Below are 144179 nucleotides of genomic sequence, written 5' to 3' on the forward strand. Positions count from 1 at the left end.
CCAAGCGAAATCGCGGAAACTTGAAAAACACCTAAAAATGTGAATTTTGACCGCGATTTATTTAAAAATTCCTACAGCGATTTTTTCTTGTTTTTTGATTTTGCTCATCTATGAACATTGCTGTTTCAGAATTCACAAAAAACTTCCCCTGTGTAAGCTCTCAAATCTCGATCAAATCCAAAAACCATGCAATTCCAGTTCCCTGTTCATAACCCGTCTTAGATCACACACAGCAACCAGCCGTATCTAATTCCCTGTTCATAGATAACTTACTGTCCATAGTCAGCTCTCACGTATCCGGGTAGCTGCTCGAAGTCAGTAACCAACGGCATACAGTTCCACTCTCGTAGCCAACAAACCAACAAATTCGCGTGTTCAGCTCCCCGTTGGAGTTCTGCTCCAATCAATGCTAGCAACCGGACACATCCAGCTCTAACCATTTATAGTTTTTGGCCGCTCGTAGCATACTTGCCAATCGTAGACAGGTCTCAGCTTATACCAGGTCGTCGACCACATCCAGAGCTCCCCAATCTAGCCATTCTGTTCATAGTCCTAACTATAAGAAACCGTCTCCATCAGCTTAACCAAAAAACATCTCAAAAACAGCCGCAGGGCACGATAGAAGTAACAATTTGATCCCGCAGAAGTCCAACGAGTTAACAGTTAAATTTCCAAACTAAACGTGGAAACGACAGAGCTTATCTCCGCCCTATATAACATCATACCATACATATTTTCCGACAAATATCACTGAAGGGACAAGGGAGACTTCTTTTATATCTATGAGTGTGTCCCGATTCATATTAGCTCAATGATCTGGAATCTAATTTTTACAGTCGAGTCCAAACGGAGTGTCATACGACCACACTTGTAGAGATAAAACGCCTCACCAAAAGCGTCATTAACGTAAGACGGGATCAATTATGTCGTTGATATAATAGATCCCCTCTTGTCTCCTTCATTCCACTGAAAAAAATAATACAGCAGGCAGTATGGCAAACGGTTTAAGCCTATTGGGGACCTTATAAGAAGTATAAAAATTTAGTTTGGAGAAACGTATATCCAACCCTAGTCTGTCATATCTCTATGGGGTCATATCTGCATAGTTTTGTAGAAAAATATCTTTTGAGTCAGGTAGATTTGTATTCAGCAATGCATGAGGCCATTGTGAGCTTAGGGTCTATATTTAAAGACAACAAAACTGTCGGCCATAAAGGCATAATTATAACAAAATAACACTATGCAACACTGAAAATGCAAACAACTTCTAGTATGGATTTTTTGAAAGTACATATTTTGACAACAAAAACCCTAGTAGGGTTTTGTCCTGTCAGATCCAGTTCGGATTTTATGGCCTCATCTAAACCGGGCTATATCTACACTTTTTTGCATTTATCAGGCCTTTATCTTAGAAACGAATAGGAATTTAGCCTTGCTGTCTTTACCAATATTGTAGCCCTAAACTAGTAGAACTTTTCTTTTGAAAAAACTACATAAGAAAAACTCCATCTAAGGCATCAAAATCCATAAAATATAGAACATTTTACATTATTGCTGAAATTCTGGTCAGTATCGGCTAAACTAATGGGAGTTGAACAAAGTAACCTTTTGCAAAAATCTCCCAAACAATGTTCTCAACAATTCTTCAGAACATTCTGAAACTCTAAAATGCTTACTTCATGTTGTTTCAGCGGTATTTTGCATCATATCTTTTACAACACGTATTTCAAACACAGTTCACACCAACAGTTTATTTTCGCATTTCGGATTTCACTACATTATTGACATTTTTATTAAATCGTCGTTGAAAAATGTACTGAAAACAACGTCATAGAGGCATTTTGCAACAATGACATGTTCCGAAGAGTTGTGTATTACATTCCGGGGAATATTTCTCCAAAACCGTTACGGTGCGAAATGTATAAAAATTGTGGAATTTTTGCATATATTTTGAAATTTGAGGCAATAAATGTACTTTTTCGAGTTCATTATTTTTCCAAATATTTTATTTTTGTCCCTATCTACAAATTTGCTTCAGAGGTCAGAAGAAGATTCCCATTGGTTTCGGAGATATAGCCCCGAATTTCTTTAAAAACTCAATATTTAACCATGTTTAGATCCCCATCTAAAATCCGAGCTGGATCTGACATAACAAAACCCAACTAGGGTTTCTTGTCGTTTGGGTCTGTACTTTCAAAAAATCCTCAGTACGAATTGTTTGCACAAGATCACCTTAAAAATGTTGCACAGTGTAAGTAAATGAAATTTGAGTTCCTTTCACAGACACATCAGCTCGAGTGTTTTTACTCCTCAGTTTTTCTTTCCAGTCGTTTTCGTAGATTACCGGCGCATCAATATTTGTGAATTTTTAGACCTGGCAAATCTTTTATACGCCAAATATTTTTTTTTCCTTTATTTATTCCGCATGGGAACATAGGGCTTCTACGAGAGAATTCCATCTTATTCTATCATTACATATATATTTAATATGTTCAAAGTTTATGTTTTGATTTTGTAATTCTTTTAAAACAATTCTTCTCCAGGTATTTTTTGGTCGTCCTGAACGGCGGCTGCCTTGTCGATTCCATTCTAGAGCACTTCTCGCTATGCTGTTTTGAGTCTTTCGCAGTGTATGGCCTATCCATTTCCATTTTCTTCTATTTCTTTGAACATTAATTGGCTCCACATTTGTTATTCTCCAAAGGTCGTCGTTTGTTATTTGGTTTGGCCAGAATATGCGACATTATATTCGAAGACATTTGTTTATGAATGTCTGTAGTCTCTGCATTATACTGGACGTCATTTTCCAGGTTTCGCTACCGTACAGGAGGGTGGATTTAACACATGAGTTGAATATTCTACGCCAAATACGTGAAATATATATAGCCAAATCTTCAATCTACGTCAAACCATAGAAAAGACTCATGCAAAACAGGTACACATATAACTTTTTCGTCGACTGAAAGGGCGCCCCCAACAAACCCAACAAGGTCAAAAGTACTCAAACCTAAGTCTGAGTTTGACATTCCTGCGAAAATAATACTATTTAAATAAACTGAAACTAGATCAACAGTTAAAACAGGAATGAACCTCTCTGGACCTTTAATGCCAAACGAGGTTCCAGGCAATATCGCAGTATATCTATAGGTAATAAAATATGCAAGCGTACACTAAAGAATAATAAATCATATTAGGTTGATCAACGGGAGCAAAGGGTAGAAAATCCAAAAATAGTCTGCCAAAGTGGTTCTGACAGTAAACTCCGACAAGACCAACTCCGATTTGGAGGTAGTTAATGACTAGACAGCGGAATCCTATGCAAATGCATATATGGTTAGGACGGTCGTAGAGAAAATCTGATTAGACAGAAACTCGTTTTATTACAAAATAAAACGAATGAGGCCCAGAAATTTTTGCATATTTTGCATATTCTGCATATCGTGCATATTTTGACATATTTGTATATATCTGTATAAAATGAGCATATGCAAAACCATATGCAAAAATATATTCAAGGATTTGTGGTCTAAATATCCCACTAAAATGGCTGAAATTTGGTATTAAGTCTTCGTTAGGGGTATACAACGTTACAACTGAAATCTGCCCGCATAGGTCCACGTCTTCATATAGCCCCCATAGAACGGTACCTCCCGATATTCGGTATTTTGAAAGTTGTAGCCTCAATATCCCACCAAAATGACTGAAAATTGGTATTTATTCTTCGTTGGGGATATAAAACACTCCACCTGAAATTTGTCGGCATAGGTCCACGTCTTCATATAGCCCCCATAGAATGGGACCTCCCGATTTTCGGTATTTTGAAGATTGTGGCCTCAATATCCCACCGAAATGACTGAAATTTGGTATTTAGTTTTCATTGGGGGTATAAAAACTTTCCACCTGAAATTTCTCGGTATAGGTTCACGTCTTCATATAGCCCCCATAGAACGGTATCTCCGGATTTCTGGTATTTTGAAGGTTGTGGCCTCAATATCCCTTCGAAATGGCTGACATTTGGTGCTAAGTCTTCCTTGGGGGTATACAACTTTTCAACTGAAATTTCTCGATATAGGTCCACGTCTTTATATAGCCCCCATAGAATGGTACCTCCCGATTTTCGGTATTTTGAAGGTTGTGGCCTCAATATCACACCGAAATGACTGAAATTTTGCATTTTGTCTTCGCTGTGGGTACAAAACTTTCCACTGAAATTTGTCGGTATAGGTCCACGTCTTCATATAGCCCCCATAGAACGGTACCTCCGGATTTCTGGCATTTTGAAGGTTGTGCCCTCAATATCCCTCCGAAATGGCTGAAATTGGGTATTAAGTCTTTGTTGGGGGTATAAAACTTTCCACCTGAAATTTATCGGTATAGGTCCACGTCTTCATATAGCCCCCATAGAATGGTACGTCCCGATGTTCGGTATTTTGAAGGTTGTGGCCTCAATATCCCACCGAAATGACTGAAATTTGGCATTTTGTCTTCGATGTGGGTATAAAACTTTCCACCTGAACGTTGTCGGTATAGGTCCACGTCTTCATATAGCCCCCATAGAACGGTACCTCCCGATTTTCGGTATTTTGAAGGTTGTTGCTGTGGTTATACATTTCTCTATTTTATTGGCTTGTCTGAAGAGAATTTGAAACAGAAAAATTGTAGACACAAACATTTTTGTACCTATTATTGAAATATTTGTTGCATAAGAAAATATGTAAAATGCATAAATTTTTGCATATGCAAAATTTATGCATTTTGCATAATTTTGCATATGTCATATGTTTCGATTGCAATGTAATCAGAAGCCAAAAATATACCCAGTCTCAAAATTTGACATGAATCGGACCAAAAATAGGGGTTGCATAAAATTCCGCTGTCTATTAATGACCTCATTTGCTTTGATACTGCCATAAAATTAAAAGAAACAACGTCGGTTTTGAAATAAAGAGAATAATAATATTGACCGCCAGATCCTATCTTGGTAAAACAAATATCGCAATGGGAAGGTTAAAGCTCCGATGGAAAGGCCAGGTTGAAAATTATACGACCAAACATGGCAACCAAAATTTGAAAAGTAAATTAGAAGAGCCGCGCGGCGCTTTCGAAGATCTATTTTTAACTCGGAATTTATGGAACAAAACGTTATGTTGAGAATATGAAGTCATCTAAGTTAGTATGGAACAAATGTTTCGTTTTGATCCGTTCCGTGCCAGCAAAGTATGCAAGTGATTACAACATCTTTTCAAAAGGGAACATGTACTTTAGTCTGATAAAAGATTAATCTGATTTTTCAACATTTTCCATTGTAAAATCCTAAGAATACATTTCTTGTAGTACAAACCACTGTGACACATGCATGCGGTTTTAGTAAAACGGAGAAAAGTCAACAAAACATGATAATCATTGTCACCACAAGGCAATCACGCGGAAATCTGAGGTCAGGCAACAGGCATTAAATGGACAGTAAAAACCGGCAAGTTACAGAGTGGGAAAGGGGGAAATATATTAAATGGTATTAGATTTTTCGAGATATTTATTATTTTCAAATAAACAATTTTCCCTTGAATTGAAGGCATTGGACCCCCGTTCTGCAACGCATCTGAATAATGCATTTTATTAATATTTCATGAATATCGGTTCGTGTTATGGCTGTAAATACATAGGATAATTGAAATTGCCAGATAATAAAAGCTCAAAGGATATCAATTTATTGTAAATATTATCAACACCTACATACACATACATACATATAGTAAATTGAACCATAAATCCACGCACAAACATTGTGGTCATTTAATGGATTTACACAATTTAAACAAATTGTATAAGGGGAAACGAAAAGGTTATTGACCCCATGTTTTGGATTTATTAATAATGAGTACTGGTTGTGTAAAGCATTTATACACTGCAGATGTATAACATCAGTAGTTTGCCACTGATAATTTATTTACACATATAATTGAACTATTAATATTATATAAGTTTTTTTTTTAATATGTCTTTGATGGGAATTTCGTAAATACAATTATAATTACCACCATTTAACATAATCCCAGAAACTGATAAATGCACTTCATCTTATTCAACGTCATGTTCCTTCATTGTAAGCCCTTAACCCTATTCAGTTACAGTTAAACAAATGACCTTGTGTTTCATGAGACATTGAACTAAAAATATTTTCTTGCTGAAAATTGCACAGCAACACCAAAATGAAGTGCAAATTTATGTGTGTCGTGTTGAGACAATGACGACATTCACGTCATTAATAAACAATGTTAATTGGATGCAATAAATGCAAAGGGAAGAGGACGAGGGGCAAAATGCAAATTTTAATGAATGTGGTTCGGAAGTAAGACATACGTGTGCATCTGAAATTAAAATGCGGTTAAGGGAAGAGTTTTAAATTAAAATAGTATGTATATTAACTAAATACTAAAATTAAATTTTATTGAAGCCTAAAAGCTTTACTACCGAAATGATCGAAGTTTCCTCACACATATCTATAAGGGCACTCATATTGGATTTATGAACGTACTGTGCCATAATTCATAAAAATATTAAATTGTAAAGTAAAGGCGAAGACCGAAATTTGTATACCCTCCACCATGAAATTTGAAAAATGTGACTAAAATTTTCAAAACTACGTGCCCCAACGATGCAGACGTTAAGCAAACCTGCAAAATTTCATTTGCAAACTTATATACCCCTAACGAAGACTAAATAACAAATTTCAGCCGTTTCCGTTGGATATTGAGACCAAAATTTTCAATGCACCGAAAATCGGGAGGTATCCTTCTATGGAGGCTATATGAAGATGAGGACCTATGACAGGGAGGTAGTTTTCTATGGGGGCTATATGAAGGCGTGGATCTATACCGACAAGTTTCAGGTGAAAAGTTTTATACCCCCAACAAAAACTAAATATCAAATTTCAGGCATTTAGGTTGGATAATGAACATGTGGACCTATACCGACAAATTTCAGGTGGAAAGTTTTGCATCTCCTGCAAACACTAAATACCCAATTTCAGCGATTTCGGTGATAAGTTGAGTACACAACCTTCAAAATACCAAAAATCGGAAGGTACCGCTTTATTGGGGCTATATGAAGACGTGAACCTATACCAAACAAGTAAAAAATTGTCAGTCGGCTTTGTCGACAAATATATACCCTCAGCCAATGTGAAGCGAAACTTTTACCTCCGGACAGATCGAATGTATTTAAGGTCTCTTCAGAATTTTGTGGCCCTTTTTGGACATTTGAACTTGCCGACAAAAATGTGGATTAGGAATTAACTGCACTAAGTCACAAATGTTGAACTTTTGTAGGGCAGGTACCCTTAGGGAGGACCGATATGGGCCATTTTAGAAGTTAAACTAAATTTTGATAAATATCCAAAGTTTGGACCAAATTGGTTGCCCCATTCAAAAGATATCGTCATAGCATTTTAGCGACATTTTTTAAATATTGGGGAGAAGTGGACCGGTGGACCGGTATTGCCCATGAAACCAAGTTTTGATATAATATGACGAAGACCAGATGTTGGATCAAATCGGTTAAACAATACGAGAGTTATCGTGTTCTCCGACAGCCACACATGGTGACATAGGGGGTTTTTACAACTTTCGGGCTGTTTTCCCAAGAAATATGGACTTGCCCCTGAAAAAACTTTTACCGTAGTAATGGAGGTAGCGAATGCAAATCGCTACAAAAAAAAAAACAAAGTGATTTGAGAGCAGGTCTTAAAGTGAACGTATCCGAAATTTTGTGTGAGAGGTACCAGAAGGAGTAGACACATATAGTCCATATTCGAACCTGATCGGTATCTGGTAGATATATTAGGATGTGTAAGGTATAGATTACATCGGTCACTCCCTTCAAGAGTAATCGCTCGCAAAATTTTTCCGAACATTTTTGAAGTTTTGTGGGGGAGGTGCCTGAAGTAGTGGACCGATATAGCCCATCTTCGACTTTAAACTAAGTTTTGATAAAATATTACGAAGGCCAAATTTTAGACCGAATGGACAGATCTGTTCGAGAGTTATCTTGCGCTCCAACCACTACACAAGGTGTCATAGGGGCTTTTTGCACCTTTCCGGCCATTTTCTCAGGTAGTAGGGACTTGCCCCTGATGAAACTTGTACCGTCGTATGGAGGGAAGTGAATACAAGTTGTTGCTACAAAAATCAAAGTGATTCATGAACAGGTCCGAAACTGAACTTATCCGAAATTTTGTGTGGGAGGTACCCGAAGGAGTGGGCCGATTGAGTCCATATTGGAACCTCATCTAAGTGTGGTAGAAATTTCACGATGTGCAAAAATCGAAGTGATTCATGAACAGGTCCGAAACTGAACTTATCCGAAGGAGTGGACCGATTGAGTCCATACTGGAACCTCATTTATGTCTGGTAGAAGTTTCACGATGTCCAAAGTATAGACCAAATCGGTTACTTCCTTCAAGAGTCATCGTGCACACAAATTTTCCGAACATTTTCGAACTTTTGTGGTTGGTGGTACCGGAAGAAGTGGACCGATATAGCCCATCTTCGAATTTAAACTAAGTTTGGACAAAATATTACGAAAGCCAAATTTTGGATCGAATCGGTTGATCCGTTCGAGAGTTATCGTGCGCTACAGCCAGCCAGCCAGACAGACAGATGGGCGGACATTGCTCAATCGACTCCAAATTGTCTGAAACACATTTCCTCCAAACATACTTGGGATCTAAAACCGTTATTTCGATGAGGCACATTTTGCCCGTATGAAAGTGTATATACCCTTTCTAGCCTAAAGGCTGAGGGTATAATAAATGCAAAAGGAAGAGGACGAGGGGCAAAATGCAAATTTTAATGAATGTGGTTCGGAAGTAAGACATACGTGTGCATCTCAAATTAAAATGCGGTTAAGGGAAGAGTTTAAAATTAAAATAGTATGTATATTAACTAAATACTAAAATTAAATTTTATTGAAGCTAAAAGCTTTACTACCGAAATGATCGAAGTTTCCTCACACATATCTATAAGGGCACTCATATTGGATTTATGAACGTACTGTGCCATAATTCATAAAAATATTAAATTGTAAAGTAAAGGCGAAGACCGAAATGTTTATACCCTCCACCACGAAATTTGAAAAATGTGACTAAAATTTTCAAAACTACGTGCGCCAACGATGCAGACGTTAAGCAAACCTGAAAAAAAATGAAGATGAGAACCTATGACAGGGAGGTAGTTTTCTATGGGGGCTATATGAAGGCGTGGATCTATAACGACAAGTTTCAGCTGAAAAGTTGTATACCCCCAACAAAAACTAAATACCAAATTTTAGGCATTTCGGTTGGATATTGAACATGTGGACCTATACCGACAAATTTCAGGTGGAAAGTTTTGCACCTCCAGCAAACTAACTACCCAATTTCAGCGATTTCGGTGAGAAGTTGAGCACACAACCTTCAAAATACCGACGTGAACCTACACCAAACAAGTAAAAAAGTGTCAGTCGGCTTTGCCGACAGATATATACCCTCAGCCAATGTTAAGCGAAACTTTTACCTCAGGACAGATCGAATGTATTTAAGGTCTCTTCAGAATTTTGTGGCCCTTTTTGGAGATTTGAACTTGCCGGCAAACATGTGGATTAGGAATTAACTGCACTAAGTCACAAACGTTGAACTTATGTAGGGCAGGTACCCTTAGGGAGGACCGATATGGGCCATTTTAGAAGTTAAAACATTTTAGGAGATACAAATTTGGACCAAATTGGATGCCCCATTTAAAAGATATCGTCATAGCATTTTAGCGACATTTTTTAAATATTGGGAAGAAGTGGACCGGTGGACCGGTATTGCCCATGAAAGCAAGTTTTGATATAATATGACGAAGACCAGATGTTGGACCAAATCGGTTGAACAATTCGAGAGTTATCGTGTTCTCCGACCGCCACATATGGTGACATAGGGGGTTTTTACAACTTTCGGGCTGTTTTCCCAAGAAATATGGACTTGCCCCTGAAAAAACTTTTACCGTAGTATGGAGGTAGCGAATGCAAATCGCTTCAACAAAATTCAAAGTGATTCGAGATCAGGTCTTAAAGTGAACTTATCCTAATTTGTGTAAGAGGTACCAGAAGGAGTAGACAAATATAGTCCATATTCGAACCTGATCGGTATCTGGTAGATATATTAGGATGTGCAAAGTATGGATTACATCGGTCACTCCCTTCAAGAGTAATCGCGCGCAAAATTTTTCCGAACATTTTTGAAGTTTTGTGGGGAGGTACCTGAAATAGTGGACCGATATAGCCCATCTTCGAACTTAAACTAAGTTTTGATAAAATATTACGAAGGCCAAATTTTGGACCGAATCGACAGATCCGTTCAAGAGTTATCTTGCGCTCCAACCACTACACAAGGTGTCATAGGAGCTTTTTGCACCTTTCCGGCCATTTTCTCAGGTAGTAGGGACTTGCCCCTGATGAAACTTGTACCGTCGTATTGGGGGAAGTGAATACAAGTTGTTGCAACAAAAATCAAAGTGATTTTAGAACAGGTCCGAAACTGAACTTATCCGAAATTTTGTGTGGGAGGTACCCGAAGGAGTGGGCCGATTGAGTCCATATTGGAACCTCATCTAAGTGTGGTAGAAATTTCACGATGTGCAAAAATCGAAGTGATTCATGAACAGGTCCAAAACTGAACTTATCCGAAATTTTGTGTGGGAGGTACCCGAAGGAGTGGACCGATTGAGTCCATATTGGAACCTCATTTATGTCTGGTAGAAGTTTCACGATGTCCAAAGTATAGACCAAATCGGTTACTTCCTTCAAGAGTCATCGTGCACACAAATTTTCCGAACATTTTCGAACTTTTGTGGTTGGTGGTACCGGAAGAAGTGGACCGATATAGCCCATCTTCGAACTTAAACTAAGTTTGGACAAAATATTACGAAAGCCAAATTTTGGATCGAATCGGTCGACTCCAATTGTCTGAAACACATTTCCTCCAAACATACTTGGGGTCTAAAACCGTTATTTCGATGAGGCACATTTTGCCCGTATGAAAGTGTATATACCCTCGTTAGCATAAATGCTGAGGGTATAAAAAGTATCAGGCGGCCTCGGACCTAAAGAAAAGAAGTAACACAATACTTCTGATGTCTATATAATACGATGTACAAAGTTTGGACCAAATCAGTTTATCCCATAGAGGGTTATCTTAGTTGGTGCTGGCAGGCTTTTTTGGAGCTTTTGGGCCATTATCTCAAAAATTAGGACTTGCCCTTGAAAAAACTTCTACCGTAGTAATGCGGAAAGCGAAAACAAGTTGTTACAACAACAACTAATGGGATTCGAAGGCCAAATTTTGGACCGATCCGGCTGATTCGTTCGAGATTTAACGTGCGCTCCATCCACTATACATAATGACGTATGGGTTTTTACAGCTTTCAGACCATTTTCTCAGGAAGTATGGACGTGCTCCTGAAAAAACGTGTACTGTCGTAATGGGGACAGCGAATAAAAGTTGTTGCAAAAAGAAGCAAAACGATTCGAGAGCAGGGCTCAAACTGCACTATTCTCATATTTTGTGTGGGAGGTACTCGAAGGGGTGATCTATGTCGCGTAGAGATATTACGCTATGGACAGTATGGACCAAATCAGTTACTGCCTTCGAGAGTTATCGTGGGCACCATTTTAGCGAAAAGGTTTGAACTTTTGCGGGTAGGTACCTTAAAGAGTGGACCAATATGGCCAATGTTCAAATTGCAACTAAGTTTGGACAAAATATTATGAACGCCAAAGTTTGGACCGAATCGGCTGCTATGTACGAGCGCTCCAAACACTACACATTGTGCCATAGGGGCTTTTTAAACCTCTTGGGTTAATTTCTCAGGAAGTATGGACTTACCCATGATAAAACTTGTAAAGCCTTAATTGGGACAGCGAATACAAGTTGCTACGAGGGCGGTTCGGAAACTTCTTAGCCTATCAATGAAAGAGAATAGTTAGTTTTTCAAAAATATTTTTATTTTTCCATATAATTATTTAGCCTATTGCTTGGATTCGTATCTTTTAAGTCAGATTACGTTTCATCTTATTTCAATTCATAGTTCCTGAGGCACTAATAGTTCAGTCAAAATAGACGTACCTATAAGGGGGAATTGAAAAAATTTCCACAAAGCTGAATTTTGGTGTAAAGCGAGGGTTTGCCATTTGAAGTAACGCCTTAAAAGTCCCCATCGACACCATGTGTGCAAACGAAGTTATTCAGGGTCAGAGGTCAATTTTTGGAGGCCTTATTCAGTTGTTTTTATTTTTCTGAAAACGTTAAGACCTATCAGAAATCGACAAGAATGATCTTTACGACTTTTCAATAGGAGTCACCATTTTTGAGATATTGTGATATAAGTGCTAAATTACATATTTGAAGAGGTAAGCCGTGTAAGAACATCATGATGCGCATCGGTTAAAATAACAACGCCATGTGTTAGGTATTTCCATAAGCTTTAAAACGATACCTACTTTGCAGTAATCGGTTCAGTAGAACCGAGAAATCTGACTTTTCGGGTCAAATAACCGGCAAAACGGATCTCCCGCCCATGAAAATTTTTCATTTTCGTAATCGGAGCAACAACCTTTTGACAAAATTTAAAAAAATCGGAGAGTTTTCGTTGTGGTCGTTCCCTGGCTTTAGATTACACTAAAATTGACTACTTTTATACCCTCAGCATTTATGCTAACGAGGGTATATACACTTTCATACGGGCAAAATGTGCCTCATCGAAATAATGGTTTTAGACCCCAAGTATGTTTGGACGAAATGTGTTTCAGACAATTTGGAGTCGATTGAGCAATGTCCTTCCGTCTGTCTGGCTGGAGCGCACAATAACTCTCGAACGGATCAACCGATTTGATCCAAAATTTGGCTTTCGTAATATTTTGTCCAAACATAGATTAAGTTCGCAGATGGGCTCCCCCACAAAAGTTCGAAAATGTTCGCAAAATTTGGCCGCTCGATAACTCTTGAAGGAAGTAACCGATTTGATCCATAAATTGCAGATCGTGAAATTTCTACTAGATGAGGTTCCAAAATGGATGAGGAGATTAGGACCTGCTCTCGAATCGCTTTGATCTTTGCTGCAGCAACTTGTAGTCATTGCCCCCCATACGACGGTACAAGTTTTATCAGGAGCAAGTCCATACTTCCTGAGAAAATAGCCTGAAAGATGCAAAAAGCCCCTATAACACCGTGTGTAGTGGATGGAGCGCAAGATAACTCTCGAACGGATCTGCCGATTCGGTGCAAAATTTGGCATTCGGAATATTTTGTCCAATTATAGTTTAAATTCGAAGATAAGCCATATTGGTCCACTCCTTCAGGTACCTCCCCCACAAAAGTTAAAAAATGTTCGGAAAAATTGTGCGCACGATAACTCTAGAAGGGTGTGACCGATGTAATCTATACTTTGCACATGCTAATATATCTACCAGATATAGATCAGGTGCGAATATCGACTATATTTGTATACTCCTTCTCACACACAATTTCGAATAAGTTCACTTTTTAGGAAAACAGCCCGAAAGGTGTAAAAAAATCCCTATGTCACCATATGTGGCGGTCGGAGAGCACGATAACGCTCGAACTGTTCAACCGATTTTGTCCAACATATGGTCTTCGTCATATTATATCCAAACTTAGTTTCATGGGGAAACACCGGTCCACAATTTCCGGTACCTCTCCCCAATATTTAAAAAATGTCACTAAAATGCTAGGACGATATCACTTGAATGGGGCAACCTATTTGGTCTAAACTTTGGATCTCCTAATATTTTGTCAAAATTTAGTTTAACTTCTAAAATCGCCCATATCGGTCTTCCCTAAAGGTACCTCCCCTACAAAGGTTCAACATTTGTGTTTAGTGCAGTTAATTCCTAATCGACATTTTTGTCGGCAATTTCAAATGTCCAAAAAGGGCCACAAAATTGTAAAGAGACCTTAAATACATTCGATCAGTCCGTAGGTGAAAGTTTCACTTCACATTGGCTGAGGGTATTTATCTGTCGGCAAAGCCGACTGACTCTTTTTTACTTGTGGCATTACATTTCTCTAACATAAAATAACTCAACTAAACACGCTCGGATTTTTTTGGAATTTTAAATTTAATGAAATGATAGGTATAATTTCGGTCTTTAACGAAATATATATTTTTGGGAGACAAACCCGGTTACTCAAGTTATTTTAGCCATTTTACCTGAATATGTGCGTTCTTCTTTTATAAGTGTGTATAAATGATGTGTTTTTTAGAACCGCTATATCTTAAGAATGGACACATCTAGGAACAAATTTTAAAGCCCTCACTTGTAGAGAGGGGAGGCAAACCCGGTTACTCAAGTTATTTTAGTCATTTCATCTGAATATGTGCTTTGTTCCCTTATAAGTGTGTATAAATGATGTGTTTTTTAGAACCGCGATATCTCAACAATGGACACATATAGGAACAAATTTTAAAGCCCGCACTGGTAGAGAATTTTTCTGTCTACAATATTTACCTTAGTTACTTTTTGATTAGACACAACGTTTCAAGAAAAATCCGAAAACCTAAAAATCCATAAATTTTGACCTTTTATCCCGAATAACTGTTTTTGCTCCCAGGGGATTGATGGGAACCTTTAGGACATTGCTTTCAGTGACATTCTCTAGCTCTCCACCAAAATTGAACTTTGTGGGAATTTTTGTTATTTCAATGTCTATTTTAACGGGACTATAAGCAGAGATCATACCAGAGAAAAATACACGTTGACCATCAGAGATACCGAGTCTTGTCTAGATTTCGATCACTTTCGGATATTTTTCAATTTCCAGCTCGCAAATAGAGTTGTGAAAAGTAGAAAACTCCTCATAAAAAATAAACAATATTTGTAATAAATATAACTTTCATTTATTTTAACAATCGTTTTAAATATCCTCCAACATAACTTTTGTACTCGAATCCGTGGTCGATTTTAGAAACATTTCTTAATGCCCTATACAGATTTACCATACACCGGTGGCAGTGTATGTCAAAGGAGCTGAAGCAGCATATGTGGAATAGGCGGGAACAGCAGCATAGGTGTGGGTCAAAGGAGCAGCAGCATAGGTTTGGACCAAAGGAGCGGCAGCAGCAGTGTAGCTGTGTACAACTGGAGCAGCAGCGGCATAGGTTTGTACAACAGGTGTAGCCAAAGTCTTAGTGGTGTAGGAAGTTGTCTTAACAGCTGGGCTGTACACATCTTCAACTACCTTGGCTGAACTGTGGACAACACTGTTGCTGTGATGGGACACAGCTGAGGGCACACTCTTTACGACATTGCCAACATGAGCCAAAGATGATTCCTGGACGGTAACAGTGGCAGCTGGAGCGGAGTAATAAAGGGGAGTTTCCAAAAGACCGGGACGAGCAGCAGCTACGGCGAGGAGAGCAGACAATACCACCTAAGGGAGGAAGTAAAAATCTTATATATATAAAAATTGTGTAAAAAATGTATAGTAATTCATAAAATGAGAACGGCTTGGCGGATTTCTGTAAAATTTTTTGTCAGTTATTCGTATTTTCGAGGAGAAGGTCTTTACTGAAGAAAATTTTGGAAAATCTCTCTGGAAAAGTCGGAAAATTGGAAAAATCGAAAATTGAGTTTTTGTATGAAATTTTATTCCTTAATAGCGAGACGAAGTTCGCCGGGTCCGCTAGTTTACTTTAAAATCTTTTTTGGTGAAATATTCTTGCTATAAAACTTACCAACTTGAACATTTTGCAAAGATTTGTGATTTGTTTTCAAATGGTCTGTATTGAATGAAAGAATTTAAGAACTGATACCATTCTTGCAACTGTCTCCCGTTTATATACTAAAAGAACGAAATGTTGCTTACAAGCCACAGAACAGAAAAAAAAAAAAACAAAAACAAAACAAAACCCAAATGAACTATTAAAAGTTCAAAACAAAATGCGTAAACATGGCCTTGTCAAGAGATTAAACATAAACAAACATTGCTGGAATTCTGGCTACAACAAATTCATCGAAACCACACACGTCCGTTGTGTGTGGCGTTTCAACATGCTCGCCAAAGGTAAAAGTAAGTACAAAAACGTAAAGGAGAAAATTAACGAAACAAAAATCAATTATCTCAAAAAATTGTATCATTACCAAAAAACAAGAAACAAAAATCCGTTGTGGAGGAGTTGCTTGTTAATCTCTTTTTGACGTATACGGTGACTTGCGAATGGCGGATATGATGTAATTGCCAAGAAGTAACTACTGGTAACATACATATAATACGGAAAACCAAAAACCGCATAATTCTGAATAATGTGGTTTAGATCCTGTTCCAGTTGAAATTAAGCACTTAGAATTTTGTGACGTAGGTGAAAGAGTATAGGTAAAAGAAGAATGTGGGAACACAACGAATATTTTACTCCCTGTAAACAAAGAAATACTTTTACAGGTTTTCTGTAGGCATAAGATAGGTCACAGGTTCGGAGGTCGACAAATGTAGACATATCGTCGGTGTCATGCTTAAGTGTTACATACGCCATTTTCCCATTTTTGCATTTTAATGTTTTGCATCACAACTGCGTGGAGCTGACTAAAGAAAATATTTATATTTTTGACTTGAAATATTAATAATAGTATATAGAACATATTTGCAAAAATATGGAGGTATATATGTATATTACAATATAAAAGTTATAGAGATTTTTGTTATACCCTCAGCCTTTAGGCTAGAAGGGTATATACGAAAAATGTCTGTCTGTCTGGCTTGTGCGCACGGTAACTCTCGAACAGTTCAACCGCTTCTAATCAAATTTTAGGTATCGTAATATTTTGTCTAAACTTAGTTTAAGTTCGAAGATGGGCTATATCGGTCCACTCCTTCTGGTACCTCCCCCACAAAAGTTCAAAATTTTTCTGTAAAATGGACTGAACGATAAAGCTCGAAAATTTTTTTTAGTAAGTTTTTTTTTGTGGCTCACTTTACGACGGTACAATTTTTTGCCGGAGTAAGTCAATTATTCCTAAAATAATGGCCCAAAAACTTGAGCAAGGTAACTCTAAAACTTTTTCAAAAATTTCTTTCAAACTTAGTCCCAATTTACAGTAGGCGAGTTTACTTGCGGCAATTGTCAGTTTGATGGAGAAAGAGGTGAGGCATATGGTAACCCTTTGCCTCTCAGCCCCCTCTCTCACCTACAAACTGACAATTGCCGCAAGTAAACTCACTAAAGTAAATTGGGACTTATTTTAACATAATTTAATATTTTGAGTCCTTTATGTAGATGCTTGGTTGCCAAACATGTTTGGTATATGTCAATGATTTGGTATGATTTGGAATGATTACGGTACCCACAGATTTTAAAGCAAACTCGTGATATAAAATCAATATATTTTATACTACTAAGAAAAGATCTCCAATTCTCTCTGTTTCGTGCTTCGCTTTTTAGAATACCGCGTCTTGTCATCTCTTCATCCACTTGTTTGCGCCATCTATTCTTTGGCCTGTCAATTCTGCGTGCCCGCCATGTGGCTCGAATTTATACGCCTTTTTAGCGGGTTCATCATCGCTCATTCTTATTATATGGCCTAGCCAGCGCAATTGCTGCATCTCGATACGTTTAACTATATTGATGTCGTTGTATAAGCAGATAGATCTCGTGGTTCATACAACGTCGATATCCACCGTCAACGCATATTGGTCCGTAGATCTTTCTAAGAATTTTTCTCTCAAACATGCCAAGCACTGCCTTATCTGCTTGCGCAAGTACCCAGGCTTCGGAACCATACATCAGCACGGGTAGTATCAGTGTTTTGTAAAGCGTTCATTTTGTTTGACGAGTTGTGGCTTTGTTTTTAAAGTGCTTACTTAAGCCAAAGTAGCATCTGTTGGCCAATACAATTCTTCTTTTTATTTCACAACTGATGTCGTTTGTTGTGTTTACGGCGGTGCCGATGTATACGAAGTCTTTTACTACTTCAAAATTATAGGAACCAACTTCAACAGTTGGTCCGATCTCAATGGACGCCTCGCGCGTCGACACCATCAGCTTGGTCTTACCGCTGTTTACCGCCAGACCCACTTTAGCAAATTTTCCTTCGACCTTCATAAAGGTATCGTTTACTTCTTATACTGATCTTCCCATGATGTCTATATCATCAGCATAAGCAAGTAGCATGTGGCTATTGGTGTAGATTTTGCCACTTCTTTTGACGTTTGCCTCTTGTATAACCTTTTCCAGCAGGATGTTGAAAAGATCTCACGAAAGGTTGTCTCCTTGCCTGAAACCTCTTATGGTATAAAACTCTTCGGAGAGGTTCTTTCCTATTTTAACTGAAGATCTTGTGTCAGTTAGAGTCATGTTACAAAGCCGGATGAACTTTGTGGGAATACCAAATTCAGACATTGCTTGGAATACCTTACGTAGCGGGCTGTCGAAGGCAGCTTTATAATCGACAAAAAGGTGGTAGGTGTCGATCTGCATCTTTTGGGTCTTGCCGCAGGGTAAATATCTGGTCAATGGTGGACTTGCCAGGTCTAAAGCTGCATTGGTATGGCCCAATTATTTCGTTTACCATGGCTTTTTACGCGTTTTTCCTGTCAGATGAAGCTAACTAGCTGATGCATACACTTTATCAGTTTTAAACTGCTCGGCCTCCGGTTTTAAACTGCTCGGCTGTTAGGCCATCGGCTCCTGCTCCCTTATTATTCTTCAGCCGGTTTATTGCTGTCTTTACCTCATCATGGCCGGGTGGTATATGTACATTCAATACCATCTTCTGGGATTGAATCTGTGGTATCTTCCTCGACTTCGATACTATTGGATACCAACAGTTTGGAAAAATGCTCTTTCCATATCCTTAGCACACTATCTGCATCAGTCACCTAATTACCTTGCTGGTCGGTACGGGGGTATGTGCCAGTTCCAAAGCCATCAGTTTGATGTTTCACTCTTTGGTAGAATTTTCGGACTTCATTCTGTCTCCTATACATCTCTATTTGTTCACACTCCCGCTATTCAATCTCCCTCTTTTTCCTGCGGAAAAGACGTTTTTCCTCTCTCCTTTTCTCCCGATACCTCTCTCGTGCGCTACGAGTGGCTACTGATTGTAAAGTAGCCCTATATGCCCAATTTTTCTCTTTTGTAGCAGCACGACACTCCCGGTCATACCATGGATTCCTTGGTGGAGGTCTCTGGTATCCAAGTACTGATTTTGCGGCTGTTTGCATGGAGTGGGCAATGTTTTGCCATTGTTCTTCTATGTTATCGGGCCGAGGAGTGCTTTGATTAAGCAGTTGGGAAAGTTGAGCATGAGCGCAAATAAAGCTGATGTTGAAGAATTTAGCTTTTATTCGAATTGCAGCAAGTCTTTCATTCACTGGGGTGAAGCTGGAGACCAGATGTTTTAACCTCCGACCAACTACAAATTTAGAGGGTTTGTTTTTCTTTTCTTTGGTTTTTTCATAGTAGGCTGTTTTTTCTAGGGGAGGGTTACTAACCCGACGCCCAACCCCCAGTTTTTAACGTTCTTATGGGTGAACGCGCGGCACATGTTAACTGACTACCTTTAACGGGTGTTAAAGGCAGTTCCCCAGGTGACACCACGGGGACGTCAGTGTCCACTTGAGATGAAAGAGGGACCAAGATAAATACTGAGTTTTGCCATGTTAAAGCCGGTCAGGACCGTTCCTTGGTATCCTCCATCCCCTACGTCACCTCTCTTATAGTACCCTATAAGTAGAAGACCTTTTATAGTTCCCTATAAGTAGAATACCTCTTACAGGTCTTCGATAAGTAGAAGAATTCTGGCATGTCTTCTATAGTTAGAAGACCTTTTATAGGTTTTCCATAAGTAGAATACCACTGATAGGTCTTTTACGGATAGAAGACCTCTTACAGGTCTTCCGAAGACGTAAGGTAGACATATTTTATGTCCTCAATAAGTAAGATAACCCAGGCAGGTTTTCTTTAGATTTAACACCTTTTTCTGGTTTTCCATAAGCGGGATACTTCTATAAGTAAAATACCAATGACAGGTCTTCTGTAGATAGAAGACCTCTTATAGGTCTTCCAAAAGTAGAAACCCCAGACAGGTCATCTATGGATAAAACATCATACAGGTCTTCCATAAACGGAATACATCATACGGGTCTTCCATAAATAGAAGACCTCTTGCTGGTAAAAGACCTCTGATAGGTCTTCTATAAAGAGAAAATCTATTAAAGGTCCTGCCTTAGTAGAAGACCTCTAAAAAGTATAGATAGAAGACATATTACAGTTCTTCCATAACTAGAAGATCTCTGAACACCTATTACAGTACTTCCATAAATAGAAGACCTCTGACAGGTCTTCTATGGATAGAAGATATCTACAGGTCTTCAATATGTAGTAGACCACTTTCAGCTCCTCTATAACTAAAAGACCTCAGATAGGTCTTCTTTAGATAGAAAACCTCAGACAGATATTCCATATGTAGAATACCTTTTAAAGGTACTAAAAGAACTCTGACAGGTGTTCTGTAGATAGAAGACCTATTATAGATCTTTCAAAATATAATTCCCCTGACAGGTCCTCTATCGATATAAGACCTCCATCAGGTTGTCAATAAGTGGAAGATCTCTGACAGATCATCGTCTTCTACAAAGAGAAAATCTATTAAAGGTTCTGCCTTTGTAGAAGACCTCTTACAATTCTTCCATAAATAGAAGACCTCTTACAGTACTTCCATAAATGGAAGACCTCTGACAGGTCTTCTGTAAATAGAATACATCTTATAAGTCTTCCATAAGTAGAAAACCTCTGTCAAGTTTTTAATGGATGGAAGACCTCTTAGAGGTCTTCAATACATAGTAAATCTCCCTCAGGCCCTCTCATAATATGTCTTTTTACAGGTCTTCAATAAATATTTAACCTCTTTCAGGTCCTCTATAAGTAAAATACATCAGACAGGTATTTAGATAAAAGACCTCAAAGAGATCTTCCATATGTAGAAAACCGCCTACAGGTCTTCCATAAGTAGAATACTTTTATAAAGGACCTCTATAGACCTCTGACAGGTCTTCTATAGTTAAAAGACCAGATCATCTATAAGTCGAAGATCACCGACAGACCCCTTACAGGTGTTCGGTAGGTAGAAAACCTCCTGAAGGTCTTCCATAAGTAAAAAACCTTTGACAGATCATCGATAGGTAGAAGAGCTTTTACAGGTCTTCGATAGATAGAAGACCTCTTACTGGTATTATATAGGTAGAAGACTTCTTACAGTAGTGGAATTCTCTAACTCATTTTTTGAGTTACCGACAAAAATCGATAGAATTAAAATGCATAATTATGAATGAAAAATTAAAATTAAAGTTGACAACACTCTTGCTATCGGTAGAACTTTACGACTACTAATTATTCGTCGCTAATTTTCCGACAAGCATCGTTATTTACCGAAATTATAAGCATTTTAATTTTACCGACATTTGTCGGTAACTCAAAATATGAGTTAGAGAATACCACTACAGGTCCTTCATAAATAAAATATCTTTGACAGATCTTCTATGGATGGAAGATCTCCTACAGGTGTGCTATAAATAGAAGACTTCTGACACGTCTTCTGTAGGTAGACGACCTTTGAGATGTTTCCTATGTATAGAAGACCTCTGACAGGTCCTCTATATGTTAAAGACCTCTGACAGATATTCCATATGTAGAAGACGTCTCACAGGTCTTTCATAAAAATATGACCTTTGACAGTTCTTCGATAAGTAGCAGATCTCTTACTGGTCAACCATTAGTAGAAAACTTCTTGCAGATCCTCTATAAGTAAAATACCTTTTATATATCTTCCATAATTAGGCGACCACTGACAGGTATTCAGCAATTAGAAGACCTTTTACATGTCTTTAACAAGTAGAAAGCCTTTTTAAGTAAACGGACTCTGACAGGGCTTTTATACGTCGAAGACCTCCTGCAGGTCTACAATAAAAAATGTAATAGGTCTTCTATAAGTAGAAGATAAGCAGAAGACCTCCTGCAGGCTTTCTATGAGTACAACGCCCCTTTACAGGTCTTCTATAAGTGGAAGGCATATTTCAGGTCTTCTATAAATAAAAAAACTTTCACAGGGCTTCTATAAGCAGAAACCTCTTACATATATAAATAGAAGACCTTTTACAGTTCTTTTGCTGGTCTTCTATAGAGAGGAGATATATTATACGAAAAAAAGCTTTTAGAGATATTTTAAATATATATGACCTCTCTCAAGACTTCAATAAGCAGAAGACATATTATAACCCTTCTGTAAGTAGGAGACCACTTTTGCAGGAAGACCTCTTAGAGGTCATCTAAATACATATATCTGTATACATCTTTCACATTTTCTTCTTACCTTTCAGTTCCTTGATTGCCGTTCTAATTATCAACTTCATGAAATCTAAACTGAATATTTCATAGAGTGGCAAACGATATGACAAACATCTTTTACCACTAAATCCCTAAGGCAGGGCATAAAAACTTCACAAAAAAATGTAATCTCATTTCTTGGTTAATGGTAAACAATAAACACACAAACAAACATCGCTGTAAGCCAATGAATGGCAAGGCCGTATACGGCGAGTAAGTAAAACACAACAAAGTTGAATGGCAGTTGACTATTTTGGCACTTCTTACCATGGTTTAAATGGTTTTTAGTATATAAACCGGAGACATTGACAAGAATGGTATCAGTTAATCATATCAAACATTCAATACAGACCATTTGAAAAATAAACTAAAAACAAACGCAAATATGTTCAAGTTGGTAAGTTAAAATTAAAAACATTTCCCATAAAATAGGTAACTAATTTTCAAACTCCTTATTTCCAGGTGGTATTGTCTGTTCTCCTCGCCGTAGCTGCTGCTCGTCCCGGTCATTTGGAAACTTCTCTTTACTATTCTGCTCCATCAGGCACTGTTACTGTCCAGGAATCTTCATTGGCTCATGTTGGTAATATTGTCAAGAGTGTACCCTCAGCCATTTCGCATCACAGCAACAGTGTTGTCCACAGTTCTGCCAAGGTAGTTGAAGATGTGTACAGCCCAGCTGTTAAGACAACTTCCTATACCACTAAGACTTTGACTACACCTGTTGTACAAACCTATGCCGCTGCTGCTCCAGTTGTACACAGCTACACTTCTGCTGCTGCCGCTCCTCTGGTCCAAACCTATGCTGCTGCTCCTTTGACCCACACCTATTCTGCTGTTCCCGCCTATTCCACATATGCTGCTTCAGCTCCTTTGACTTACACCGCCACTGGTGTGTGGTAAATACAAGGGTGGATAAACTTAATAGTAAAAATTAGTAGAAAAGGTTTTCGAAAAATGACTGAGACTATTCATAAGTACTATGTTGGAGGATTCTAGAAATGTTTGTTATAACGAAATAATGTGAATAAAATAAAATGATTTTATAAAAAGAAATATTTTTTGTGAAACTTTGGAGAGAAAGCACCGTTAAATTTTACGTTCTTGGGTAGATGTCGAAATAGGAGAATATGGAATTGAAGTAAAATATCAACATATTTTAATTTATTATCTTATACTCTTTACAAATTATCTATTGTTGAAAGACCTTATAGGTTTTCTATAAATAACATGTGAAAAAGGCGTAAAGTTCAGTTCCAGTTTTATACCCTCCACCATAAATTAGATTTCAACCATTTAGATTGTATTATGTGGTAAAACCCTTAAAAATACCGAAAATCGGGAGGTACGTTCTATGGTGTATCAAAACGTGGAAAAATGTGAAAATTCGGTAGGTTCCGCCCTATGGGGACTATATAGAGTGTGGACCTATACCTGCAGTTCTCTGGTTTATACCCACAACGAATACTAAATGACAAATATAATATCAAAATGTTGAACTGCATAGACAAATTTTTGGAGAAGAGTCTTGTAGCCCAACCGAAGACTAAGTACCAAATTCCAGTCACTTCGATGCGGTAATGAAGCTAACCAATTTAATATATCTTTCTATAGGGGCTATATTAAAACGTCGAACTGCACTGACAAATTTCTGGAGAAAGTTTTTGTAGCCACAAAGAAGATCAAATACCCAATTGCAGTCATATCGGTGGGAAAATGAGGCTAAAATCTTAATAATACAAAAATGGGGAGGTTCCGTTCTATCAAAACGAGAAGCTATATCGACAATTTTTGGTGGAGAAGAATTTAACCACTAAGAATCATACAAGCCAAATTGCAGCCAACTTAGGCAGACAATGTAGAGAAAAACGTGAAAAATGTCTGAAACAATTACTATAGAAACAATTTCTATAGAAACAACCAATTCGGTGGTCAAATGGGACTGATACCTTCAAAATTCCATAAAGTGACGCTTCGCGTTATATAAGTGCTACACCAAAACCTGGTGTTTTGTAGCCTCTGGAAACACAAACTACCCAATTACAAACAAATGTGACTAACAAGTGAGCCAAGGCAATAGTCGGGTCGGGCCGACTATGTGATACCCTACACCACTACCCCTGTGCATAAGCTTTTGACTCGTAAAATTCTAAATATTAAAATTGGGATAGCTTACAGGTCAATATACAGGTCAATTTTGTTGAAACGCGTTTAAGTGCATCGTAAGTACAACTCAAATAATAAATGGAAAAGTGGGATGTAAGCAAACCATCAATGGGCTTCTTTCTCTGTGAGACCCCCATCAACCCCCAAAATTTCGTGAGGATCCGATCGAAATTCCGATTGCACAAAAAATGGAAAAAGGGATGAATTATCGACTATTGTGATATCTCTGTTTTTTGATAACCTATGACAACCTACTTCACATCGTTATAAAGGTGATATGTTCTACTTTTCTTGTCAGGTTTTGCTTTCGATATACCTCTTACAGAAGAGAGATATTCGCTTTGAAATAAAACGTTAGCCTTTTCTCCAAATAAGTTTTTTTCACATTTCCACCTCTGAATAATATCCGACCATAACCAAAATCAGTAGGTTTTTTCCTCTGTGGGACCCCCATTAACACACAAAATTTCGTGACGATCCAAAAAAAAAAAAAAAAAATTGCGACCTGTAGCGTGATTACAAAAAAAAAAAATAAAAAATGGTATGTATTACCCACTATGCGATATCTCCGTTATTTGGCCATTTTCGCCAACCTGCTTTACATCATTGTAAAGATGGGATTTTCTATTTTCATAGTCAGACTTTGCTTTTGGAATGTCCCCAACCAAAGCTGTGATATTCGTCATTTTAAGTAAAATCGCAAAAATGAACAGTTGGGTCCTATTGGCGGCTATTGCGATATTTTTGTTGTTTTACCACCTACGACAACCTACGTTACATCGTTGTAAAGGTGATATTTTTTTCATTAGTTTTGCTTTTCATATACCCCATATAGAAGCGGAGATATTCGCTTTGAAATAAAATGTTGACTTTTTTCCAAATAAGTTTTTGCCCATTCCGACGACTCACCTCGTCGAGACATTCATTTTGGTATATATATGTATGGGTCTACGACCATTATTTCGATGCGTTACAAACTTTTTGGCCAAAACCAACTTAAATTACCCTCCCCACATAGTAGTGTAGGGTATAATTACTAGACAGCGGAATTCTATGCAAATGCATATATGGTTAGAATGGTCGTAGAGAAAATCTGATTAGGCAGAAACTCGGTTTATCACAAAATAAAACGAATAAGGCCCAGCAGTTTTTGCATATTTTGACATATTTGCATAAAATGAGCATATGCAAAACAATATTCAAGAATTTTTGGCCTAAGTGTCCTACCGAAATCGCTGACATTTGGTATTAAGTCTTCGTTGGGGGCACAAAACTTTCCACCTGAAATTTGTCGGTATAGGTCCACGTCTTCATATAGCCCCCATAGTACCTCCCGAGTTTCTATATTTAAAAGTTTATTCCCCAACTATTCCAACGAAATGCCTGAAATTTTGTATTAAGTCTTCGTTGGTGGTATAAAACTTTCCACCGGTCCACGTCTGCATAGAGCCCCCATAGAACGGTACATCCCGATTTCCGGTATTTTGAAGGTTGTGGCCTCAATATACCACTGAAATGGCTGAAGTTCTATATTATGTCTTCGTTGGGGGTATAGAACTTTCCACCTGAAATTTGTCGGTATATGCAGGTCCACGTCCTCATATAGCCCCCATAGGACGGTATATGCCGATTTTCGTTATTTTGAAGGTTGCGGCCTCAATATCCCACCAAAATAACTGAAATTTGGTATTTAATCTTCGATGGGGGTATAAAACTTTCCACCTGAAATTTATCGGTATAGGTACACGTTTTGAAGATTGTGGCCTCATTATCCATTCGAAATGGCTGAAATTTGGTATTAAGTCTTCGTTGGGGGTATAAAACTTTTCACTTAAAATTTGTCGGTCGGAGGCTAGAGTGATTTCCACAGACCGACACGCGGGTAGAGGGACGGACATGGCTATATGGGTGTAGAATTGCACTTTGATCAAGAATATATATTTAAACTTTGTGGTATTTAAACTTATTATTTTGAGGAGTTACAAAGGGAATGACAAGCATAATATACCTCCATTATACGAGGACTGCACGAAAATTTTCTGGCCTAGGCAAAACCGCGTGTAGGCAGGCGCCATTTGACATTTTTTTTTGAAAGTTTGACAGTTTTTTTCTTAAACGTACTCAGGACAGTTTGACATACGTTCTGCTGTTTACAGTGACTTAAAAAATCACTTTGCAAAACTATGGAATTAACTTACGGTCTCCTAAGTGTAGTTTAAACTCTTTTATCATATATTTGGAAAATGAATTGTGTGGTGCCTATCGTGCAGCTTCCATCATTGCTGGCGATTCGAATATTGACCAGTTAATGCCTTCAGATTATTGCGATGTTTTGTCGGTTCTATCAAGTGTGGACTACAAATCGTGACATAAACAAATGTCACGCCCAATTAGCAAAAAAAAAAATCTATTGATCACGTATATAGAAATGTTGCAAATAGGTTGAATGTTGCATCAGTCGAATGCGGTATATCAGATCACAACATTATATGGTGTACAATGAAGAGTGCGAACAAAAATTTAGTAAGCAAAAGATTCGCAAAGCATTATAATTATGCTAATATAGCAACAAATGTTCAAAGTTTCCTGGGAAACTGCACTACTTCTGGAAATCTTTAACTGACCTTGCGAATCTTGCTTTCAATATAAAAGAAATAATTAAAAAGAATACAAGTACTAAAGTAGCTCAAATATCATCAAAATCTTTATTTACGCCTTGGGCAAATGACCAGCTCCTATCACTTATGTCATATAAGGAGAAGTTGTTACGCCGTAGAAGGAAAAATCGTGTATATGGAAAAAAGATGGCAAAGCGACCCATGCTGCAACGTATGTATAAAAATGATGTAAAAACTGGGAATGATAGAGACAATTTATAGCATGGGAGGAAAATGTGACTCTCTACAAAGAACCCATTATATATTAAGCAGTAGCACCGTTATCTAGCAAACACATTATTGCAAATTGCATCAGGGGAAAGGTCATATGCAGGCCGATATATGTCCTCAAAGAATTAAAATATCGCCCAAAAAAAATTTTTATATTTTCATACAAAAGTAATGGTCCATTTCACCCGCTAAATAATATCAGATTATCATTGAAAATTGTAGGCATCTTCTTTGACCTAAACTCTTACCCGGTGAAAATTTTTGTGACTATTGCTACCTCTAACGAGTTCATGAGTACACTATATACGAATAAATGAAAATATTGGGATGTTATCTGATCGTACACACCAACACAACTGGCATCAATTGAAAGGTCAAGCGTTCCATTTCCAAGGGTAGCTTACTTGTCCGGAATGTATCTTCCAGGAATAAAGATATATGTTGTATATTAAACATTTTCATCCTCAAAATATTATCTGATCGCCATCTCAAATTGCAAGCTTCTTCTCTGTCATATACTCATATACTCGCGGACTATTATTGCAACCTACAGTGCCGCTAGAAAATAGAATAAATATTATGTTTTTGGTCCATTTCACCCCCTAAATATTTCTCGATCATCACCAATAAGAATAGGGATCTATTCTGGCCTGAACCCGAACTCCATACAAAATGTCGTGACGATCGGTCCATAATTGCGGCCTGGAGCGTGTTTAAAATTTATAATGGACAGACGGACGGACGGACACACATCTCAAAATCGCTTTATCTCGTCGAGATATGATAATTGGTATACCACATTGGGGGTCTCCGACGAATATTTCGCGGTGTTACATGAATTTTTAACAAAACAAACTTATAATACCCTTTCCACATTGTGGTGTAGGGTATAATGATATGGGTGAGATAACACTGTGCAACAAAATGGAGCTTGAGGTCTGGGGGGTGGAAAATTCCTTTTGGGGGCGAAAGCCCTTGATGAGTATATTTAGAATGCCAAAGGGCAGATCCGCCGCGAGTCGAACTTTTGAGTTATGGCGTGATGAATTTTTCACTGGAGACCCTATTAGCCATCAGAAACTAGCGGTATATCTTTGTTCGCAGTTATTTTAGCTTATCTTTAAGATGACATGTCTTCAGTCAAATCTAATGAGGATTATTTTCGTAGAGCACTTCGACCTTCCAACTCGCTTCCTTCCATGTCCTTTTCGTCCTTTATTTTAAGAGCCGCTATAAAAATACGACAATATGACGTTTTTCAACTTCGAAATGTTCTGCAAAAATGTCGGTCAGAAAATTTTAGGTACGGCTCTCATTGACAACAAATCGATTTGGTCGCGTTTTCGTGGTCGTTTTGTGCATTTACCCTGTTTTTGTTCAGAAGAAGACTATATTTTGTTTTTTGTATATTCGTTGCAGAACATACAAAAACACAAAACACAGTTTTTTTCTGAGCAAAAGACAGTTTTTTTTCTGTAAAAAAGACTATGAAAACGCGACATAATCGATTAGTTGTCAATGAGGATTGAGCACAATAGTTGCTTGGAATATAACCACATACCCAATTATATAAAGAGTCGTACGAATATATCGTCATTTAAACGAATGCTAAAATTATATCGTTCTAACCATATGGAGATGCTTCTGACGTAGTAGGGAAGTGATACTATTTGCAATCACGTCTTTAAGAAAATATTTTAATCAAATAGCCCCAATAAGCCTTCAAGGCGCTGGGGCAACATATTATATTTGTAATTAATATTTTATTGAATAAATTGAATTAACCCAGATATGCCCATTGCTTGATCGTGATCTTTTTAAAAGTATTTTTATATTATTTTAGAAGCAAATGTGAAATAATAACAGTATGTTCATATGTTTTTTAAAATTTTTTTTGAAAAAAGTGGGTTTTGAGGCCCCTTTTGGACACATGGTTTTATCATATAACTGGGAGTTATGGGACACAAAACATTTGACATATAGTGCAAAGACACCTTTTCGGCATCTAGTTAACGTTTTTTCGTAGTAGGCTCCACATCGTGTATGTTTTCGTTATAAAATTACCCAATAATAAATCGGTCATAACGCAAATCATTGTAAAAACTAAGCGATCGGTGGCAACTTCGATGAACTAGACCTCAAAACTCAAAAATAGTAGCTCAAAATAATGGAATCACATAATATCCCAAGAGCTACAGATGTGTACTGAGTATATCACCAAAATAAACGGTACTTTGATAAACATAACATATCAAATTAGCAAGAATTTTGTGTGTCCTATATATAGGACGCTGGGCATATCTGGGTTAAAAAAAAAAACTTGTGAACGTTTTTGTCCGATAATTTATTACAACTTTCGACGTGAATAATCACGGCAAGAGTGCATCGATCAAATAAAATCGGGACCATCCTATGGGACTATGAAAGCTGGTTCAATGAATACAATCGTGGCCGACCCTCGCAAAAGTACGAAGGTCGTGAGGGTGGCTAAAAATCGGCCGTTGTGCCAGAATAAATTAAGCCGCGGGTGAACGGATAATGCAAGATCGCCACGTTATATACCGTGAGATAGAGTTATCTTTGGGCATTTCTTCTACCCACTAAGATTTGATATTGCATGAACACCTGGCCGCAAAAATGGATTTTTCTCGCTAGATGCAGCAAAATTGATCAAAAGCTCAAAAAAGGCTCTTGTGGATTTGTTCAAAGAAATTGTGAACAAAAACAATCGCGGTGCTTCAAACGACATTTATAAGATCGTCACAGATGAAGAATCTTGGATCTATGCTTAGGAGCCCGAAACAACACAGGAATCGATCGTTTGGTTCTTCTAAAGCGAGCCAAATCCAACGAAACCTGTTCATGGATGAAGAACTTCGAAGCAAATGGTGGCCTGTTTCTTCGGCAAAACTGACCGTGTGGCGAATATACGGCTTGAGAAATGTAGGACAGTTAATTCTGATTGTTACACTACAATTTGTTTGCCTGAAGTCTCCTGACAAATTCGAAAAACGAACAAGAGAAGACGAATCGTTCTGCATGATGACAATGCGAGCTCTCACACATCGATTCAAACCAGCGCACACAGGTCCCAACCTACGACAAAAATCGAAATCAGCAAATCTCAGCGACAATTCAGCAAATTGTCTCTAAACATATCATATTGTAATATTCCAGCACTGTTTTTGTAATATATAATGGTATTTAACAAAACAAAACAAAAGAATTGATATTTACGTATGATCTCTTAAAAATTTTTAAAAATCAGTAAGGTTGTGACTTCTTACAAGGCAAATAATTCAAAATTGAAAGGATAAAACTATTTTTTCGAAATGGAAGTTTTAGTACAAGGTTTCCTAATTACTTTTACATAAAAATGTGTACACATTATTCGCATAAAATGTGCTGGAAATCACATTTTTTATAATACTTTTTTGCGGATTTGTTTTCCAAGTTCTAAAAATTGAAGTTGGGTTTTCCTTCGCCACTCTCCAAATTTTTTGAAGAGTGTTCGAAATAGTGTCAAGTTTACAAAAAATTTGGATCCAGCTGCATATATTTGCATTTCCGTGTGTGACATTAAAAATAATGACAATGCCTCTGGTCATTTCAGTGAATATGCCGTATTAATGTGTTCTCAGTTTCTTCTTTGTTTTGTGTTTTAATTGTATGTTTTGGTTTTTTCTTTAAAGATTGAGACATTTCTGTTTTGGGATTTACTTATGAGTGTACTTTTTTACATTTGTATATTTATACCCTACACCACTATGTGGGGAGGGTATTATAAGTTGGTTTTGGCCAAAAAGTTTGTAACGCATCGAAATAATGGTCGTAGACCCATACTTATATATACCAAAATGAATGTCTCGACGAGCTGAGTCGATCTGGCTATGTGTGTCCGTCCGCCAGTCCGTCCCTCCGTTCGTCTGTCCGTCTGTCCATCTAAACCTTGTAATCACGCTACAGGTCGCAATTTTGATCGGATCGTCACGAAATTTCGGATGTTGATGGGGGTCCCGGAGGGGAAGAAGCCTATTGATTTTGGTGATGGTCGGATAATATTTAGGGGTCGGAATGGGCAAAAAACTTATGTGGTTAAAAGACAACGTTTTCTTCCAAAGCGAATATCTCAGCTTCTGTAAGGGGTATACCAAAAGTACAACCTGACAATGAAAATAGAAAATATCACCTTTCTAATGATGTAAAGTAGGTTCTCATAGGTGATCAAACAACGAAGATATGACAATAGTCGCAAATAAAACCCAAATTTTCAGTTTTGCGATTTTAATTATAAAGACGAATATCACAGCTTTGACTAGGGACTTTCCAAAAGCAAAGCCTGCCCATGAAAGTAGAAGATTCCATCTTTACAATGATGCAAACTAGGTCGGCGTATGTGGCCAAATAACGGAGATATCGCAATAGTCGGGAATACATCCCATTTTTCAATTTTATTGGAAATCACGCTACAGGTCGCAATTTTGATCGGATCCTCACGAAATTTTGAGGGCTAATGGGGGTCTCACAGATGAAAAAGCCTATTGATTTTGGTGATGGTCGCATAATATTTAGGGGTCGTAATGGGCAAAAAACTTATTTGGAGAAAAGTCAACATTTCATTTCAAAGCCAATGTCTCTGTTTCTTTAAGAGGTATATCTAAAGCAAAACCTGGCAAGAAAATATCACTATTGCAACGATGTAAAGTAAGTCGTTAAAGATGGTCAAATAGCAGAGATATGGCAATAGTCGATAATGCATCCCATTTTCCAATTTTTTTGTAATCGCGCCACAGGTCGCAATTTTGATCGGATCGTCACGAAATTTTAAGGGTTAATGGGGGTCCCACAGAGCAACAAGCCTACTGATTTTAATGATGTTCGGATAATATTCAGGGGTCGAAATGGGCAAACACTTATTTGGAGAAAAGGTCTACGTTTTATTTCAAACCCAATATCTCTGTTTCTTTAAGAGGTATATCTCTGTTTCTTTAAGAGGTATATATATATTCCTGTCAAGGAAAGTAGAAAATATCACATTTACAACGATGTAAAGTAGGTTGTCGTAGCTGCTCAAACAACAGAGATATCGCAATAGTCGGTAATGCATCCCATTTTCCGTTTTTTTTGTAATAACGCTACAGGTCGCAATTTTGATCGGATCGTCACGAATTTTTTGGGAGTTGATGCGGGAGGAAGAAGCCTATTTAGTTTGGTGATGGTCGGATAATATTCAGGAGTCGGAATAAGCGCAAAGCTTATGTGGAGAAAAGTCAACATTTTTTTTCTTTTGCGAATATCTCCGCTTCTAGGTGGAGTATTCCAGAAGAAATACCCGTCAATGGAAGAAGAAAAGATCTCGATTATATTGATGCAAAGTATGTTGGCGTAAGTGAGCAAACCGAGATATTGCAAAATTCAGTAATATACCCAATTTTTGCATTTTTTGTAATCACGTTACAAGTTAGAATTTTGACCGGATAGTGACGAAAATTTGGGGCCCCACAGAGGAAGAAGCCTATTGATTTAGGTGATAGTCGGATAATATTTAGGGGTTGGAATGGGGAAAAACTCATTTGGAGACAAATTCAAAGTTTTATTCTTTGTGAATATATCGGCTTCTAGTTGGGGTATTCCAACGCCAAAGCCTGTCAATGGAAGAAGAAAATATTACCTTTACATTGGTGTAAATCAGGTTGGCGAATGTGGTCAAACAAGGGAGATACCACAATAGTCGGTAATGCAACCAATTCTTCCATTTTTTGCAATCAAGCTACAGGTCGTAATTTTGATCGGTCACGACATTTTGGTTGCTTATGGGGGTCCCAGAGACAAAGAGGCATATTTTTTTCGGTGGTAGTCGGATTATATTCCCTAAAAGAAATGTTTACCAGTGAAAAGCTTATGCATAGGGGTAGTGGTGTAGGGTATCACATGGTCGCCCCCATCCCAACTATAGCCTTTGCTCAGTTGTTTTGATATATGTATGTTGCTACATAAAATATGAAAAACAAGTAAAAATTTAAAGTTCCGAACTTTTTTATATCCCCTACCATGAAATATTCTGACCTCAAATGGAATAATTTATTTCCTTTCCTGTCCACGATACCAGTCGGAGACGTTTTTGGCCACTAAGAACTCCAAATAGCAAATTACATCCAAGTCGAACCGAAAATGTTAATAAAAAACCTCAGAATAATTGAAATAGGAAGGTACCGTAATATGAGGGCTATACCGAAACCTGGAGCTACGACCACAATTTTTTTGCGCAGAAGGTTTTTGAACATTGAGAACTCCAAGTGGAAAATTACAACCGATTCGGGCCGAAAATGTTGTTAAATTCGTAAAAATACCGGAAATCCGGAGGTATCGTAATATGAGAGCTCTACCGAAACCATTGGAAACCCCAAATACCAAAGTACAGCCAATTAGGGCAGAAAATGTAGATAAAAGCTTCAAAATACCTGAAATCGGGTGGTACCGCTACATGGGGGCTATAGGAAAAAGTGGACCTATATTGATGATTTTTTGGCTAAAGTATTTTTTACTTATTTTTAGCATATACTGAAAAAATCAGATCCGACGATTATAAATATTTTTGTCGCACCTTCCCGTACAAGTGGGACCACTGTGCAGCGCCTGCTTGACCGGACAAAACGTACAGCCTTGAATGGGGATCCAATGACTTCATTCATCAAGAAAAAAGGCGTTAACAAATTTCGTCGTCATTCAAAAATGGACCAAAATGTGTAAAAAACCCCGCTTAGCACCGATTAAAATTACTGATGAGCACGATAAATTACGAAGTGATTAACCGATTTGACCGAAACTTTGCACATTGTAAAATTTCTACCAAATATTCGACAGCTTCCTTAAGGGTCTATATCGGTCAACATCATCGGATAGGAATTTATTCAGAAAGTTCTGAAACCCCTCTAAATACATACTATTTAGGAAAAGGATATTGACTGTTTAGCCTGTAGTCGATCTGATAATAGATTTGATACATCTCCATCACATAGGCTGAGGGTATATACTTGTCGGCAAAATCGAGTGATAATTTTTTATTGGTTACCTCCACTTCAGAATGCAGCTATAAAAACATTCTCGCAGCACATAAATACCAAAAACAAAACTCGTTAGTATTTCCTTTAAAAATATCGAATTTATTTGTAAACATAGCGAATATAAACAAAAATCAAAAAAGTTAATTTATTTAATAATAACAATAGTGAATACTGATGTATATGAATTCGAGTGTTTAAAATTACCAAGACTTAACAACAACTGGAGCAGATTCATATGTGTGCAAGACAGGAGCAGAGTAAGTTTCCACTACAGGTGTGGCCACGGTCTTGGTTGTGTAAGAAGTGGTCTTTACTGCTGGAGCAAAAACATCCTGCACAACATGAGATGAGCCATGGACAACCGAGTGACTTTGATGGGATACTGATGAGGGTACCGATTTTACCAAGTTGCCAGTATGAGCATAACCATGTTCCTTGACTGTTACAGTTGTCAAGGGAGCAGAGTGGACCTCTACAGTTTCATAAAGACCAGGACGAGCCAATGCAATGGCAAATAAAGCAGACAACACCACCTGGAGAAAATTAGTTAGAAAATATTTTAAATTATTTGAGAAAATTTGTTTATTTATTGATAACTTACCAACTTGAACATTTTGATAATTTTTTTTTGTGGGAAGAGGGTATGTTTTGTTTGAAATGGTTGAACAAGAAGTGTTATGATTTCCTCCAAAAGTAAACGACTATATATACTGAATACAATGTTATTGTAGTGAACATTTAGATGTTGTCTTTCTTCTATTCTACTTCAACGTTTATTGCTGCTGTTATTGAAAGTCACATAACAATTTTAAATCATAATAAAAACAATACCATCAAGTGTTGACTGCACAGTGACTAAGTGGAAAATATTAGCATGATGTAGTGGTGTTGTTAAATTATGATATACATACATGCATACGTTTTTATACCCTCCACCATAATATGGATGATGTTTGGTATTGCAAATGGGCTATATCGGTCCACGTTTTGATATACCCCCATAGAATTTCGGTATTTTGAAGGTTTTAGCTTCATTATCACTCCGAAATGGCTGAAATTTCGTACCTAGTCATCCTTGGGGGTTTAAAATCTTCCACCAGAATTTTGTCGGTATAGGTCCACTCCTTCGTTTAGAGTATAAAACTTTCCATATGAAATTTGTCGGTATAGGTCTACCCCTCCATACAGCCCCCATAGAACAATACCTCCCATAGAACAATACCTTTTCGTAATCAAACGAATGCTTTTTAATTTTTTCTAAAAACCAAATTTAAAACGGATTCGTTTGTGTACGAACGATACGTTTGAAAATATTTTTTTTTATAAAAACTGGTTGCTAGTCTTTGTTAGGGGTACAAAAACCGAAAATCAGCCACCTAAATTGCTGAAATTTAGTATTTAGGCTACGTTGGAGGTAGAAATCTTTCCGACTGCAATTCGTCAGTATAGGTCTACGTTTCGATATAGCTCCCATAGAACGGTACCTTCCGATTTTCATAATTCTGAGGGTTGTGACGTCAATATTCCACCGAAATGACTGAAATTTGTTATTTAGTCCTCCATGGGGTTATAAATATTCCAGAAGAGAATTATCAGTATAGGTCCACGTACCTCTTGATTTTCGGTATTTCTTCCTCTGTGAGACCCCAATGAACCTTCAAAATTTCGTGACGATCAGATCAAAATTGCGACCTGTAGCGTGATTTCCAAAAAATGGATAAATGGCATGTATTACCGACTATTGCGATATCTCCGTTATTTGGTTACCTACGCCGACCTAGTTTGCATCATTGTAAAGATGGAATCTTCTACTTTCATGGGAAGGATTTGCTTTTGGAAAGTCCCCAAACAAAGCTGTGATATTTGTCATTATAATTAAAATCGCAAAAATGAAAATTTCGGTTTTATTTGCGACTATTGTGCTATCTTCGTTGTTTGATCACCTACGAGACTCTACTTTACATCATTAGAAAGGTGATATTTTCTACTTTCATTATCCACATATAAGTATGAGTCTAAGACCTTTATTTCGATGCGTTAAAAACTTTTTGGCCAAAACCAACTTATAATACCCTCCCCACATAGTGGTGTTGGGTATAACAAATGGTGAATAGCCTAAATCAATCGATCAAAAACGTTTTTTAATGAAAATTCTCATTTTTAAAAACAAGAATCTGATATATTCAATGAGCACACAAAAATATGAAGATTCATCACCAAATTTGTGTCATATCGTGTGGAAATTCGGGCCATAACCTTCAAAATACCGAAAATGGGGAGATACGGTTCTATGGGGGCTATATGAAAACGAGGACCTCCACCAACATGTTTCAGGAGGAAAGTTATACACCCCAAACGAAGACTAAATATCAATTTTCAGCCAATTCGGTGTGATAATGAGGTTAACACCTTCACAATGCCGAAAATCGGGAAGTACCGTGCTATGGGGGCTATATCAAAACGTGGACCTACATCCAGAATTCTCTGTTTCATACCTCTGGCGAAGACTAAATACCAAATTTCAGTCTTTTCGGTTGGTCATTGTGAGTAAAAATTTCAAAATACCAAAAATCGGGAGGTACGGTTCTATGGGGCTACATCAAAACGTGGACCGACCATCCCAGTTTTTTGTCCTCGAGATTGCAAGTCAATAATAAACACGTGTACCACAGTTGATGCACCTACGATAACTCCTTCTATTTTTGGCCACATTTAATATGAACTCGCCACATAGTGCGCCTACAATGTCTACTACTACTAGATAATAGGTATGTCTGGTTACTTTCACAGCAAGAATTGTCCAGCAAGATCTTTCTCAGAGAGTGAGGAGTTTTTATTTTGCAAGAAAATTGTAAAAATAAACAGACACCTTCCCAGCAAAAACCAGCAAGCAATCAGCTGACTTGCCAAAACAGAACAATTTGTCCGCCAACGAAGGAACCAAAGGAAGCAAAAATGTTCATAGCGATTATGAATCTTCACGTAGGGAGCTACTCACAAGTGAGTTGCAGTTCACTTTCACCTGCTCGAGCTATTACGATTGGGCAGGGAGGAGCACAAAAAGTGAACAAGGGTTGACAAGTCGGAAAATGGAAAATAATGGCGCGACTTGTGAACCCTTGAAATAATAATTTGTGTTACCATACCGTAATTTTTTGCACAAATAACTTTGGGATTATTAAATTCTTATTTTTTGCATAAAAAGTAAATAAATTTTCAAATTAATAAACATTTCTAGCAAGAAAAATGTCGGTTATTAAAAATCCACTGTAAAAGAACATGAATATTGGTAAAAGAAAATACAACATTGAAACAACATGGCAACATCTGTAACAGCTGTTCTTTTGTTTTGACAGATATGTGAAAATTGTTTATTTACACTGAAGAATTCGTGAAATTTATTGGAAAATCGTAAAAAAGTGAACAAATGTCGTTTAAAAACGTCATTAAATGGCTACAATAAGTAAATGTTTAATGTTGCATTTTGGGTGATAACAGAAATGGCAAGTTCTGAGGAATACCAAGGAAATGGAGTGGAAGCTGTACCAGCGATGTTAGGACATCTCAGGAGATCAATGATTGGTTCAAATGAGGTTCAGCATTTAGCCAATTCCAAGAATTGTAAATACAATTCGTGAAACATCCGATATTTTCTCCAGTATAAGAACCAATTCTATGAATGCTAAGTATAATTCCTAATGCTTTCTTCAACACTTAAACCAATTTAATGAATTTTAAATACAATTTCAATAAATTTCAATTGTAATTCCAATTTTTTTTGTTCATGGCATATAACAACCGGTACTTAAAATACTATTCCAGGAAATTGCTTGGTGTAGATACCATTCCACTGGGTTATCGACGATGACGTGATTAAGATCTCAAAATGGTTTGGATCTTTTTGGGGCAACGGTCTGGACTTATATTCCATCAAAATATTTGATTCTATTCAAGCTTGAGGGCAAGTGATTGGACATGTCATCTTTTTAGCACCAGCACCCATTTTTTCCAAGACTGCGACCCCAAAAGTTCCAAATCGTGTACATTACTCTCTCTAGGAACAACAATCGCAGACATGGGTTGCTCCAGATTGGGTCCTTGTATATTTGTGAACCGCTTTATACAGTATGCACCTTTTTGATCTGTCCATACCTGAAAACGGGGAACGCTTTAGTTACAGTACTTGCTTGGGCGTTACCGTGAGAGCCATCCCAATCACCATCTAGTAGGTTGGCCCGACACACTAGGTCCATCAAGAATGATCTTCACTTTCTAGAGAGGAAAGCCCAACGATACAGGAGAGAACCCCTTGCTCAACAAGCATTTCAAGTAGGTTTGTATAGCTTTCACATAGTCGCAGTTTCTAATGTAAACAAATATAGTGTGAATAAAGTCCACCACAAACCAGAGTAGTTTTTGCTCAACTATACTCGGGATATTGCAGTCGTCTAAATTCTTATAGGGCAAATGTTGATAGCACCATGCATAGCACTCTTCGTCTTTTAAAGGTGCGATGCCAAACCTAGTCATTTAACTTCAGTGGATAGTTACATCCCATTCTTGGAACTGAAGTTAGACCCAATTTTGTACCAAATTCTGAAAGAATTCAGAGATTCAGACCGAATTCGTAAAGAACTCTGAAAAAATGTTAGCGGTAAATGTCCTAATATTTGTTTTTGTCGAAAACATATTGCGATTAAAAATATAAAGAAACTCTTATCACAATAAGGTAGAATCTATTCCATTTCCAATATTTCAACCATCTTTGATGGTCATCCTCAGGGATTGGCTTTCAAAAACAAGAACATTTGTTTTATGCAACTATAAACAATATGGTAGAAATTTATAATAACAATGATATTTCTTTCTTTTTATAAGAATAAAAACAAAAAAATTTTAATTCTTAAGTTGACCTCAAGCCAAAATTAAAACCAAAGAAAAAAGCGTCCAAAGGTCAACAATAACCTCAAAACATAAAAAATTTCTAATTATTTTTTGTTGCTTTCAACCTAAAATACAATTAATTATCATTACAGATACAAAATATTCGTATTTTTTAAAATAAATGACCACACTTAAATTTTTTTGTTCAACTCACTTTGATTTCGGTAGTGAGAAATTTCAGCACAAATTTGCCTCTTTTTCTCACTTTTTTTACATTTGTAATAGCTAATTTTTTCACGAACGTGAGTTTTGCTTACCCTCTTGTTGTTTATAATAAGGGAAGAGTGAGAACATAACAGCACTCACGGCGATATGATGTTTATAATAGGGGAGGAGGCGAGAAAGAGAAAACTCACGGTGAGATGCCGTTCATAATTGGGCTGGTTGTATTTTATTAAAAATAAAAATGTCCCTAAACATTATTTTTTCCACTTTGCAACTTTGTTCTCCAAAAAACAACACAATTGGGCTTGCTATTTTCACAATAAAATTGTTTTTAATTTTCACAAACATGAATCAGCGAAAAATTAAAAACAGATGATGGAATGTTTTCAGGTAGAAGAAGAGTTGCTAGTGCTTGCTAGAAGAAATCTGTCAAAATGTCTCTCTCGAATCGCTCTCTTTTGCTGAATTTTGTGTTAAGATTTTCGTTGTTATTCGCGGGAAAATCACTTTTATCCACTTCGCAAGAAACCTTTCGGTCGACATACATAAACAGAATGTAAATCGTCTTTAAATTGTCTGAAATTAATTTCATTTAATCTTACCAATGTGTCTAAAACATTTGTCTGTGAAGGCAGTACACATAATTTTCTTTTGTAATCACTGTTCAGCAATAAGAACTGGTATTGTTGAGACTTCAATTATCAAAACACAGTTCTGATGATTTGTATTTTTGTTGTAAAATTGATTATTTAAGCCCTTCTCTTAGCGCACACACACAAAACCCATTCATTTACATTGGTCTGTCGTTCCTTTATCCCACATTTATTACATAACGCACACACAGAATACCTGAAATTAACAAAACAATTTACAAGTGGCCCTATTTTACATGTAGAAGCTAGAAGCCTAAGGTTAAGGTTACAACATTGTGCCTAATTATCCGTTCTTAATGATTTTTCTCTTCAGTTTTGATAACCAAGTAACTACCATGATCTATCTCAATAACTTGTATTACGTACCATGGACACTTGAGTTTTGCGGCACTAACTTTGTTTAAAACTAGAATATACTATGTATACATTACTTGCAATAAAATGGGTTAGGAGGTTTTTAACGCTCATAATCCCTCATCACAACACCAATGCCAAATAAAACACTCATAACAACTTCAGCAAATTTTGATGGGATTGTTATGATTAAAATTAAATTAAATTCTAAAATTAAATTCTTAAAATTAAATTAAATTCTAAAATAACTGATTCAACTTCAATTACGTATATAAAGTTCATAGGTGTCGAAGGAAATTATCACATTCCATCATCAACTATTCTAAGCAACACAGACCCTCTTCCCAAAAAAAATAACCATACAAAATGTTCAAGTTGGTGAGTATTTCTTATGAGGTAAACAATTAAATTCTGAAAATAATTGTATCTTCTTATCCTAGGTGGTGTTGTCTGCTTTATTTGCCATTGCCTTGGCTCGTCCTGGTCTTTATGAATCTGTTGAGTTGCATTCTGCTCCCTTGGCAACGGTAACGGTTAAGGAACATGGCTATGCTCATACTGGTAACTTGGTGAAATCAGTACCCTCATCAGTATCCCATCAAAGTCACTCGGTTGTCCACGGATCATCTCATGTCGTGCAGGATGTTTTAGCTCCTGCAGTAAAGACCACTACTTACACAACCAAGACCGTGGCTACACCTGTAGTGGAAACATACTCTGCTCCTGTCTTGCACACTTACGAATCAGCTCCTGTTGTTGTTAAATCTTGGTAATCTTAAAAACTCACATTCATATGATCGCAAAGTTTATTGTTGTTAATTTATACGTAGTTTAAAGATTTTATTATTATTTCAAAATAAAATCGATATTTTAAAGAAAATGTAATTTGTTTTTATATAATATGAAAGTTTAATATTTTTAAACATTATAGCCTATTTTTCGGTTAGACGTTGGCTTTAAATCAGAGACGCATACAAATTGATGCAAAGGTGCATTAAAGTGACACACTATACATTAAACAATAAATGTTCCGAATGTCGGTGTAATGAACTAAAAGGAGTTTAATTAAGTTAGACAGTAAATGACCATAATGTCATGGTTATTGTAAAAACGCTAGGGTCGTCAGTAAATTCGGGAATTTGTAAAACCAAAGTGTCATCAGTTATTAAATTTTATTAATGTCTATGATAAGGTAGAACTTATTATGTTTGAGATGAAAATATTAATATTACATAATATACCCGAAGGAGTGGACAAATATAGTCAATATTCGAACCTGACCTATATCTGGTAGATATATTAGGATGTGTGAAGTATGGACCAAATCGGTCACACCCATCAAGAGTTATCGTGCGCACAATTTTTCTAAACATTTTTGAAGTTTTGTGTGGGAGGTACCAGAAGGAGTGCACCGATGTGGCTTATCTTCGAACTTAAACTAAGTTTGTACAAAACATTACGAACACCACATTTTGGACCGAATCGGCAGATGCGTTCGAGAGTTATCTTGCGCTCCAACCACTACAGAGGGTGTTATAGGGGTTTTTTGTATCTTTCAGACTATTTTCTCAGGAAGTATGGACTTGCCCCTGATGAAACTTATACCGGGACGGTGAATACAAGTTGCTACTGCAAAAATCAAAGCGTTTCGGGAGCAGGTCCTAAACTGAACTTTTCCGAAATTTTGTGTGGGAGGTACCCGAAGGAGTGGACCAATTGAGTCCATATTGGAACCACATCAAAGTCTGGTAGACATTTCAAGATTTGCAAAGCATGGACCAAATCAGTTACTCCCTTCAAGAGTTATAGTGCGCAAAAATTTTCAAAACATTTTCGAACTTTTGTGGGTGACTACTTTCACCTACGGACAGATCGAATGTATTTAAGGTCTCTTCAGAATTTGGTGGCCCTTTTTGGATATTTGAACTTGCCGACAAAAATGTGGATTAGGAATTAACTGCACTAAGACACATATGTTGAACCTTTGTGGGGGAGGTACCCTTAGGGGGACCGATATGGGCCATTGTAGAAGTTAAACTAAATTTTGCAAAAATATGAGGAGATCCAAAGTTTGGACAAAATTGGTTGCCCCATTCATGTGTCCTAGCATTTTAGTGACATTTTTTTAAATATTGGGGAGAAATTCCGAATGTTGTGGATCGGTATTGCCCCATGAAATTAAGTTTGGATATAATATGACAAAGACCAAATGTTGGACCAAATCGGTTGAAAAGTTCTAGAGTTTTCGTGCTCTCCGACAGCCAGGATTTTTTACACCTTTCGGACTGTTTTCCTAAGAAATACGGACTTGCCCCTGAAAAAAACTTTTACCGTCGTAATGGAGGTAGCGAATGCAAATCGCTTCAACAAAAATCAAAGTGATTCGAGAGCAGGTCTTAAAGTGAACTTATCCGAAATTTTGGTGAGAGATACCAGAAGGAGTAGACAAATATAGTGCATATTCGAACCTGATCTATATCTGGTAGATATATTAGGAAGTGCAAAGTATGGATTACATCGGCCACCCATTTCAAGAGTCATCGTGCGCACAATTTTTCCCAACATTTTTGAACTTTTGTGGGGGAGTTACCTGAAGGAGTGGACCGATATGGCTTATCTTCGAACTTAAACTATGTTTGGACAAAATATTACTAAGGCCAAATTTTGGACCCAATCGGCAGATCCGTTCGAGAGTTATCTTGCGCTCCAACCATCACACACGGTGTCATAGGGGTTTTGTGCAACTTTCGGGCTATTTTCTCAGAAAGTATGGACTTGCGCCCTATGAAATTGTACCGTCGTATGGGGGGCAGTGAATACAAGTTGCTTAAACAAAAATCAAAGCGATTCGGGAGCAGGTCCTAAACTGAACTTATCCGACATTTTGTGTGGGAGGTACCCGAAGGAGTGGACCGATTGAGTCCATATTGGAACCTTATCTAAGTCTGGTAGACATTTCACAATTTGCAGAGTATGGACCAAATCGGTTACTTCCTCCAAGAGTTATCGTACGTAAAAATTTTCCGAACATTTTCGAATTTTTGTGGGAGAGGTACCGGAAGGAGTGTACCGATATAACCCATCATCAAACTTAAACTAAGTTTGGACACAATATTACGAAAGCTAAATTTTGGACCGAATCGGTTGATCCATTCGAGACTTATCGTGCGCTCCAGCCAGCCAGCCAGACAGACAGACGAACGGACATTGCTCAATCGACTCCAAGTTGTCTGAAATACATTTCGTCCAAACATACTTGGGGTCTAAAACCATTATTTCGAAGAGGCACATTTTGCCCGTATGAAAGTGTATATACCCTCGTTAGCATAAATGCTGAGGGTATAAACACTAGTTATTTGCTTCTTTAGGAATAAGAAGCAACTAGTATCTCCACCACATCCATATCACCGGTCAAATTTAAATTATTTTTATACCCTCAGCCTTTAGGCTATGAAGGGTATATACACTTTCATACGGGCAAAATGTGCCTCATCGAAATAATGGTTTTAGACCCCAAGTATGTTTGGACGAAATGTGTTTCAGACAATTTGGAGTCGATTGAGCAATGTCCGTCCGTCTGTCTGTCTGTCTGTCTGGCTGGCTGGCTGGAGCGCACGATAACTCTCGAAGGGATGAACCGATTCGGATCAAATTTTGGCTTTCGTAATATTTTGTCCAAACTTAGTTTAAGTTCGAAGATGAGCTATATCGGTCCACTCCTTCAGGTACCTCCCCCACAAAAGTTCGAAAATGTTCGGAAAATTTGTACGCACGATAACTCTTGAAGGGTGTAACCGATTTGGTCCATACTTTGCCCATCGTGGAGCGTGTACCAGACTTAGATCAGGTTTTAATATGGACTCAATCGGTCCACTCCGTCGGGTACCTCCCACACAAAATTTTGGAAAAGTTCAGTTTAGGAACATCTCTCGAATCGCTTTGATTTTTGCTTTAGCAACTTGTATTCACTGCCCTCCATACGACGGTATAAGTTTCATCAGGGGCAAGTCCATACTTCCTGAGAAAATAGCCTGAAAGTTGCAAAAAAAACCCCTATGACACCGTGTGAGGAGGTTGGAGGGCAAAATAACTCTCGAACAGGTCTACCGATTCGGTCCAAAGTTTGGCCTTAGTAATATTTTGTCCAAACATAGTTTAAGTTCGAAGATAAGCCATATCGGTCCACTCCTTCAGGTTCCTCGCCCACAAAAGTTCAAAAATGTTCGGAAAAATTGTGCGTACGATAACTCTTGAAGAGAGTGGCCGAATTGGTCCATACTTTGCACATCCTAATATATCTACCAGATATAGATGAGGTTCAAATATGGACTATATTTGTCCACTCCATCCGGTACCTCCCACTCAAAATTTCGGATACATGTTCACTTTAAGACCTGCTTTCGAATCTCTTTGATTTTTGTTGAAGCAACTTGCATTGCTGCCTCAATTGCGATGGTAAAAGTTGTTTCAGGGGCAAGTTCATACTTCTTGAGCAAACATCCCAGTTCAAAAAAACTCCTATGGTACCATACGTAGTGGCTGTAGATCCATTCTTTTTAGTATCTCCTCGCAAAACTTTTGATATTAAATCCTAATCAACATTTTTGTCAGTTCAAACGCCCAAAATTTTTAAAACTCCCTAAATACATGCGTTTTTTGGAAAAAAATTGTTTCAATATACACAGGCTGAGGGTATATCTCTGTCGGCAAAGCCGACTGATACTTTTGTACTTGTTTTATCTTTATTTCATTTTCTTACAGTCTATAGAACAGTATTCTTTGCACACCATGATTGATTAATTATCTCAATGATTTCCTAAAATAACACAGTTTTCTTCAATATATTTTTTAACTGTAATACCCAATTTTAAAGTCATAAACAAAATGAATTTTCTTTAAAATATCGATTTTATTTTAAACAAAACCACAAAATTTTTAAATTATATATAAATACACAACAATAATTCTAGCGATCATATGAATCACAGCTTTTTAAAATTACCACGATTTAACAATAACAGGAGCTGATTCATAAGTGTGCAAGACAGGAGCAGAGTATGTTTCCACTACAGGTGTAGACACGGTCTTGGTTGTGTAAGTAGTGGTCTTTACTGCAGGAGCTAATACATCCTGCACAACATGAGATGATCCATGGATAACCGAGTGACTTTGATGGGATACTGATGAGGGTACTGATTTCACCAAGTTGCCCGTATGAGCATAACCATGTTCCTTAACCGTTACCGTTGCCAAGGGAGCAGAATGGACCTCAACAGATTCATAAAGACCAGGACGAGCCAAAGCAACAGCAAATAAAGCAGACAACACCACCTAGGATAAGAAGATACAATTATTTTCAAAATTTAATTATTGATCTCATAAGAAATACTTGCCAACTTGAACATTTTGTATGATTATTTCTTTGGGAAGAGGGTCTGTGTTGCTTAGAATAGTTGATGTATAAATGTGATAATTTCCTTCGACACCTATGGACTTTATATACAAAATTGAAGTTGAATCAGCTTTTTTTAGAATTTAATGCTGTTTTGGAAAAATAAACACAAATAAACAATTCCATCAGCATTTACTAAAGTCGTTATGAGTGTTTTATTTGGATTGGTGTTGTGATGAGAGATTATGAGCGTCAAAAACCTCCTAACCTAGTTTTTAAACAAAGTTAGCCACAAAACTCAAGTGACCATGGTACGTAATACAAGTTATTGAGAAAGGCCATGGTAGTTACGTAGTTATCAAAACTGAAGAGAAAAATCATTAAGAATGAAGAATTAGGTACAATGTTGTAACCTTAACCATAGGCTTCTAGCTTCTACATGTAAAGAGGGCCACTTGTAAATTGTAGTCTGTGTGTGTGCGTTATGTAATAAATGTGGGATAAAGGGACGACAGTCCAATGTAAATGATTGTGTTTTGTGTGTGTGCGCTAAGTGAAGGGCTTAAATAACACTGTGCAACATTTTTAAGGTGATCTTGTGCAAACACTTCGAACTGAGGATTTTTTGAAAGCATAGACCCAAACGACAAGAAACCCTAGTTGGGTTATGTTGTGTCAGATCCAGCTAGGATTTTATGGCCCCATCTAAACATGGCTAAATATTGAGTTTTTAAGAAATTCGGGGCTATATCTCTGAAACCAATGCGAATCTTCTTCTGACCTCTAAAGCAAATTTGTTGATAAGGACAAGAATAAAATATTTGGAGAAATAATGAACTCGAAAAACTACATTCATTGCCTCAAATTTCAAAATATATGCAAAAAGTCCAAAATTTTTTTACATTTCGCACCGTATCTCCAAAACCGTTAATTTTTTCTAAATATTTTCTTTTGGAAAAATATTCCCTGGAATGTAATACACAACTCTTCAGAACATGTCATTGTTGTAAAATGCCTCTACGCCGTTGTTTTCAGTACATTTTTCAACGACGATTTAATAAAAATGTCAATAATGTAATGAAATCCAAAATGCGAGAATAAACTGTTGGTGTGAACTGTGTTTGAAATACGTGTTGTAAAAAATATGATGCAAAATACCGCTGAAACAACATGAAGTAAGCATTTTAGAGTTTCAGAATGTTCTAAAGAATTGTTGAGAACTTTATTTGGAAGGTTTTTGAAAAAGGTTACTTGGTTCAACTCCCAATAGTTTAGCCGATACTGACCAGAATTTCAGCAATTATGTAAAATTTTCTATATTTTATAGATTTTGATGCCCTAGATGGAGTTTTTCTTATGTGGTTTCTTCAAAAGATAAGTTCTACTAGTTTAGGGCTACAATATTGCTAAAGACAGCAAGGCCAAATTCCAATTCGTTTCTGAGATAAAGGCCTGATAAATGCAAAAAAGTGAAGATTTAGCCCGGTTTAGATGAGGCCATAAAATCCGAACTGGATCTGACAGGACAAAACCCAACTAGGGTTTTTGTAGTCTAAATATATACTTTCAAAAAATCCATGCTAGAAGTTGTTTGCATTTTCAGTGTTGCATAGTGTAATCAATTTTACAACAAAAATACAAATCATCAGAACTGTGTTTCGATAATTGAAGTCTCAGCAATACCAATTCTTATTTCTGAACAGTGATTACAAAAGAAAATTATGTGTACTGCCTTCACAGACAAATGTTTTTAGACACTTTGGTAAGATCAAATGAAATTAATTTCAGACAATTCAGAGACGATTTACAGTCTGCTTATGTATGTCAACCGAAAGGTTAAATCAAATTTATGCAAATCTTAAATCAAATTTATGCAACACATTGTTGAAACAAAATAAAAATGTTATAGACACGTTTTAAAGGCGGTTTCATTCATTACTTTGAAGACATCAATTAAACCAAATAATTGAAAATACTGACACATTTTATTTTCTCAAACACAACAAGTTACTCATCATACCAGTTGCTGATATTAGATCTGTCTAGTTACTCTAAAATTTTTAACAATTTATACCAATTGTTGCTGGAAGTCGCCTGTTAACACAAAAATTCAGAAAAATAGAGCGATTCGAGAGAGATTTTGACAGTTCATTTACTGAGAGTTTCTAAATTTTTCTAGCAAGCACCAGGAACTCTTCTTCTTCCTGAAACAATCAATCATCTGTTTTTAATTTTTCCTTGATTCATGTTTGTGAAAATTAAAAATAATTTTATTGTGGAAATAGCAAGCCTAATTGTGTTATTTTTTTGGAGAACAAAAATGCAAAGTGGAGAAAAATACTTTTTTGGGTCATTTTCATTTTTATTTTTAATGGGAAGGTGTCTGTTTACTTTTTACAATTTTCTTGCAAATGAGAATAAAAACTCCTTACTCTCTGAGAAAGTTCTTGCTAGACAATTCTTGCTGGGAAAGTACCTAGACAGACCAAGTATTCGAATGTTCGCCACAAGTTTCGAAATCGATAACATTTTCGAACTTTTGGCAAATGTTTTTCCTTGTGCTTTTCATTTGTTCGGCAAAAGTTCGAAAACGATATCATTTCGAACATTTGGCAAATGTGTTTTCTTCACCAGAAAAATATTTTCGAGAAACATTTTTAAGTTTGGATATTTTTTTTTGTTTTAAAAAATATTTTTATGTCGTTTGTATAAAATTCCTAGTTGCATTTTTCAAATAATTTCGATATAAATGCTACGTATAATAAATAAATGTTGATAAACCAACATATAAGTATGTTACAAAATACAATACAACAATGTTTATCAACAGTTACACATCGAACGCAAACATAACAAGGAAATAAAGACGAAAAAGAACAAGTAAGAACGGCGTTAAGTTCGGCCGGGCCGAACTTGTTATACCCTCCACCACAAGTTGTATTAAAGCAAAACGTCGATCTATACCGACAAATTTCTGACGGAAAGTTTTTAGCCTCAAAGAAGACTAAATACCAAATTTCCTATATTTCGGTAAGAGAATGTGGCTAAAACTTAAAAAATACCGAAAATCAAGAAGTACGCTTCTATGGGGATATAGGAAGACGTGGACCTATACTGATAATACTCTTCTGGAATATTTTATAACTCTTGGAAGACGAAATAACGAATTTCAGCCATTTCGGTAGATTATTGACGTCACAACCTTCAGTATTACGAAAATCGGGAGGTACCGTTCTATGGGGGCTATATCGAAACGTGGACCTATACCGACGAATTTTCGTCAGAAATGGGGCAATATGAAAGCGTGGACTTGTACAGACATATTTCTGGCGAACAGTTTTATATCACATTGAAGACTAAATACCAAATTTCAGCCATTTTGGTGGAATATTGAAGACACAACCTTCAAAATACGAAAAATCGGGAGGTGCCTTTCCATGGGGGCTATATGAAGGCGTGGACCTATACCGACAAATTTAAAAGGAAAGGGAGTACCCAACGAAGTCTAAATACCAAATTTCAGCCATTTCGGTGGAATATTGAGGCCACAACGTTCAAAATACCGTTCTATGAGGGCTATATAAAGGCATGGGCCGATACCGACAAAGTTCTGGGTTAAAGTTTTATACCGCCAACGTAGACTAAGTACCAAATTTCAGCCATTTCGGTGTGATAATGAATCTAAAACCTTCAAAATACCGAAAATCGGGAGGTACCGTTCTATGGGGGCTATATGAAGGTGTGGACCGATACCGACAAAATTCTGGGTGAAAAGTTTTATACCCCTAAAGAAGACTACTTACCAAATTTCAGCCATTTTGGTAGCATAATGAAGCTAAAACCTTAAAAATACCGAAAATCGGGAGGTACCGTTCTATGGGGGCTATATGAAGGTGTGGACCGATACCGACAAAATTCTGGGGCAAAGTTTTGTACCCCTAAAGAAGACTACGTACCACATTTCAGCCATTTTGGTAGGATAATGAAGCTAAAACCTTAAATATACCGAAAATCGGGAGGTACCGTTCTATGGGGGCTATATGAAGGTGTGGACCGATACCGGCAAAATTCTGGGGAAGAGTTTTATACCCCTAAAGAAAACTACGTACAACTACGTACATTTTGGTAGGATAATGAAGCTAAAACCTCAAAAATACCGAAAATCGGGAGGTACCGTTCTATGGGGGCTATATGAAGGTGTGGACCGATACCGACAAAATTATGGGGGAAAGTTTTATACCCCTAAAGAAGACTACGTACTAAATTTCAGCCATTTTGGTAGTATAATGAAGCTAAAACCTTAAAAATACCGAAAATCGGGAGGTACCGTTCTATGGGGGCTATATCAAAACGTGGACAGATATATCCCATTTTCAATACCAACCATCCTGCAAGTAATAAAAACTTCTGTACCGAATTTTGACTCTCTATCTTTAAAATTGCGAGCTGTATCTTGATTTCAACAGACAGACGGACGGACTGACGGACGGACGGACAGACGGACATGGTCAGATCGAAATAGAACTTTATGCTGATCAATAATATATATACTTTATAGGGTCTCCGACGAATATTTCGATGTGTTACAAACGGAATGACAAATTTAATTATACCCTCCATATGGTGGAGGGTATAAAAATGCCTTTCGCAACGATCGTAAAACTATCGTCAATTCATTCGCTATTAATATTATTAGCGATATTCGAAATCGAATGTTTGTTTTCCTGCCACAAACTGAGCGATGAATGAATGAATCGTTTTCAATTCATTCTCGTGTGTCGTGCTCGAACAAAGCATCCGCAAAACTATCGAGAAACATTCGAAAACGATATCTTTTTCGATAGCAATGGAATGGCGGGTACACATATGCCAATACTTTTATGTGTATGTGGATATTGATTTTATTTCTCATTTGGACCTCATTTATGGAACATATATAGTTGTACAAATGTATATTCAAATTAGTAGTATTTCGGATAGGATACGTAACGGAAGTCGCACGATACTTTGCAAAATACATGAACTAATTTTTATACGGAAGTGAGTGATTGCTTTCTTTTAGTATGGGTTTTCGTGCGACATACATAAACAGGCTGTTAGTCCCGAACGTCCGTTCAAATTTTGTCCAGCCTAATATTTTTAAAAACATAGAATAAGACCACATCGGTCTACGTTTTGTTTTAGTTCCCTTATAACGATAAATTTTGATTTCACGTATTTTGCATATTTGCATCCAATGTCGTCGTACAGAAAATTGCAGACATAGGTCAGTGTTTTGTTATCCTCTCCATTAAACGGTACCTACTGATTTAACATATTTTGAAGGATTTTGCAGATTTTCCATCCGAATAATCTCAAATTTGCCATTTCGAGTTCTCAATGACCAGAAGTGACTTTACCATACTTTTTGTCATAGGTTAATGGGCTGATGTATTTTAAGAGAAAAAATGGATTTCGGGTCGGTTTGTCGCGTGCGAACGGTGTGTCTATCGAGACTGGAGAAGAAATACGTATTACAGGACTGAAATACATACTACTTTGGGATTGTCGTCAGCGTGCAAGGCAACCTGCATAGGTAAGCGCATCAAATTATAAGGATTATGTTGATAAGGTCATCTTGTGAATATGAATGATCATACATGCCTCCACAAAAAAGGAATTTGAACACGTTCGTATCACTATAATTGGACAGTTGAACCGAATATCAAGTTTCCCAAAGCATAGGTTTCCATTTTTTATATATAAAACTCAATTGTCGTTTGTTGGTAATTGAATCAGTTGAAAACGGCTGGAGTGATTTGGATAATTTTTTGTGGAAATGTTAGTCATAGTCCAGTTTAGGTTTTTATACAAAGACAAATTGACCACGCCCACATTTCCGCCCACTTTTATAAATATGTTATATCTACGAAACTACTCAACAGATTTTTCTGAAATTTTCAGGGAACGTAGAGTGATGGCCCCCTGTTGAAATAGGCTACACATTTGGTTTAATTTCGGGTCGGGCGGGGTACCTCCCCTATGCCCTATTTTTGTAAAAATGCAATATTTGCAACAATTACAAATGTATCGCTTTGAAAATTAATTTCCGAGTCAATGGCGATTGTGTCCCCGACCTTACGTGCTTATTTGGGGCATTATGACTGGACAACGCCCACTTTTTTAAATATGTTATATCTACGAAACTACTGAATCAATTTTCCTGAAACTTTCAGCGAATGTACAGGGTTGGTCCCATATTTTTTGACTTTCGGGTCGGGCGGGTACTTCCCCTATGCCCTATTTTTGTAAAAATGCAATATTTGCAACAAATACGAATGTATCGGTTTCGGAACTTATTCGCGAGTCAATGGCGATTGTGTCTCCAACCTTACGTACTTATTTTGGGACTTAAGATATCTACAAAACTACTAAAGGGATTTTCAAGGAACTCGCGATTTGTCTAAACTTTTAAATCTTTAAAAATAAAAATCAAATGTCGTTCGTTGGTCATGGCATCAGTTGAGAACGGCTGGACCGATTTCGATATTTTTTTATGCAAAGAAAATGTAAGCCCACTTTTTTCAATTTTTATCATTTCTAAAAAAACTATTGAACCGATTTTCCTAATATTGCCAGGGAATGTAGAAGGAAGTTCAGTTGAATTTCGGAAGGGGCGGGGTACTTCATCTATACCGTACTTTTTTTAAAATGTTACATTTACAATAATTACGAATGTATCTATTTCGGAAGACCTTACCCACTTTTTAGGATCCAATGACTTGACCACACCCACTTTTTAAAATATGTACATATAAATACATCTACAAAACTACTGAACCGATTTTCCTGAAAATGTCAGGGAATGTACGGGCATATTTTCTTGAATTTTAAAGGGGGCATATTTGAAAAAATCGCCTTACCTTTATGAATAAAAATCAAATCCTGTCATAACCCAACTTAGGTTTTTTGGAAAGAAAAGTTTACCACGCCCCCCGAAAACAGGTTACATATTTTATTGAATTCCAGAGGGAACGGGGTACCTCCCTATGCGATATTTTTAAAAACGTTGTATTTGCAAAAATTATGCATGTATCGGATTAAAAATTTACGGATTAATCTACAATCTAGGTACTTCTTTAGGGCCTATAGGTCCGACCACGCCTGTTTTTATTAATATGTCATAACTCCAATACTACTGAAGGGATTTCCATAAAATTTGCGACAAAAGCTCAATGTTTGCCGTTGTTATGTATATATTACGAATTTCGGAAGAGGTGGGGTTCCTTCCCCATGCCTTTCTGTTAAACGCTATATATAAGCCAAATAAATGTATGATTATATCGGTTTCAGCATACATTTTGGTAGGCAATGAAGTTGTGTGCACCCTAGGTACATATTTGGAGCCAAGATACCGGACCAGGCCTACTTTTTTTAATATGTTATATCTTGAAAACTGATGACCACGCCCACTCTTTTCAAAACATTATTTTTCCAAAACTACTGAACCTAATATTCAGAAAATGTTCAGGTATGTCCCGTGGTCCAAATGCTATATATTTGTAGACTAATTTCGGGGCCTATTATTTTATAATCGCTATATTTGCTAAACTTATGAGTGCATCGAGTTGCAAATTAGTTTTCGAGACAACGGTGGTTGTGCCCCCGATCAAGAAAAACTATATATTTACAAATTTACTTGATGGTGAGATTCAACGGTCCATCAGCCATGAAAAGTCTCAATAAGCGGAAGAATTCGATTTAACCACTTTTTAACCTTTAAAATTAGATCGATTTAGGATAAAGACAGGGACATGGACGATAATAAATCCTAAAAAGCATAAATTGGCGAAAAAATCCGACAAAGTCCGTAAGAGAAAAGAAAGGTTACAGACAAAAAATCCTTCTCGGTGTGACAATAGACCGAAGAAGTGAGGTAGAAATTACCTATTTTTGAATTTTCAAGCATAAAGTCGATAAAAAGTTGTCATTAAAACTCATTACGACGGGCCAGCAACGTGGACTGGTGTCTGCTAGTTTATAATAGTTTTCAAACACTGATAAATTAGTTTAAAAACACTTTTTATTTGCTTCTTAAGGAATTAGAACCAACTAGTATCTCCCCACATCCATATCACCAGTCAAATTTAAATTATTTTTATCTCAATGATTTCCTAAAATAAAACAGATTTTACTTTCTTCTATATATTTTTTAACTGTAATGCCCAATATTAAACTCACAAACAAAATTAATTTTCTTTAAAATATCGATTTTATTTTAAAAAAAATCACAACATTTTTAAATTATATATAAATAAACAACAATAATTCTGGCGATCATATGAATGACAGTTTTCTAAAATTACCAAGATTTAACAACAACTGGAGCTGATTCATAAGTGTGCAAAACAGGAGCAGAATAAGTTTCCACTACAGGGGTGGCTAGAGTTTTGGTTGTGTAAGTAGTGGTCTTTACTGCAGGAGCTAAAACATCCTGCACAACATGAGATGAACCATGGACAACCGAGTGACTTTGATGGGATACCGATGAGGGTACAGATTTTACCAAGTTGCCAGTATGCGCATAACCATGTTCCTTAACTGTTACAGTTGCCAAGGGAGCAGAGTGGACCTCAACAGATTCATAAAGACCAGGACGACCCAAGGCAATAGCAAATAAAGCAGACAACACCACCTAGGATAAGAAGATACAATTATTTTCAAAATTTAAGAGTTTACCCTATAAGAAATACTTACCAACTTGAACATTTTGTTTGATTATTTTTTTGGGAAGAGGGTATGTGTTGCTTAGAATAGTTGCTGTATGAATGTGATAATTTTCTTCGTCACCTGTGGACTTTATATACATAAACGAAGTTAAATAATTTTCAATTAAGAATTTAAATCTATTTTGGAAAAATAAACACAAATAAACAAGTCTCGAAATCATAACTATCCCATCAACATTTGCTGAAGCTGTTATGTGTGTTTTGTCTGACATTGATGTTGTGATGAGAGATGTATGAGCGTTAAAACCTTCTAACCCATGTTATTACAAGTAATGCTTAGTACATTCTTTTTGGTTTACAATGTTAACAGCACAAAATTCAAGTGATCTTGGTACGTACCACCACAAATTGTTGAGATAGGTCATGGCAGTTACTTGGTTATCAAAAAATGAAGGGAAAAAAATCATTAAGAATGAAGAGTCAAACAGAATGTTACAAATCGTAACCTCATGTAAATAGAGCCATTTGTAAATTGTTTTGGTAATTTGTATTATTTTGTGTGTGGGTTGAGTATTATTTTTCTTTTCTTTTATTATTATTTTATTTTCTGTGCGTGTGTGTGTTTAGGGAAGGGCTTATATTTTCAATATGACAGCAAAAATCCAATCAACAGAATAATGTTTTAATAATGGAAGCTTGCTACAGCTTCTTATTGCTGGACAGTGGTCATTATTCAGTGGACAGTGGTCTTGTCAGCCAAAATGGTCGTCAGACAGCAAACAATGTCCAGGATGTGCCTTAACCAAATTTAAATGGAAGGTGCTTACACCTGGGAAGTTTTTGCAGATTCTGAAACTACAATGATCATAGATGATAAATATCAAGAAACAAAAAAAATCGCCGGAGGAATTTTCAAATAAATCGCGATTTAAATTCACATTTTTAGTGGTTCTTTAGGTTTTCACGATTTAGCTTGGAAACCGCGAGTCCCATGTAAATAGGCCTAGAGAAGATATTGTAGCTGTAAAAATTCTCCATAAGATTGACCTGTATGATATTTTCGTAAGTTTTACCGTTTTTGAGATATAGAAATTCAAATTGAGACAATGCACTGACTGTATCGCACCTTATAAAACAATATCATGCTCAGTGCGCCTTAACAAACTTTTGACGAAAACCGCTTACACATGGGAAGATTTCGCGCATTCTAAAACAACAATGTTCATAGATAAGAAAAATAAAAAAAACAGAAAAAATCACCGGAGAGATTTTGAAATAAATCGCGATCAAAATTCACAATTTTAAGTTTTTTTTTAGATTTGCACGATTTTGCTTGGAAACCGCAAGTCGTATCGAAATGAGTCTAAAGAAAATGTTGTAGCTGTAAAAATTTTCTACAAGACTGACCTTTAGGTTTTTTCGTAGGTTTTACCATTTTTGAGATATAGAGGTTCAGTTCAAATTTTTAGGTTTTTATCTTAAGTCTTCAACATTTTGCTTGGAAATCGCAAGTCATATCAAAATGAGACTAAAGAAAATGTTGAAGCTGTGAAAATTCTCTGCAAGATTGGATGATTTATTTTTTCCCAGGTTGTACCATTTTCAAGATATGTAAGTTTAATTTGGGAAATTGCAGTAATGACATTGTTTTATAAGGAGGCGATACAGTCAGTGTATTGTCTCAATTTGGACTTCTATATCTCAAAAACGGTAAAAACTACGAAAATATCATAAAGGTCAATCTTGTGGAGAATTTTCACAGCTACAATATTTTCTGTAGGCCCATTTACATAGGACTCGCGGTTTCCAAGCTAAATCGTGAAAACCTAAAAAACCCCTAAAAATGTAATCTTAAATCGCGATTTATTTGAAAATCCCTCCGGCGATTGTGTTTCTTGATATTTCTCATCTATGAGCATTGTAGTTTCAGAATCTGCAAAAATTTCCTAGGTGTAAGCACCTTCCATTTAAATTTGGTTAAGGCACTCCGTGTGTCCCGTTCATCGTCATAACCCATATACAGTAATTCCTTTTTTCGGTATAATATACATAATAAAATAAACAAATTATAATTAAACAAGTGTTAAGTTCGGCCGGGCCGAACTTTTTATACCCTCTACCATAAAATATTCTGAAGTAAAACGGAATAATTATTTTCTTTCCTGTCCACAATTTTAGGAGGAGATATTCCGTGACCACTTATACCTAAATAAGGTAAAAAAATCATAAAAAATGTATTCAATAGGTCGGAGACCTTATATGGGGCTAAATCAAAGTATGTACCTATGTTTTTGTTGGAGAAGTTTTGTGACCACTAGGAAACTCAAATGTCGAATTGCAGATACTTAGATCAAAAATTGTACTTAAAATCCAAAAAACCGAAAATTGGGAGATACCGTTATATGGGGGCTCTACCAACACATGTATCTATGTGGACTGTTTTTCGAATTACAGATAGTTGGGTAAAAAATACCGAAAAGGGTGGATGATGCACCGTTATATGGGGGCTATACCAAAACATGGACTTACGTTGACAATTTAAAAGGGAGTGTCTATACAAAAACATGGACCTATGCTGACAGTTTTGGTTGAGACGTTTTGTGACCACTGGGAACCTCAAATGTCGACTTACAAATAGTTCGGTCGAAATTTGTAGCTAAAATCTTCAAAATACCATACATTTGGAGGTACCGTTATATGGGTCTATACCAAACCATGGACATATGTTGACGATTTTTAGTGGAGATATTTTGTGACCACTGGGAACCCCAAACGTGAAATTACAGGTAGTTCGGTGAATATATTTAGCTAAACTCCTCAAAATACCGAAAATCGGGATCTACCGTTATATGGGGGCTATACCAAACCATGGACCTATGTTGACGGTTTTTAGTGGAGATATTTTGTGACCACTGGGAACCTCAAACGTGAAATTACAGGTAGTTCGGTCGTAAAATGTTCCTAAAATCTTCAAAATACCGAAAATCGGGAGGTACCGTTATATAGGGGCTATACCAATATATGGACCTATGTTGACGGTTTTTAGTGGGGATATTTTGTGACCATTAGGAACCCTAAAAGTGAAATTACAGGTAGCTCGGAGAACATTTTTAGCTAAAATCCTCAAAATACCAAAAATCGAGAGGTACCGTTATATGGGGCCTACACCAAAACATGGACCTATGTTGTACCAGTTTTCGGTGGAGATGTTTTGTGATTACTAGGAAACTCAACTGTCAAATTACAGGTAGTTTGGTCAAAAATTGCAGCTAAAATCTTCAAAATACAGAAAATCGGGAGGCATCGTTATATGGCGGCTATACCAAAACATGGACCTATGTTGACGGTGTTTATACCTTCAGAATTTATGCTACGTGCAAAATGTGCCTCATTAAAATAATCGTTTTAGAGCCCAAGTATGTTTGGACGAAATGTGTTTCAGACAATTTGGAGTTGATTTAGCCCTGTCCGTCCGTCTGTCTGTCTGGATGGAGCGCACGATAACTCTCAACCGATTCGGTCCAAAATTTGGCTTTCGTAATATTTTGTTCAAACTTAGTTTAAGTTCGAAGATGGGTTAATCGGTCCACTCCTTCCGGTACCTCCCCCATAAAAGTTCGGAAATGTTCGGAAAATTTGTCTTGGACTCAACCTTTTCGGGTACCTCCCACTCAACCCTTTCGGGTACCTGTCCACCTTTTCGGGTACCTCCCACACAAAATTTTGGAAAAATTCAGTTTAGGACCTGCTCTCGAATCGCTTTGAGTTTTGTTGTAGCAACTTACACTCACTGCCCCCCATACGAAGGCATAAATTTCATTAGGGGCAAGTCCATACTTACTGAGAAAATAGCCTATGACAATGTGTGTAGTGGTTGGAACGCAAGATGACATTCCAACGGATCTGCCGATTCGGTCCAAAATATGGCCATCGTAATATTTTGTGCAAACTTAGTTTGAGTTTGAAGATGAGCATTATGGGACCACCCCTTCAGGTACCTCCCCCACAAAAGTTAAAAAATGTTCGGAAAAATTGTGGCCAGGATAACTCTTGAAGGTACTGACATATTTGGGTCGTACTTTACACATCCTAATATACTTACCAGATATAGATCAGGTTTGAGTACGGACTATATTTGTCCACTCCTTCGGATACCTTCCACACAAAATTTTGGATAAAATCACTTTAAGGCCTGCTCCCAAATCACTTTGATTTTTGTTGAAGCCTTAATTACGACGGTAAAAGTTTTTTTCAGAGGCAAGTCCATCCTTCTTTTGAAAACAGCCCGAAAGGGGCTAGTGGCGGGAGAGCACGATAACTCCCGAACCGATCAACCAATTTGGTCCAAACTTTGGATCTCCTATATGGTCCATGTACCTCTCCCACAAAAATTCAACATTTTACCTAAGTGCAGTTAAGGCTCTGTTCGAAGATCGTTTGTAAATGTATACCGATGGTGTTCGTCATGGTCCTCTTAAGAACGATATTATGTTTTTCGTGGGCAAGAAGTCCATGCTTCCTGGCATACTGTTCCAAAAAGTATACGATGACCAACTGAAATGATAACTATCGAAAAGATATGGCGAGAGCGATAACTATCGAAAAGATATGGCTCCCAAAATAAGATCCACTTCCATAATAGACTATGTCGGTCCATTCCTTCAAGTACCTCCTACGCAACACTTTTTAACTTTAGTCCTAATCAAAATTTTTGTCGACAAGTTCAAATGATCAAAAAGGGCCACAAAATTCTGAAAAGACACCAGACATAGGCTGAGGGTATATCTCTGACGGCAAAGCCGACTGATACTTTTTATCTTGTTAGTGGAGATATTTTGTGACCACTGGAAACCCCAAACGTGAAATTCCCAAAATACCGAAAATCGGGAGGTGCCGTTTTATTGGGGCTATACCAAAAAGTCCGATATAGCTCATCTTCGAACTTGATCTGCCTATGGAAAAAAGACACTCGTGTGCAAAAATATAGCGCTCTAGCTCAATTATTGCGAACGCTAGAGTGATTACAACAGACGGATAGAGGGACAGACGGACATAGCTAGATCGTCTTAGAATTTTATACTGATCAAGAATATATATACTTTATATGGTCGCAAATGATTATTTGGATGTGTTACAAAAAGAAAAACAAACTTAATATACCCTCCATACTATGGGGGAGTTTATAAAAATCATCTTACTAAAATTTAGGCACTCAAACACAAGTGGTTCTATACAACACAATTTCTCTTTGTAACCACGTTTTATAAGCAATTTAAGACCTTCTCTTAATGCGTACAAACACATAACAATTACTAAAATTTGGCTGTCCCCTTTTCTGACATTTATTACTTAACGCACACGCAGAATACTTCAAATTACCGAAACAATTTACAAGTTCATTTCTGTACATACACGAAGCTCGAGGCTAACTAATGTTAAGGTTACAACATTCTTTTGTATTCTTCTCTTGTTTTCTTCATTCTCAATTGTTCTATTCAGTTTTGTAAACTATGTAACTATCATGACCTATCCCAATAACTTGTGGTAGAATGTACCATGATCACTTGAGTTTTTTTTTGAGTTAACTCGGCATACAAACAAGAACATACTTTGCATTACTTGCACTAAAATGGGTTAGGAGGTTTCTAAGGCTAATCTCTAAGGTAATCTCTCATCACCATCGCATCACCAATGTCAGATGAATCACAGATAAAAACCACATTAGTAAATGTTGTTGGGTTTGTTATGATTTCAAAACTTGTTTCTGGTGTTTGTTTTTCCAAAACTACAATAAATTCCTAATTGAAATTTGTTCAATTTCGATTTTGTATATAAAATCTGTATATGTTGAAGGAAATCATCACATTCAACCATCAACTATTCTAACAACACAGACCCTCTTCCCACAAAAAATAAATCAAACAAAATGTTCAAGTTGGTAAGTATTCCTTAATTATTACCATAATAATAAAATTCCCTAAATAATTGTTATTATTCTACTAGGTGGTGTTGTCTGCTTTATTTGCCATTGCCTTGGCCCGTCCTGGTCTTTATGAAACTGTTGAGGTCCATTCTGCTCCCTTGGCAACAATAACGGTTAAGGAACATGGTTATGCTCATACTGGCAACTTGGTAAAATCCGTACCCTCATCAGTATCCCATCAAAGTCACTCAGTTGTACATGGATCATCTCATGTTGTGCAGGATCTTTTGGCTGCTGCAGTAAAGACTACTTCTTACACAACGAAGACAGTGGCTACACCTGTAGTGGAAACTTACTCGTCTCCTGCCTTGCATACTTATGAATCAGCTCCTGTTGTTGTCAAGTCTTGGTAATCTTAAAAAACTCACATTCATATGATCGCAAAGTTTGTTATTGGTAATTTAAGCATTTTTGTTGATTATTGTTTATAAATAAAATCAATGTTATGAAGAAAATATAATTTGCCTGTTTTATAATATGAAAGTTTTTACACATTGAAAAGGAAGCGTATAAAATTAATAAACTAACTAATTATTATAACCTATGTTTCGTTTAGATGTTGACTTCAAATCTGAAACATATGATAACATGAGATTCTTGGTTATGTCACTGGCCAGATAGAACTATCCAAATACAAAGGTGCATAAAAATGACACACTATACACTAAGGAATACAAGTTCCGTACATACTCGTATACCTTCCCAGCAAAATGTTCGATGCCATTCAATCATGGGTGCAAGTGAGCTGGCATGTCATCTTTTTAGCATCTTCATCGATGAATTTTATATGAGCGTGGACCCCAATAGATGATATTCATTTTTGTATCCAAAGCATGTAATTTACAACAATGCTTTGACATGTCATTCTCACCAATGCTTTGGCACGTCATTTCCAACAATGCTTTGGCATGTCATTTTCACCAACCCTTTGCAATGACATTATCATTACGACGAGAGTTTTGACAACGTTGGTTGTGATATCGAGTCTCCGACAACATAAAGCCTATTGTAAATAATAAATCTTATATATTTAGAAACAAATTTATAAATAAAAAAACACAAAATTCATCTCTATTGGATCGATGGAATGGGTTCAAATGCTTATGAAAAGATGGGATCTTTCACGACTTCCTTTGCATTGGTTCAAATGCTAATGAAAAGATCGGATCTTTCTTCGTTTGAACCAATGGAAAAGATGCCATGAAATCACGTCATCACATGGAACCCCTCCCTTCAAATTTTGCTGGGTTTGTAAAAACTAAAAGGAGTTTAATTGGGTTAGACAGTAAAAGGGACGGTTTCGGAGTCGGAGGCAACCAATTTTTATAGGGTCGGAATCTGAGTCGAAAAAATAACTGAATATGCTCTTTATTTTATTATATGGTAGAGAAAAGAGAGTTGGTTACACGATAACGATCTGACCTAACAATGAAAACGTGAATATTTACCTTCAAAAATAGTTTTATTGTTTTCTTAAGTAGTCTCCAGCATGATTTATACACTTTTTAATACGCTCAAACTAATTGTTGAAAAACTCTATCCACAGCGATTGACTCATAATTAACCATCCTTCGTTGCTCAAGCCGTATAGTTGCCACATGGTCAGATTTGCCGAAGAAAAAGGCGACCATTTGCATTGAAGTGATTCTTCTATGAACAACCCAGCAAAAAAAAACCTCCCAAAATAATAGGTTTTGTAAGGGATTTTTGGCAGCCGTAACTACTTACAAATCTCACTACTAACCCATTATTTCAACAAGGGCATGTCGTACTAGTTATTCTATGACCAATATAACCACTAGAATAACTAGTTATTTTATGGCCACTGGAAGTTGAAAAATAAGTTATAATTTAATTTTTTTTTTATTTTTAGAACAGTTTACGCGGAATTTGTTTTCAATTTCAACACACTTCATATTTATACCCTACACCACTATGTGGGGAGGGTATTATAAGTTGGTTTTGGCCAAAAAGTTTGTAACGCATCGAAATAATGGTCGTAGACCCATACTTATATATACCAAAATGAATGTCTCGACGAGCTGAATCGATCTGGCTATGTGTGTCCGTCCGTCAGTCCGTCCGTCCGTCCGTCTGTCCGTCTGTCCGTCTGTCCATCTAAACCTTGTAATCACGCTACAGGTCGCAATTTTGAACGGATCGTCACGAAATTTTGGATGTTGATGGGGGTCCCGGAGGGGAAGAAGCCTATTGATTTTGGTGATGGTCGGATAATATTTAGGGGTCGGAAAGGGCAAAAAACTTAGGTGGATAAAAAGACAACGTTTTTTTCCAAAGCGAATATCTCAGCTTCTATATGGGCTATGCCAAAAGCAAAACCTGACAATGAAAGTAGAAAATATCACCTTTCTAACGATGTAAAGTAGGTGCTCGTAGGTGATCAAACAACGAAGATATCACAATAGTAGCAAATAAAACCCCAATTTTCATTTTTGCGATTTTAATTATTTTGACGAATATCACAGCTTTGGTTGAAAACTTTCCAAAAGCAAAGCCTGACTATGAAAGTAGAAGATCCCGTCTTTACAATGATGCAAACTAGGTTGTCGCAGGTGGTCAAATGTCAGAGATATGGCAATAGTCGATAATGCATCCCATTTTCTGATTTGTTTGTAATCACGCTACAGGTCGTAATTTTGATCGAATCGTCACGAAATTTTGGGGGTTAATGGGTGTCCCAAAGAGAAAGAAGCCTATTGATTTTGATGATGGTCGGATAATATTCAGGAGTCGGAATGGGCAAACACTTATTTGTAGAAAGGTCAACGTTTTATTTCAAAGCCAATATCTCTGTTTCTTTAAGAGGTATATCAAAAGCAAAACCTGACAAGGAAAGTAGAAAATATCACCTTTACAACGATGTAAAGTACGTTGTCGTAGCTGCTCAAACAACAGAGATATCGCAATAGTCGGTATTGCATCCCATTTTCCGATTTGTTTGTAATCACGCTACAGGTCGCAATTTTGATCGGATCGTTACGAATTTTTTGGGAGTTGATGCGGGTCCCACAGAGGAAGAAGCCTATATAGTTTGGTGATGGTCGGATAATATTCAGGAGTCGGAATAAGCGAAAAGCTTATGTGGAGAAAAGTCAACGTTTTTTTCTTATGCGAATATCTCCGCTTCCGGTTGGAGTATTTCAAAAGGAATACCCGTCAATGGAAGAAGAAAAGATCTCGTTTATATTGATGCAAAGTATGTAAAGTATGTTGGCGTAAGTGAGCAAACCGAGATATTGCAAAATTCAGTAATATACCCAATTTTTCCATTTTTTGTAATCACGCTGCAAGTTGGAATTTTGACGAAATTTTTGGGGGTAGATGGGCGCCCCACAGAGGAAGAAGCCTATTGATTTTGGTGATAGTCGGATAATATTTAGGGGTCGGAATGTGGAAAAACTTATTTCAAAGTTTTATTCTTTGTGAATATATCGGCTTCTAGTAGGGGTATTCCAACGACAATGCCTGTCAATGGAAGAAAAAAATATGATTTTTACATTGGTGTAAACCAGGTTGGCGAAGGTGGTCAAACAAGGGAGTTACCACAATAGTCGGTAATGCATCCAATTCTTCCATTTTTCGCAATCAAGCTACACGTCGTAATTTTGATCGGATGGTCACGAAATTTTGGTTGCTTATGGGGGTCCCAGAGAGAAAGGGGCATATTATTTTTGGTGGTAGTCGGATTATATTCTCTAAAAGAAATGTTTTCCAGTGATAAGCTTATGTACAGGGGTAGTGGTGTAGGGTATCACATGGTCGGCCCCGTCCCGACTATAGCCTTTGCTCACTTGTTTTATTTTATTTCGCCCCTTACTGGATTTGAACACACGAAGTTCTGCTTTGTAGCCGAACACACTACATACTAGGCCACGCACACAAATATTAAGGGTTGTTTCAATGTTTACATGTGCACCACCAAGTGTTAATTGTTTTTTTTTTAACAAAAAGTACCCGCCCGGCGGTGAACGTTGAACACACAACACTCTGATTTGTAGTCGGACACACTAGCTCTGTGCCACCGTACTCATAACTTAATAATTTACATTACTTTGTAATTTTATTTACATTACTTTGTAATGGGTAATATAATTACTAGACAGCGGAATTCTATGCAAATGCATATATGGTTAGGATAGTCGTAGAGAAAATCTGATTAGACCGAAACTCGTTTTATCACAAAATAAAACGAATTAGGCCGATAAATTTATTTTGATATATCTCACCGAAATGACTGAAATTTGGCACTTAGTCTTCGTTGGGGGTACAAAATTTTCCACCTGAAAATTGTCGGTATAGATCCACGTCTTCATATAGCCCCCATAGAACGGAACCTCCGGATTTCTGGTATTTAGAAGGTTGTGGCCTCAATATCCCTCCGAAATGGGTGAAATTTGGTATTAAATGTTCCTTGGGGGTATAAAACTTTCCACCTGAAATTTGTCGGTATAGGTTCACGTCTTCGTATAGCCCCCATAGTACGGTACCTCCCGATTTCCGGTATTTTGAAGGTTGTGGTCTCAATATCCCGCCAAAATGGCTGAAATTGGGTCTTAAGTCCTCCTTGGGGGTATACAACTTTAACTTAAAATTTGTCGGTTTAGGTTTAGGCCTTCATATAGCTCCCTTAGAACGATACCACCCGATTTTCGGTATTTTGAAAGTTGAGGCTGTGGGTATACATTTCTTTATTTTATTGACTTGTCTGTAAAAGATTTTTGTACCTATTAGTGAAATATTTGTTGCATAAGAAAATATGTAAAAGGCATACATTTTGCATATGCAAAAATTTATGCATATTGCATATGTTTCGATTGCAATTTAATCAGAAGCCAAAAATAATCCCAGTCCCAAAATTTGACAAGAATCGGACCAAAAATAGGGGTTGCATAAAATTCCGCTGTCTAATAATGACTAACGGATCCGAATTTTTGGGAACATTCGTTGGATTTGGCTCGCCGTCAATGACGCACACGATCGATTGTTGTTCTGTTTCGGGCTCTTACGATAGATCTAAGATTCGTTGTATGTGACGATCTTAGTATAAACGTCGTTTGGAGTACCGCGATCGTATTTATTCGCAATTTCTTTGCACCAAACGTCAAGAGCCTTTTTTTGAGCGATTGTCAAATTGTGCTTGATCTAACGAGAAAACCAATTTTTGCGGCCAGATTCTAGATTCAAGATATATTTATTGAGACTTATATAATGTTTGAACAGTTACAATCAGCATGTGACAAGGAAATCTTAAAGCTATTTTGTATTATTTTAATTAATGTGTAATGGCAAGAGCTTCTTCCTTTTGCGGCCAGGTGTTCACGTAATATCAAATGTTAGTTAATGAATGAAATGTTCAAGTTTAGTATATAAAATGACAATCTTGCATTATCCGTTCTTGCACGGCTTAATGTATTTGTGGTACAACTGTCGTTTTTTGATGACCCTCATGACCTTCGTTTTTTAGCGAGTGTCGGAAACGATTGAATTCCATAAACCTATATTTCATAGTGATATAGAATTGTACTTTATCTATATACAACGATTTAAACTCATAAAAAACATACATTTTCTTTTAAATATCGATTTTATTTTTATTCAAAATCACAACATCTTTAAACTATGTATAAATAAACAACCATAACTCTTGCGATCATTTGAATGAGAGCTTTTTAAAATTACCAAGATTTAACAACAACTGGAACTGATTCATAAGTGTGCAAGACAGGAGCAGAGTAAGTTTCCACTGCAGGTGTAGCCACTGTTTTGGTTGTGTAAGAGGTGGTCTTTACTGCAGGAGCCAAAACATCCTGCACAACATGAGATGAACCATGGACAACCGAGTGACTTTGATGCGACACCGATGAGGGTACGGATTTTACCAAGTTGCCAGTATGAGCATAACCATGTTCCTTAACCGTTACAGTTGCCAAGGGGGCAGAATGGAGCTCAACGGATTCATAAAGACCAGGTCGAGCCAAGGCAATGGCAAATAAAGCAGACAACACCACCTAGTAGGAGAATAACAATTATTTTCTGCATTTTTTTTTAATATTTTACAAGAGGTGAAATACTTACCAACTTGAACATTTTTTAAATATATTTTTCGGAAAGAGAGTCTGTGTTGTTCAGAATAATTGATGCTTGAGTGTGATAATTTTCTTCAACCGCTACAGACTTTATATACAAAATTGAACAAATTTCAATTAAGAATGTAATGCAATTAAGAATGTAATTTTATAAAGTTGTTTTTATATGTGTTTATGATTATACATTAAGCTGACACTGGCTCTATGATGAGAGATTACGAGCGAGTGAACAAACATCACAAAACATTATAGGGCTAGTAACGCAGAGTTCATTCTCGTTTTAAAGCCATGTTAGTGCCACAAAACTCAAGTGACTGTGTTACATACCACCACAAGTTATTGAGATAGGTCAGCTAATTTCATTGTGATCAAAAATGAAGAGGGACGAAATCATTAAGAATGAAGAATTAAAGAAAATGCTTCAAACCTTAGCCTCTAGCTTGGTAAATGTATTTTGTTTTAGTAATTTCAAGTATTCTGCGTAAAACGTTTAAGAAAAGGGTCAGTCTCATTTGAATGAATGTGTTTACCGTGCGTGTACTCTAGGTGAAGGGCTTAAATAATCGATTGACAACAAAACAAATAATCTGTATACTTTTTTGAAAAAAATTATGCTTCAACGAGACCTGTTATTATTGCTGAACAGTGGTTACAGAGGAATATGGTGTGTATTCTGTACATGATTCTGGAGTTGGTGCCGAGCAATTTTGCTGAAGCGTAATTAAATTATTATAAGTCAGTTTTAGAAAAGTAGTACTGAAAATTATTGAAGTTACCAATTTAAACGTATATTGTATATCCAGATTTAAGACTACTTGCCAAATAATCATATGTTAAATGTCTATCAATATGAATTTCGTAAGGATGTGGCACTGAAGAAGCTGTTTAAAATGTCCAACATTTGTTTATAAAAAGCCCTACGGCCACCTGTGTAGTGGCTGAAGTTCACAACAATAACTCTTTTACGGCTTTGGTAATATTTTATCCAAACTTAATTTAAGGTACCTTCCCCACAAAGCTTCAACAATGTTCGGCAAAATTGTGCGCACGATAACTCATGAAGGGAGCAACGGAATTGGTCCATACATTGCACATCGTGAAATTTCTACTAGACATAGATGAGGTTCCAATATGGACTCTGTCGGTCCACTTTTTCGGGTACCTCCCACACAACATTTTCGAAAAGTTTTACCAATGGTAAAATTATGTTTTTTCGTAGGCAAGTACGTGCTCCCTGTCATAACGGTCCAAAATCTCTAAATTATACGGTAACCAACTGAAGTGAATGGTGGGCAGATTCCCCAGGTGATGGCATATCTATGGAAAGGAAAGGTGATAAATGACTCCCAAAATAAGGTCCACCTCTGAAATAAGCAACGCAGTATATTTTCTCTGGTATCTCCTTCGCACCTCTTTTGAGCTTTAATCCAAATCCACATTGTTGACGACAAGATCATACGTCGCCCTAAATACAAACTTTTTCTGGAAAAGGATTTTGGTAGTGCAGTAGATGAAAATTTCAACTCACAAAGGCTGAGGGTTTATATCTGTCAATAAAGCCGACTGATTATTTTTTACTTGTTTCAATTAAATTTACAGTTTGTGTTGTTCTTAAATACATAAATTATAATCAGTAATCTATTTAAATTTAATTATTATCAATATATATAAAATTCTGCTGTCATGGTGTTAGACATTATACTCCACCGAAACGGCTGGACCGAATATGATGAAATTTTGTATGCGGACTTTTTTAGGTCTAAGAATAGGTCGTAAGCTATATTTTACACGGCCAAGTGTAGTGACCGGTGGTCCTCCCCCACAAAATTTTTTAAGAAATTATATTTTTGACGGTATTATTTAAAAATTGCTTGCAATACTATGGTAATTACTATCTTGACCCTGAATGGTTATCGCGGAAGTGAAATATCGCGGCCATCCCAAAATTTTCAAAAATGTATTATTTCAGATATTTACTTAATTACTTACTTAACTGGCCCATTACAGAACATTTGTTCCATAAGCCGAACTAAGAAACGATCTCCAACTCTCTCTGTTTAGTGCTTCGCTTTTTAGCGGGTTCGTCATCGCTCATTCTTATGATATGGCCTAGCCAACGCAATCGTTGCATATCGATACGTTTAACTATACGGATGTCGTTTTATAGCAGATACAGCTCGTGGTTCATGTGACGTCGATATTCACCGTCAACGCAGATTGGTCCGTAGATCTTTCGTAGAATTTTCCTCTCAAACACACCAAGCACTGCCATGTCTGCTTGCACAAGTACCTAGCCTTCTGAACCATACATCAGCACGGGTAGTATCTGTGTTTTGTATTCCGAAACTGCTTACTCAGCCCGAAGTAGCATCTTTTGGCCAACACTGTTCTTCTTCGTATTTCACAACTGATGTTGTTGGTTGTGTTTACGGCGGTGCCGAGGTAGACGAAGTCCCTTACTACCTCAAAATTATAGGAACCAACGTCAACAGTTGGCCCGATCTCTATGGACGCATTGCGCGACGACACCATTAACTTTGTCTTCTAGCCGTTTACCGCCAGACCCACTTTAGCAGATTCCCTTTCGACTTTTTCAAAGGTATCAGTTACTTCCTTTACCAAGTAACATATGGCAATTTGTTTATATTGTGCCACTTATTTTCATCTTCGCATCTCGTATAACCTTTTCCAGCAGAATGTTAAAAAGATCACACGAGAGACCATCACCTTGTCTGAAACCTCTTTTGGTACCAAACTCTTCGGAGAGGTTCTTTCCTATTTTAACTGACGATCGAGTATCAGTTAATGTCATTCTACAAAGCAGGATGAGCTTTGCAGGGATACCAAATTCAGACATGGCTTGGAATACCTTTTAACGTAGGGGGATGTCGAAGGCTGCTATGCAATCAACCAAAAGGTGGCAAGTGTCGATCTGCATCTCTTGGGTCTTCTCCAGGATTTGCCGCAGGGTAAATATCTGTTTAATGGTGGATTTGCCAGGTCTAAAGCGGCAGTGGTATGGCCAATTATTTCGTTGACCATAGGCTTTAGTCGTTCGCACAATATCCCTGACACGATCTTGTAGGCAATAGAGAGAAGACGTATGCCTCTATAGTTAGAGCATACAGTCTTATCTCCTTTCTTGTGGACAGGGCACAGGATGCTCAGGTTCCAATCGTCGGGTACTCGTTTTTTCTGCCAGATAGTGCTAACTAGCTGATGAATACACTCTATCAGTGTGTCGCCTCCGGTTTTGAACAGTTCGGCCTTATTATTCTTCAGCCGACTTATTGCTGTCTTTACCTCATCTTGGCTTGGCGGTATACATTCAACACCAACTTCTAGGATTTGATCTGTGGTATCTTCGCCGTCTTCGCTACTATCGGATACCAACAGTTTGGATAAATGTTCTTTCCATATCCTGAGCACACTATCTGTATCAGTTACCAAATTACCTTGCTGGTCTCTACAGGAGGATGTGCCTGTAGCAAAGCCATCAGTTTGATGTTTCACTCTTTGGTAGAACTTTCGGACTTCATTCTGGCTCCTGTACATCTCGATTTTTTCACACACCCGTCTTTCCATTTCTCTCTTTTTCCTGCGGAAAAGACGTTTCTCCTCTCTCCTTTTCTCCCGATACCTCTCTCGTGCGCTACGCGTTTCTACTGATTGTAGAGTAGTCCTACATGCCGCATTTTTTCAGATAATACACCTAATTTTAGTAAGCGTGACTACAAAATTGCTATAAACACTGACTCCAATAAGTGGGAGAGCGCGACCAACTCCACGTTTTAGAATACAGTAAAATCCCAATAACTTGAGATGTCAGTAGGTCGAAATTCCAGAAAAATCGATTGGGAAATCAGACAAAGTTATTCAAAATGTCTAAAATAGCATCTTACACATATTTATAGTACTATACAATGGTAATTTGTGAGGATATACCATCATTGGAATCAGAATACCGCGATCGTGTCCGATTTTTGAAAACTTTATAATCACGGATAACGTCTCCAAATGTGGGAAGTGAGACTTCATAAACGCCATTAACATTGATTTCAATCATTGCAATAGCTAAATAAAGACAACATCTTTGAATACAGCAGTCTCGATAATGCCAACTATAATTTATAGAAGTCATTTTTATGAATTATTTATACATATGTTCCCATACATATCCCAGAAGAGACACTGGAGACTTCTCTCATACCAATGAGTGCACGAAGATTTATCAAATGTCGCCTACACCACGCTGAGCGGAATTTTTCCAACGTTGTATACAGAGCGCAAGTAAAAACAGCGTAACTTCCGATCGAGCCGAATATTTATAGTCTCCGCTTTAAATTATATTAAAACCAGATTTCAGCCATATCGATGGGATAATAAAGTTAAATCCTCCAAAATACCGAAAATCGGCCGGTACTGGTATACGGGAGCTATATCAAAATACTGACAATTTTTCGCAGGAATGTTAACGACCCCCGATGGAGACCAACTACCAAATTTTAGACATTTTGATGGTATAATTAGGCTAAACCTCCAAACTATGGAAAATCGGGAAGTACGGTTTTATGGATGTTATATCAAAACGTGAAGCTATATAGGCAAACCTCTGCAGGAATATTAACGACCCCCAACGGAGACCAACAAACCAAATCATAGCCCAGATTGCCGATAATGTAAAATGTCGCTTGACAAAAATTCCAACAAATCAGACAAAGCCTTACTTCAAAGATGGTTAAAAACTAGAAAATTTTGCAATGGTCACTAAAATGAAGAGCTAGCTGTGTATCTATATTCTATCTAAGAGTATATACAGTTCTTTAAGACTGGCATCATGTTCTAAATTCAACTTCTGAATCGGCTGGACCCAATCTGATAAAATTTTGTGTGTAGATTCATTAGGTGTGAGAATACACGACGGGTTTAAAAAAATCCCGAAATCTCAGAGATTATTCGACGTATTGGCATTCATTACAATAGCAATTGTGGCCTCTATCATTAATGGGTGTTTTGGAAGTAGAATACAGCGATTGAATTCGATTTTTGAAAACTATACTTTCTAAATTTAGCAAGTGGAGCAACAAACACGCCATGAACAGTGACTTCAATGCTTGGAATAACTCGATCAAGACCACATTTTAACACAGCAGGAGGAACCCAAATAGCATTTTGAAGTCATTTTTATAAATCACTGAGGTTTTTATGTTTAGGAATGTAAAATAATAGCTTTGTTCCTTTACGTAGAGGTTTCTTAAATTTTTGCCATTTTTCCCATTTTTAACGCGGAAAGCGTTCCTTAACCCCAAAAAGTAGTAAAACTGGAACCAATTTTTAAGAGAGTGAGAGAGGAGAGAGAGCCAAAATGGCTTTTTCTTTTACTACTTTCTGCTCGACAGAAAATCTGTCAAACTGCTGACTTGGCATTTATTTGACCAGATTTCAGCCTTTACGGTTGGATAATGTGGCTAAAACATTCAAAATACCCAAATCCGGGAGATATGGTTTACAGGGGCTATACGAAAACGTGGACCCGATAATTCTCTGCAGAAATATTTGACATCTCCAAGGGATACTAAATACTAAATACCAAATATTGCCATTTCTGTTGAATAATGTGTTTGAAACCTTTAAAATACCGAAAATCGGGAGTTACCGTTCGTGGAGTCTGGACCTATAATGAATATTCTATGCGCGAATGTTTTATGCTCACAACGAAGACTAAATACAAAATTGTAGCCATTTCGGTGGGATAATGATACGAGGGCGGTTCGGAAACTTCTTAGCCTATCAATGAAAGAGAATAGTTAGTTTTTCAAAAATATTTTTATTTTTCAATATAATCTCCTGAAACTTCAATACACTTAGTCCGACGCTTTTCTATCAATTCTATTCCTTGATTAAAATACTTTTCCTCAAGGTCTTCAAAATAGTGTTTTCAACGGCAATTGAATCTTCATTTGAGGTAAAACGCTTGTCAGGTTTTTTTTAGATTTGGGAACAAGTAAAAGTCACTGGAAGCTAAATCAGGAGAATAAGGTGGGTGGTCAAGCAACTCGTACTTTAATTCGTTGATTTTAGCCATTGTTAAAACACTCTTGTGCGCTGGTGTGTTGTCTTGATGAAAAATTATTTTTTTGTGATGTAAGCCAGGACGTTTTTCTCGAATTTGTACATTTAATTGATCCAAAAGGTTGCAATAGTACTCTGAATTTATTGTTTTACCCTTTTGCAGATAGTCAATCAATATAATACCTTTGAAGTCCCAAAAAACCGTTGCCATAACCTTACCAGCCGATTGAATTGTTTTTGCCTTCTTTGGGGCACTTCCTCCAGCTTCAGTCCATTGTTTGGATTGTTCTTTTGTCTCTGGAGTATAGTGGTGGATCCATGTCTCATTAAACAGTTATGAAACGACGCTTAAAATCCATTTTATTTCGCTTAAAACTATCCAAACAGGCTTGAGAAATGTTCATTCTTATGCGTTTTTGATCGACTGTTAACAAATGCGGCACCCATCTTGCAGTAAGCTTTTTCATCTGTAGTTCTTCATGCAAAATTAAATGGACTCGATCATTTGAGATGCCCATGATATTAGCAATTTTCACGCACTTTTATTCGTCGATTATTTAATACCATATCCCAGCAAAATAAATTGGAAGTAGTGCAATATGGATTGCCACTCCATGCCCACTCCATGCAAACAGCCGCAAAATCCATACTTGGATACCAGAGACCTCCACCAAGGAATCCATGGTATGATGAGGAGTGTCGTGCTGCCACCGAAGAGAAAAATGCGGCATATAAGGCTACTTTACAATCCGTAGCAACGCGTAGCGCACGAGAGAGATACAGGGAGAAAAGGAGAGAGGAGAAACGTCTTTTCCGCAGGAAAAAGAGAGAGATGGAAAAGCGGGAGTGTGAAAAAATCGAGATGTACAGGAGCCAGAATGAAGTCCGAAAATTCTACCAAAGAGTCAAGCATCAAACTGATGGCTTTGGTACAGGCACATCCTCCTGTAGAGACCAGCAAGGTAATTTGGTAACTGATACAGATAGTGTACTCAGGATATGGAAAGAGCATTTTTCAAATCTGTTGGTATCCAATAGCAGCGAAGACGACGAAGATACCACAGTCCCAATCCCAGAAGATGGTATTGAATGTATACCGCCCAGCCAAGATGAGGTAAAGACAGCAATAAATCGGCTGAAGAATAATAAGGCAGCAGGGGCCGATGGCTTACCAGCCGAGCTGTTCAAAACCGGAGGCGACACGCTGATAAGGTGTATTCATCAGCTAGTTAGCACCATCTGGCAGGAAGAACGAGTACCCGACGATTGGAACCTGAGTATCCTGTGCCCCGTCCACAAGAAGGGAGATAAGACTGTATGCTCTAACTATAGGGGCATAAGTCTACTCCCTATTGCCTACAAGATCGTGTCAGGGATATTGTGCGAACGACTAAAGCCAATGGTCAACGAGATTATTGGACCATACCAATGCGGCTTTAGACCTGGCAAGTCCACCATTGACCAGATATTTACCCTGCGGCAAATCCTGGAGAAGACCCAAGAGATGCAGATCGACACCTACCCCCTTTTTGTCGATTATAAAGCAGCCTTCGACAGTCCGCTGCGCTCAAAGGTATTCCAAGCCATGTCTGAATTTGGTATTCCCGCAAAGCTCATCCGGCTTTGTAAAATGACTTTAACTGACACGAGGTCCTCAGTTAAAATAGGAAAGAACCTCTCCGAAGAGTTTGGTACCAAAAGAGGTTTCAGACAAGGAGACAGCCTTTCGTGTGACCTCTTCAACATCCTGCTAGAAAAGGTTATACGAGAGGCAAACGTCAAAAGAAGTGGCACAATCTACACCAATAGTCACATGTTACTTGCTTATGCTGATGATATAGACATCATGGGTCGATCAGTAAAAGAAGTAACTGATACCTTTATAAAAGTCGAAGGAGAATCTGCTAAAGTGGGTCTGGCGGTAAACGGTGAGAAGACCAAGTTGATGGTGTCGACGCGCAATGCGTCCATTGAGCTCGGACCGACTGTGGAAGTTGGTTCCTATAATATTGAGGTAGTAAAAGACTTCGTCTTCCTCGGCACCTCCGTCAACACAACAAACGACATCAGTTGTGAAATAAAAAGAAGAATTGTATTGGCCAACAGATGCTACTTTGGATTAAGTAAGCAGTTTAAAAACAAAGCCACATCTCGTCAAACAAAAATAACGCTCTACAAAACACTGATACTACCCGTGCTGATGTATGGCTCCGAAGCCTGGGTACTTGCGCAAGCAGACATGGCAGTGCTTGGTGTGTTTGAGAGAAAAATTCTTCGAAAGATCTACGGACCAATCTGCGTTGACGGTGAATATCGACGTCGCATGAACCACGAGCTGTATCTGCTATACAACGACATCAATATTGTTAAACGTATCGAGATGCAGCGATTGCGTTGGCTAGGCCATATCAAAAGAATGAGCGATGATGAACCCACTAAAAAGGCGTATGAATACATGCCACATGGCGGTGCACGCAGAATTGGCAGGCCAAGGAATAGATGGCGCAAACAAGTGGATGATGAGATGACAAGGCGCGGTATTCCAGAGAGCAAAGCAACAAATAGAGAGGAATGGAGATCTCTTCTTAGTTCGGCCTATAGAACAAATGTTCTGTAATGGACCAGCTAAGTAAGTAAGTAAGTGCAATATGGATTAGTTCTTTCACGGCATGTTTTGATGCAGTTCAAACGGAGTCGTGAAAAAGGCACTCCAGTCCTCACATTTTAACCGCATTTGGATGCAATCCAAGGAATGACATCCAATTGTCACATTTTAACAACATCCGGATGCAGTTCAACGGAGTCGTGAAAAAGGCACTCCAATTCCTCACAATTTAACAGCATCCGGATGCAGTCCAAACGGAGTCGTGAAAAAGGCACTCCGTTCGCTACATTTTATTAGCAGTTGTTAGAGATCCCTACAAGTTCATAAATCAGTGTGTACATCTCTACAGACAGCGGTATACATTTTACAAAAAGAGATAAGCGTGTTAAAATTTCCAAAAATTTGCTAATACAAACTACAAAATATTTAATTTGTGAACATTTTTCCGGTAACTCACGAGAAGAAAATTTCCCAATGGAGTGCTGTTGGAGTACATGTCGAAATCTTAACTGGTGATGGCAAGACAAAATCAAACCCAAATATCAGATGAAGCATAAACAATTCAGCTTGGATTAAATAGAGAGTGAAGGAAACACGCATGTTTGCGATTGAATTCAATGGAGAATTTTCATAATATGTGTTAATGTAATAAAGTTCGTAATATTTTTGTTCTCCACAAATAATAAATGCATTTTATTTGTTCTGGGATATTTTGTAATGGCTTGCACAAAAACACGTGCTTTGGACTGCATCCTATTCTACCCCAAAGGGTTAGTTAACAATGCCAATGGGTCAGTTAAAATGCAGTGCCAATGGGTCAGTTAAAATGCAGTGCCAGAGGGTCAGTTAAAATGCAGTGCCTCTTTCAGTAGTCACGCTCTTGTAAAAATCATGAGTGAAAATGCATAATTTGATGCACTTCCAGATCACATGTACATATCATTTAACTGCCTCTTTGGAGGCAAACTTTTTGCTGGGATCATGCACTTTGGCTGCAATTTCTGTTGTTGTTGCTGTTTTTGGACGTCCACTACGTGGTTCATCTTTAATGCTTGTACGACCACGTTTAAATTCAGCAACCCAATTTTTTACTGTTGCATATGAAAGAGCACTTTCACCTAACACATTCACCGTATTATATGAATTTCTTGTCCCGATAAACCTTTTTTATGTAAATATTTAATGACAGCACGCATTTCTAAATTTTCCATTGTAAAAGATGCATCTTTTTTAAACACCTGTTTCTATATGAAGGAGTTGCCAGATCGAAACAAAATTTAACATGTGTTCATAACAGAGATGGAAGTTTCGAAAACACTTAACTTTTTTCTGTTTATACCGCGCTTTTTGTGCTAGGCTAAGAAGTTTCCGAACTGCCCTCGTATTGCGGCTAAATACCTTGCAAATACTGAAAATAGTGAGGTTCCGTTTCATGAAGAATGTTCTAAAAACCTGAATCTGTACCGACCATATTATACGGATTGTTTTATACCTCCAACGAATATGAACTCCAAATATAAGCCATACCGGTAGGATAATGCGACTAGAACCTTGAAAATTACGAAAATCACTGATAAAGAATATACACTTTATAGCGTCTTGGACGAGAGTTCTGATATGTTACCAAATGAAATCCATCTTATAGTGGAGGGTATAGATCCTCATCATATCCACCCATTGTTTGTTTCCTCGCCGAAGTTGTTCTCCAACAACGTTTTTAACAAAAATATGTATATTCTGAAATATCTATTGCTCGCTCAGAGAATACAAATGATTTTCCTTCTACAACCACAGTGCAACAATAGAAACTGGTATTATTAATATTTCAATTATGAAAACATTATTCTAGTGATTGGAGTTTTTTATGTTAAATTGATTTTTAAGCCCTTTTCTTAGCATACCCACACATAACTAATTTACTTCGATCTGAATGGACCATATTTACATACATTTGTTTATCTACGTACACGCAGAATACTTCCAATTACCAAAACGTAAAATTACATGTTGTGCTTTTACATGTACCAAAAAGCTAAGGGCTAATGTTAAGGTTGTAACCTTGCGTATAATTCTTCATTCTTAATGATTTTTTTATTTTCGGTCTTAATAACAAAGTAACTACGATGACCTATCTCAATAACTTGTGGTCATAAGATTCATGATCACTTTTATGATGGTAATTTGGCTTACAAGCAAGAATGTATTGGTCATTACTTGCACTACAATGTGTTAGAGTTTTGTGACGCTCACAATCTATTATCATAACAACAATGCCAGATGAAGTACTCATAAAAACAGCTTTGGTAAATGCTGATGGGTTTGTTATGATTTCAATACTTGTTTTTTGCAAAAACAACATTAAATTCTTAATTGAAAATTTTTAAATTTCGATTTTGTATATAAAGTCCATAGGTGTTGAAGAAAATTATCACACTCTATCATCGACTATTCTAAACAACACAGACCCTCTTCCCAAAAAATAAATCAAACAAAATGTTCAAGTTGGTAAGTACTCTATAACTCATAAGTAATAAAAAAACATTCCTTTAAACATTTTCTCGCTCTTAGTTGGTGTTGTCTGCTTTATTTGCCATTGCTTTGGCTCGTCCTGGTCTTTATGAATCTGTTGAGTTGCATTCTGCGCCCTTGGCAACTGTAACCGTTAAGGAACATGGTTATGCTCATACTGGCAACTTGGTAAAATCAGTACCCTCATCAGTATCTCATCAAAGTCACTCGGTTGTCCATGGTTCATCACATGTTGTGCAGGATGTTTTGGCTCCTGCAGTAAAGACCACTTCTTACACAACCAAAACAGTGGCTACACCTGTCGTGGAAACTTACTCCGCTCCTGTCTTGCACACTTATGAAGCGGCTCCAGTTGTTGTTAAATCTTGGTAATCTTAAAAACTTCCATTCATTTGATTATTGTTGTTAATTTATGGTTTAATGATTTAGTTGTTTTGTCTAAGAATAAATACGATATTTGATCAATTCAATTTAATAATTGTGAACTTGTTTTACTCTTCATGACAAGAAAGTAATTTTCAAATCGGAAAAAGCGGCCTGTACGAGGGCTAATCGAAATTTTTCTAGCCTAGGCATCACTACGTGCTGCTAGGCTCCATTTGATATTACCATTGGAAAATTTGGTATGTTTTAGCATAAAGGTACTCAGTACAGTTTGACGAACGACCATGTGTTGCGTTGTTTACAGTGACATCAAAAAATCAATTCGCAAAAAAATTTAATTTACTTGTGAACATTTTCGTCCAACCATTTTTCACAACATTCGACGTGTATTATGGCGATAAGACTTCATTGATCAAATTAAATCGTTGTAAGGCGAAGCATCATCCTGTAGCATTCTTAAAAATTGGTTTAATGAATTCAATTATAGACGTTGCTTGCTCAAAAACGAAGGTCGTTCAAAAAGGGCCGCTGTGCCAGAACAAATATATGTGCATGAACGGATAATGCATGGTCGCCATGTTATTTACCGTGAGACAGGGGTATTCTTGATGAATAATCCATGTCGACACCGGCCTTAAAAAGATCGACTGGTAGCCCATCAACTCATGCCTTGTTCTTCGCACGATCTGATGTCCATCCTTGTGGACCTTAGTTCAAACTTTTTGATCGAAAAAGTGTGTCCAAACTTAGATCAAGTTAGAAGATGACCACTCATTCGGTACAAAGTTATGTACAACATTTATCACAAAAAAGGTGTGCATGTTAACTCATTAATATGAGAGAAGTCTACTGTGTGTCTTCGGGGATGTTGTCCTCGTTAAAACGGTACATTTCGGCAAAAAAACATATTTCCTGAGATAATGACTCAAAAGATTTAAAAATCTACCGCCACCAAATAAGATAACAGAACAGCATGAACAGGTCTATGCTTCCATACATTATGATCCCTGGGGGTATGATCCAAAATCTCAAAAAATCCTACGGTGACAGGTGGCCACGATAATTATATAAAGAATGACTGCCAAGATAAGATCCACTTCCAAGATGAACTATGTCGGCCCATAACTTCAGCTACTTCCTCTGCGGAATTTCAACTATTTTGCGTTTTAAAACAAATTCAATTTTTAGCCAAAACGCATTTGTTCGAAACCTCCACAATCATAAATTATTGCGGGTATTCATCTTTATGATTGTGTAGTTGTTGCGAAAAATCTTACATTTTTGTCTGCATGTTCATATTTCCTTCCCTAAAAACGAACACAAAATTATGAAGTCGATTTAGCAATATCCGTCTGTCTGGCTAGCCGATTCGGTCCAAAAGTTGGCCTCCTTAATATTTATTCAAACTTAGTTTATGTTCGAAGATGAGCCATATCGGTTCACTTATTCAGGTACCTCCGGGGCCTTCGTAATCGAGCCTTCATAATATTTTATCCAAAATTACTTTAAGTTCGTAGATGGACAATATAAAAATGTCACTAACGGTACACGCTACATATGTTGAACGGAGTAACCGATTTAGTCCAAACTTTGGATCTCCTGATATTGTGTCAAAATTTAGTTTAAGTTCGAAAATGATCCACAGATGTCTCTTCCTTAGTGAACGTTATATATATGAAAATGACTCCCAAAATAAGATCCACTTCCACAATGGACAATTCCTTTAAGTACCTCTTCCGCAACACTTTTGAGTATTAATCATATTTTTGTCGGCAAGGTCAAATGCCCAAAATACTGAACACACCTTAATACCTAAATTTTGGAGAAAAGTATTTTGGTTTTAAAGCCTCTATCAATCTGTCAATCTGTCCGTAGATGAAAGTTTCAATTTCCATAGGCTGATGCTATATCTCTGTCGGCAAATCCGGCTGAAACGTGTTTACTTTTTACCTGAATTTCTCTTTTGAGAATATGTTGCGTATAATCCAATACTTTTATGCTTCCCTGGGTGAATGTAACGCCGCATGTTTTAGGGACGCCAAGGTTCATGGGCATAAGTACTATTACTTCAATATACTCCACCAAAAATGAATTAGCCGAAGGGAATATCAACTTCAGGTATTCGTGGGGACTTAACCCTTGAAATAAGTACAACATTTCTGATGCATAGGTGCGGTACTGAGCGTAGATCCTAGACTATCTGCAAATATGACTACAGCCAAACACAGAAAAAATAGATAGCGAGAAGATGTTACCAAATTACATACATCAACTGCAAATAAAGAAGTGAATCGTGGAACGTCACAACCTAAAACCAGATCTTAGAAATAAATTTGGAATTTAGTCTTTTCACCTGAAATGTGTCGGTTTAGGTCCACGACTACATATAGCCCCATAAAACGGTACCTAATCGTTTTTATACCCTCAGCATTTGTGGTAACGGAGCGTATATACACTTTCATACGGGCAAAATGTGCCTCATCGAAATAATGGTTTTAGACCCCAAGTATGTTTGGACGAAATGTGTTTCAGACAATTTGGAGTCGATTGAGCAATGTCCGTCCGTCTGTCTGTCTGGCTGGCTGGACCGCACAATAACTCTCGAACGGATAAACCGATTCTGCTCAAATTTTGGCTTTCGTAATATTTTACCCAATCTTAGTTTAAGTTCGAAGATGGGCTATATCGGTCCACTCCTTCCGGTACCTCCCCCACAAAAGTTCGAAAATGTTCGGAAAATTTGTGAGCACGATAACTCTTTGTAAATCATGAAATGTCGACCAGACTTAGATGAGGTTTCAATTTGGACTCAATCGGTCCACTCTTTCGGGTACTTCCCACACAAAATTTCGGATAAGTTCAGTTTAGGACCTGCTCTCGAATTGCTTTGATTTTTGTTTTAGCAACTTGTATTTACTGCCCCCCATACGACGGTACAATTTTCATCAGGGGCAAGTCCGTACTTCCTGAGAAAATAGCTTGAAAGGTGCACAAAACCCCTATGACACCGTGTTATCGCAAGATAACCGATTGGGTCCAAAATTTGGCCTTAGTAATATTTTGTACAAACATATGTAGTTTAAGTTCGAATATAAGCCATATCGGTCCATTCCTTCAGGTACCTCCCCTACAAAAGTTCAAAAATGTTCGGAAAAATTGTTCGTACGGTAACGCTTGAAGGGAGTGGCAGAATTGGTCTATACTTTACACATCCTAATATATCTACCAGATATAGATCAGGTTCAAATATGGACTATATTTGTCCACTCCATCCGGTACCTCCCACACAAAATTTCGGATAAGTCTACTTTAAGACCTGCTCTCGAATCACTTTGATTTTTGTTGAAGCAACTTGCATTCGCTGCCTCAATTACGATGGTAAACGTTTTTTTTAGGGGCAAGTCCTTACTTCTTGAGCAAGCAGCCCGAAGTGTGTAAAAACCTCCTATGGCAACATATGTTGTGGCTGGAGATCCACTTCCATAACGGTCAATATCGATCCATTCCTTTTAGTATCTGCTCTGCAAAACTTTTGATCTTTAATCCTAATCAATGTTTTTGTCGGTTCAAACGCCCAAAATTTTTAAAACCCCCTAAATACATACGTATTTTTGGAGAAAAAAATTGTTTCAATATACACAGGCTGAGGGTATATCTCTGTCGGCAAAGCCGACTGATACTTTTTTACTTGTTTAGCCTCAATATACCATCGAAATGGCAGAATGGTCCCCATAGAACGATACCTCAGATTTTCGGTATTTTGAAGGTTGTGGGAGGGTGTACAACTTAAAAAAATAAAATTTTTCGGTATAGTAAATGTCTGAAATTTGGTATTTAGTATAGAACTGTACTAACGGATTTTCGATTTTTTGAAAGATTCAGGGGTACAAAACAGTGTAGACGGGTAAAAAACATCCCTTGGCAAAAATATCCTTTTAATGACCAACACGAAGGTTAATTGCTAACTAAAATATTCCTTGAATTGTAGTCAGTAAAGTTGCCAAAGACACCATATAACGAGTGTGCAGGGATTCTAAGGAATCTGAACACAAATGTTTTCAAAAATATTGAAATGGTGGAAACTTGCCAACCAATTTTAGTCTCGTTTTTTTTTTTTTTTTTTTTTTTTTTTTTGAGAGTGACCATTTTGCATAAACTCAAATGAAGTACGACTGTAAAAATAAAATGTGTTTTGGATTTTTACATATGTATCGAGTTTAAATAAGATATAGAGTTTTGATTTATTCTAGCCTTATAGTAACTTATAGTAAAATTTTTTGGCGAAAAAATTTTTTGGAATATTGTCATCTGATACAATCACATTGTAAAGGAGAAGGGACAAAAAGTCTTCTGCAATGAGTGTTAAACAATATGAAAGATGAAACCAGGGATAAAAAAAACATAAGTACCCCAAGTTAGGTAAAAATCGATTAATTTTTATAGGTTTGGTTTAAAGGTTTTTCGGAAAAATGGTCCCTGTGCATGGTAAAAGAGGTCCAAAACAAACAAGCAAAACCAAAAAGGTAAGATAGTATTTTCTTTAAAAAATCAGAGTTTATTTTTAACCAACTAAAAAGAAAAATAGCACAAAATCTTAAAACTATAATTTAACAACAATAACTTTAACAATCATGAGAATGCGGGTTGAAGCGTAGGATTACCAAGACTTAACAAGAACAGGAGCTGATTCATAAGTGTGCACAACAGGAGCAGAGTAAGTTTCCACAACAGGGGTAGCCACTGTCTTGGTTGTGTAAGAAGTGGTCTTTACTGCAGGAGCCAAAACATCTTCCACAACATGAGATGAACCATGGACAACCGAGTGACTTTGATGGGATACGGATGAGGGTACTGATTTTACCAAGTTGCCAGTATGAGCATAACCATGTTCCTTAACTGTTACAGTTGCCAAGGGAGCAGAATGGACTTCAACGGATTCATAAAGACCAGGACGAGCCAAGGAAAGGGCAAATAAAGCAGACAGCAACACCTGGGATAAGATGAGAAGCATTATTTATTCTATTTATTTTAATTAAAGTTTTTTAATTATTGCTTTGATTGTGGATTACTTACAAACTTGAACATTTTGTTTAATTTTTCTTTTTTCGGAAGAGAAGTTGTATTGTTGAGAATGACTGATATTTGAATGTGATAATTTCCTCCAACACCTATGGATTTTATATACCAAATCGTCATTGAACAAATTTCAATTAAGAATTTAATGTTGTTTTGGGAGAAATAACCAACAAAACAAGTCTTCTAATCATATGAAAGACGTAAGTGTTTACTAAAGCGTTTTTTGGACTTCGTCTGCCTTTGGCGTTATGATGAAAGATTACGATATTGAAAAAAAAAAACCTTAACACATTAAAGTGTAAGTAATGCAGAGTACATTCTATTTTGTAAACCACGTTTAAAACCCAAGAGATCATGAAACGTGCGACCACAAGTTGTTGTTAGGATAGGTCATGTAATCGAAACAGAAAAAAGAATGAAGAAATAAACATAAGGTCACAGCCTTAATCTTAGCCCTCAGCACGGTATATGTAAATGGCGCCACTTTTTATTTTATTTTGTTGGTAATTGAAAGTATTCTGCCGGTGTGTTGAAAAATAATTTTAAGAAAAAGGGCCAGTCTCATTTGAGGGAATGTGTGTGTGCTCTCAGTGCGCTTAAAACTTAAGGGCTTAAGACTTAAGTAATCAATTTTATAACATACACACACACGTATTAACAGAATAATGTTTTGATAATTGAAGCTGTATAAAGTCTTGTTTTGGTGCTTGAACAGTGGTTCAATGGGAATCATTCTATAACATCGGGCTACAATGGTTAAAATGTCAGTATTGTAAACAGTATTGTAAATAGTCACTGTTGATATGTTTAGAATGGAATGTGTTTCTCGAAATGAGATATTGGAATTTGTTAACCAACAGTAGTCACTGTGCAGTCATCAACAACAATGGTAACAATGGTATTGTTTTTATTATTCTTTAAAATTGTTATGTGACTTTCAATAACACCAGCAAACTATATTGAAGTAGCTTGACATATATATAGTCGTTTATTTTTTGAGTTAATCATTACACTTCTTCTTCAATCATTTAACACAATACAGACCTTCTACACAAAAAAAAAATTAATAAAACAAAATGTTCAAGTTGGTAAGTTATCACTTCATTCAATCATACAGACAAATCTCTAATTAAATGTATTGCTTCAGGTGGTGTTGTCTGCTTTATTTGCCATTGCATTGGCTCATCCTGGTCTTTATGAAACTGTTGAGCTTCATTCAGCTCCCTTGGCAACTGTAACGGTAAAGGAACATGGTTATGCCCATACTGGCAACTTGGTAAAATCTGTACCCTCATCAGTATCCCATCAAAGTCACTCGGTTGTCCATGGTTCATCGCATGTTGTGCAGGACGTTTTGGCTCCTGCAGTAAAGACCACTTCATACACAACTAAGACATTGGCTACACCTGTAGTGGATACTTACTCTGCTCCTGTTGTGCACACATATGAATCTGCTCCTGTTGTTGTTAAGTCTTGGTAATTTTAATAACTCGTATTGATATTGCAGTAAATACTATTAATTTGTTATTTTATTTCATAACGATTTTTGTTTTGTTATTTGAAAATAAACTGGTTATTTTACAAGAAAATATAATTTCCTAGTTTCATAATTTCCTAGTTACATTAACTTTGGTATTTATAAACGATTATAGGACCATTATATATATATATATATATATATATATATATATATATATATATATATATATATATATATATATATATTCTCGTCGAAATATCTATATCGTCTGAGAAATAACAAGAAAACATTTACTCACCAATATAGGTTAAATCCCGATTAGAAATCGAGACTTAACCGTAAGGACTGCGCAATCAACTAGTATTTTATTTTTTTATATTTTATGTATTTGTTTCATTTATTTTTGCTGAGGTTTCAAATTAATTTCTTTGTTTTAGGCCATGGTTTGTTTTACCATGGTTTTAGGCCTAGAGTACTACCCCAATGGCTCAACTTCATCATTACTTTCGATGATAGAGAGAAATGTTTTTCAAAACGAACTGACAGTGTTGCAAAATTTGACTGATCGGCGAAGGGAATTATCAATTGGCTTTTCAGTTTTTTTTTTTTTGAAATGATGCCTTTTTGGCGAAAACCCGAACTCTTTATGTGTCTAGTATTCTCATATAAATGAGAAACACACTCATTTTCGGCTTTCCCGAAAAGCATCAGATCAAAAATATTTGCAAACTACTATCAGCATGTTTCAACTAAGATCTCATCGAGTACTGTAAGTTGAAAGAAACATTAAAAGTTATAAGTAAAGTTCCACTAAAGCGCCCATATTTCGCACTGTGTGGTATTCAGGGTGCTTTTAGCCGTTTGATATTGCCCCCCATAGAACTGTACCACCCGATTTTTGGTATTCGGTATTAAATTGGGTGTTTAGTTTTCCCTGAAGGTATAAAATATTCCCGCATAGAATGCTTGGACCTGGATCTGCAGGTTTTTTGGAACGGTGCATCCTGATTTTCGGTATTTTCAAGGTTTTAGACATATTATTCATCCAAATTGGTTATAAATTGGTTGTTGGTCTACGTTGGGTGTCGTAAATATTACTGCAGAAAATTGTTGCTTCGATATAGCTCCCATAGAACGGTACCTCACTTTTTTCGATAGTTTTGGAGTTTTAGCCTTATTATCCCATCGAAATTGTTCAAGTTTGGTAACAATTCCGGCAGAGTATTTTCGGTATAGGTCAACGTTTTGATATAACATTATCTTCTAATTTGCGGTGTTTCGGTGGACTTAGCCTTATTATCCCACCGAAATGGCTTAAGCTTACGACATACGTATTTACACACCTAACTAACCTACACATATAGCTTAAGACCTCAGTAGCCAGAGCATCTACTCTTATTATATATGTAATTATAACTTATAAATATAATTGTTAATAAATAAATAACCTACACATACATAAAATTTCACCAAATTCTGTCCAAATGTTTCGGAGGAGTTAGAACATATTGTTTATGGGTGGAGAGAATTTTTGTCAAAGAGAGTAACAACATGGTGTAATAGGAGACTCGGAAGTTTTATGATGTGTATGCGTTAAACGCGTGTGTTTCGTGCTTTGTTATTTTTAACCAACGTAGCAAGCGAAGAGGAAAAGAAAATATGGTATTGATTAGGTTGGTTTTTTTCTCCAGTGTTCTAGAGACAATCGGTGAGCAAAGACGGTAAAGTGAGTAAATAAATCAGTATATTGTCTTTTCTTAAAGAAATTGTGCTTTTTAGTAAATTAAATGTCCAATACATTTTATAATTGAATCAAAAAGGTGAATGGAAATATTTTATTGGACAAGGAAGAGATCGCCTTTAATATTGGTAATTACATCAATACATTTTTTATATACATACATATGTATATTTGAAATATGGATGTATCTATTTATTACATTATATAATCATTTGATTCCAGATGCCGATTTCCCTATGATGATTTGAACTTTGAAGATAAACGCGACAAAATCGTTTAGTTGGCAATAAGAGCAGTACCTAAAATTTTCTGAGCGACATTTGTGCAGAACATTTCGAAGCTGAACAAGTATATTTTCTGATACTAAATTTTGAATATTATTTTCTTTCTTGTCCACAATTTTAGGTGCAAATATTTTGTGACCATGGATACCTAAAATGTATCAAAATACAGAAAATCGAGAGGTACCGTTGTATGGGGGCTATTCCAAAACATGGGCCTATGTTGACAGCTATGTTTTGGATATGTTTTGTGATCACTAGGAAACTCAACTGTCAAATTACAGGTAGTTCGGTCAAATAATGTAGATAAAATCCCCAACATACGAGAAATGGGGAGGTACCGTTATATGGGCCTATGCTAAAACATGGACCAATGTTGTCAGTTTTTGGTGGAGATGTTTTGTGACCACTGGGAACCTCAAATGTACAATTGCAGGTAGTTCGGTCAAATAATGTTGCTATAATCCCCAAAATACCGAAAATCAGGAGGTGCCGTTATATGGGGGCTATACAGAAACAGGGACCTATGTTGACGGGTTCTGGTGGAGATGTTGTGTGACTACTGAGAACCTCAACTGTAAAATTACAGGTAGTTCGGTCAAATAATGTAGCTATAATTCCCAAAATACCGAAAATCGGGAGGTACCGTTATATGGGAGCTATACCAAAACATAAACCTATGTCCATATCTTTTGGAATATAAGTTTGTTGGTCATTAGAAACCCCAAATGTCAAATTATAGCTAATTTGAAAATGAGACAAAAATTGCAAAACACCTGAAATGGTGCGATACCGTTATATGGGGGCTATACCAAAACGTGGACCGATATAGCCCATCATCGAACTTCACCTGCCTGCAAACAAAGGACGTATCTTCCCAAAATTTCAGCGTCCTATCTCTATTTTGGTGGATGCTACAGTGATTACCACTGACGGACGGACGGACATGCACAGATCGACTCAGATTACGCTGATCAAGAATATATGTACTTTATAGGGTCGCAAATGATTATTTCAATGCGTTACAAACGGAAAAACAAACTTAATATACCCTCCATACTATGGTGGAGGGTATAAAAACGTCATATTGTGGTACTTTTATAGCGCCTCTTAAAATAAAGGACGAAAAGGACATTGAGGAAGCGAAAATAAGCTAAAGCAACAGTGAACAAAGATATAACGCTAATTCCTGATGGCTTACAGGGTCTCTAACAAAAACGCGGAAGTGCGACTCACGGCGGATCTGTCCTTCGGGGATCTTAATATATTCACCAAGACCTTTCATCTCCAAAAGGAATTATCTCTGCCCCAAAATGTGTGTTCACAGTGTAATAAATGCCATTATTCCACTTTTATCGTCGACTTACCACCATAAAGACTGCCTGCTTTTCTGGTAACAATTACATAGGCATTTAGAAGTACCGTGCTGCAGTGGCATGCACGTCCGCCTTGCGCTCAGATTGTCTGCGGTTCAAACCCTGACCAGAACATCAACATCGGCTTACGTTTTCTCAGTATTTCAACTTCACTAAAAAGTGGTGTCGTAAGACACGCCGTTCCGGCCCGATGATAAGAAGTATGTCCCACATTACTGAGCCAATATTAATTGGCGTGCACTCATTGATAGGAGAGAAGCCCCCATTGTCCCTTCGGGGGTATTGTGAAACAAATGTTTGTATGTATTAAACTTTTATCCGTTCACTTAACTACTTAATTTAGTACGATTTAGTACTTTTCGTATATATTTGCATATATTTCCAAATCACCTCCTTCCATAAACAACATATCTCAACCGATATTAGCATAACAATTTTGATGATTTTAACTTTATTCGTTCACAAAATAACAAATTTTAGTAATTGTCGTAAACTTATTGTTCTGATTTCCAAAAACCCAAGTATTTTGCACTCTGTCCTTGTCCCAATTTTCCGCTTAGAATTTGAGCTCTACCCGTTAGCGTAATACGAAAGCCAAAATTTTTTGTACATTTTAGTACTTTTTCTCTTACGAACACACCTAGACTTCAATAGGAAACCTCACTCAGAATTTGAAGATTCTAGATTTAGCCGTTTCTCCTCGACGTTGTCTACCAATAAGTCAAACAAATGCACTATAGGCCCAATGGCAGGTTTCTGAGGTAAAAAGTCTATTTTTGAAGTCATATATTTGGATAAAATAGTAACGGGATTAGATGCTTAACACTTTGAGCCACTTAGAAACAAAATCATTTCAACCTGGCAACGCTTCATGACCACATACCGGGCTGTCAAAGATATTGCAACTGACATTGTAAATTTTTATAAAAATCTATCAAACAAAGAACAAAATTTGTTGCGCTCTACAATTAAAAACCGCTAACATAATAAACAGTTTTTAATGGATAACACGTGTAAAGGTATGTTAATAAATATTCTGATTAAGAATTAAAAAAAATATTAGATTTGGTAAGGAATATTTGATGTAGACTTGTGGTGAATTTTTTGTCTAGTTTATATTGTAGTTTATATGGTTTTTGGAATAGAAATCTCGGTATTGCGACGTATTCGCGAAACTTTATATATGTGGTAGAAGGTAATAGTGAGTACTATGTGTGTCGAAAATTTTATCCCGTATGGATCCGTAAACTTATAGAAAAATACTTACAGATAGAGTGACACTTAAAAATTTGGATATGTTTTAAGTATTGAACTTTGCAGGGAGTGGGACTTGTCAATATGACACAAATCGCCATATTTGATAATTATCTTAATCGAGTTATAAAAAGCATTGAATTCTTTTATTTTCAAGATCTCTTAATTTAGTAACTGGGACTACAAACAGCTTCTAAATTTAAAAAATCTTAACCTGTAGTTATAAAGTATTCAAAAATCGGACGCGATCGCGGTATTCAACTTCCAAATCATCAATTAATGATGGAGGTCACAATTACTATTGTATTGTATACCAATACGTCTAATAATAAACATCGGGCCTAAATTTGAAAGATCCAGCAGCTTACAGTGACTTGTTGCCTCAAAAACCTGTCATTGGGCCCATATTGAAATGGTACAAATTTTAGTACATTTAACTGCTCTTCTACTACGAATTTTCAAAAACCCAGCCAACTCGACCACCTCCGCCCGAAGACTAACCCTCACTCAACATTTCAAGTTCCTAGCTTCCGCCATTTCAGCTGGGCATTGATTGTCAGTCAAACATTATTGCTCAGGTATTAAGATACGAGTTTGAGGCAGTTATGAAAATAGGAGTGAATGAGAGACCGCAACAACATATTAAGATAATAAGTGGTTGCGGTAATGAAGCACAAAAATAGCAATCGTTTGATACAAAAAAGTCAAAATCGCATTTTTTAAGAAACGAGGTTGAGGAAGTAAGGCATCGATATATCACAAATATTGTCAATTATTTCATATACCACCTCCAAAAAACGATAATTTTTTTCGCGCTACATCAACGATTTTTGGTGTATAGTTTAAGAAAAAATCCCCAATGCGAATCTGCTCGCGAGCCAATTTTTGGTTGTTGCGGGCAAAATTATGGCGGTTTTATTTCGGCTTTTAAGAAAGAAAATATTATAAAAACACTAATTTAATGGATTACCCAAAATACATAAAGATGGCATCATATTAAGACCAATATCTTCATCATTCAACGTACCTTGCTTTAATTTAGCGCAATACATTGGACAAACTCTAAAATTCTTAATTTCACCCATACATAACATAAAAAACTCGTTTGAATTAAAAGAAAAACTCAATAGCATTTTCTTGGATAAGGATGACTAATAATATCTTTTGACGTGGTGTCCCTACACACGTAGTAATTAAGAGCATAATGGAAAAATGGAAAATTATAAAAGAGAAAACCAGTATTCCTAAGCAAAATTTCCTCAAAATATTACAATTTATCCTCAATGACAACAACTATTTTAAGTACAATAACAATTTATACAAACAGACCTATGGTGTGCTAATGAGGAACCCATTATCACCTACGATCGCTGATATCGTATTGGTCACTCTACTGGACGAAGTACTGAAGGAAAAGGGAATCAATATAAAATTACAATTAGAAACAAAAATGACGAACAAATCATATTACACCTTCTTAACACATATCACCAAAAAATCAAATTTACCATAGAGAAAGAAGAAAACAATAGACTAGCCTACTTGAATATGTTGACAATAAGAGACATGGATAAAATCAAAACAGATTGGTACACTTAAAACATGGCATCTGGACGAATAATAAACTTCCTTTCGACACAACCAAAAAAAGGAAGTGAATACTGCAACAAATAACAAGTAAAAAAGTATCAGTCGTCTTTGCCGACAGAGATATACCCTCAGCCTGTGTAAATTAAAATACTTTTTTCCCGAAAAAACGTACAGGGGTTTCAAATTTGTGGGCGTATGAACTTCCCGACCAAAATATTGACTAGGATAAAAGCTCAAAGCTTCGACAGTTGCCATGCGCTTTAGACACTACATATGGTGCCATAGACATTTTTTACACTTTTCTTGCTGTTTTCTCAAGAAGTATAGATTTGCCCCTGATAAAGATTTTACCACCGTAATGGATACAGCGAATGAAAGTTGCTTCAACAAAAATCAAACTGATTCGAGAGCAGGTATTAAAATGAATTTATCCGAAATTTTGTGTGGGAGGTACCCGACTGAGTGGACGAATACAGTCCATATTCGGACATGATCTATATCTGGTAGATATATTACGACGTGTAAAGTATGGACCAAATCGGTCACTCCCTTCAAGAGTTATAATGCGCACAATTTTTCCGAAAAAATTTTAACTTTTGTGGGAGAGGTACCTGAAGGAGTGAACCGATATGGCTTATCTTTGAACTTAAACTATATTTTTACCAAATATTATGAAGGCCAAATTATGGACCGAATCGGCTGATCCTTTCAAGAATTATGTTGAACTTCAAAACTACACAGAGGTTTTTTGTACCTTTCAGGATATTTTCTCAGGAAGTATGGGCTTGCCCCTGATGAAACTTGTACCGTCATATGGGGCGAAGTGTATACAAGTTGCTACAACAAAAAACGAAGCGCTTCAAGAACAGGTCCTAAACTGAATTTCTCCGAAATTTTGTGTGGGAGGTACCCGAAGGAGTGAACCGATTGAGTCCATATTGGAACCTCACCTAAGTCTAGTAGAAATTTCACGATGTGCAAAGTATGGACTAAATCGGATGCTCCCTTCAAGAGTAATCGTCCGCACAAACTTTCCGAAAATTTCAGAACTTTTATGGGGGAGGTACCGGAAGGAGTGGCCGATATAACCCATCTTCGAACTTAAACTAAGTTTGGGCAAAATATTACAAAAGCCAAAATTTGAACCGAATCGGTTCATCCGTTCGAGAGTTATAGTGCGCTCCAGCCAGCAGGACGTACAGACGAACGGACATTGGTCAATCGACTCCAAATTGTTTGAAACACATTTCGTCCAAACATACTTGGGGTCTAAAACCATTATTTCGATGAGGCACATTTTTGGTCGTATCAAAGTGTAAATACCCTCTTTAGCCTAAAGGCTGAGGGTATAAAAAGATTATCCTTATTCAGTTGGGTTATACTTTTACTTTGATCCGGAGAAAACAAAAAAAAATTTTTTTAAATAAATATAGACACAACTTCCACGCAAATTATCTTTTAAGGCCAATATTTTTTGCCACGTCCAAAAACATTTCATTTTATCTAAAAATATTTAATTTGTATAATATACAATCACAAGTCGTGTGTTCTAAAAATGTAAACCTTGGTTTCAGCTATGTTAAATTTTCAAAAATATTGGCGAAATATTATGTTTATATTTTATGTTTTATATGTTTATAGTATTATTTTTTCTATTGCAGTGGCTTATCATATTTTGGCAAATGTTACCGTGCGTTGTCATATTAGTACTTACCTTAGAGGTAGTGTTGGTATTATTGAACATTTATAATCTTTAATACGTTCAAAATTTATTTTATTGAGAACTTGCATTCAAAACATTCTACATATCTACATTTATTTTGTATAATCACATACATATGTACATATCTATATAGTTATTTCAAAATATTTTCTATAATTTTGTTATTTCATTTGCACCATGCGATTTTCACTTTTAATACAGACGGGAATATGGAGAAGCAGCATAAGTGCCATATGAAGATGATGAAACATAACCGCCATGATATACTGGACTAGCAACGGTCCTCAGGACTGGTGTAACATATGACGTTCTTACCACTGGAGCAACAACATCCTGAACAACATGGGCGGACTTATGGACTACAGCATGACTAGAATGGGACACTGAAGTGGGAACTGTGTGGACAACAGCACCAACTGTGGCCAAGGCAGGCTGATGAATGGCAACTGTAGGATGGCTATAAGTTACATAGGGTGATGATGCAACCAGGCCACTTGGACGAGCCACGGCAGCGACTAGGAGGGCAGACAATACCAACTAGAAGGAAAATTGATGGAACATTAAAAATACAATATTTTTATTTAATTTACACTCACCAATTTGAACATTTTGAAAAGATTTAGCTAACTTAGTATTTGAATGTTGCTATGCTTTTGTGTAATTACTGATTGGTTAGCATAGTATTTATAGCTAATTTCAAATTTCTTTCGAAACAAAAAAGTGAAATAGGATATTATGCATTTAGCGGTATATAGGGATTCACATGCTTTACCTTGTTTTCAGCTTCATTGAACGCAAGAAATGCAAATCATAGCCCATGTTTTTTTTCTAGCCGCATAGCCGTGATCATAAATATTTTTATTGTTGTTGTTTGCTAATTTTAAGCAGAAGTAATTTGTTTGTAAGGTAAATAGAGTAGTAATTAGATCTATCTACTGACAGTGAATAGCATTTAGCCAGCAAGTCGTCACAATGATAATGACAGTTGTATGTTAGATAGCTACAAGATTTAACGCCAGCACCTATCATAAACATGCTTTGTATTTGTTTCCAGCCCTCTATTTTCAAGTTTCTTTTGAATCTATCCGCACGCTATTATGACTACCCAACTAATGTGTGTGTGTGTGTGTGTTTTTTTTTTTTGTTTTTGTCATTAATAAAATATTTTCTTACTTCCATTGCTTCCGATGTAATTAATAGCAGTAGTTTGTTCATTATTCCGATAGCATTTTTTCTTTTTTTAAATTATTATGATTTTACTCTGAGTTAGCATAAATGATAAACGAATGATCATTTGATTAATTAGATAGATGGTATTAGAGGTTATTACGTCCTAAGTGTAAATGAAGAGCCAATATATATTTGAATTCATAGATTTATAGTTAAGGGGTGACCCCAGTTGTACAGTTCATTCATTTTTTGCAAGAGACCTACGAAACGTTTTTGGTGGATTTTTATTTTCATTTCATTTCAATCTACGGTCTGAATTCTTTTGGTTAAAAAATACTTCGTATTTTTGTGGCAAATGACCGTCTATGAAACCCTGTTTTTATACCCTCCACTATAATATGGAGGGTGTAATTAAGTTTGTAATTCCGTTTGTAACATATCGAAATATTCATCGGAGACCCTATAATGTATATATACTCTTCCCGAGGGAGTTTGTCGGTTCTCCTACCGGGCGCGTCCCCATCGGCGGATAGGGGGAGGCGGATGGTCGTACCACTCTGTCCAACACTTGTTGAATGGCGAGTCTGGGGCAGAGTGGTGTGGTAATCCACCTCCGGAAACCTAGAGTTTCCCGCGGACAAAAAACTGACTACGATGGTGTTCCCCTAAAACAAAAAGCAACCATGGAAGGAGAAAAAATTAATAAAAATGTTACGGTGCAAGGCCTAATAAACCCAGTACCGGCGGGGACTAGTGATGTGCCTACGAGTCACATGTCGATGTCATGCGATCGTGAGCAAACATCTCCCGCAGATATGGGTGCCTTGGCATCTGTGGTCGAAGGTAAGGCGACAAGCACCCAACCTCGAGTTACAACGGAAAAGGATAAAGGGCAGCATAGGGAGAGATTTAACTTGACCCAACCATCTGAGGATGGTAGCGACCCTGGTTCCGAATCCTACAGCTGCGGCAAAACCAACATCACTGTTGTGGAAAATCCCATAAAAGAGGAAGTCCACAAGATAGTGGAGGAAGTCAGCGAGAGCATCGCGAAGCTGACTACAAAGAGAATACAGTGGTCAGGGGACCAAAGACGCAAGTACAAGAGAAACCAGGCCACACTGAAAAGAGATCAACAGCGGGATGCTTCACAGGGTACCACATACACTCCCTCCACTTCTTCGGAAGCGGCGAAGAGAATAAGGTCTCCTGAGGAGCAGAACACCGTTAAACCCAGTTAGAAGAAAAATGGCTTCCCACCTTCAAATGCCCAGGACAAACCCCATCAGGACCCAAGCAGACGAGACTGCCAAAAGTATCCTTCAACGGAGACTGGTGAGGCGAGTGCGGAAACGAAGAGGGAGAGCGCGACGTCGGAACCTTCTGGAATGGCCGGGGACTCAATAAGGAAGTCTAAAACCATCCAGAAGAGGAAGATGGACGCAGAAACAGGAACGGAGCCGCCATCGACTTACGCCAAGGTAGCCAAGAGATACTACGGGGATGATCTTTGCTATGCAGTAATCGACACCAGCAAAGGATCTGGAAGGCTACATAAAGACCATTTGTTTGAGATCGAGAAGTTGATCAACGACAAGCTACTGGAACAAATCCTGAAAGGGCGTGTTTCAATATTGTACCACTTGGACGCACACACAAACTCTGCAGCACTCGAGGAGGTAGTCAGCAGCATAACAACTCCATGGAAAGGTGGCAGACTAAAGCTGGTGAGGAAAGACGAAATTCCTCACATGACCAAAGCGTCGGTGTACGTCAAGGGGTATGGCTGTAAGCTCAAGACAGAGCGCATTCTCGAAGTCCTTGGTGTCCAAAATTAGACCTTAGAAATGAAGAGGTGGTAGGTCTTCCACAGGGAGGAGAAAGAAAACGGCACTCTCCTTGTGGTGGGGATCGACGACCTCTCACTTGCCGGGCTCGCCAAGACTAAGGGAAAGGCGTATTTCGTTTCGAACTTAGTGTACTTCAAGATTGGAAAGGCAAGAGTGGGCGACGAAGAGAATGCCAAGGCTACCACCCAGGAGGTCAAACCTACCAAAGATACCCATGAGGGAGGTGCAGAAGAGCAAATCAGCGCCTCCCGTGAAGTCAACCTACTGTGGGACCAATGATTGAGGTCATCCAGGTCAACCTCCATCGGAGGTCACTAGCACTGATCGAAAAAATAACTAAAGGTTATATACAAATTGGTTTAATCCAAGAACAAGTAAAAAAGTATCAGTCGGCTTTTCCGACAGAGATATACCCTCAGCCTGTGCAGATTGAAACGCTTTTTTCACAAAAAACTTATATATTTAGGGGGTTTCAAAATTTTGTTCGTATGAACCGACAAAAATGTTGATTAGTATTAAAGTTCAAAAATTTTGCGGAAAAGGTACTTAAAGGAATGGATCGACATAGACCATGGGTGCCATAGGGGGTTTTTACACTCTTCGGGCTGTTTTCTCAAGAAGTATGGACTTGCCCCTGAAACAACTTTTACCATCGTAATTGAGGCAGCGAATGTAAGTTTCTTCAACAAAAATCAAAGTGATTCAATAGCAGGTCTTAAAGCGAACTTATCCAAAATTTTGTGTGGGAGGTACGGGATGGAGTGGACAAATATAGTCCATATTCGAACCTGATCTATATCTGGTAGATGTTATGAGAATGTGTAAAGTATGGACCAAATCGGTCACTCCCATCAAGAGTTATCGTGCCCACAATTTTTCCGAATATTTTTGAACTTTTGTGGGGTAGGTACCTGAAGGAGTGCACCGATATGGCTTATCTACGAAACAATATTACGTAGGCCAAATTTTGGCTGGAATCGGCATATCCGTTCGAGAATTATCTTGCGCTTCCACCCATAAACATGGTGTCATAAAGTTTGTTTTTCAACTTTCAGGCTATTTTTTCAGGAAGTATGGACTTGCCCCTGAGGAAATTTGAACCTTCGTATAGGGGACAGTGAATACAAGATGTACCAACAAAAACCAAGGCGATTCGAGAGCAGGTCCTAAACTGAACTTTTCCGAAATTTTGTGTGGGAGGTACTCGAAGGAGTTTACCGATTGAGTCCATATTCGAACCTCATCTAAGTCTGGTAGAAATTTCATAATGTGCAAAGTATGGACCAAATCGGTTACTCCCTTCAAGAGTTATCGTACGCACAAATTTTCCGCACATTTTCGAACTTTTGTGGGGGAGGTACCGGAAGGAGTGGACCGATATAATCCATCTTTGAACTTGAACTAAGTTTGGACAAAATATTACGAAAGCCAAAATTTGGACCGAATCGGCAGATCCGTTCGAGTGTTATCTTGCGCTCCAACCACTACACACGGTGTCCTCAGGAAGTATGGACTTGCCCCTAATGAAACTTACAGCGTCGTATAGAGGACAGCGAATACAACTTGCGTAAACAAAAATCAAAGCGATTCGAGACCAGGTCCTAAACTGAACTTTTCCGAAATTTTGTGTGGGAGGTATCCGAAGGAGTGGACCGATTGAGTCCATATTGGAACCTCATCTAAGTTTGGTAGAAATTACACGATGTGCAAAGTATGGACCAAATCGGTTATTCGTTACAAGAGTTATCGTGCGCACAAGTTTTGCGACAAGTTTTGAACATTTGTGGAGGAGGTACCTGAAGGAGTGGATCTATATGGCCCATCTTCGAACTTAAATCGAATCTGGACAAAATATTTCCATACCCAAAATTTGAACCGAATTGATTGATCCGTTCGAGAGTTATCGTGCGCACCAGCCTGCCAGACAGACAGACAGACAGACGGACGGACATTGCTAGATCTACTCAAAATTGTCTGAAACGGATATCGTACAAACATACTTGGGGTCTAAAACCATTATTTCGATGAGGCACATTTTTGGTCGTATCAAAGTGTAAATACCCTCTTTAGCCTAAAGGCTGAGGGTATAAAAATCCACAAAAAACAAGTAAAAAGTGACAGTCGGCTTTGCCGACAGATATATACCCTCAGCCAATGTGAAGCGAAACTTTCACCTCCGGACAGATCGAAGGTATTTAAGGTCTCTTCAGAATTTTGTGGCCCTTTTTGGACATTTGAACTTGCCGACAAAAATGTGGATTAGGAAACTGCACTAAGATACAATTGTTGAACTTTTGTAGGGCAGGTACCCTTAGGGAGGACCGATATGGGCCATATTAGAAGTTAAACTATATTTTGATAAAATATTAGGAGATCCAAAGTTTGGACCAAGTTGGTTGCCCCATCCAAGTTATATCGTCCTAGCATTTTAGTGACATTTTTTAAATATTGAGGAGAAGTACCGAAAGTTGTAGACGGGTATTGCCCATGAAACTAAGTTTGGATATAATATGACGAAGACCAAATCTTGGACCAAATCGGTTGAACAGTTCGAGAGTTATCGTGCTCTCCGACCGCCACATATGGTGAAATATGGGTTTTCTACACCTTTCGGGCTGTTTTCCCAAGAAATATGGACTTGCCCCTGAAAAAACTTTTACCGTCGTAATGGAGGTAGCGAATGCAAATCGTTTCAACAAAAATCAAACTGATTCGAGAGCTGGTCTTAAAGTGAACTTATCCGAAATTTTGTGTGAGAGGTACAGAAGGAGTAGACAAATATAATCCACATTCGAACCTGATCTATATCTGGTAGATATATTAGGATGTGCAAAGGATGGGATCGGTCACTCCCTTCAAGAGTTATCGTGCGCACAATTTTCCGAACATTTTTGAACTTTTGTGGGGGAGGTACCTGAAGGAGTGGACCGCTATAGCCCATCTTCGAATGTAAAGTATGTTTTGATAAAATATTACGAAGGCCAAATTTTGGACCGAATCGACAGATCCGTTGGAGAGTTATCTTGCGCTCCAACCACTACATAAGGTGTCATAGGGTCTTTTTGCACCTTTCCGGCCATTTTCTCTGGAAGTATGGACTTGCCCCTGATGAAACTTGTACCGTCGTATGGGGGGAAGTGAATACAAGTTGTTGCAATAAAAATCAAAGCGATTAGAGAGCTGGTCCTAAACTGAACTTATCCGAAATTTTGTGCGGGAGCTACCCGAAGGAGTGGGCCGATTGAGTCCATAGTGAAACCTCATCTAAGTCTGGTAGAAATTTCACGATTTGCAAAGTATGGACCAAATCGGTTAATCCCGTCAAGAGTTATCGTGCCCACAAATTTTCCGAACATTTTGGAACTTTTGTGGGGGAGGTACCTGAAGGAGTGGACCTATATGGCCCATCTTCGAACTTAAATCAAATATGGACAAAATATTTCGATACCCAAAATTTGAACCGAATCGATTGATCCGTTCGAGAGTTATCGTGCGCACCAGCCAGCCAGACAGACAGACGGACAGACAGACGGACGGACATTGCTAGATCTACTCAAAATTGTCTGAAACGGATATCGTACAAACATACTTGGGGTCTAAAACCATTATTTCGATGAGGTACATTTTTGGTCTTATCAAAGTGTAAGTACCCTCTTTAGCCTAAAGGCTGAGGGTATAACAAGGTTTCTGGAGTGAACCATATAAATTATTAACTTTTTTACGCAAATACGGGATCCCGCCCGAGGATCTGTATTATATTCCACAAAAACTTATGCTTTCTTTTTTCTCCAGAGTTGTCATCGTCGGACGTCACAGTATTGAAGCAGGGGAATGGAAATATATACTTGGCATCGCTATACCTGCCGTTCAAGTACCCGACATAACCACCTTCGTCGTAATTACGGCAACTGGAAGGATCAAGCAAACAGGTAAAGAAGTACTAGTAGGTAGCGATGCTAACTCTCACCACATCTCATGGGCTAGTACTAACACTAACAAAAGCTCGTATAGACTACTTAAATACTAACGACCTGATTACACTTAACACAGGAAATACACCAACCTTTGTTAATAGAGTTAGGGATGAAGTATTAGACATAACGATATGTTCAGAAAATCTAATAAACGGGGTACATGAGTGGAGGGTTTTGGAGGAATACTCCTTCTCAGACCATAGGTATATTAGATTTAAAATAGCGAGGCCACCACCAAACCCGATAACCTTCCGAAACAAATCCAAAACAAATTGGACTAAGTTCGGAAAACGAGTAAAGAAAAAGAATGCCTAAGTAAGAAGGACATATATAGGAATATCCTAAAGTTAACTGAGGCACTAGTAAAGTCTTTCAAGGAAAATTGTCCCCTTCGAGAGAGGAAATCCGCCTACGAAAAACCCTGGATGACAGGGGAAATTCTGAATAAAGGAAAGGAGGTGCGCAGACTTTATATTAGGACAAAACGAAACAAATCAGCTGTATTCTGGGACAACTACCAGGCAAAATTGAAGGAATACAACAAAATTACAAGGAACACCAAACATAACTCCTGGAAGCTATTCTGCGAACAGGTGGATAGCGTTAGCGCCGTTTCGAAAATTAAGAAGTTTATGTCCAAAACCCATACACAGACCGAGCAAATGGTCGATGGAAATGGGAAAAGGACAGAGACAACAAAAGAAACTCTAAGCCTTCTGATGAAAACGCACTTTCCGTCGAATACCACGGCCACCACCGAGGCCTCGATTGAGTCGGGCTACTCATCAGGAGATGCACCAAAAATTGACAGCTCGATGGTCAAACAAACCATCAAGAGCTTTTCACCATACAAAGCAGCGGGACCAGACCAGATCTTCCCGGCCCTATTACAGAGGGAACGCAATAAGAGTAAGAATGAAGTTAAACTTATCGGGATATAAGGTTTTGATATTGCGTAGCCAGGTTTAGGGATAAAAACTACACTTGCCTCTTGTCAAGCTTGCGGGGTTTAACCAATTTTAGACAAGCCTTGAAGATCCCGAACAGTTTGGACGCAATAGTGGTCCAGTGGTCCAGTTGCGTCCAAACTGTTCGGGATCTTCAAGGCTTGTCTAAAATTGGTTAAACCCCGCAAGCTTGGCAAGAGGCAAGTGTAGTTTTTATCCCTAAACCTGGCTACGCAATATCAAAACCTTATATCCCGATAAGTTTAACTTCATTCTTACTCAAAACAATGGAACGGACGGTCAACACCATGATAAAGAATAGAATCCCTAACGATATGCTCAAATTCGAACAACAAGCATACGTTAAAAGCTGATCAGTGGAAACCGCCTTGCACGAGGTAGTACACCATATAGATACAACCTTTGAAATGAAGATGTATACATATGCTAAGGAGCAGATGGATAAGCTGCGTCAAAAATGACGTCAAAATAAGAGACAAAGTCGGACAAGGAACGCCACAGGGGGATACTATCACCTCTTTTGTGGGTTACTACCATAAACAGTCTCTTAAGGACCTTAACAGAAGAAGGATTTGACCAGTCTGCTACGCAGACGACGTTATAATACTTCTAAGGGGAAAGAATCCGAATATACTTTGCAGAAGAGCAGAAACGGCTCTCAAAATTACATACAACTGGGCCAGACCGAGAGGTGTGAACGTTAACCCGAAAAAAAAACGTAAATGTGTCTATTTACGAGGAAAACGAAAGTGGGTAAATTCGAGGAACCAGTTTTCCTAAATAGGACAATAAATATTTCCCGCACAGTTAAATACCAAGGAGTAATTCTGGCTAGGAAACTAAATTGGAAAGACCATATTCAAGAAAGGGCCGACAAGGCACAAAGATGTTGGTCAACATGTAGAAGGGCAATAGGCTCAAAATAGTGTTTCAATCCTAGGATGACACACTGGCTATACAGAGGCGTAATTAGACCAATCTTAACATACGCGTCTGTTGTATGGTGACCAGCTATGGACAAAAAATCCAATGTGAAGATATTGCAAAAAGTCCAAAGAACATGTTGCCTAAACATTAGCGGGGCAATGAGGACCACACCGACTAGGGCTCTAGAAACAATTTTGTTTACACACCCAATAGAAATTCAGGTAAGGTATGAGGCAGCCATCGCAGCTAAAAGGCTAAAGTCGATGAGCGAGTGGATCAGTAGAGACAACCAAACATACCACCAAAACATACTAAAGGTCACAACGGGTGAATCTATAAACGAAATAGTATCAGACCGCGAAACTAGTGAAGTAGCTTTGTGTGAAGTTTCAATACCAGACAGAGACATGTGGATCAATGGAACTCTAGCACAGATTCCCGCTGGAAGTTGAGGGTTTACGGATGAGGCTGTGCTAGAGGGGAGAACCGGTCTGGGTATATATAATGGAACAGGAAACGAATATCTCCCTTCGACTGCCGGATCAGAATACGATTCTTCAAGCGGAAGTCCGAGCGATAACTGAACTGGTTTGACACTCACACAAAGCCTACCACTGCGAACATCCTTACGGACTGCAAAGCAGCCATCACAGCTATAACGGCCAAGACAGTGAAATCTAGAACTGTCTTGAAATGCATACAGTCTATTAACAACTACTCCCAACATGGTACGATAAACATTATATGGGTATGATTATATGCCCTGGATATTGGGATTATGGGTAATGAAATAACAAACTCCTTAGCAAAACCGGCAAGGGAGCAGCCTACAGTCAGCCTAGATAACGCCAAGCCCTTAAAGGCGACGCACATAGAGCTAAAGGCATGCGCAAAAGATGCACATTTTTCACTCAATCTGAACTGATGTCGATATAATTTGGCATACTTATTTCTAGACCACATCGCGGCAAACATTCCAAATTCTATTGAAATCGGACATATATATCGCGATTCGTGCATCAAATACTTAAATCGGCCGAGAATATATATGGCATAATTTGGCACACTTATTTCTAGACTAAATTCCGTGGCACATATCAAATTTCGTTGAAATCGGACATATACAGCGTGTTTCGTGCACCAAATGCCTTAAATCGGGCGAAGATATATATGGGGACTATATTCAAATCTGAACCGATTTTTACCAAAATAAATAGCGTTCGTCCTTTGGCCAAAAAAACTATCTTCCCCAATTTTCATGCGAATCGGACAATAAATGCGACCTGTACTTTGTTTACAAAAATACATGGACAGACGGACAGCGGACAGACAGACGGACATGCGTGAATCGACTCAGAAAGTGATTCTATGTATATCCCTAAAAGGAACTATGGGTCTATCTCATTTCCTTTTGCATGTTACAAACTAAAGCACAAAGACATAATAATACCCCTTAACACAAGGTGGTGTAGGGTATAAAACACAATAATCCTGTGGGAGAACCCAGACGAGGACAAAACAAAGGGACTGCTTTTGCTAAGTAAAAAATACATTAATAGACTGACGGGTATCCTTACAGGACACCTGGGTCTACAAGCGCACCTGCACAAAATAGGTTGTGCAGGAAGCAGTGAATGCAGGGCATGTAGAGAGGACGACGATACGTTGGAACACTACCTCTGTCATTGCTAGGCTTTCACAAACCCGAGAAAACAGCTACTAGGGAGCGACATAATACAAGGACTCGACCACATCAGGACAATCGAGCTCAAAACATTAAAAGACTATGTCAATATGACAGAAATCTTAGACTAACGTCATACACTAAATTTACAACCTCATCCTGACCGCAAACTAGAGCGCACAACAGGCCTACTTTATGGCTAAGTGTATGTCCACACGGACATGTGGTGATCCTGCATCACCCTCTTTTCAACCTAACCTAACCATATATATATTCTTGATCAGGGTACAATTCTAAGTCGATAATAAATAATATATTCAATATTTAATATAGAGCTGAACGCTGTGACGTCAATATCCCACCGAAAGACTGAAACACTCCACGGGGTTATAAAAAATTCCAGAGGAGAATTATAAGTATATTTTTTAAGTTTTATCCACATTATTTTACCGAAATATCGGAAATTCTTTTTGGTATCTCAAAACATTCCGCCAGAAATTTGTAGGTGTAGATTGACGTTTTGATATAGCTCACATAGAACGGTACCTCCAAAATTTCGGTATTTTGAAAGTTATGACCACAATAATCCATCGAAGTTGCTGAAATTTGGTATTTAGTCTTGGTGGTGGTATTCAACTTTTCCCTTTAATTTTGTCGGTATAGATCCACCTCTTCATATAGATTGACGAAAATGCTGAATTTTGGCATTTATTCTTCTTCATAAAAGAAAGGAAACCAATTGTTCCTATTTACTTCAATACAACTCGTGGTGGAGGGTATAACAAGTTCGCCCCTGGCCAAACTTAACGCCGTTCGTACTTGTTTACATTGCAATTGTTTTGCGATGACGATGCGATCACAGCTGCAAATTATCCAACTTTTGTATCTATCGCATCCCTTTGATTTTTCTCCGCTCCAGTTCTGATACATTGAATTTTGAACCAGAAAACGGTTCTTCTTTGATATGCTCAAAATAAACCCAACTTTCATCTGAAGAAAAATATGCAAAAAAAAACTTTAGATGTTCACTTTATGACGTGATTGACACCAATATTTTGAAAGGCACATAAAATGATTTTTATTGCTTTGGAAATTAAAATCGAATATCTCAACTAACGGGACTATACATAAATTCAAAAGAAGAAATTAGCACTACGGAATAAGGGAGATGACATTACCATTTTGCATCTATGATTATTTTACACTGTGTTAGAGTATTCAATTATGAATGCGGATGGTTTATTTTATTACCCCGAAGATCATATAGACAATGATTGATTGTTGTGTATATGCTGGTCAATATTTGGTTCGACTCTTCTGAGATTATCTCATTAAATATCGACAATGTTGATGACAAAGAAAAAAACCCTATGATTTTTATACCCTCAGCCTTTAGAATAAAAAGGTTATATACACTTTGATACGACCAAAAATGTGCCTCATCGAAATAATGGTTTTAGACCCCGATATCCGTTTCAGTCAATTTTGAGTAGATCTAGCAATGTCCGTCCGTCGGTCTGTCTGGCTGGCTGGTACGCACAATAACTCTCGAACGGATCAATCGATTCGGTTCAAATTTTGGATATCTAAATATTTTGTCTAGAATTGATTTAAGTTCGAAGATGGGCCATATAGTTCCACTCCTTCAGGTACCTCCCCCACAAATGTTTGAAAATCGCAAAACTCGAAGGGAGAAACCGAATTAAACCAAACTTTGCATATGGTAATACTGCCTCTAGGCATACATCAGGTTCGAATATGGATTATATCGGTCCACTCCTTCAGGTACCTCCCACACAAAATTTGAAATAAATGCAGTTTAGTGACACCTTACGAATCGTTATGAAATTTTTTTGTAACAGGATGTTCGTGCGGCCCCAGTTACGTCATTGGAATTTTGTCGAGGGCAAGTCCATAGCTCCCGAGGTAATTGCGCATAACCTCCAAAAAACGCTGCACTACGTCGCGAGATCAAATAAACGGTGGCCAAGTATAAAAGGAGTTGCCGTTGTCAGATGAAGTTTGGTATAAATACTTATAGTTCACTGACAATGTCGAAGACGATGTTTCGGTATTTTGAATACTTTTGCTAAACTTATCAACCAAATTGGTTGAATTTTGAGATGCGGGGTTTTCACCTTAAAAAACACTGTTCCGATAAAAATTATGGACATAGGTCCACGTTTTGATATAGACCCCATATAACTTACTTACTTAGCTGGCCCATTACAGAACATTTGTTCCATAGACCGAACTAAGAAAAGATCTCCAATTCTCTCTATTTGTTGCTTCGCACTCTGGAATACCGCGCCTTGTCATCTCATCATCCACTTGTTTGCGCCTTCTATTCTTTGGCCTGCCAATTCTGCGTGCACCGCCATGTTGCTCGAATGTATAAGCCTTTTTAGCGGGTTCATCATCGCTCATTCTTATTATATGGCCTAGCCAACGCAATCGCTGCATCTCGATACGTTTAACTATATTGATGTCCTTGTATAGCAGATACAGCTCGTGGTTCATGCGACGTCGATATTCACCGTCAACGCAGATTGGTCGGTAGATCTTTCGAAGAATTTTTCTCTCAAACTCACCAAGCACTGCCATGTCTGCTTGCGCATGTACCCAGGCTTCGGAGCCATACATCAGCACGGGTAGTATCAGTGTTTTGTAGAGCGTTATTTCTGTTTGACGAGATGTGGCGAGATGTGTTTTTAAACTGCTTACTTAAACCAAAGTAGCATCTGTTGGCCAATACAATTCTTCTTTTTATTTCACAACTGATGTCGTTTGTTGTGTTTACGGAGGTGCCGAGGAAGACGAAGTCTTTACTACCTCAATATTATTGGAACCAACTTCCACAGTTGGTCCGAGCTCAATGGACGCATTGCGCGTCGATACCATCAACTTGGTCTTCTCACCGTTTACCGCCAGACCGACTTTAGCAGATTCTCCTTCGACCTTCATAAAGGTATCAGTTACCAGGTTCTGTTATCAGGTTCTTTCCTATTTTAACTGAGGACCTCGTGTCAGCTAAAGTCATTTTACAAAACCGGATGAGCTTTGCGGGGATACCAAATTCAGACATGTCTTGGAATACCTTTGAACGCAGCGGGCTGTCGAAGGCTGCTTTATAATCGACAAAAAGGTGGTAGGTGTCGATCTGCATCTCTTGGGTCTTCTCCAGCATTTGGTCAGTGGTGGACTTGCCAGGTCTAAAGCCGCATTGGTATGGTTTAATTATTACGTTAACCATAGGCTTTAGTCGTTCGCACAATATCCCTGACACTATCTTGTAGGCGATATGGAGAAGACTTATGTCCCTATAGTTGGAGTATAAAGTCGTATCTCCTTTCTTATGGACGGGACAAAGGATGCTCGGGTTCCAATCGTCGGGTACGCGTTCTTCCTGCCAGATGGAGCTAACTAGCTGATGCATACACCTTATCAGCGTGTCGCCTCCGGTTTAAAACAGCTCGGCTGGTAGGCCATCGGCTCCTGCTGCCTTATTATTCTTCAGCCGATTTATTGCTGTATTTACCTCATCTCGGCTGGGCGGTATACATTCAATACCATCTTCTGGGATTGGGACCGTGGTATCTTCGTCGTCTTCGCTGCTATTGGATACCAACAGTTTTGAAAAATGTTCTTTCCATATCCTGAGTACTCTATCTGTATCAGTTACAAAATTACCTTCCTGGTCTCTACAGGAGGATGTGCCTGTACCAAAACCATCAGTTTGATGCTTGACTCTTTAGTAGAATTTTCGGATTTCATTCTGGCTCCTGTACATCTCGATTTTTTCACACTCACGCTTTTCCATCTCTCTCTTTTTGCTGTGGAAAAGACGTTTCTCCTCTCTCGTTTTCTCCCGAAACCTCTCTCGTGCACTACGCGTTGCTACGGATTGTAAAGTAGCCCTATATGCCGCATTTTTCTCTTCGGTGGCAGCACGACACTCCTGATCATACCATGGATCCCTTGGTGGGGGTCTCTGGTATCCAAGTATGGATTTTGCGGCTGTTTGCATGGAGTGCGCAATACTTTTCCATTGCCCTGATATGTTATCGGGATGAGAAGTGCTTTGATTAAGCAATTGGGCTAATTGAGTTGAATATGCTGTGGCTTTCGTGTTGTACTTTGTTTGCTACGTTTAACCGGGTGCGTACCTTGGCTGCAAAAAGTAGTGGTCCGAATCAATGTTTGCGCCTCGTAACGATCGTACATTCAACACGCAGTCCATACTTTTCACATCCTTATATATCAGCCAAGTATAGATCAAGTTCGAATATGGACTATATTTGTCCACTCCTTCGGGTACCTCTCACACAAAATTTCGGATAAGTTCACTTTAAGACCAGCTCTCGAAGCACTTTGAGTTTTGTTAAAGCAACTTCCATTCACTGACCCCGTTTACGTTGGTAAAATTTTTTTCAGGGACAAGTAAATACTTTCTGAGAAAATAGCCTGAAAGTTGTAAAAATCCCATGTGTAGTGGCTGGAGCGCACTATAGCACTCGAAGTGGTCAACGGATTTGGTCCAAAATTTGGCTCACAGTTTCAATTCACATAGGCTGAGGGTATATCTCTGTCGGCAAAGCCGATTGATACTTTTTTACTTGTTTGATATCACTTATTCGTGTATAGAGTGTTCTCAGAATTTGAACACAATGCTTACAATAGAACATTTCTAAATAGTTTTCACAAAGATTGATTTTTAATTTTCTACAACTTATGTTCCAGACTTCGTAGGCCGTTTAAAATGTCGTTTAAATTATTCTGGGTATTTTCCATTATAACACACCGATTAAGAGTCATTCTTAAAAAATCAAATTAAAATGATATCCATATCAGCTATTTCGAATTTAAAATGTATTTTTAGAATTAATTTTGACATGCACCCGTTAAAATGCTCTCTAATTTTAGCGAAGGCGATTAAATATAACCTCGCCCATAATGTGGTAAAATCGCCTATTTTGTAGATTTACATATTTATGCGAACAAACTAAGTCCAGATTTTTATAGTGTTTTTTTGTTTTTACTCATTTTGTCTCTAACTCAATTAATGTGATGATGTCGATAATGATGTTGATGGCTATACTATTACCACGTTGCTGACTACCGCTGACGAATAGCTTTAGACTAAATTTTATTGGCTGTCACAAAAATGTAATTCTTTTAATGACCCCCTCAGCAAGCAATGAAGATTTCGTGCGGATGTTTGTGTGACGGGAATGAATGCAGAGGCGGTTGTTGTTCTCTAAAGGGTTGTTGTAGCCATGCTGGGCACTAAAAAAAAGTTGTGAACAGAAAAACAACAAAAAATAAATAAATCATTATCCAAAAACCAGCATTAATGTGTTGGAGTTTTTTTGTTTTTATTTTAATGTGGAAGTTTCTTAGTATATATACTACAAATTTTTGGCAAGAAGTTATCAATCACGCCAAGTACTTCCCAACGAATACAACCAAGTTAATAAAACAACAACCTCAAAATGTACAAATTGGTAAGAAAGAATTTCAAAGAGGATTAAAAAATCTATTATTTATTTAAATTCTCAACCAAACTGACAATATATCTCTTTTATCTTCTTTCAGTTTGTCCTCGCTGCCCTCCTTGCCGTTGCTGCTGCCCATCCCGGTTATTTGGGTGGCTCTCATTTCGCCTATGGCACTCCCTTGACCACCACCGCTATTGTCCAACAACCAACCTTGACCCATGTTGGCTCAGTTGTTAAGGCCATTCCCACCGCCGTTTCCCATCAATCCATTTCTCAAGTTCACCCTGGCACTCACTATGTCCAACCCATTGTTGCTCCTGTAGTAAAAACCTATACTGCTCCAGTATACAAACCATACGCTCCAGTTGCTCCTGTTGTAAAGACAATTGTCACTCCTGTGGTCCACAGATATGCTGCTACACCTTTGGTTTCATCTGGCTATACTACCTACACCACTGCTCCTGTATATAAGACTTACAACTCTTATGCTCCCACCTATGCTGGTGCCTATGGTAGCCAGGCTTGGTAAGGACATTTAGTCGGGCAAATTTAATTAGGACAAAAGATTTTGTTTCTATACTTTGTGAATGTTATGAATTGAATAAAAAAAAAATAATTTTGCACGAAATATTGAAAATATGTGTCATTTATTTGAGACAATGAATTTTCCTAGTATTGGGTACAATGATTAGGGCATTAGTAAGTATGTTTTTAGTAGCAATTCTATAAACATGAATCCTATTTCGACAGTCTGCACTATTTTAACATAAGCCAGTAAGGATAGGATCAAAGTGGGACGAAGCCGACTATATGATACCCTACACCAGTAAAATATATATGGGAGCTATAACCAAATTTAGACCGATTGGAATATGATTTGGTAAACTTATTTCTGGACCGAATACCTAGAATTCGAATTCTCACTAACATTATTAGTGTTCTTACTATGACTAAAATATGATCTTCCCCAATGTTTGGCCACATTGGACAATAAAGGTGAAATGTTCGCGATTCTATGTAAACCCCTAAAAGGAACTATGGGCCTACTTCGTTTCCTTTCCTTAAATACAAATGCACAAAATCCTATAGTCGGACGGGCAGACCATACCCACCACACACCTCTATCCCACATTCTTTTTCATTAGTGCGACATTTTAATAGACGATAAAATACCGAATTAGTCCATTATTGTATCTTGAAATCTTGACGGACGTACTTGGCCAGAGTGTTGTATATTCTCAACATTTTCAGATCGATATACTAAAAATAACCTGTCGTATCAGTATGGGTTCTGCTGTAATACCCCTTAAAAGTAGTGAGCTAGCATGTGCCGCGCAACATATCTTTACTGATAATAAATACTCCCTTTAAAAGAGTCATCATGGGACGACATTGTAGTCGAGTTGTATTGAAGTAAAATGGAACAAGTAAAAAAGTATCAGTTGGCTTTGCCGACAGAGATATACCCTCAGCCTGTATATATTGAAACAATTTTTCCCAAAAAACATATGTATTTAGGGGTTTTTATACATTTTGGGAATTTAAACCGACAAAAATGTTCATTGGGATTAGGGATCAAAAGTTTTGCCGAGGAGATAGTAAAAGGAATGGACCTACATTGACCATTATGGAAGTGGATCTACAGCCACTACATATGGTGTCATATGGGTTTTTTACACACTTCGGGATGTTTACTCAAGAAGTATGGACTTGCCCCTGAAAAAACGTTTACCATCGTAATTGAGGCAGCGAATGCAAGTTGCTTAAACAAAAATCAAAATGATTCGATAGCAGGTCTTAAAGGGAACTTATCCGAAATTTTGTATGGGAGGTACCGGATGGAATGGACAAATATAGTCCATATTTGAACCTGATCTATATCTGGTAGATATATTAGGATGTGTAAAGTATGGACCAATTCGGCCACTCCCTTTAAGAGTTAACGTATGAACAAATTTTCCGAACATTTGTGAACTTTTGTGGGGAAGGTACCTGAAGGAGTGGACCGATATGGTTTATCTTCAAACTTAGACTATGTTGCGACAAAATATTACTAAGGCCAAATTTTGGACCGAATCGACAGATCCTTTCTAGAGTTATCTGCGCTCCAACCACGTCACACGGTGTCATAGGGGTTTTTGCAACTTTCAGTCTATTTTCTCAGGACGTATGGACTTGCCCCGAATTAAACTTGTACCGTCGTATCCGTCGTATGGAGGGCAGTGAATACAAGTTGTTAAAATAAAAAAACAGTGATTCGAAAGAATATTTCCGAAATTTTATGTGGGAAGTACTCGAAGGAGTGGGCCGATTGAAACCATATTGGAACCTAATCTTCCTCTTGTAAAATGCTTACGATATACAATGTATGGACCAAATCGGTTACTCCCTTCAAGAGTTATGGTGCGCACAAATTTTGCGACAGTTTTTGAACATTTGTGGGGGAGGTACCTGAAGGAGTGGACCTATATGAACCATCTTCGAACTTTAATCAAATCTGGACAAAATATTTCCGAACCGAATCGATTGTTCCGTTCGAGAGTTATCGTGCGCACCAGCCAGCCAGACGGACGGACATTGTTAGAACTACTCAAAATTGTCTGAAACGGATATCGTACAAACATACTTGGGGTCTAAAACCATTGTTTCGATGAGGCACATTTTTGGTCGTATCAAAGTGTAAATACCCTCTTTAGCCTAAAGGCTGAGGGTATAACAATTAGTTTCCTTTCGTTTATGAAGGATACTAAATACCAAATTTCAGCAATTTCGGTAAAACAATGTGGCTAACCTTCAAAAAATCGAAATTCGGGAGATACCTTTCTATGGAGTAAAGTTTTTTGAACTGAAAGAAGACTAAATACCAAATTTCCAATATTTCGATAAGATAATGTATCTAAATCCTTAAAAATACCGAATATCAAGAGGTAGGCTTCTATTGGGGATACAGGGAGACGTGGACCTATACTGATTATTTCCTTCTGGAATATTTTATAACACCATGGAAGACTTAATAAAATCTTCAGTCATTTCGATGGGATATTGACGTTACAACATTCGGAATTACTAAAATCGGAAGGTACCGTTCTATGGGAGCTAAATTGAATTTCAGTCGGAAAGGTTTCTACCTCAAACGTAGACTAAACACCAAATTACAGGCACTTTGGTGGAATATTAAAGGCATAAACTTCGAAATACCGAAAATCGGGAGATACTGTTCTATGGGAGCAATATGAAGGCGTGGACCTATACCTACGAATTTCAGGTGGAAAGTTATGTATCTCCAATGAAGACTAGATTTCAAATTTTAGCCATGTAGGTGGAATATTGAGGCCACAACTTTCAAAACACCGAAAATCGGGAGCTACCGTTCTATGGAGGCTATAATAGGGCGTGCGCCTATACCGACAAATTTAGAGGGGAAAGTTGAATACCCAAAACAAGGACTAAATACCAAATTTCAGACATTTCGATGTATTATTGTGGTCATAACCTTCAAAATTCCAAAAATCGTTAGGCACTGTTCTATGGGAGCTATATTAAGGCGTGGATTTATACCGACAAATTTCATGTGGAAATGTTTATACCCCAAATGAAGACTAAATATTAAATGTTATCCATTTCTGTGGAATATTGAGGCCACAACCTTCAAAATACCAGAAATCAGGATGTATCGTTCTATGGGGGCTATATTAAGGCGTGGACCTATACCGACAAATTTTATATGGAATGTTTTATACCCCAAATGAAGACTAACTACCAAATTTCAGTCATTTCAGTGTTATATTGTGCGCAAGTTCTTAAAATTGGGAGGTCCCGTTCCATAGGGGCTATATGAAGACGTAAACCTATACCAACAAATTTCAAGTGGAAAATTTTATACCCTCACCAAGACCAAACAACAAATTTTAGCAATTTAGGTGGGATATTGAGGTCACAACCTTCAAAGTACAGAAAATCGGGAGGTAGCGTTCTATGGGGGCTATATGAAGGCATGGACTTATACCGACATATTTCAGGTGGAAAAAGTGTTGGACCCCCAACGAAGACTATGTACCAAATTTCTGCCATAATAAGGCTAAAACCTTAAAGATACCGAAAATCGAGAGGTACCATTTTATGTGAGCTATACCAAACGTGGACCGATATAGCCCATTTTCAATACCTAAGATCCTAGGTGTAATATAATTTTCTATACTAAATTACAAAGATTTATCTTAAATATTGCGAACTGTGCCTTGATTTCAACAGACGAACGGAATGACAAATTAAAATATACCGTCCATATAAGGGTGTAGGGTACAGGAAGAAATAAGCGGAAAATACGATGAGCGTGAGAAGCCCGAGATGTTCAGGGGTCAGAATGAATTCAGACAAGTATGAACAGCGTTAATTTCGGCCGGGCCGAAATTTTTGAATTTTCAGCCACCACTGTATTGAACTAAATACGAACAATTAGTAATTTCTTGAAGGCATATGGAGGATACAACCTTCGAAATACCGTTCTATGGGGGCTATATGCTTTATAGGGTCTCCGACGAATATTTCGATGTGTTACAAACAAAATGACAAATTTAATTATACTCTTCATATTATGGTGGATGGTATAAAACTGTAACCAAAGTATAAAACACTAGACTGAAGGGTATGGCGCAGGCACACTCTTCTGCAAAGTTTATGAACTGAATCTGGTAATTCAAACAAATAGAGTACTAAGGATTTGGTTATGGCTGGCGATAAAGATAAACTGGAACCAATCGCAAACGACTGCATTGAGTTTTTACCACCAAGGCAAAGTGAAATCCTAACATATATTAATCTAAGGAAGAACATTAAGGCAGGAGGAGCTAATGCGAAGCCAACCGAACTGTTTGCGACCTGTTGCGATATACTGATAAGGAGTATACATCAGCTGATTAGCAAAATCGGCAGGAGGAATATGCATTCCCAACGACTGGAACCTTGCTTTGCTGTCCTACCCAACGGATATAAAGAGTCGCCTTTTGCCGTTCACACAATACACCTGATGGCAACGGCAAAAACCTATAATCAATGGAATAATCTGGTCATACCAATGCGGTTTTAGACCTAAGAAATCTACAGTAGCCCATTTTTTCACTCTACGCGTAATCCTTAAGAAAACCCATGAACAACAGATCGATACGTACCACCCTTTTTTACACACGACGACAACCGATAAAATTTCACAATAGTCAGGCATAATCCCATAGTCGTATTTTAATATTTTATTAAAACATCTTTAATTTATTAGCTGGAAAAATTTACGATATTTACCAAGGGGTAAGACAGGGAAGACTATAGTTTCGAATCGCGGCACAGATCCTTATCAGTTCCCTTGTTTCTTGTTGTCCAACAAGAAATTTTTTATATCCAAGTGTCAATTGCTAGCACAAATAGATACGTGAACATTGACCGAAAACTTATAAAAAATTTCAATTTTGGAGATGTGTGGAGTAGAATTAGCATTTGCTTACACTGTTCCACTATTTGTAGACTATAAATAAAACCAATAAAGTAAAGATAATAGTTCAACATTTCCAATAAAAATGAACTCACAGAGTGGTAAACTATTAGTTTAAAAATATGTTGGTAATGTTTACAAACGAACTGTTATTTCGAATTTCTGAATCTCAAACGAGAGAAAACATCCATCAAAAAAACTTGTCGAAGTAAAGTGTTTCTAAAACAAGTAAAAACGTATCAGTCGGCTTTGTCGACAGAGATACACCCTCAGTCTGTGTGAATTGCTTTCATATATTGATAATATTGAATACCGAAACTCGAGCAACTTCACTTGCAAACAAAATCATTGCCACTTCTATGCGTTCGTTGACCCTCAACTAAAAAAATCTCAAATAAAATACGCCAACCCTTCTAATTGTGAGACCGGGTACCGTCGAAAACGTGGTTTGTTGCTGTTAATTTCAGTAATATACATAATTCAGTTTTATTTTATTCGTAGTAGTCCATGCATTTATACATTTCATTCTTATGAAAAGGAAAACTTTCACATCGTTCATTCTGTTTGTTAAAATTGAAAAGAAAAGTTTCCAAATTTAAAATTGACAACTTCGTCTTTTGCGAAAAATATCTGTATTTCTTAATTTTAATTTTTCTAGTGAATAAACAACGCCGTTTTATCAATAAACAATTGTTTCAATTTCAACAAATTTTATTCAATTTGTTGGTTCGGTCTGGAAGCTTTCCCTTAGCCGAAAATGGGCGATTTTCAAGCAAATTGGATGATATTACGCAACAGAAAAGTTATAAGAACAATGCCGATTGAACGCTCGCCACAGCGTAATCCTTCGGAACAGCCTAACATGGACGTAGCTGGAGTCGAGAGTTCACCAATCGTTAATCCAGACCAAACGTTTGATCTGACGGATGCTAATGCCGCTACAGAATCCGCACAGAAAATGTCATTGCCAAACCCTACATCAGACCAGGTAACGCTACAAATTGTTAAAAGCATGGAGGCTTTAGAAAAAAAAAGATGAACGACATGTGCAACATTGTACAAGCCAAGAACTTGTCTATAGAAACTTCGTTCACCGATCTAAGAAATGAAATAAGATGCTCCAATTCCAATACCCATTGTTCCGACCGAACTGATGATAACGAGAGGGCCTCATCTTCAAATTACGCACGAGCCCCACCCTTAATCAACGCACGAGTTGAACACGCCCGTATAGAAACACATTCAAGGCAACTGATCTTAGAACATAATATTGATAACGCAAGCTCTTCCAACACGTCGCAGAATAGCTCGTGTCGACAGAAAAAGATTTACCCGTTGCCAACGTTTACAGGACTACCAGAAGATTGAAAAACATTTAATGAATCACTTAAAAGCTCAACTGAGGAATTCGAATATTCTGATCTGCATAACATTATGCGCCTTCGTGATGCGTTAGAGGGCGAAGCGAAAGAAACTGTCGAGCCCCTTCTTTCCAACTCTAAGAACGTCAGTGCCATCATGAACATATTGCGAGAAACCTTGGGAAGATCCGAACAGCTAATAAAGTCCCAAATACACAAGATTCGTCATTTTCGGCAATTCGACGATTCCGATTTAAATGCATTGGCCGTTTTTGCGAGTAAAGTAAGGAATATGGTGACGTTTATAGAATCAGTAGAGGGAAATCACCACCTTGTTAATCCCATGCTATTAAGCGAATTAGTGATAAATCTTCACACAACAAGGGGACTGCAGTGGGCCAATAAAGCTCTAGAATTGGATAGAATGGCGACAATTCGTGATTTTTCTCAGTGGTTTAACGGCATAAGAAAATCAATAAATATAGTCACCGAATTTCTTCCAACTACTGACGCGTCAAGTCAATATTCCTGTATATCCTTTGAAGGTGTCGCGTCTATACTATGCAAAGGAAAATTCAAAACAGTGGCGACCTGTAAATATTTCATCAAGCTTTCACTTTCCGAACGTTGGAAAAGAGTCAAGAATCTAAAATTGTGTTTTTCTTGTCTGAAAAGAGGCCATCATGTGAAGAATTACAGCTAGAAGAGATTATGTGGTCGCAATTACTGTGATAAGTATCATCATAAATTCTTACATAAAGAGGATTCAGAGTTAGGGAACGTCCAAGACTCGGCCTACTGAAGAATCAGTCCCTACAAAAAGAAATAACAAAACCCACTGTTTAACTGGGTTAAACTCCGGGAAGTGCAATGTATTATTTCAATTTGTCCCAGTTAAAGTATGTGGAAATGTGGAAAATCAGAAATTATATATGCGTTCGTCGATGACGGAGCAAACGTATCCATGATAGATGCACAGGTTGCAAATAAACTGGGATTTTCAGGACAAAAAACTGAATTGAAAATACATTGGATGAACAGTCACAAATCACGGAAAAACACACAAATGGTAAATCTTCAAATTGGCGGAATCTATCGATATTTAGGGAACTATGAGATGAACAAAGTTTACGTTACTAAGAAATTGAACTTGCCCAAGCAAAACTTAAACTTAGAGTCAATGTTGTCGGAGTCGGAAAGAGCGTCCCTTCGTGGTATTCCACTTAAGGAATACAAGGATATCAAACCAAAGATGATTATCAGTCTATCACACTCTCAACTGACAGTGCTACTAGAGTCGCCGAGAATGCTATCCGCACAAGGACCTACAGCTATAAAAACAAGATTGGGATGTATAGTATATGGGCCCGCGAAAAATGCTAGTTGTTAATTGATATCGTGTCATGCATTTAAAACTGGAAATGAACTAGCCTCGCTATTGGAAAAGGAAGACCAATGAGCCATGGGTTGAAAAGGTTTGAAATTCGACTTCTTACAAAATCATTGCAATCGAGCAATGATCACATTTTGGAAACAAACGCAAAATGGTTAGGCGAGAGATACGTATCCGGGTTACATTGGAAAAGTGAATTACCGCGTTTCTCCGATTCTTTTGGAATGGCTTGTAAGCGTCCTACCACAGTAGAGAAAAAGATGCCAAACAACCATACTTGAATAGGAAATATCGAGCAAAAGTCAACGAATCAGCCGAAGAAGCAGAATGCATTTGATACCGCCTCAGAGGTCGAGAATGGCTCACACAATAGGGCACATTTGTCAGATGTTAGTCAGCCGTTAATGAAAGTATGGCACAAATCTAGACAATCAAAAATAGTCGTATATGAAGAAATGTCTCATCAGGTTTTATAAAAAAAAGAAGATCAATATGCACAGCGTTTTCTTTGGAGAAATTGGGACCCGCCAAAACCACTGCAAATATACGCTATGCATAGAATGGAAATCCGTGACACCCGTTTCCAAACCATGGATCAGTATATAAAAAATGAAAACGCTATGGCATTTCATAATAGCGTCCCAAGAGCTTTTGAGGCCAAACTTGAGAGACACTATGAGAACGATTGTGTAGACAGCTTCAATAACGAAGAAGAAGAAGAATCACACGTTGTACATCAAGTAGAAGAAAATATATTACGATGGTGGATTTGAGTTGCACAATATAATAAAAAAACACTAAATTGGCCCCGAATAAATTATGTAACAACTCTGGTTCTGTTAACGTTGGTAAATGTTTGGAGCGAATTCTCGGAATGCTTTGGAAACCACAATCAAATGAGTTCGTATTTCTTCTTCTTTATTTACCTATTCGTCATACAAATTTTAGCGATCAATACAATTACAATAAAAATTCGATTTTAAATAAAACAAGTAAAAAAGTGTCAGTCGGCTTTGCCGACAGATATATACCCTCAGCCAATGTGAAGTGAAACTTTCACCTACGGACAGATCGAATGCATTTAAGGTCCGATCAGAATTTGTTGGCCCTTTTTTGGACATTTGAACTTGCCGACAAAAATGTGAATTAACTGCACTAAGACACAAATGTTGAACTTTTGTGGGGGTGGCACCCTTAGGGAGGACCGATCTGGGCCATTTTAGAAGTTAAACTAAATTTTGACAAAATATTGGGAGATCCAAAGTTTGGACCAAATTGGTTGCCCCATTCAAGTGGTATCGTCCTAGCATTTTAGTGACAGTTTTAAATATTGGGAAGAAGTACCGGAAGTTGTGGACCGGTATTGCCACATGAAACTAAGTTTGGATATAATATGACGAAGACCAAATGTTGGACCAAATCTATTGAACAGTTCGAGAGTTATCGCGCTCTCCGACCGCCACAAATGTTGACATAGGCGGTTTTTACACCTTTCGGGCTGTTTTCCCAAGAAATATTGACTTGCCCCTGAAAAAACTTTTACCGTCGTAATGGAAGTAGCGAATGCAAATCCCTTCAACAAAAATCAAAGTGATTCTATAGCAGGTCTTAAAGTGAACTTATCCGAAATTTTGTGTGAGAGTACCAGAAGGAGCAGACAAATATGGTCCATATTCAAACCTGAACTATATCTGGTAGATATATTAGGATGTGCAAAGTATGGATTACATCGGTCACTCCCTTCAAGAGTTACCGTGCGCACAAATTTTCCGAACATTTTTGAACTTTTGGGGGGGAGGTACCTGAAGGAGTTGACCGATATGGCCCATCTTCGAACTTAAACTAAGTTTGGACAAAATATTACGATGGCCAAATTTTGGACTAAATCGGCTCTTCCGTTTGAGAGTTATCGTGCGCACCAGCCAGCCAGACAGACGGACGGACATTGCTAAATCGACTCCAAATTGTCTGAAACACATTTCTTCCAAACATACTTGGGGTCTAAAACCATTATTTCGATGAGGCACATTTTTCCCGTATGAAAATGTATATACCCTTTCTAGCCTAAAGGCTGAGGGTATAAATATTAGATAAATTCATAAATTGTTCACAATATCGGCAAAGATGTTTCTACTTCTGGCAGCACTTAGTAGGTATCCAACATCTCGTAAACCAGTCCATTCTTGAATATTCGCAATCCAACATAATTCTTTTCGGCCTTTAGGATTTTTACCTTCTATTTTTGATTTTAAGATATCTTGCAGCATTTTGTATTTTGAAGGTAGACTGTTTTTCGTCTCTTGATGTTTATCATGATCTCTCTACTTCGATTCATTTTTCGCATCACTTCATTGTTTGTAATTAAGGCCGTCCACGGAATTTTTAAAATTCGCTGTTATACCCACATTTCGAAGTTCGTATTTAAATCAAATAAATTTCATAAGATACCAGAAGAGGCATTGCAAAAGAATAGAAACCCCACTAAACATGAACTGTTATGCGTAGCGATGAGAGTACTTGAACCATTTAGATTCATAGCCGACTTTATGATACCAATGAAAATGTTAATGCAGAATGGATGGGGGGCTGGAATTGACTGGGATGAAAAGTTGGAGAAGTTTAAAATGCCAAGGTTTTACTTTGTCGAATCGGCTGTGTCAAGTATCCAGCAGCATATATTTTTTGATGTGAGCGATGAAGCTGTTGCTACTGTTTTTTTACTGAATGTTCACGTTTCTTAATAAAACAAACATATCACTTGAAGTTAGAGAGACATCATGTCTAGGGAGAAGGGATAATATTAAACAATCATCGCGGTCAAGATGGCACGGCGAGATCATTCGATATAAAAGCTCTAGAATGAATTTTCAAAACATCAGCGTCAATGTTAGCTTTATTGGACTTTGATCCTTAGATGTGAATATCCCCTATTCAATTCACGGGGGGTGAAGAATGTTAATTTCAGTAATATACATTTTCCAGTTTAGTATTATTCGTAGTAGTCCCTGAATTTATATATTTCATTCTTATGAAAAGGAAAACTTTCAAATCGTTCATTCTGTTTGTTAAAATTGAAAAGAAAAGAACACATTTATGTTTCCAAATTTGTATTTCTTAATTTTATTTTAATTATTATAGTGAATAAACATCGCCGTTTTATCAATAAACAATTGTTTAAACGCAATGAACGCAAAGCCGTGGGAGCGATTTGGTTTTGTTTGCAAGTGTAGTTGCTCGAGTTTAGGTAGTGCCAAAGAAATTCCCGATCAGAGTATTTCTTTGGACACGCATCTATTTGAGCGAGCAATTGACACTTGGGTATAAAATGTTTCTTGTTAAAAACAATCACTTGTGGCATGCAAACAATATCCTCATACAATATCGACAGCATTAAAAAAATTTGTTTGAACATGTCGTAAACAGTCTGGTTACACACCCAATGTTTTTATTTGTTGCATTGTAGATAAGTAGCTACTCTACCGAGACAATTTATGTCACAAATATATGGGTCAGTAGTAACAAATGTTCGAACAATAACAAAGAATGTTAACAACGTTGGTGGACACAAGTAAAAAGTAAAGAAAATTAAAAATCCATTTTCGAAAATAAAGTTTTATTAATTACTACATTATTACATTACATTAATAATAAACAATATTCCTTGTAATCTAGATTTGTACATACAAAATAACACAATTTTTCCACGTCATTCCAAATACTGTTTTTTTTACAATTTTCGCCAACTCATTTCATTCATTGCACTCACAATTTACTTCAATGGCCATGCATTCCAGCCACCTTTTGTAGTGGCATATGCCAAACCCGTATCCCAACCACTTGTAGCGTACAGACCATCATTGTAATAGGTTTCGGGAGCATAAGCAGCATATTGTACAGTTGGAGCTGCAACAACATATTTCTTAATGATGGGTGCATGAGCCTTAACATAGGTAGCTGCTGGTGCATACTCAAATATGGGCCGAAGATAAGGTCGTTTCTCGTGTACAATCGTTTGACTTTGGTGTGACACAGCAGTGGGATAATGTTCTACCGTATGGCCGACTACCGTTGGCGTATAATGTTCGTAATGATCATAGATCGCTGGAGCAGCTGGTAAATATGCCGTTCCTGACGCATGACCTGGGCGTGCTGCTACGGTACCCAAAACAATGCACAAAATTGTCTGTAAAATTTAAAATGAGTTTTAGAAATGTGTTAATGTTAAATGTTATGTAGTTTTAAGAGTTAATTTTGAGAAATATTTGTTAATTGGGTGCAAAAATTTCAACATGAAGACAGATTGCTATCCAAAATTTTCCAAAAAAACAAATGTAATTTTGTGGTCCCTTATTTTGGGAACTATGATTTTTCTCTTACAGTAGAAATACATGCGACAAAAATATAATATATGTCAGAAATATTTTTGGATCCAAACTAATATTTTTGCAAATAAATAAATGTTTGGATCCAAAAATAATTTGGTTGTATCCAAACAAATATATGTTTGCAACATTTTGTAACACATCTCAATTTTATTTGTTTGGGTACCATCATATTTTTTATGTTAGAATATATTTTTTATGGATGGAGAGAGGATTTTTGTCAAAGAGAGTTACAGCAGCGCTATCGCGGCTGCGGAATGCTGTTTTATTATAAATGATGGTGTGTTTGCGGCCAAACACGTGAGTTCCGTGCTTTTGTGGTTGTTAACCTACGTAGCAAGCGAAGGGCAAATGAAAAAAATGTTCTTTTTTCTTCAGTTTTCTAAATACAAATCATTTCATTCCAGATGCCGATTTCCCGCTGATGGTTTCAACTTTGAGGAAAATGTGTTTTATTTCGCAACTAAGGAGAAGCATTCAACGATGTTTCTATATATTTTTTCTTTTTAAAAGTGTGACTTTTTATAAATAATCTCATTCCGTTTTTCTTTTATTAAAGTTTGTTATGTATTTCATTGGAATTTTGTATGTACCTATGTGTATAGATGGGATTCTACCCGGTATTTACACAAAACTTGGGTAAATACCTGGTAAATTCCCGATAAATACCTTTTTCGGGTGTTTATTTGGGTATTTAAAACTTTATTTTCAAATGAAAATTTTGTTTTTCTGTCAGTCAGAAAATCAAACCGAAAACAAAAACGCGGTTTAACCTCGCGCACTATGCTTTTCATATGTGAAATCGAGCGTTGGAGTTGTATGTAGGAAGAATATCAATGCAGACCGCAGCAAATATAGCTATTTCGAAGAGGACCAAAATCTCAAGATCATCAGCTGAAATCAAAAGTTAAGCCATCAGATATATGAAAAAATAAGAATATCGGTCCAGCATTTACGTTTTTCCGCAAGGATGACTTCAACAAACCGTTCTGAAAGCCCTCATAAGTCAAAAATTACGCTGTAACTATATATGAGAGATTTACCAAAAATATGGACCAATAAATATTAATTAATTATTAATTAGTCACATTTCCAAAAAAAAGGTAATTTTATTCATAGTCAGTTAAAATTTGTTAAAATACTGCGTTTTCGCGTCCAGTTGGATGATTTTAGCTTCTGTAGTTTTTACCCACATATTGGGTAAATACCTGGGTATTTACCCATTTGTACCCAATTTACCCATTTTAATGGGTATTTACCATTTGGGTATTTACCCATTTCCCATCTCTACCTATGTGTCTGTTGTTGCTTTTGTGTTTGGTATTTCTATGCCTTTCAATAAACCACCACCATTTATAAATGTGTGTATATGTTAGAAATAGCCAGTGAGTGCTTACTGAGAACAACTGAGCATACATTTCAATGTGTTTTACATTGAAATTTACGCTCCCTTGCTCTCTGGAAGCGTCCGCTGTGTGTTTGTTTTTTGTGGCTTTTGGGTTTGTATTTATTTTATATCTAAACTAATATTTGTTTGCACCCGAACATAAATTTGTTTGCACACAAAACAAATATTTGTTTGCATCCAAACATAAATTTGTTTGCAGGACCCAAACATATGTTATAATTGCAAACAAATATATATTTGCTGCAAAATATGTTTGGGACATATGTTGAAGAGGCCTCTGTGTATTACTATTAGGATGTTTGGTATTGAAAATGACCTATATAGGTGCACACTTAGATATAGCCCCCATATAACGGTACCTCACGATTTTCGGGATTATGCATCATTATCACACTGAAATGACTGAAACTTGGTATTTAGTCTTCTTTTGGGCTACAAAACATTCCCCCAGAAATTTGTCAGTACAGTCCCATGTTTTGATATGTCTTCCATAGAACGGTATCTCCCGTTATTATATCCTCAGACTTTAGGCGAACGAGGGTATATACACTTTGATACGATCAAAAATGTGCCTCATCGAAATAAAGGTTTAAGACTCCAAGTACGTTTGGACGAAATTCGTTCCAGACAATTTGGAGTCGACTTAGCCATGTCCGTCCGTCTGTATAGCTTGTGCGCACGATAACTCTCGAACGAATCAACCGATTCGAACCAATTTTGCACTTCATAATATTTTGCCCAAGCTTAGTTTAAGTTCGAAGATGGGCTATATTGGTCCTCTCCTTCGGATACCTATCCCACAAAAGTTCAAAATTTTCTCTAAAATCGATTTGGTCCAAACTTAACACATCATAATCTCCTCCCCACAAAAGTTCCAAACTTTTCGCTAAATTGGTACGCGCTATAACTCTTTAACGGAGCAATCACTTTGGTCCAAACTTTGAGTCTTCCAATATTTTGTCCAAATGTAGTTTATCTTTGAAAATTATCCATACTGATCTCCTCCTTAGGGTACCTCCCCCACAGAAGTTCATCATTTATGTTTAAGTGAAGTTCGAATATCATTTGGCAGTTTATTCCGATTCTACTCCCTGTGGTCCTGTTTATAGCGATATCATGTTTTTCATGGGTAAGTCCGTGCTTCCTGTCGTAGTGGTTCAAAACTTCTAAGTTATACGGTGACTGGAGAGCGCGCTATTTGGGAAATGATTTTGATTGTGCAACCGGTAGTTGAGCTGCCCACAGATGTAAGTTTTAACTTGAACAGGGTGAAGGTATATTGTGACGTAGGGGATGAAATATAACAAGGAATGACACTGACCTCCCCGTGGTGTGTCCTGGGGTAGCTTCCTTTAACACACGTTAAAGGGTGTGAGCTAATATATACCGCGCGTTTACTTATAAGAACGTTAAAAACTTGGGTTTGGGCGCCGGGTTAGTAACCCTCTCCTAGAAAAAAGGAGATTACTATGAAAAAACAAAACAGAAGAAAAACAAATCCCTCTAAAATTGACGACCCCCGCAAACTTTTTAACGATCATGATCTGCGAATCTGCACCTGGAATGTTCGCACTCTTTATAGAGAAGGTGCAGTTTACGCATTGGCAGATGTAATTGAAAAGTATAAGGCTGACATTACTGCCATACAGGAAATACGATGTAATGGGAAAAGCGTCACAACAACACCTAAAAGTGACGCACTGTACTATAACTGCCATGACACAAAGCATGAGTTTGGTTGCGGATTTGTATTTGGTCGGAAGTTAAAACATCTGGTCTCCAGCTTCACACCAGTGAATGAAAGACTTGCTACAATACGTATAAAGGCAAAATTCTTCAACGTTAGCCTTATCTGCGCTCATGCCCCAACCAAAGACACAAATATATATTTTACGTGCGCTTAGACCGTTGTCCTGCCCATGACATTAAAATTATTCTAGGCGATTTTAGTGCCAAAATTGGAAAGGAGAATATCTTTGGCCCAACAGTCGGGAAATTCAGTCTCCACAGTGAAACATCTGACAATGGTATGAGGCTGATAGACTTCGCAGCTGCAAAAAACATGGTAGGTATCAGTACCAGATTTGAGCATATCGATATGCATAAGGGCACCTGTAGTGGGATTCTGTAACGCATTTTTGCTGTTATCGATAATTGTCGGTAAAATTAAAATGCTTATAATTTCGATAATTAACGAAAATTTTCGGTAAGTTAACGATGAATAAAAAGTAGTCGCTAGCTTCTACCGACACAAACAGTGATGCCAACTTTTCTTTATGTTTTTAGTCATAATTTTGCGATTTAATTTTACCGATTTTTGTCGGTAACAGCAAAAATGAGTTACATAATCCCACTACTGGCTGCCTCCAGATCAAAGAACAAGTAATCAAATTGATCATGTTGTGATAGATGGAAGACATTCATCGAGCGTGTTGGTTGCACGATCGTTCCAAGGAGTGTTTGAGCAAAATTTTTCGAAAGATCTACGGACCAACATGCGTTGACGGTGAATATCGACGTCGTGTGAACCATGAGCTGTATCTGCTATACACCGACACCAGTATAGATAAACGCATCGAGATGCAACGATTGCATTGGCTAGGCCATGTAATAGAATGAGCGATGATGATCCCGCTAAAAAGGAGTATAAGCACGTCCCACATGGTTGTGCACGCAGAACTGGCAGGCCAAGTCTTCGATGGAGCAAACAATTGGAAGAAGATATGACAAGGCGCGGTATTCCAAAAGGCGAAGCATCAAATAGAGAGAATTGGAGATCTTGTCTTAGTTCGGCTTATGGAACAAATGTTCTGTAATGGGCCAGCTAAGTAAGTAGACGGTATATATCTGTGGGCAAAGCTAACTGATACTTCTTTACCTGTTTTTCATACAAAAATAGCAGTAATTCGTCATTTAATGTTCCAAGGCTTCCATATTTTGGTATTAACCCCATATCAAGGTTTTGGCTACTTTGAGTACGTTTTCTACATTTTTCGACCAAACAAGTTATAATTTACAATTTAAGCTTTCTATTATTGTTTATCCACAAAAATTTTAGGCATACGTAGGTCCACATGTAATGGTTCCAAAGACCGGTGTATCTGTGATTTCGTAAACGGGTTCTCTGATTGGATGGTTTTTTTTGGATGATTTTTACTGAACTTTCTGCTTCGGTTTCTGATTGGGTAGAAAACTTCCACGCACCAATATAAGTTCATATTTTGGTATATACTCCATAGTAATATACCTTCCGATTTTACGAATTTTAAAGGTTGGCATATATCGTCCAAATGGAATAACTGTAACATGTTATCTCTGATATTGAATCGGTACAAAACATCGATATATCATTCGAATTAAACCTAGTTTAAAAGGAAGTGACATTCTTCAGTTAGCATGTTCCACTTCTCCTAGGAAGAAGCTTGGACGTTACGGAAGAGCTTAGTACTTTCCATTTTGCTACAATAAAACTCGTGATGGAGGGTATACAAAGTCAGCCCGCCCGAACTCATCGCCTTTCTTACTTGTTTCAATATACTCGTATTTGTGTTACTTCACTGCAGAAATAGCTTTATTATACCCTCAGCATTTATGCTAACGAGGATATATACACTTTCAAATGTGCCTAATCGAAATAATGGTTTTAGACCTCAAGTATGTTTGGACGAAATCCGTTTCAGACAATTTGGAGTCTATTTATCAATGTCCGTCTGTCTGGATGGCTGGAACGCACGATAACACTCGAACGGATCAACCGATTATGTCCAAAATTTGGCTTTCGTAATATTTTGTCCAAACTTAGTTTAAGTTTGAAGATATCGGATCACTCCATCCAGTACAAGTCTCATCAGGGGGAAGTTCATACTTCCTGAGAAAATAGCCTGAAAGGTGCAAAAAACCCCACGAGACCGTGTGGAGTAGTTGGAGCGCAAGGTAACTCCCGAACGTATCTGGCTATTCGGTCCCAAATTTGGCCTTCGAAATATTTTGTCCAAACTTAATTTAAGTTCAATGATAAGCTATATCGGTCCACTCCTTCAGGTACTTCCCCCACAAAAGTTCAGAAATGTTCGGACAATTTGTGCGTACGATAACTCTTGAATGGAGTGACCGACTTGGTCCATACTCTATACATCCTAATATGTCATATATAGATCAGGTTTGAATATGAACTATATTTGTCCACTCCTTCGGGTACCTCTCACACAACATTTCGGATAAATTCACTTTAAGGCCCGCTCTCGAATCACTTTGATTTATGTTGAAGCAACTTGCATACGCTGCCTCCTTTCCGTCGGTAAGAGTTTTTTCAGAGGCAAGTCCATACTTCTTGAGAAAATAGCCTGAACGGCGCAAAAAACCCCTATGACACCGTGTTTAGTGGTTGTCCAAACTTAGTTCCAGTTCGAAGATGGGCAATATCGGTATTTCCTCCAGTATTTAAAAAAATGTCACTAAAATGTATGCACGATATATCTTGAACGGGGCAAACAATTTGGTCCAAACTTTTGATCTTCTAATATTTTGTCCACATTTAGTTTAACTTTTAAATGGTCCATATCGGTCCTCTCCATAGGGTACCTCCCCCACAAAAGTTCAACATTTATGTCTAAGTGCAGTTTAGGGTCTGTTCGAAGATCTTTGGGAAATGTATACAGTTGCTGTTCGTTGTGACCCCTTTCATAGCGAGGTTATGTTTTCCGTGGACAGTCCATGCTTCCTGGCATACTGATCCAAAAGTTATACTGTGACCCACTAAAGTGACTAATGGGCGCTATATCAATCGAAAAGATATGACCACCAAAATAAGATCAACTACCATAATGGACTATGTCGGTCCATTCCTTCAAGTACCTTCTCCGCAATGTTTTGAACTTTCATCCTAATCCACTTTTTTCGGCAAATTCAAATCTCCAAAACGAGCCACAAGATTCTGTACGTAGATAAAAGTTTCGATTCATATAGGCTGAGGATATATTTCTGTCGGCAAAGCCGACTGATACTTTTCTTACTTGTTTTTTTTTTTTTTTTTATTTTTTACGTAAATGTGTTACACTTTATTACTTATTTTTAATTAAAATGTTTAGATGCTTACAATTTTCAACATTTTTTCCTTTTCTAATATTTTTTAAACTCCGTGTTCTGTAACTTAATTCGAATTCTACTGGTGGCACTTTCGTTTGTGAATTTGTACTACTTGACTCTCTAAAAATCATCTCATATTTATACAACCAAATCGTGTATTTTGGAAAATCTTCTTTTGTTGTTAACAAAAAATTTGAAATATTCTACTGATCATTCATGCTAAACATATTAGATCAACAAAAGGTACACAAAGAAGATCTGGACTAATTTGCATTAATTATGTGCTCCACTTGAGTGAGTTTTCCATTAGTCTTTAACACTCAAAGTCGTCATAGATGATAACAACGAAAAACTGCGGCAACATCTCAAAAGAGTTGGTTTGGCTTGTTAGTCAGTGTTACCAAACTCCCACCATTAGTATTTCTTTTGTTTTTTTTCGGCAGTCAGTAGAAAAATCACACCCCTCATTCTTAAAATTGCTGAAACATTTGTTGTTATTTTTTTTTTATTTGGTAAAAATCAACAAAACTTTTTTTCTCCTTTTGGCTTAAAAAATGCTACCTTTAGGTATGTCATAATTTCAACAGAGGTAAATTCATATTGCTATGTTTGCGAAAATATCAAAAATTTCCAATAAATCAATTTGGCGCTTTATCGACCGCATCAGAAATTTTTATTCATTCATTCTGCCTGCCCCCAAAGGGTATACATTTGTTGGTCTACATCAGCTTGGTCTACAACAAACACATGTAGCCATTAAATACTGTGCGCTGTTTTTCAAACATTATTTGCCCATTGAAATTTCCTGGTTGCTGAAATGTCCGTTTCACGTTACCCATTGTTGTTGAAATTTTCCAAAACATTTGTTATTAGATTATGCTAATTTTTCTTAAATGCCCGCTAAATGGTTTACTGTGAGTCATTCGGTTTAGATATCTGATTTTTCTTAAAGAATTGAACTGTGTGTGGTATTATAAAACAAGAGCACAGAAGAGAAACTGCGTCATAATGAAAACAAATCAGTTTGAGTTTGGCTTTTGTACGGTAGTTTGTTTATTTTAAGCTCACGCTAATATTCACGGAACTTGAAGTAAATTGTTTGTAGTAGGTGATTTCATAAAAGAATGAACATTTTTGGACCCAAGTCGTTGGTACAAAGGTATTAATATTATCAATCTCCGCGTTTTCATACGATACAACACACTGTATTAAAATTTTAAGATTTTTATTTAATATTAGATAAAATCTTATATATAAGGTGTTTCTGTAAAATTCCTTCCACACAAACCAATTTGACATTATTTTTTAAATAATTTTGTGCATAAAGCTTTTATCTAATCTTATAGATATATCTATATCTACAAAATAGGAACATTTTTATACGTTTGTTTGTAAATTATGGAATTAAAAAACCCCTGAAACGATTTTCCTGAAATTGTGAGAGCATACAGTCAAACAAAAAAGTCTATATACACCCTATAAATCTCGAGTTTTAAGGGTAAGGAAACATTTTTATGAAAATCCAAGTTCATAGTTCTATTTCATATCGCTAATGAACAAAATTCAATACAACAACAAGTAAGAACGGCGTTAAGTTCGGCCCGGCCGAACTTGTTATACTCTCCACCACAAGTTGTTTTGAAGTAAAATGGAATAATTAGTTTCCTTTCGTGTATGAAGAAGACTTAATACTAACTTTCAGCAATTTCGGCAAAACAATGTGAGGCACCATTATTTGGGGCTAAAACTTAAAAAAAATACCGAAAATCAAGAAGTAAGCTTCTCTGGGGATATAGGAAAACGTGTACCTATACCGATAATACTCTTCTGGAACATTTTATAACTCTTGGAAGACGAAATAACGAATTTCAGCCATTTCGGTTGGATATTGACGTCACAATCTTCAGTATTACGAAAATCCGGATGGGGGCTATATCGAAACGTGGACCTATACCGACGAATTTTAGTCAGAAATGGGGCAATATGAAAGCGTGGACCTGTACAGACATATTTCTGGCGAACAGTTTTATATCACATTGAAGACTAAATACCAAATTTCAGCCATTTTGGTGGAATATTGAAGACACAACCTTCAAAATACGAAAAATCGGGAGGTACCTTTCCATGGGGGCTATATGAAGGCGTGGACCTATACCGACAAATTTAAAGGGGATGTTTGAGTACCCCTAACGAAGTCTAAATACCAAATTTCAGCCATTTCGGTGGAATATTGAGGCCACAACGTTCAAAATACCGAAAATCGGGAGGTACCGTTCTATGGTGGCTATATGAAGGCATGGACCGATACCGACAAAGTTCTGGGGGAAAGTTTAATACCACGAACGTAGACTAAGTACCAAATTTCAGCCATTTCGGTGTGATAATGAAGCTAAAACCTTCAAAATACCGAAAATCGGGAGGTACCGTTCTATGGGGGCTATATGAAGGTGTGGACCGATACCGACAAAATTCTGGGGGAATGTTTTGTACCCCTAAAGAAGACTACGTACCAAATTTCAGCCATTTTGGTAGGATAATGAAGCTAAAACCTTCAAAATACCGAAAATCGGGAGGTACCGTTATATGGGGGCTATATGAAGGTGTGGACCGATACCGACAAAATTCTGGGGGAAAGTTTTGTACCCCTAAAGAAGACTACGTACCAAATTTCAGCTATTTTGGTAGGATAATGAAGCTAAAACCTTAAATATACCGAAAATCGGGAGGTACCGTTCTATAGGGGATATATGAAGGTGTGGACCGATATCGACAAAATTCTGGGGGAAAATTTTAGACCCTTAAAGAAGACTACGTGCCAAATTTCAGCCATTTTGGTAGGATAATGAAGCTAAAACCTTAAAAATACCGAAAATCGGGAGGTACCGTTCTATGGGGGCTATATCAAAACGTGGACCGATGTTTTTTTGGTGGAATATTGAAGACACAACCTTCAAAATACGAAAAATCGGGAGGTACCTTTCCATGGGGGCTATATGAAGGCGTGGACCTATACCGACAAATTTAAAGGGGAAGTTTGAGTACCCCTAACGAAGTCTAAATACCAAATTTCAGCCATTTCGGTGGAATATTGAGGCCACAACGTTCAAAATACCGAAAATCGGGAGGTACCGTTCTATGGGGGCTATATGAAGGCATGGACCGATACCGACAAAGTTCTGGGGGAAATTTTAATACTACGAACGTAGACTAAGTACCAAATTTCAGCCATATTGGTAGGATAATGAAGCTAAAACCTTCAAAATACCGAAAATCGGGAGGTACCGTTATATGGGGGCTATATGAAGGTGTGGACCGATACCGACAAAATTCTGGAGTAAAGTTTTGTACCCCTAAAGAAGACTACGTACCAAATTTCAGCCATTTTGGTAGGATAATGAAGCTAAAACCTTCAAAATACCGAAAATCGGGAGGTACCGTTATATGGGGGCTATATGAAGGTGTGGACCGATACCGACAAAATTCTGGGGTAAAGTTTTGTACCCCTAAAGAAGACTATGTACCAAATTTCAGCCATTTTGGTTGGATAATGAAGCTAAAACCTTAAAAATACCGAAAATCGGGAGGTACCGTTCTATGGGGGCTATATCAAAACGTGGACCGATATATCCCATTTTCAATACTAACCATCCTGCAAGTAATAAAAACTACTGTACCAAATTTTGACTCTCTATCTTTAAAATTGCGAGCTGTATCTTGATTTCAACAGACAGACGGACATGGTCAAATCGACATAGAATTTTATGCTGATCAATAATATACACTTTATAGGGTCTCCGACGAATATTTCGATGTGTTACAAACGGAATGACAAATTTAATTATACCCTCCATATGGTGGAGGGTATAAAAATATATTCCATAATACGGCAAAAGTGTACATACACCCCAATGAAATATTGGGATTACCGTAGTATTAAAAAAACCCCACGGTGCTCTTGAATCAAATTTAAATGGACGTTTTTGCGGATTATGAAACTACAATGTTCATAGATGAGAAAAATCAAAAAACAAAACAAAAAATCGCCAGAGCGCTTTTTCAATAAATCGCGATTCAAGTTGACATTTTTAGGGGTTGTTTAGGTTTTCACGATTTTCCTTAGAAACCGCAAGTCCAATCGAAATGGAGCTAAAGAAAATGTTGTAGCTGTGAAAATTCTCTACGGGACTGACGTTTATGATTTGCTCTCAGGCTGTACCATTTTTGAGATAAAGAAGCTCAGTTTATATTTTTAGGTTTTTTGTTAGGGTTTCATTTCGGCATGGGACCTGAGAAAATCTTGCAGCTGTGAAAATTCTCTACAAGACTGGCTTATGAAATGTTTCCTAGGTTTTTAGATATATAAATTTAAGTTGGCAAATTGCAATCATGACATTGTTTTATGAGGAGACGATACAAAATTGAATTGTCCCAATTTCAACTTCTATATCTCAAAAGTTGTGAAACCTACGAAAATATCATTAAGGTCAATCTTGTAGAGAATTTTGATAGCTACAACATTTTCTTTATTCCCATTTTGATAGAACTTGCGGTTTCCAAGCAAAATTGCAAACACCTAAACAACCCCGAACTTCAAATTACACGTATGATAAAAACCAGAAAAACTGCCTATTTGGGCCATTTAATGAGGAATGAAAAATATAAGCTGCTCCAAGCCATTATACAGACCAATATCGAAGGAAAAAGATCCAGAGGAAGAAAAGAAACAACATGGATAAGTAACATTAAAGAATGGACGAGTGTGCAAAACGAACGAATTCTTTTAAATGCCGCCAGAAACCGAAGCCTTTCGATAATTGAATAGAACATATTTAATTGTACTATAATATTAACAATTAGTTAAGTTAATTTATGTAACACTGCATTATAATTGTATGATCGCTAACATCCGAACACGGATTGGCAAATAAAGAAGAAGAAGAACAACCCCTAAAAATGCCAACTTGAATCTTGATTTTTTTTACCCTCAGACTTTAGGCTAAAGAGGGTATATACACTTTGATACGACCAAAAATGTGCCTCATCGAAATAATGGTTTTAGACCCCAAGTATGTTTGTACGATATCCGTTTCAGACAATTTTGAGTAGATCTAGCAATGTCCGTCCGTCTGTCTGTCTGGCTGGTGCGCACGATAACTCTCGAACGGATCAATCGATCCGGTTCAAATTTTGGGTATCGAAATATTTTCTCTAGATTTGATTTACGTTCGAAGATGAGCCATATAGGTCCACTCCTTTAGGTACCTCCTCCACAAATGTTCAAAAATTGTCGCAAAACTTGTGCGCACTATAACTCTCGAAGGGAGTAACCGAATTGAACCAAACTTTGCATATGGTAATACTACCTCTAGACATACACAAGGTTCAAGTCCATAGTTCCCGATATAATGGCGCATAACCTAAAAAAACGCTTCACTATGTCGCGAGTTCAAATAAACTGTGGCCAAATCGTCGGTGTCACGCTTAAGTGTTCCATACGCCATTTTTGACTTTTTGAGATACAGGTGGTTTCTAGGGTTTTCCGGTATGCTCTTTCTGAATTTCTAGTCGTCTTTCTCCTATCTGCTCTAGTTTCCGAGATATCCACGCCTCGACGGGAAAGCATAAACTTTTGTCAGTTATGAAATTAATATTTTAAAAACTTACAAGTTTAAAAACACATTTCAAAAATCAGAATTTTAATTTTCGATTTAGAAGTATTGAATTTATTGAGGCAAAGATGGAAAATGTTCTTGTCAATTTGTTCCATGTGATTTACAATATTTCACATTTGTGTCATAAGTGCGGATATGAAACAAATCGACAAAAGTTATTTTTTTTAAATCTCTATAACTTTTATATTCTAATACATATTCCTCTAAATTTTTGCAAACATGTTCTATATACTATTATTAATATTTCAAGTCAAAAATATAAATATTTGCTTTAGCCAGCTCCACACAGTATTGACGCAAAACATTAAAATGCGATTATCTCAAAACAGGCAAATGGCGTATGGAACACTTATGCATGACACCGACGAAATATAAAAGGAGTTGGCGTTGTCGGATTAATTTTAGTATAAATACTTATAGTTCACGGACAATGTCGAGAGCAAAAAACTGGGAAGGTCGGTCCACGTTTTGGGATAGTTCCCACGCAACGGTACTTCTTAATGTTTCGGTATTTTGAATATTTTAGCTAAACTTATCAACCAAATTGGTTGAATTTTGAGATGCGGGGCTTTCACTTTACAAAACACTTATTATTAAAAATTATGGACATAGCTCCACGTTTTGATATAGACCCCATATAACGGTACATGCCGAATTTCGGAATTTTGAAGAGTTTTACATATGTTTCACGCCCAAATACGCCGAAATTTTGAAATGAGGATTCCCAATGGACCAGAAAACTTTTCTGATAAAAATTATGTACATAGGTCCACGTTTTGATATAGCTCCAATAGAACGGTATCGCCCAATTTTTTGGTATTTTCAAGGTTTTAGCCACATTAAACAACCAATGGAGCTGATATTTGGTATTTAGTCTTCGCCAGGTCTTGCCAAATATTTTTACAGAGAATTTTTGGTATTGGTTCACGTTTTGATATAACCCCCGTGGAACGGTATCGATAAATTTTTAAGCTTTAATCCGATCCATACTTTTTTCGGTGTATACGCCAAAAATTTTCAAAACCCCCCTAAGTACTTATTATTATTTTTTTGTTTTTTGAACAAATGAGTATTTCAATACACACAGGCTGAGAGTGTATCTCTGTAGGCAAAGCCGACTGATACTTTTTTACTTGTTTTTTGTTCTTTTGATTTTTCTCATCTATGAACATTGTTGTTTCAGAATCCGTAAAAACTTCCCAGATGTAAGCACCTTCCATTTCAATTTGATTCAAGAGCACCGTGCCCCAGAAAATACAGTGGGACTAATAATTTTGACATCCTAGAGCGCTTTGAAGTTGTCGGTGTTCTTATGAGCTTCGCTAAATATACGAATTTCTGAGATTTTCATAAATTTTATAGTTTTCACAGATTTGCATTCCAATGGTCAAATTACATGCAATTACGGCTTTAGACCCCAAGTACATTGGGACGAAACTTGTTTCAGGCAATTTGGAGTCGATTTAGCCATGTCCGTTCGTCTGTCTGTCTGTCAGTCCGTCTGGCTGGTGCGCACGATAACTCTCGAACAGATCAACCGATTTTGGGTACGTCATATTTTGTCTAAACTTAGTTTAAGTTCCAATATGGACTATATTGGTGCACTCCTTCGGGTACCTCCCACACAAAATTCGGATAAAGTGAAGTTTAAGAGCTCCTCTCGGATCGTCTTGAAATTTTTTCAGCAGGTTGTCCATGCGGCTCCCTTTATGACGGTAAATTTTTTCTTGCGCAAGTCCACACTTCCTGAGATATTGGGCAAAATGTCCCTGAAGGCACGACCCAAAATGCAAATCCGCAAGATAATTCTCACAGGGAGTTTCTGATTTGTGCAGACTTTGCACATCATGTTATTTCATCCATTCATGTATCAGGTTGGAATGTGGGCTACGGCCCACACAAAATTCGAATAAAGTGAAGTTTAAGAGCTCCTCTCGCATCGTTTAGATTCTTTTTTCAGTAGGTTGTTCTAGAGGCCTCATTAAAAACGGTTCAATCTTTTTCCGCAATAAGTCAATACTTCGTGAGATACTGAACCAAACTCCAAAACTATGGTGGTACATACTCAAATAGCTATCATACAAGATAACTCTAACACTTTTTCAAAAATTTCTTCCATACTTAGTATAATTGGGTGACGTAGGGGATGGAAGATACCCAGGAACGGTCCTGACCGGTTTTAACATGGCAAAGCCCAGGATTTATCTTGGTCCCTCTTTCATCTCAAGTGGACACTGACCTCCCCGTGGTGTCACCTGGGGAACTGCCTTTAACACCCGTTAAAGGTAGTGAGCTAACATTTGCCGCGCGTTCACCCATAAGAACGTTAAAAACTTGGGTTTGGGCGTCGGTTTAGTAACCCTCCCCTAGAAAAAAAAACAGCCTACTATGAAAAAACGAAAGAAAAGAAAAACAAACCCCTCTAAATTTGACGAACCCCGCAAACGTTTTAAGGACCATGATCTGCGAATCTGCACCTGGAATGTTCGCACTCTTTATAGAGAAGGTGCAGTCTTCGCATTGGCAGACGTACTTGGAAAGTACAAAGCCGATATTACTGCCATACAGGAAATACGATGGACTGGGAAAGATGTCACAACAACACCTAAAGGTGACGCACTGTATTATAGCTGCCATGACACAATGCATGAGTTTGGTTGCGGTTTTGTAGTTGGTCGGAGGTTAAAACATCTGGTCTCCAGCTTCACCCCAGTGAATGAAAGACTTGCTACAATTCGATTTAAAGCAAAATTCTTCAACATCAGCTTTATCTGCGCTCATGCCCCAACCGAAGACAAGGACGAACAGACCAAAGATATATTCTACGAGAGCTTAGAAGAAACATATGACCGTTGTCCTGCCCATTACATTAAAATTGTTCTAGGCGATTTTAATGCCAAAATTGGAAAGGAGAATATCTTTGGACAAACAGTTGGGAAATTCAGTCTACATAGTGAAACATCAGACAATGGAATGAGGCTGATAGACTTCGCAGCGGCAAAAAACATGGTAGTTAGCAGTTAGCATATTCATAAGGGCACTTGGCTGTCTCCAGACCAAAGAACAATAAATCAAATTGATCACGTTGTGATAGATGGAAGACATTCATCGAGCGTGTTGGATGTACGATCGTTCCGAGGAGCAAACATAGATTCGGACCATTACCTCGTTGCAGCAAAGGTACGTACCCGTCTAAACGTTGCAAATAAAGCACGGACAGACACAACACGAAAGTTGGACATCGCCAAGCTGCAAACACAACAGATATCCACAGCATATTCCACTCAACTGACCCAATTGCTTAATGATAGCGCTTCTCGTCCCGATAACATATCAGCACAATGGCAAAATATTGCCCACTCCATGCAAACAGTCGCAAAATCAGTACTTGGATACCAGATACCTCCACCAAAGAATCCATGGTATGACCAGGAGTGCCGTGCTGCTACCGAAGAAAAAAAATGCGGCATATAGGGCTATCAGTAGCAACGCGTAGCGCACGAGAGAGGTATCGGGAGAAAAGGAGAGAGGAGAAACGTATTTTCCGCAGGAAAAAGAGAGATGGAAAAGAGGGAGTGTGAACAAATAGAGATGTACAGGAGACGGAATGAAGTCCGAAAATTCTATCAAAGAGTGAAGCATCAAAATTAATGGCTTTGGTACAGGCATATCCTCCTTTAGAGACCAACAAGGTGATTTGGTAACTGATACAGATAGTGTGCTCAGGATATGGAATAAACGTTTTTCCAAACTGTTGGTATCCGATAGCAGTGAAGACGGCGAAGATACCACAGATCCAATCCCAGATGATGGTATTGAATGTATACCGCCCAGCCAAGATGAGGTAAGGACAGCAATAAACCGGCTGAAGAATAATAAGGCGGCAGGAGCAGATGGCCTACCAGCCGAGCTGTTCAAAACCGGAGGCGACACGCTGATAAGGTGTATGCATCTGCTAGTTAGCACCATCTGGCAGGAAGAATGCGTACCCGACGACTGAAATCTGAGCATCCCTTGTCCCGTCCATAAGAAAGGAGATAAGACTTTATGCTCCAACTATAGGGGCATAAGTCTTCTCCCTATCGCCTACAAGTGTCAGGGATATTGTTCGAACGACTAAAGCCCATGGTCAACGAAATAACTGGACCATACCAATGCGGCTTTAGACCTGGCAAGTCCACCATTGACCAGATATTTACCCTGCGGTAAATCCTGGAGAAGACCCAAGAGATGCAGATCGACACATACCACCTTTTTGTCGATTATAAAGCAGCCTTCGACAGCCCGCTACGTTCTAAGGTAATCCAAGCAATGTCTGAATTTGGTATCCCCGCAAAGCTCATTCGGCTTTGTAAAATTACTCTAACTGACACAAGATCTTCAGTTAAAATAGGAATGAACCTCTGCGAATAGTTTTGTACCAAAAGAGGTTTCAGGCAAGGAGACAGCATTTTGTGTGATCTTTTCAACATCCTGCTAGAAAAGGTTATACGAGAGGCAAACGTCAAAAGAAGTGGCACAATCTACACCAATAGTCACATGTTACTTGCTTATGCTGATGATATAGACATCATGGGACGATCAGTAAAGGAAGTAACTGATACCTTTAGGAAGGTCGAAGGATAATCTGCGAAAGTGGGTCTGGCGGTAAACGGCGAAAAGACCAAATTGATGGTGTCGACGCGCAAAGCGTCCATAAAGCTCGGACCAACTGTGGAAGTTGGTATCTATAATTTTGAGGTAGTTAAAGGCTTCGTCTACCTCGACACTGCCATAAACACAACAAACAACATCAGTTGTGAAATAAGAAGAAGAATTGTATTGGCCAACAGATGCTATTATGGTTTAAATAAGCAATTTAAAAACAAAGCCACATCTCGTCAAACAAAAATAACACTATACAAAATGCTGATACTAATGTATGGCTCCGAAACATGAGTACTTGCGCAAGCAGATAAGGCAGTGCTTGGTGTGTTTGAAAGGAAAATTCTTCGAAAGATCTACGGGCCGATTTGCGTTGACGGTGAATATCGACGTCGTATGAACCACGAGCTATATCAGCTTTACAAAGACATGAATATAGTTAAACGTTTCGAGATTCAACGATTGCGTTGGCTAGGCCATATCATAAGAATGCACGATGATGGACCCGCTAAAAAGGCGTATGAATACATGCCACATGGCGGTGCACGCAGAATCGGGAGGCCTAAGCTTCGATGGAGCATACAAGTGGATGAAGAAATGAAAAGGCGCGGTATTCCAAAAAGCGAAGCAAAAAAAACAGAGAGAATTAGAGATCTTTTCTTAGTTCGGTCTATGGAACAAATGTTCTGTAATGGGCCAGCTATGTAAGTAAGTAATATATGCTCCTGAGCTTCGCTAAATATACGAATTACTGAGATTTTCATAAATTGTATAGTTTACACAGCATTATAAGGGGCAAATTACATGCAGAAGCCTTGGAATTACCTTGTAATAAATATGCCTCATCGAAATAACGGTTTTAGTCCCCAAGTATGTTGGGACGAAATTAGTTTCAGACAATTTGGAGTCGATTTAGCCATGTCCGTCCGTCTGTCTGTCTGGTTGGCTGGTGCGCATGATAACTCTCGAACGGATCAATCGATTCAAACCAAATTTTGGGTATCGTAATATTTTGTCCAAACTTAGTTTAAGTTCGAAGATAAACCATTTCCCCGAAATGTGTCAACATTGGTCCAAGTTTTGGATTGCCCCCCATAGAACGGTACCGCCGGAATTTCGGGAGATTTCAAGGATTTAGCTGCATTATCCTACAGTGCATTATCCACCGTGGTGCAATGGTATGCACACCCGCTTTGCACGCTGAAGGTCGTGGGTTCGGTTCCCCGTCCAGTCAACATCAAACATTTTCAACGGTGGCAAAATACCCCTCAGTAATGTTGGCGACATTTCCTGAGTATTTCAGCCTTGTAAAACTTCTCTACAAGTGGTGTCTTAGACACGCCGTTCGGACTCGGCGATAAACAGTAGGTCCCATATCATTGAGCTAATATGAATCGGGGTGCACTCATTGATATGAGAGAAGTCTCCCCTGTCCCGCCTGGGATGTTTGTGGAATAATTATTATTATTATCTTACAGAAATGGCTGTAAAATAATACGTATTTACACTTTTTGAGACTACTTAACTTTCCTCCAGAAATTTGTCAGCATAGGTCCACGTTTTATATAGCCTCCGTTGAATGGTACCTTTAGAAATGGCTGAAATTTAGTATTTAGTCTTACAGTATCGGCCAAAACTAAAGCACCCCCTCAGTAAATTTGTTTGAAATGATAATTTTTTATGAAAACTAAATTATAAATTTATTTTTTATTTTTCTTTTTATTTATTTATATCTTTATAATTGAAAAATACAAAAATAAGGAGATCAGAATTTAATAAAAAAAGTTAAAATTCAAAAAGCATTTTAGGTCGCAAGTATAAGCGGACAAAACTAAAGCACCCCCCATTTGAGGTACAGCAAAAACTATTGAAATCAATATTTCGTTGCTTACCCTCTATTCTGAATGACACAATCACATCTTTTAGGCATAAAGGATACTAAATTATTAATTATTGCAGGCGAAATAATCGGTTTTCGGAAAATTTAGCTTAAATCCTCAAAATACTGAAAATCGGAAGTTACCGTTATATGGGGGCTACACCCAAACGTGAACCCAGGTCCACGATTTTTGGTGAATATGTTTTGTGACCACTATGAACCCTAAGTACCAAATTACAGCTAATTTAGTAGGAAAATGTGGCTTAAATATCCGAAATACCGAAGATCGGAAGGTACCGCTAAAAGGTGCTTTAGTTTTGTCCGCTTATATTTGCGACCTAAAATGTTTTTTGAATTTTAACTTTTGTTTATTAAATTCTGATCTCCTTATTTTTGTATTTTTCAATTATAAAGATATAAATAAATAAAAAGAAAAATAAAAAATAACTTTATAATTTAGTTTTCATAAAAAAATTATCATTTCAAAAACATTTACTGAGGGGGTGCTTTAGTTTTGGCCGATACTGTATATGGTGATATAATAAATTTTCCCCGCAATTTGTCAGTAAATTTCCACGTTTTGATATACCCATCGATATGTAGGTTAAATACCAGCGTTCGAAATTTCGAACAGTCAAGTTTGCACATCTGTAAAGTCGCGTTTACACATGTAAATCATGTTCTCTATATTTTGTGAAACTGCTACATATAGTGGCAATAATTCCCCATGATTACATTTTTAATTTCATTTTTTTATAATTTTTTAAAATTAACTTAAAAAGTATCCAAATATATAGGTTTCAAAAATCTACCCTTAACATCGAGGGAGAGGGGGGTTTTCAAACTGGATTAAAATTTACCTTTTTCATTCATAAATATTTTTTTTTTTTTTTGAAAAAAATGATTTTACTTTTCGAAAAATCGAACACCAAGTACGAAATGGGTTAGGAGCTCCTCTCGGATCGTCTTGAAATTATTTTCAGCAGGTTGTCCCCCTTTACGACGCACGTTGGGGCAAGATTGAAAAAAACGGCTCTTAATTGAAAAATTGAAACACAAATTTTTGATAATCTGTCTTGACAGGGTTAACGAGTACAAAATTCTACCTCACTAGCCAAAATAGCAAAGTCGTATGTTGTTTACTTTTCGTGTAGCACAGTGTTAAAGTTGAACATATTTTTAAAATTTAAGAAACAGGTGAAAAGTATTAAATTTTGCTGCTTTTAAATCGCCATATCGTAGTTTCCGCTACATAAATTTGGAATTTTCAAAATATATATTAAATATAGAGGTAATTCTTAATATTTTAAGAAAAAATTGTTCTGAAAAATTCTTGTAGAAATGTGTTTAAAAAATTCGTCAAAATGTGTCCAGATTTTGCATAATTTGGAAATGTATTGGAGTATAACAAAAAAGAGTGTCGAGAAGGTCGTGAGAAATTTTTTTGTATTTTTCTTTTGATTGTTGTCTTTGATATTGCGCAAACAAAACTTGCTCCTTTTTTGCTCATTTTGAGTTATGTCAAAAATTGTGGAAATAGCTGTGGGTCAAATTTTAGAATTTTGGTGTTTTTGTCTTCATTTTCCCTGTTATTTTTGTACAGTATGCCGTGTTTTGGTTTAATGTCTGTGGTCACCCTACATAAGACAATGTGTGCAGGTTCACCATTATGTTATAGTTACTATATATAATGATTTATATGAAATGATGGCGATGCACAAGGGGTGTAATCGCAAAAAATGGAGATTAATTAAAAAAAATAAATTCGGTTTTTGGTATAACTGTCGTTACATGGTAATATGGTACAAAATTCTAAGTCTTTAACCAAAATGTCAAGATCATATATTGTTTACTTCTACAGTTACACTGTGATAAAGCTAGAGAATTTTTAATAATTTAAAGAGCACCATAAAAAATTAAATTTTTTTGGTGTATAAAGAGTAATATTTTTTACGCATCAAAAGTGCCCTTTTTAGAATGGAATCGTCAACTTCAGTTAGAAATCTGAGTCACAGAAAAATATATTTGTGGCAAACGAAGTTTAGAAGCATATTAAAAATTATTTTTTTCCTATTTTTGAAAAGCATTTAGAGTTAAAAATGTAGCGGAATATTTTATATGGAGGTTATTCCAAAACGAAAATATATAGAGATGATGTTTGATAGAAATATCTTCAAACCCTTCAAAATGTACAATTCACAATTTAAGCTAGTTTAGTTGCAATATATGCATATATGAGGCCTATACCAAAACATTGACCGATATTGAAAAATGTTCACACTATGAATTTTCAGAACTATAAATCCTAATTCAAAGATAAATGTACTAAAAAATGTGGTCAAGGCCCTCGAAATACATAAAATCGGGAGATACCCTGTATCGGAGCTACACTAAAATATTGACCTAACTTAGTAATTATTTGCCAAATATTAGCTTAACCAATAATTTATGATATTAGAAGATTTTAGATTCATCAAATAAGAAATGTAGGCAAAACCGTAAAAACACTTCATAGTTTTTATGGTACCCATTTATGAGGGCTTCGAATATACCTCCCCAATCTCTCAATTTGCACCAAAACTGTGTTCCGTTATATTGATTGAAGTGTAAACATTCGAAAAATATTAACATTAGATCACTCAAATGCTTGCATGAATTAATCTCCGTTTTTTGGAATCTTGCCCCAATGTGCGACGGTACAATTTTTTTTCTTGCGTCAGTCCACACTTCCTGAGATATTGGGCAAAATATTCCATGAAAGCCTGAAGGCACCACCCAAAATGCAAATCCGCAAGATAATTCTCGCTGGGAGTTTCTGATTGTTGCAGACTTTGCACATCATTTATTTCATCCAGTCATGTATTAGGTTGGAATATGGGCTATGGTCCACTCCTTCGGGTACCTCACACACAAAATTCGAATAAAGTGAAGAATAAGAGCTCCTCTCGCATCGTTTAGATCGTTTAGTAGGTTGTTCTAGCGGCCTCATTTAAAACGGTACAATCTTTTTCCGGAATAAGTCAATACTTCGTGAGATAATGGTCCAAGCTGGTACATACTCAAATAACTATCGTACAAGATAACTCTAAAACCTTTTCAAAAATTTCTTCCAAACTTAGTTTAATGTAATTTAATATTTCGCCACTTTCAAAATGGACTATGTTGGTCCACTCTGCAAAATTTCAACACTCTTGTGTCTTAATCCAAATAAAATTTATAAGCTAAACAAATACATTATTTTAAGGGAGAAGGGTATCGGTTGTATCACAAAACCACAGAATTTTCATATTCGAAAAAGTTGTTTTTTTATTTCTTTCGACCCAAAGTTAAAACTAATAATTAAATTATGTTTAGAAGACATAAAAATAACTCCAGTTAATTTATTGTTTTACAAGGTCATGGGCGCTGACCATTAGTTTCTAAATTAATGGTTTATTTTTTTACAACGTAAATGCTACACATAGCACAAATAATTACTCTTCTTCTGTCGAATTCCGACCAGTTGTTCTTTATTATATGGAATTGTCCAAATATAAGTTTTCTTTCTTAATTATATGTTTTGTATAATCTTGACCTTTGTCAACATTACATGTATTACGCTGCGCATGATATTCTCTGTTAGCTGTACGTCTTTCCCGAAACAAAACAAAACATAATTTAAATTATACCAACAATACGTGATTAAAGCATTTGTCAAAATTGGAAAAATTTTAATTATCCATAAGAAATGTAACATAATAAAGTACAAAACAAAAGTGTTGAACTTCACATGCATGTATTTTTTATTCATTTCATTCTCATGACATTGTCTTTGTTGTTAATGTGGCAGTCATATTGTTAATTAAGTTGGCCAGT

The 144179-nt window shown here is 37.3% G+C and overlaps 13 protein-coding genes across 13 annotated transcripts; 6 read left to right on the top strand and 7 right to left on the bottom strand.

Moving 5' to 3' along the window:
- Positions 1 to 14910: 14910 nt before the first annotated feature.
- Positions 14911 to 15836, bottom strand: LOC141402268 (uncharacterized). Its single transcript, XM_073983172.1, has 2 exons — positions 15771 to 15836; positions 14911 to 15466 (listed from the first exon to the last, which is right to left on the bottom strand). The coding sequence occupies exons 1-2, from the start codon at positions 15780 to 15782 to the stop codon at positions 15029 to 15031; spliced, it is 450 nt and encodes a 149-aa protein (XP_073839273.1). The 5' UTR covers positions 15783 to 15836; the 3' UTR covers positions 14911 to 15028.
- A 6916-nt stretch (positions 15837 to 22752) lies between these two features.
- On the top strand, positions 22753 to 23319 carry LOC141402692 (uncharacterized). The gene is made up of 2 exons (XM_073984478.1): positions 22753 to 22809; positions 22875 to 23319. Exons 1-2 carry the CDS (start codon positions 22798 to 22800, stop codon positions 23313 to 23315), a joined length of 453 nt encoding a protein of 150 aa, XP_073840579.1. The 5' UTR covers positions 22753 to 22797; the 3' UTR covers positions 23316 to 23319.
- Positions 23320 to 34689: 11370 nt separating this feature from the next.
- On the bottom strand, positions 34690 to 35143 carry LOC141404352 (uncharacterized). Its single transcript, XM_073987885.1, has 2 exons — positions 35132 to 35143; positions 34690 to 35063 (listed from the first exon to the last, which is right to left on the bottom strand). The coding sequence occupies exons 1-2, from the start codon at positions 35141 to 35143 to the stop codon at positions 34731 to 34733; spliced, it is 345 nt and encodes a 114-aa protein (XP_073843986.1). The 3' UTR covers positions 34690 to 34730.
- A 5869-nt stretch (positions 35144 to 41012) lies between these two features.
- Positions 41013 to 41419, top strand: LOC141400562 (uncharacterized). Its single transcript, XM_073979776.1, has 2 exons — positions 41013 to 41024; positions 41087 to 41419. Exons 1-2 carry the CDS (start codon positions 41013 to 41015, stop codon positions 41417 to 41419), a joined length of 345 nt encoding a protein of 114 aa, XP_073835877.1.
- A 4225-nt stretch (positions 41420 to 45644) lies between these two features.
- On the bottom strand, positions 45645 to 46051 carry LOC141400927 (uncharacterized). The gene is made up of 2 exons (XM_073980629.1): positions 46040 to 46051; positions 45645 to 45977 (listed from the first exon to the last, which is right to left on the bottom strand). Exons 1-2 carry the CDS (start codon positions 46049 to 46051, stop codon positions 45645 to 45647), a joined length of 345 nt encoding a protein of 114 aa, XP_073836730.1.
- Positions 46052 to 54379: 8328 nt separating this feature from the next.
- Positions 54380 to 54786, bottom strand: LOC141404339 (uncharacterized). The gene is made up of 2 exons (XM_073987860.1): positions 54775 to 54786; positions 54380 to 54712 (listed from the first exon to the last, which is right to left on the bottom strand). The coding sequence occupies exons 1-2, from the start codon at positions 54784 to 54786 to the stop codon at positions 54380 to 54382; spliced, it is 345 nt and encodes a 114-aa protein (XP_073843961.1).
- Positions 54787 to 60672: 5886 nt separating this feature from the next.
- Positions 60673 to 61082, top strand: LOC141402905 (uncharacterized). Its single transcript, XM_073985031.1, has 2 exons — positions 60673 to 60684; positions 60750 to 61082. The coding sequence occupies exons 1-2, from the start codon at positions 60673 to 60675 to the stop codon at positions 61080 to 61082; spliced, it is 345 nt and encodes a 114-aa protein (XP_073841132.1).
- A 5320-nt stretch (positions 61083 to 66402) lies between these two features.
- On the bottom strand, positions 66403 to 66892 carry LOC141403494 (uncharacterized). The gene is made up of 2 exons (XM_073985986.1): positions 66826 to 66892; positions 66403 to 66758 (listed from the first exon to the last, which is right to left on the bottom strand). Exons 1-2 carry the CDS (start codon positions 66835 to 66837, stop codon positions 66426 to 66428), a joined length of 345 nt encoding a protein of 114 aa, XP_073842087.1. The 5' UTR covers positions 66838 to 66892; the 3' UTR covers positions 66403 to 66425.
- Positions 66893 to 78006: 11114 nt separating this feature from the next.
- On the top strand, positions 78007 to 78414 carry LOC141403872 (uncharacterized). The gene is made up of 2 exons (XM_073986922.1): positions 78007 to 78018; positions 78082 to 78414. Exons 1-2 carry the CDS (start codon positions 78007 to 78009, stop codon positions 78412 to 78414), a joined length of 345 nt encoding a protein of 114 aa, XP_073843023.1.
- A 4669-nt stretch (positions 78415 to 83083) lies between these two features.
- On the bottom strand, positions 83084 to 83511 carry LOC141402906 (uncharacterized). The gene is made up of 2 exons (XM_073985032.1): positions 83500 to 83511; positions 83084 to 83416 (listed from the first exon to the last, which is right to left on the bottom strand). Exons 1-2 carry the CDS (start codon positions 83509 to 83511, stop codon positions 83084 to 83086), a joined length of 345 nt encoding a protein of 114 aa, XP_073841133.1.
- A 1067-nt stretch (positions 83512 to 84578) lies between these two features.
- On the top strand, positions 84579 to 84982 carry LOC141401218 (uncharacterized). Its single transcript, XM_073981229.1, has 2 exons — positions 84579 to 84590; positions 84650 to 84982. Exons 1-2 carry the CDS (start codon positions 84579 to 84581, stop codon positions 84980 to 84982), a joined length of 345 nt encoding a protein of 114 aa, XP_073837330.1.
- A 7994-nt stretch (positions 84983 to 92976) lies between these two features.
- Positions 92977 to 93651, bottom strand: LOC141401741 (uncharacterized). Its single transcript, XM_073982141.1, has 2 exons — positions 93544 to 93651; positions 92977 to 93484 (listed from the first exon to the last, which is right to left on the bottom strand). Exons 1-2 carry the CDS (start codon positions 93553 to 93555, stop codon positions 93140 to 93142), a joined length of 357 nt encoding a protein of 118 aa, XP_073838242.1. The 5' UTR covers positions 93556 to 93651; the 3' UTR covers positions 92977 to 93139.
- A 15361-nt stretch (positions 93652 to 109012) lies between these two features.
- Positions 109013 to 109547, top strand: LOC141402907 (uncharacterized). The gene is made up of 2 exons (XM_073985033.1): positions 109013 to 109024; positions 109116 to 109547. Exons 1-2 carry the CDS (start codon positions 109013 to 109015, stop codon positions 109545 to 109547), a joined length of 444 nt encoding a protein of 147 aa, XP_073841134.1.
- The last annotated feature ends 34632 nt before the right edge of the window (positions 109548 to 144179 follow it).

The sequence above is a fragment of the Musca autumnalis genome, unplaced genomic scaffold (genome assembly GCF_047663935.1).
Source record: "Musca autumnalis isolate F117 unplaced genomic scaffold, ASM4766393v1 scaffold_4, whole genome shotgun sequence".
NCBI classification, from domain to species: domain Eukaryota; kingdom Metazoa; phylum Arthropoda; class Insecta; order Diptera; family Muscidae; genus Musca; species Musca autumnalis.